The sequence below is a fragment of the Eleutherodactylus coqui genome, chromosome 1 (assembly GCF_035609145.1).
Source record: "Eleutherodactylus coqui strain aEleCoq1 chromosome 1, aEleCoq1.hap1, whole genome shotgun sequence".
Taxonomy (NCBI): Eukaryota; Metazoa; Chordata; class Amphibia; order Anura; family Eleutherodactylidae; genus Eleutherodactylus; species Eleutherodactylus coqui.
In genome coordinates this window covers 523,949,925-524,094,103 of record NC_089837.1, presented here as the reverse complement: position 1 = coordinate 524,094,103, position 144,179 = coordinate 523,949,925, and the positions used below count along the sequence as shown (strand labels likewise).

General features: G+C 44.4%; 2 protein-coding genes across 5 annotated transcripts; both read right to left on the bottom strand.

The window, feature by feature from the left end:
- Positions 1–15,505: 15,505 nt before the first annotated feature.
- On the bottom strand, positions 15,506–17,183 carry LOC136614989 (probable G-protein coupled receptor 25). Its single transcript, XM_066594146.1, has one exon. It carries the CDS (start codon positions 17,169–17,171, stop codon positions 16,104–16,106), a length of 1,068 nt encoding a protein of 355 aa, XP_066450243.1. The 5' UTR covers positions 17,172–17,183; the 3' UTR covers positions 15,506–16,103.
- Positions 17,184–40,894: 23,711 nt separating this feature from the next.
- Positions 40,895–122,525, bottom strand: MAP6 (microtubule associated protein 6). 4 transcript variants are annotated; one of them, XM_066588294.1, is made up of 5 exons: positions 118,152–119,263; positions 84,046–84,259; positions 66,672–66,877; positions 48,398–48,451; positions 40,895–41,071 (listed from the first exon to the last, which is right to left on the bottom strand). In XM_066588294.1, exons 1-4 carry the CDS (start codon positions 118,856–118,858, stop codon positions 48,403–48,405), a joined length of 1,176 nt encoding a protein of 391 aa, XP_066444391.1. In that variant the 5' UTR covers positions 118,859–119,263; the 3' UTR covers positions 40,895–41,071; positions 48,398–48,402. The 4 variants fall into 4 exon arrangements, with proteins under 4 accessions (XP_066444391.1, XP_066444389.1, XP_066444390.1 ...); XM_066588292.1 differs by lacking the exon at positions 118,152–119,263 and adding an exon at positions 121,227–122,525 and having other exon boundaries at positions 40,896–41,071; XM_066588293.1 differs by lacking the exons at positions 40,895–41,071; positions 48,398–48,451; positions 118,152–119,263 and adding an exon at positions 121,227–122,525 and having other exon boundaries at positions 66,186–66,877.
- Between the last annotated feature and the right edge of the window lie 21,654 nt (positions 122,526–144,179).

Below are 144,179 nucleotides of genomic sequence, written 5' to 3'. Positions count from 1 at the left end.
TTATGATATTTCTCATTACACCCCCTGGCTGCTACAGCTAACACATTTGTTAACCCTTCTTGTTCCAGATTAGTGTAATCACGGAATGCTGTTTGGACATTTGGTTCATGGCTCAGGGTTAAAAAGCTTTTTCACATCCTGTGCATCCAAGTTTACCCTTTCCAATCCAATTTGTATCCAGGTTTTCCTAGGGGGCTTACTCTAGTTCTGCCATTATACAACGGCGCTATATGCTGGCTAAAGCCAGTACTGCATGAGGTGACACATTGGATCGCCTCAAACCGCAGAGAGGCTGGCAATATATAGTAAGAGAACCCTGATGGATGTTTTCCAACATCAGAGCTGTACAGCCTCAAATCATAATGTCTTCAGACGTCAGACAATGGATTGGAAAGGGTTAACCCCTGACGCTCCCTGATCATACAGGCGTACCATCCAAGTTATTAAACCTTCTCCTGACTTCTGCTGAAATCTACCAATAAGATCAGTTATTTCTTGTTGAGAAAAATCTTCTATTGTGTTAGTAAATTTAGTAGCTATTTGACCATTAGGGCTCAGTCACACGGGTACATTGGCATCCGTACACCGGCGCCAATGTGCCCGTGTGACTGAGGCCTTACTGTGAAAGACCTGCTTTCTTCTTACAGCTGGTTTAGCTTCAACAGATAAGGAATCTACTCCTCTTTGTTCATCACAACCCTCATCATCCTCTTTGCTACTGTTAGAATCCCAGATATTTCCATCCCATTTATCAGGCTCCCATTTAACCCCTTCTTCACCTATGGCCAAAGCAACGTTCCTTTTATTTACTCTTCGTCTTTTCTTAAGCTTTTCCTGAGCCGCTCGTCCTGCTGCCTTCTCAGCCACCTTCTGATTCCCGCCACATTTATCCATAATCATCTTATTTTGACACTGAGCAACTGTCAGAGCACTTCTTGTTTTACACAACTGCTTTTCCAATTCTCGCACTCGCACCAACATTCACTCTTTCTCTTCTCGTTGTGTACGATAAGCTGCTAACAACACCCATCCCCGTCTGCACACATTCAGAAAACCCTTTTCTTTTCTCAATTTCACTTTTTGCAAACACGTCACCACATTCACTGGTTCAGCATCTTTCAAACACTTTTCCCATGATTCACTTAAACCCGCACATTGTGACCACTCAGCAACCAAAGTGTTATAGGTACTATTGCTGCTGGTATCATGAGTTAGTACGCCGCCTCGGCTGGATACTCCCAGATCGCTCTTCAGATTCAAGCTGCTGATAGAATTGCATATGGGGTTAGAGTTTATGGAATAAAGGTTATATGTATATTTTTGTTTTTTGAGTGGAGATTATTTATATGTTAATAAATTGTCTTCTGAAAATATATCTATGGTGTGCGGGTTTCCTCTATGGCTTATATGGGTGTATTCATTGTGAAAGGGCGATTATTATTTACAATATTAAGCAGCCTAAAGCTCTCTGGTGATGTGGTGGTTCATACTCACCATACTCAGATGATGATTGATATATGTGGCTATGTGGATACAAGCTTTTTGATATCAATTTTATATATCTGAGTAAGGGCCAGTTATTTCAGTCGCCCATTGGTCTTGAATACCCTTTATTTTCCTGATATCATATATAACAGGCCTGGTGATTAGTATATATCTGGCCATTTATGGTTTCCTTCAAAGATAAAAAAGGGTATAATTTGCGCGGTTTGATGAATGCGCGCAACCAGAGTTCCCTGGAGTTTACTGGGGTTTCCATGGTTATTGACTTCACCTGACACATGCACAGATCTTCTCTGGGATGATGATGTTATATGTGGGACACACGATGTGCTTAGCGTGCATATCGAGTGATCGTCACATTCCCGTGCACACACGTTATGCCGTGATGACGTGTGGTGCACAAGTGACTGGCCCTTTGGGATATCGTGTGAGCACTCAAGATTCGCGCATTTACGTATGACGTGGCTTACATTCAGCATTATTATGGGCTGGAAGGTTCCATGGATCAGCTGCTTCCTTCTCCAGCTCATAGAGAAAGCCTGTGAGTCCTGCTGTTACGGTATACTATCCTTGATACGCCAGCCTGGGTGCCCTAGATCTCACCCACAACCCCAGTCCCTGTCTGCTTGCCTCCACTCCTGGCTAACCCCAGGCGGGCAGCTGGGCGACCATCCCTACTCTCATTAGGGACCGAAAAAGGGACGCTGGCGTACCTGGATGGAAAGGGTAGAATACTGACAGAAAAGGCAAATGTAAATAACCAACACGAACAATAATGAGCAGAACTGAGGCAGATGGAAAAACCTGGTGGATAATAGCAAAGTATAGCAGACAAGATGACAGAAGCAGGAGACCAACAGAGGCTGACTAGCTAGCACACTGAGGGAAACCAATAACTGGCAGTGATTGCAAGTCTCTGTCCGACCCTTAAACAAAAGCCTCTGCCCAGGAGCGGAGAGAGGGAGACAGCCAACTACCAACAGAACATAATAAAAGGGAGCTCGTCCACGGCAGCTGCACTCACAGGTGCGCACAGCACCGTGCGCCACCAGTACCACGCAGCCCACGCCGGCCAGGCACCCGCGCCACTGGCAGCCGGACAACAAGCTGGGGGAACGCGCCCCGACCGTGGGACACCGCACACCGCCACCCCGGGAGGACTAGCAATTGTCGCATGGTAACACCTACTTCCTATAGGGTAGAACAGAAAACAAGGGGATCTGCTATCTTGGACCTAATTCTTACCAACAGGGAGGAAGTGGTTGAGGAGGTATGGGTGGCTGGGACCTGAGGAGGCAGTGATTAGGCTATCTTTGAATTTTGGATAAAAAGCGGAGGAAGACCTGAGAAAAAAAGTGTTTTTTCCACTTTTGCATAAAACAACTCTTTTTTCTTTTATAATGCTTTTTTTTGCCCCACTGCAGTTAAAGTCCCATAACCTTTTTAGTTTTCCATTGATGGAACCTTGTGAAGGTTTGCTTTTTTTGTATTACAAGTCATAGTGTTTTTTGGCACCATTTTGGGACACATATAGCTTTTTTGATCACTTTTATTACGTTTTTTTGGGGAAGTAAAATGAACAAAATAAGCATTTTGGCTCAGCTTTGTTTTTTTTAAATGGTTTTTGCCCTGCATGATAAATAGTGTGTTCATTTCATTGTACAGGTCTTTATGGATGCAGTGATACCAAACGTGCATTTTTTAATATTTTTAAATAGGGGGAAATGGGCAAAAAAGTTATTTTTTCAACTTTTATATACATGCTTTAAAAAATACTTTATTTTTTTTACACATTACTTTTTTTACAGTTATGTCCTTGTAGAGGACTTGAACTCGTCATCATATGATCGTAATGATACATTTCATTATGTCTGTACTGCATTATATTATTGCTATTGCTAGCAATCATATGCCACGGTAACCTATTGCCCTCTGGGCTGACGTCACAGAAGGAGTGCCCTCCCTCTCTGAACAATTTACATGCCGCGATTTACATTGATTGTAGCATTTAAGGAGTTAACAGTGGGATTGTTGTTTTCACCGATCCCCGCTGGTGCATCAAGAGGCCGGCTCCCACTGCAGATGGCACAAGCTCAGCTTCTTAAGTACCAGGCAGCCAGGAAGAAAACTGAAGGGGTTCATCAGTAATACTGGCCCAAGTGGCATAAACCTCTGGGAGCCTCGGCTTCCTACAGTATAAGACGTGTCTGAAGTCGCTGCTCATCTTTTAGCTGACACAAAGTAGCTCCAGTGCATGTCAGCAGCGTCTCCTGTCTCATTGTCTTCATCTCTCACGTTAGGAGTGCCGCGCCTCAGCGCCAATGTGTATACAGACTCCTCCCCTTTCTACATCTGAGAGCGCCGCGCCTGGAGTTCAGGGTGAGGAATCAGTATACACGGCGGTGGTGAGAGGCTGCAGTCCCAGTGTGAGGAATGAAGACATGGAGACAGAGGATAGCTTTTCACCAGGGGTGTCCCAAATCTTTATGCTGATTGAGACAAAGTGTAAAATGGTGCCCCCCACGTAAAAAATAAACTCATTTTACAGACATTAAAAGTGCCAATACTCAAAATGCTCAACACATATTTGAACCATCATTAGTGACCCCCTTAGTGGCCCCAATGGTAATAGTTAATGGTCCCAGTAGTAATAAGTCCTTCTTTGTGGCCCCAGTAGTAAAAGAGACCCCCATAGTGATCCCTGTAGTAATAGTGCCCTTGTGAGTGGCCCCAGCAGTAATAGCGACCCCCATAGTAGCCTCCGTAGTAATAATGTCGCCCGTAGTGGCCCCAGTGTTAACAGTGACCTCTATAGTGGCCCCTGTACTAATGGTATCCTGCTTAATGGCCCCTGTAGTAATAGTGACTCCATAGTGGTCCCAGTAGTAATAGTTGCCCCAGTAATAATAGTTTCCCCCATAATAGCCCCAGTAGTTATAGCAATCCCCTTTTGTAGCCTCGGTAGTAATGATTACTCCACTTGTAGCCGCATTCTCAATAGTGAACCTCATAGTGGCCCAAGTCTTAATATTGACCCCCACAGTGACTCCAGTAGTAATAAATTCCCCCATAGAGGATCCAGTAGTAATGGTGACCCCCATTAGTAGCCCCAGCAGTTATAGTGACCCCTGTTAGTAGCCTCAGTCTTAATAGTGACCTCCATAAAGGCCCCAGTAGTAAAAGTGACCCCCATAGTGGCCCCAGTAGTAATAGTGTGGTAGTTAGGATTCGGATAAGAAAGAGTTAACACAAGTAAGATGGTTGGTGTTGTAAAAAGCAGGACAGAAGTATGCCTATTCACACATGGGAATTTGCGCTACCAACCTACATGCGCAAAAAGAATGGGACTATTAGAACCAACAGTTTTATATTGAAACATTCAGACTAAGGAATTTTAGCTGCACATAAAAAAAAATTGCATCTAAAACGAAAGCACCTCGGCGACTGAAGTACTCTGCTGTGAGAAAATACAGGTCCGCAAAATGCAGAAGCCTCCATAGACTCCTATGGGAGACTATGTGAGCCGGACGAAAAGTCAAAGATGAAGAGATTCCAGGGGAAGCCCTTCTTTTCCCCTGTAGGGGAACCCTTTCATCCCTGCTGAGATAAAGGGAGCCCCTGGCGATGAAGGGAAGTCCCGGGGGAACCCCTTCATCTCCCAGGGGTTCCCTTCATCTCAGCGGAGCTGGATGGATTCCCCGCTGCAGGATTTGTGTGGATTGTATATGAGAGTTTGTAGCTTTTTGTTGTTGGTTCAGTGTTAGGAAACGATTCCACTGAACACATGTATTTACCAGCACAATAAAGTGTCTGTGCTTTCTGAAGAAACAGTCTGGGTATCATTGAACTCTACAACAACAGTGACCCCCATCAGTAGCCCCAGTAGTAATAGTGACCCACATCAGTAGCCCCAGTAGTAATAGTGACCCCCATCAGTAGCCCCAGTAGTAATAGTGACCCACATCAGTAGCCCCAGTAGTAATAGTGACCCCCATCAGTAGCCCCAGTAGCAATAGTGACCCACATCAGTAGCCCCAGTAGTAATAGTGACCCCCATCAGTAGCCCCAGTAGCAATAGTGACCCCCATCAGTAGCCCCAGTAGTAATAGTGACCCACATCAGTAGCCCCAGTAGTAATAGTGACCCACATCAGTAGCCCCAGTCTTAATAGTGACCCCCATTAGTAGCCCCAGTAGTAATACTGACCCCCATTAGTAGCCCCAGTAGTAATACTGACCCCCATTAGTAGCCCCAGTAGTAATAGTGACCCCCATTAGTAGCCTCAGTAGTAATAGTGACCCCCATTAGTAGCCTCAGTAGTAATAGTGACCCACATCAGTAGCCCCAGTCTTAATAGTGAGCCACATGGTGTATCTTCAGCTGGGCAGCAACCCGACAAGCATTTGAATCACTTGGTCTGGTCCTGGTCTGGCAGCAGCAACCACCACTGCTGTAATCAGAGTGTGACTCCTGACCTCTCCCCTCCCTGCTTGTTGGAGGATGGGACATGCTTACTGCCTGCCGCCCGGGACTGCGGGACAGTGTCCCAAATCCAGGACTGATCTGAGACGGTTGGGAAGCACGCTGTTACTGTGGGGACCTCCACTTAATTGTTGGGACCCTCTAGCTGTTTTATGGGGGCACTTTTACTATCAATTATATTTTGGGACACTGTTATTGCCCCCATAAGGGCTTTCTGCCTGATGTGTAGCTGTGGGGTTATTGTGGATGTCATTATGGAGGCACTCTGGTTCTGCATTGTCTGCGGAGCTGTTAATATGGGAAGATTCTGACTATCACTGTTTATTGGGGGCAACCTGGCTGCTATTATGGAGGCCCTCTGGCTGTTATTATTGGGGCCCACTGGCTCACCTTATTGGGGGTCTTTGCTATTATTGCCTATGGGACCGCTCTGGCTGTCCCTGTTGGTGGGCTCTGGCTGGTTTTTATGGAGGCAATCTGGATGGGGATCTCTGGCTATCAGCTTCTATGAGAGCACCCTCACTGTTATTATGGGGGCACTGTGTCCTTATTGAGGGTCTCGGGCTGTCACTGTCTATGGAAGCGTTGTGTCTGCATCTGCTGAACCCATTTCTTGAGGCAGATGTATGAGAATAAGTCATTATTTGGTTTCTGGGTAAAGACGTGTGTCTGGTCGTAGTAAGTCAGCCGTTTCCGTTGTACCAGTCAGCGGTGCATTTCTGCTGTGGTTTTACTGGGAAGCGTGTGGTGCAGCGGGTGCTTTACAGAGCTCATTAATGGAGGAGCTCATCAGGTTCAACTTGGGGGCACCTAAATGTTTGCAGCTCCACATGTAGTAACCCAACCCTATAGTGAGATCCCCGAGATCCAGAATTCTTTGGGCTCGTTCACACAAGCGCATTCACGTAGCGCCTTACACGTAAAATTATATGCAGTGAATAGAGCCCATTGATCTCACGGCAAGACCTATCTTGGTGCGCATTTGCGGACCGCAAGAGCCCATTGAAATCAATAGGTTGCACAGATCCACATGACACATGCTGAAACGTACGTATTCGCTGCGTATATGCGCACAAAATCAATGTGATTTTGCGCGTATTTTTTGTGTGCACACACAAATAGCGGAGCGGGAGATACATTACAGCGTAAGCGCCTTTCAGCTATACAAACCTGCGGCATACTTGTGTTTACATCCATGTGAATAAGCCCCTTATATACTGACTGACTGCTTTATTCCAGCCTCCGGCCCCTTTATTAGACCCCTGGCCATCTCACAATTGGCGCTCCCCTGTACGGTAATTCTCCCCGTAACCCCGGAGTGCGGCATAAAATCCCGTGACAAGTTTTCCGTCAATCAGTTTCAGTTTGAATCCACATTAGACGGGAAATTCCAGCAAGCGAAGCGACTTCTAATGAGGCCGGTTATCGATGCTGGACTAGCCGGGGGCTCACTGCCAACCACAGGGGTTTTTTCTCATGTAACGGTGTGGAGAGTATACAGAGAATGGTGTGAGCGAGGGAAACATCCAGCGAAAGGGGATTCTGTGTATGGAAACAACTCGTCAGTGAAAGGGGTCGGAGGAGGGTGTCAGGAATCATTCTGACCAACAGGCTGCACATTCAGCTGAATACAACGCTGGAGCTCCAACTAACACAGCGGTCCCCAACCTTTTTTGGACCACAGATGCAGAACTATTCACATCTTTGGATGATTACAGGGAGGCTCTAGTATCCTGTTGTACCGCCTCTATCTTGGTTAGAATATGTGATACGGGCGGGCATGGAGGCTCTAGTTCCCTGTTGTACCGCTTCTAGCTTGGATACAAGATGTGATACAAGTGGGCATGAAGACTCTAGTACCCTGTTGTACTGCCTCTAGCTTGGATACAAGATGTGATGCGGGCGGGCATGGAGGCTCTAGTACCCTGTTGTACCACCTCTAGCTTGGATACAAGATGTGATACAGGGGCATGGAGGCTCTAGTATCTTGTTGTACCACCTCTAGCTTGGATACAAGATGTGATACAGGGGCATGGAGGCTCTAGTACCCTGTTGTACCACCTCTAGCTTGGATACAAGATGTGATACGGGGGGCATGGAGGCTCTAGTACCCTATTGTACTGCCTCTAGCTTGGATACAAGATGTGATACGGGGGGCATAGAGGCTCTAGTACCCTGTTGTACCACCTCTAGCTTGGATAAAAGATGTGATATGGTTGGGCATGGAGGCTCTAGTACCCTGTTGTACCGCCCCTAGCTTGGATACAAGATGTGATACAGGCAGTCATGGAGGCTCTAGTGTAGTGGCCCAGAGTGTCTATTCCTGGTCCCTCCATAAATGTCATACATGTCATGTCTTTTCTGTGGATGTGCTGTGCAAAGTGTCTTGTCTCTTATAATGTGTATTGCACAGCTGCAGCAAGTGAGAGGTTAATGTCTGCATGAGACTGGGAGATGCCTGCAATATAACAATTTATGTCATGTGGTATGTGAGATTATAAATATGAGTGACAGCGGTGTGGTAGAAGGTGGATGAAAGCAGATCAGATCAGATGATATCTTATCTTCTCGGTTCCTGAGAGTGCTAGACACATGGGGGTACCTTGAACCCTCATGTGGTGAATAGGAAGAATGGAAGAAGAGGAGTGGTTCCTGAGGGTCCCTATGCCAGAAACTGTGGAGGAGAGAAAGTAAGAGAGAGTTTGAGAGTGAGTGTGAGCTGAAAAGGCTGAGATCACCGTGCAGAGGTACTGTTTTATTAGAGTGTCTGTGGAGTGACCCTACCCTTTCCTCCTCTGGAGAGTTCCCCTACCAGGAGCGCTTCCTGTCAGATAACTTGGCCTGCAGGATCAGTGTCAACTTTCCTCCCTGACCACGAATCTACTGTTTTGCCTGCATGGCCGGCTTTTGTATTCGTGTCTTGTATCAAGTATTCCCCAAGTAAAGTTTACCAGGCCCTGACCGTTCCCAGGGACTGAGGTACTTAAAGGGGTTGTCCCGCGCCGAAACGTTTTTTGTTTTTTTTTCAATAGCCCCCCCGTTCGGCGCGAGACAAACCCGATGCAGGGGTTAAAAAAGAAAACGGGATAGTGCTTACCTGAATCCCCGCGCTCCGGTGACTTCTTACTTACCTGGTGAAGATGGCCGCCGGGATCTTCTCCCTCGGTGGACCGCAGGTCTTCTGTGCGGTCCATTGCCGATTCCAGCCTCCTGATTGGCTGGAATCGGCACGTGACGGGGCGGAGCTACAAGGAGCCGCTCTCCGGCACGTGCGGCCCCATTCAGAAAAGAAAAAGACAGGACTGCGCAAGCGCGTCTAATCCGGCGATTAGACGCTGAAAATTAGACGGCACCATGGAGACGAGGACGCTAGCAACGGAACAGGTAAGTGAATAACTTCTGTATGGCTCATAATTAATGCACAATGTACATTACAAAGTGCATTAATATGGCCATACAGAAGTGTATACCCCCACTTGCTTTCGCGGGACAACCCCTTTAAAGTTACACTGTTGTGGACTCTTTCTTTCTTCCACCGAAGTCCTATACTGGTGGGAAGGGAACGGTGGCGTCACGCATGACAAGCAAGTACTTTCCTGTTCTGTGTTTATTGGCCATACCTAGCAAATGGGTGTCCGGAAGAGGCCTAGTGGTGCTAGGGCCGAGGTCACCTGTTATCCCTCTGGGAAGGAGTCTGGTAAGTGACCCATGACAGCTTTACCCTCCTAGCTCCTTTGAACCCGTAATTTAAGTAGAACTCTTGGTGTTTTCTTTTAAATGCAGCTTTCTTTTCTTGGTGGTCTTGGAGTCTACTTTCCTCTCATCATTGGATCTTTCTCCATTTTCAAATGAGCTGTCCAGGAATGTTTGTTTGTTACTCATCTAACAAGGGTTAGTGAAGGAGCTGGCGTTGGGCATGGTCCAGCTCACCAAATTCAGGATTGGTATGGGGATGGTGTAGTCTTTGGGAGGACAGGGGCCTACAGGCAGCTTTGACATTGGAGTCCTTCAGCGGTTACTTCAGCTCAGCTTTCTTTGCCCAGATCTGGCTCTTCGGCACGAGAGTCACCCTCGCCAGCCTGCTATCTGCAGCTATTGACCGGATCTCTTTCCAGTGTCCATCATCTTTATCAGCCACACAAGAGCAACTGAAACCACCGTCTACTATTGCAGTAAAACGGAAACCAAATGTATTCGTGCGCTTCCCTGTCTCTCTCACAACCAGAGGCAGGCTCGGCCGACTCAGCTCCAGACTTCCTCACAGTCTGCTCTCACTTTCATTATCTCTCAGCTACTGCCTATATTTAACATACTCTGTTCACCACGGTGATGGGGGAAATGGCACGTTGCGCCAGGCACAGGTTGCCCTTACAAGCACTCAGGGGGCACATACTTAAATAGCACACTCTTCCTTTAGCTTGTGGGCTTAATTTATCAGTTCATGGAAAAAACGTCAACCGAGTTGCGAAAAAGAGGCACAGACAGAAGTGGTCATTTTTAACATAAAACACCTTGCAGACTGCAATAATCAATGATGTGGAAATAAAATAAATGACCAAGTGATCAACGCCCAGTACTGGTCAGCCACCCGGTAATTGGGAACCCCGGCCGTGTAGAGACATAAAAAATGTTAAAAATAAATAAATAGTAAAAAAAATACTGTAAAATACTTGTAATAGAAAAAAAACTTTTTTGATCACTTCCCCTCTTTATTTAATAAAAAAATCAAACACGTTGAGTCTCATTGCATCCACAACACCCCGTACAATGACTTGAACACACTTTTTATTCTGCTTGTCAATCTCTGTAAAAACGAAAAGCTAAAAAACGGAACCAAAATGTTTTTTATTTTGTTCATTTTGCCTCCCAAAAAAATGCAATAAAAGTGATAAAAAAACATATGAACCGCAAAACGCTACTAATAAAAACTACAGCCCGTCTCGCAAAAAACAAGCCATCACAGAGCTCCACCAATATAGAAATAAAGAAGTTAAGGAACTCTTAGTCAAGCGATGCAAAAAAAATTCAGAAATAAGGATTTTATGGTGCAAAAGTGGAAAAAACTTTAAAAATATGTATAATTTTTGGTATGGCTGTAATCGTACGACCTGCAAAAAAAAATATCATGTAATTTATGTTGTATGATTAATGCTGTAGGAAAACCTAAAATAACTATGGCTGAATTTGTGTTTTTTTCTCAGTGTACTGCAAAACAATGTATAGAAGCTATATAATATATTGTATGCACCCAAATGGTACCAATAAAATCCACAGCTCGCAACACAAAAAAACAAGCCCTCATACGGCCGTGACGACGGGAAAATTAAAAAGTTATGGCTTTTGAAAAGTGGAGGTAAAAATCCCCCCAAAATCGGTGCATCCTTAAATTTCAGTGACTGTGGAAGGTGAGCTTTCTGAAACCACCACTTTGTGCATGAACAGAGCATGTCCTTTCTCTGGGTATAGCAAATAACCATTAAGACTCATTAGGGGCCCCATTTAGCTATGCCCACCCCCACAGGACATTATAGAGAGTGTTGACTATATGAGGCAGAGTGGAGAGTTTTTGAGAAGCTGTAGGTCCTGCTCTCTTGGCTGCCATGCATTGGCTACATCCTCAAAGTCAACTGTTGGAGGGGGGTATTGGAAGCTGGACCCAGAGCAGCTCTCGGATTAAAGGGATTGTATGTGACAACCCCTTTTAGGATTTCAGGAAATCAGCTGACGTTATTGTATGTGATGCCTGGGTAGAAGTAGCCTTGCCTCTCTTCATCCATCTGAGATCTGTTGGTCAATCTGGCCAGCTCTGGAGAATGACATCTGGGCAGTGGAAAGATGGACAAGGCTGTTGTGTTCTTGTCATGGGATCAAGCCATGCTAATGGTGCCCATAAACCTTCAAGAGCCCTTGGCTGAACATCAGTTCTCCTGACTTCTCCATACAGCGTTCATGTGTTTTACATGGAAGGAGTGGAGACAGCCGCTGCCAGGGAGCCTTGGTGGTGGCTTAGCTCCTGGAGGGACAAAAAGATTAGGCATTGAAATTCAACATGTCCGATCCATCTTTCTCCTGACAGCATCTGTCAGGGAAAGTCAAGAGGCCCCCATACACAGACAAAAGTCCCACCGAAATAAGTGCGTTTGGGCGACCATAGTCTAATGTGTATGGGGACCTTCAAAGCCTTGAAGTTGGAAACATCAAATGACCTCTACATCTAGCCAAGAGCTTGGGGAGTAGTATATTAAATAGTAGCACTGGTGATACCTTAGGGGAGTGGTAGAGATAGGATAAGTTGACTTCTTGTTTAATCTTGCCTATGTGGCACTCACTACATACAGAATTGTTGAAAATGGTGACATCAATATGCTGCCACTTGACAGTATTCTAGTTTACCACCCATCTTGCTGAAACTATAGGCAATACCATTGCAAAAATACCCTCACAAATACTAAGTATGGAAGATATAGAGCCGAGTGGGTGATGCCCTGGGTTCCCATGAATGCTGGGTTTTCCATAGTAGTACCAGTTGATTTCTGCTGGTACAGTGAGAACGTCATGTATGGTACTTTCAGGAGTTCACTAGTTTTGCTCTGAGTTACTATGTATGAGTTCCAGGTCAGTTGTAGTGTGAGAATGAAGATATTTTACTCATTAGGTGGCATAGACAGAAGTTGAATAGAACTAAGAACCTATGTGGCTTCCAGTCCCCATTGTCAGATGAGTCACTCAAGGTAACATAGAGGTCGGGTTCTCACCAGCCTGAAATGAGAGGCGGGGATCATACTAATGTGTGTGAACTCAGATTTGTAGATGATGATAGAAGATACAGCTCATGATGACCTGCCAGGACTCTGCCACTCAACCAGAATCAGAAGCTAGAATTTTACCAGTCAGGACCACCAGTGGGGACTCCACAAGTCAGGTTCAACCAGTCAGACCACCAGTCAGGACTTTACCACTCAAGTCCACCTGTTGGGATCACCAGCCAGAACTTCACCAATCAGGACCAACAGCCAGGACCACCAGCTGGGACGTCACTAGTCAGACCATCAGTCAGGACTCTACCAACCAGATCTGCCAGTTGGGACCACCAGCCAAGACTTTACCAGACAGAGGGAGAACTCTCACACCTACCCAGGACCTCCAACCAGGAGTCTGTCCCCTGCCCAGGACACCAGCCAGGGCTTTTCCCATTAGAACAATCAATGAGGACTTCTCCAGTCCGGATCTACAGCTTAGACTTTGTCACTTACCCAGGGCCACCGGTCAGGAGTCCACCTGTCAGGTCTTCACTAGTCAGTACCAACAGTCAGGACTCTACCGCCTGCTTAGGACACCATATGGGACTTCACCAATCAAAACCACCAGTTGGGACCAATAGCCAGGACTCTACCACCTATCAAGGATATCAGCAGGACTTTTCTAGCCTGGACCGCCAGTCAAGACTCTGTCACACACCCATTACCACCAGTCAGAACCAACTGCAAGGACTATGCCACCTATACAGGACATCAGTGAGGGCTTCACTAACCAGAACTCCACCTGTCATGACCATCAGCCATGACTCCAACAATTAGGTCCACCAGTTGGGATCACCAGTCAATACCTGTCAGGTCCACCAGTTGGGACCACTATCCAGGACTCCACCTGTCAAAACCACCAACCAGCACTCCAATAGTCAGGACTCTGCTATCTATACAGGACACCAACCAGAACTTCCCTAGTCAGGACCACCAATGGGGACCACCAGCTAGTCAGGACTATTTTACCCTTCCCACACTTCCTTATTTTTATTCCATCCAGCCCTTTCTCCAGTGCATGCTTTGCATTTATCAGAGGAATCCAGGTACAGTAAGGTTTTACTAACTTACCCTATCAAACATGATAGTATTCTCCTATGACAGTTCTGATCAGATTCCTTTTCTTATACGCAGTAGACCAAGTTTCTCATTTTAAACAATACTTCCATAACCATAATGTGTTATTGCCCCTGCAGCAGCAGTTCCCAGGATCAGTTTGCAGACATCCGTAATGCGCATATCTGACCGCCATTTCTACAAAGTGCCAACATTCATAAAATATTGGACTTAAGAAGTAAAATGGGACACTTAACCCGTTAGGGACCAGGCACTGTAAATTCATGGCGTCTGGTCCCGGGCTTTAATCCCTGTCGTAATTTTACTTACAGCTGGGCTTTAAGCCTACTGTCTCTGAAATCAATCAGAAGCAGGATGGGTTGTCAGCTGTTAGTCACAGCTGATAACTCAGAGAAGGAGGGAGAAGTGTGTTTTAACCCTTTCTCCCTTCTCCTTTCTTTAGTACACATCGCTCAATGAGTGTTTCGTTCACTACAGGAGCCTGGGGTTCATGTGGCCGCCGGGATTTGCTGTTACAGCAGAGCTGCAGGGTCCTAGTAGACCCTGACCAGCTCTGTCAGTCACTAATGTCACTACAGGGAAGGTTTTCCCTGTAACTGGGGCTCCTATGGATGCCACAGTGGGAAAATGTCAATTAAAAAAAACAAAAAACATGTGAATATCCCCCAGAGGTCGTATATGATATCATGGGGGACATAGATAGTAAAAAAAATAATTACATACATAAGAAAGAAAATTACCCAAAACTGACACCAACCAAAACCGTCGCTATATGCGCCCCGTAATCCAAAACCATACATATTATATATCAAAACATCCAAAGCAAAATGAGGAACCCGTTCCTGCACTTTATTTTAGCGTAAATATACTAATTTAAAAAATATAAATTTTTTAAAAAATCTTTTTTTTTTTACTTTTTATCGTCAATAAAAGTAAAAAACGGGAAAAAAAGTAATTGAAAAAGATATTTAAAAACATCCCTATATTTCATGGGGAAAAAATGCTGCAAAAATAATTTTGGTCGCTAAAGGAAAAAAAGTAGGGCAGTAAAACCGCCACGTGGCTAAGATCCCCAAAAAGTGTCTGGTCCTTAAGGTACAAAGGAGCCTGGTCCTTAAGGGGTTAATTTTGCAACATTTGAGGTTGTAGTGAGCATGCTCCAACGTATGAAACTGGCATTAAATACTCATTTGTACACGCGCCAACTGCATAGCACATCTGGTAAAATTGCGCCATTTTGCCAATTGAAAACTGTAGAGAAAAGGACATATTACCCACCGTATATAATACGACTGCCTTAGCTTTTCCTCCATTTATGGACGACCCCTTGGATTGATGTGTTCGGCCAGGTCCCTGACATTCAAATGACCGATCTGATGGTACAGCCTCATCCACAGAACGTCTCTTCCGCGTCTGTTCTACGCATCCAGCATCTCTGATGACTTTTTCTCAACATTATGTAATATTTCGATCCATTTACTTAAATAAAAACAACATTTGTAGTTCCATTCAAAAATACACATTTTATTTTTATTTTTTTTTTACTTTTTGGATACAATTTAACATGAAATAATCCTTGATAATACAATTTAGGATCAGCGGGATGTTCGTCTTGAACATATATCTTAATGTGATACAAAACCTAAAAGTTAAGGTGTGACCGCAGGTAACCCCAATATTCCCCCTCCCCCATGTCACAGAGATTGGGGTCTTCACGCTATAGAGCTGTTTTAGCTGTCCCTGAGCGGCTTGTGATGGAAGACTGTCCGTGGTCATCGGTGATCAAAAAAACAACTGAAAAGCACAGCGACCGCTAAACCAGCTGTATGAGAAGAAGACAGCATCAAAGAGCTCCTCATATCTCAGCTTCCTAGACATCTATGAATGCAGAATTTCAGGTGTATGTACTAAAACACATGGTAGAATGTCTTCATTACATCTATGCTTCTATAACCCATTTGCAAATACCTGTATGTACAGAACAATGAAGCCATATACAGTATTTTCAAGCCATAATCTCAACACCAAATCCGGTAAGTACTTGGTATTTGACCCCGGGTATTTACAGCCAGATTGCTTATCGGTCCACAGAAAACATATGGGGTCTTCCAAGTCTGTTTAGTGACATGCTAATGATGATCCAAGTCATGGTTCGTAGATTATTATCGGACAGATGCTAGTTAAGGGCATTCAGAAAGTTCTTGACCTCATCGTTTTGTTCTGCCGAGGTTCATACGTTCATCAGTCGCTATCTGTGTAGGTGCTGGTGCTTTTCATACTCATACTAGCAGTTGGCATACTCCAGCCTGGGATAGGCAACAATGAACGACACGTCAGGAACAGTCTTGGCAAAGACAGTTGTGCCCGACGCCTAAATCCAGCATCCAGAAGGGCGTACATGAGTGGATTGGAGCAACTGTTGGCAAAAGCTAGAGCAGATGTGACTCTTATGGCTTGCAATATGGCCTTACGTGTTGAGCAAGTCGTATCAGGCTTTTCAAATATTATTGCAACAGTGTTCAGTGTATTAAAGGGAAGCCAAGACAAACAAAAAGCCCCAACCACACAGGACACAATGCGGAGCCAACTGTGCCCACCCTGGGGCTTCCTGGCACTTGACTTTGTCCTCACTTGCTTTCCGAAGTAGTTCCACAGATACTTGGCCATATTGCCATAGCAGAAGAGGACAACTGCAAAGGGCAAGACAAATGTGAAGAAGATGACGACCATTTTAAATGGTAAAATGAACGATGATGAAGATTTATCAGGATCCACACAGGCAGAAGTGTTCACTTGAAGATGTCTAAACACCAACGACGGGGATCCAATGAGGATGGACACAACCCAAATCATAGAGCAGGCCACAAGACTGCAGGACCGCGTGCGTAGTGGGTGCATCTTCTTTCCTCTTACCACAGCAACGTATCGGTCCACGCTCATGACGGCCATCATTAAGGAACTGGCACAACGGGTGACAGCAATGATAAAGCTGCTAGCCTTGCAAAGGGAAACTCCAAAGGACCAGTATTCATCTTGTGCTAAAGCAGTGGCCCATAGAGGCAACGTCAAGACAAAGAAGAGGTCGGAGACTGCAAGGTTCAGGATGAAGGTGTCGGCCCGGCGGGAGCTACGCTTGGTGACCACTGCGATCACTAACACATTCCCCAAGAATCCAACAAGGAAAAAGATGGAGTAGAGAGTGGGCAGGATCCAACGGGTATGGAGCAACTCTTCTGTCTCACAGATATAGACATAGTCACCATTTTCATAGCCGTAATCGTAGTAATCTTCCTTGGACTCGGTGGTCATAATGTCAGTTGAGTTGTGATACATCATCGGTGTAACTCACGTGAGATACAATGGGCTTTATATCTCAAGGTAGGCGTATGAATGGGTTGTGCCTCCCTGTGGTTACACACCCAGTACCGATACTAAATCTGGTATGTGTCACCTTAACATAGAATAAATCTTTAACCCCTTAGTGACGGCCGCAGAGTGTTGTTACGTCCTGCCATTGGAGGACGTGTATGGACGGAGACAGCGCCGCTACCTCCCTCCATACAGCGCAGGCGTCAGCTGTTTATTACAGCTGATACCCGCAGGCAATAGCCGCAATCGGCCATGTGGCCGATCGCGGCTATTAACCCTTTAAATGCCACTGTCAATTCTTACGGCGGCATTTAAATCCACCGAATGATATTCGGGGGTCCTGTACGCCCCCCCCCCCCCCCGTGGTGAGATCGGGGGAGCCGTGCAGGTATCATGGCAGCCGAGGTCCTTCTGAAAGACCCCAGAGCTGTCATGGCAGAATGCCTATCAAGCCATCGCCGTGGGGTGGCTTGATAGAATGCCTGTCAAAAAGCAGTATGACGTAATGCTATAGCAAGAGCGATCAAAGCATCGCTGGTTGTGGTCCTCTAGGAGGACTAAAAGAAAGTGTAAAAATAAGATCAATAAAGTTTTAGTAATTATTTTAAAAAAAGTAATAAAAGTAAAAAAAACAAAAACATTTTGCCATATTTGCAATAAAAAAATCTAAATAATAAACCAAAAATACGTCTTAAAAAAATACAAGTAGTACAGCAAAAAAAAAACCTACATAAGTTTGCTATCAGAGTAATCGTACCGACCCATAGAATAAAGTTATCTGGTCATTTTTGTTGAAGTTTGTGCGCCGTAGAAGCAAGACGCACTGAAAGATGGCGGAATGTGTTTTTTTTTTCCATTTCTCTCCACTTGAAATTTTTTAAAAAGTTTTTCAGTTCTTTATTCTGTACAATAAATAGCAAGATTGAAAAAATACAACTCGTCCCGCAAAAAAACGACAAGCCCTCATACAGCGACGGCGATGGATACATAAAGGAGCTACAATTTTTTAAACGGGGGAGGAAAAAACTAAAATGCAAAAAAGCTCCGTCACTAAGGGGTTAAAGGTTTTTGCATACCCAAGTAATTCTGACATCGTTTTTTTTGTCACATTTTGTACTTTATGTAGGTTGTAAAAGTAGTCCGATATGATTTGAGTAAAAGTGCTAAAATTGAGGAAATTATAATTTTTTTTTGTTTTTTTTTCAACTGCAGTATGTCACATCTGTACGTACTGCAGTAATTATTAATCTGATATAGATTTCCACTTGTTTACATTATTTTGGAAGGCCCACATTTCTGAGCAATTTAGGAAATTTACTAATTTAACATTCATTCTCATAATTTTGACGCATATTGTTTTTAATTCTCATTTAAATGTAACCAATCATCTTCCCTGCATATACCCGGTGTGGTTGGTTAATAGATGTAATAACCAATGGATGTAATAACTTAACGGGAGGGTCATGTTCACACCTAATTGGTGCTGATTTTCCGTTTGGGAAAATCCATGTGAAATTGCAGATTATGTCCCTTTTGATGCAGATATTGACATTTATCTGCAACAGACGTCGCCCCTCCATATGAAATCAGCTGTGGATCGGCACCAAAATCTGCTGCCTGTGAGCGGACCCTTATAAATGTAACTGATTTCTAGATAAATTATTAAAAATGACCCCCTACACTATACAATCACCTGTATACTAACTAAATCAGTCTGGGGGATTTGTAATAGAAGGGGTTAATTGGTGGTGATTTATATATTACGCTCTCCTCCGATCTCACACTGACAGGAGAGTGGAAGATAGAAAGGAGAGATGCCGATGCAGCGCTGACATGCTGGGAAAGTTTGTAGTGCACAAACTTTCCCGACCAGCGCTGATGACATCACAGGGACCTGAACCAATCAGGTTCTGATAACGGCACCAGAACAGGCTGCTAGTAAAAGCCGGATTGGGTGTTTTAGCCGCTGGGAGGGACCGTGATTAGTGAAGGAATGGCTGACGGAAATTTACGTAGCTGCTGCACAGAGCCCAGACAGCAGCTCTGTTGGGGTTTGGAAGGGGTTAATCATAGCATTTGCATTATTTAGGATTAGTGTTATTACTTTTATACTCTTATTGATATTATCATCATTATTGCTTGTCTTTATAGCACTATTCTAGCAGTTATTTATAATGTTGCCCAGATTACTATTACTGCTTGTTATTATTAGTAGTGACTATTATACCGGAGATCACATTTTTACCCTTTTTTGCCTTTTTTTTTAGTCTGATCATTATAATGCAGCAGCGTATTCGTTATTTCCCCCTGTGGTAAACATTTTTTCCTCTTGAGGTCAGTTTTGACTAATTTCTTTAAATTCTGACTGTATTCCGCCGGTCGGTGTGATTCCGGTGATACCAAATATATATAGTTTTTTTTCTTTTATGATTTATGCTCAAAGTTTCATCGTCCTATCCAGAGAACCGTAGCTGTTCACCGTTTCATCCAGCTGTCATTTGTGGGATAAGCCGATGTTCTCATTGCTAACATTTTGAGATGCAGACACATTTTTGATCACTTTTTAGGGTGACTACCCACTACCATTTTTTTTTCGCTGCGAATTCGCAGGTTTTTTTTCGTCCGGCTGTCAATGGGACTTGCTAATGTTGAAATCGCAACGCACAAAAATTGCAAGTTTTTGCTACCTTTGTATAATAAAACATTTTTCATAGACCTTTTTTTCTTGCGTTGCCGTATCTAATTGTGCCGAGCAGGCAGGTTTTTTCCTAATAATTTGATGTTTTCATTATTACTGTTTTGTGGTATATGTGGTTTTTTGGTTTTATTGTATGTTGTTTTGGAGGTGTAGTGATCAAAAAAACAGCAATTCTGGAATTTTTACATTTTTTTTTATCTTACAGTGTTTACTGCGCGGTGTAAATACTGTAATAACCAATTCATATACTTTGTTTTGTTACCTTTGCACAAAAAAAAAAAAAATTTTTTTTCACTATTTTGTATTACCGTATTCTGGGAGCCATAACCTTTTCCTTTTTCCATCTATGGAGCTGTGTGACGGCTTGTGCTTTATTGGGACTGTTTTGGGGGTACAGATGACTTTTTGATCACTTTTTATGGCATGTTTTTCGGAGTTGAGGTGTACAAAAAAACCCACAGCTCTGATATTGGTTTATTTCACATGCCATTCACCATAAATGAAATGTAAATCTCAGTTTACAAGTCGGTACAATTAGGCCCGAGTCAGATGAGCGTGTATTTGTGCGTGCGTATGTGCACACAAAACTGTTCACCCACGTACGTGCACAAACACGCATGAATGCAGGTCCGTGTCCATTGCTTTCAATAGGGCTGCAGCTGCTGCTGACGACCCCATTGCAAGCAATGGGCTGCCAGCAACCCCTGCAGTGATTTTCGGGGCAGGGCTTTAAATATAAACCCTTCCCTGAAAATCATCCCTAGGTGTAGAAAAAAAAAAAAAAAACCATTACTCACCTAGCAGCGCTGTTCGGGGCTCCAGAACATCTTCTCTCTGGAATCCCTGGCACTGCTCTGAAGCACTTAGCCTGAACGGGGATTTAAAAATCCCAGCCCAGAGAAAGCACTTGGTCTGATTGGCTGAGTGCTCAGCCAATAACAAGCAGCACTCAGCCATTCATTAAATGACAGCTGAGCGCTGCCTCTGATTGACCAATCACAAGCGGCGCTCAGCTGTCATTTAATGAATCTCCCCAAAAATAACAAAGGCAAAAATTTTTCCAATAAAACTCAATTTACTATTGGGTAAATCCAAATAGGAAAAAAAACTAATTTGGTCTTGACATGTTTGTAACAAGCGGTTCTATAAAATTATTATGGTATTTATCCTGTTTGGTGAACGTCGTTTAAAAAAACCCAAAAACGACGTCAGAATTGCTGTTTTCAATCATCCTGCCAAACAAAAAAAATTTTAAAAAGCTATCGAAAAGTTGTACATCCCCTGAGATGGTACTAATGGAAACGTCAACCCAACCTGCAAAACACAAGACCTGATCCGGCTCCATAGATGAAAAAATAAACGTTAGGGCTCACTGTGTGCAATGATGCCAAAAAATTGTTTTTGCATGAAAAAAAACTTTTATTGTGCACAAGTAGATAAATCTAAAAGATAATCAAGTTATATATGTGTGATATTGTCCCTAAGGCCTCAGTCAGACAAGCGTCTATTAGAACCATTGGTTTCCTATGGTGTGTTCACATATCCGTTTCTTACAGGCCTCAAAATTTGCGCACCTGCAAAAGATAGTACATCCGTGCACCGGGAAGGTCTGTGCTACGCATAAAGACTGCCCGCGCGGAGCCCCTCATCACTGAACACTGTGATAGCACCTTCACAGTGTTCAGTGATGATGGGACTCCCCGCGGGGATGAAAGAATCCTCTGCCACTTCTGTCACAGCAGTAGCAGAGGATCACGATGTTCTCCCATTGCTTTCAATGGGGCCAGCCCTGTTGAAAGCAATGGGATGCCGGCAAGCACTGCAGTGATTTTCGGGGAAGAGCTTTAAATATATAGCCCCTCCCACCTCCCACCACTGTCGGTTGCCATAGCCACCGTATTCCATCCAGAAGATAGTTCCTGAACTATTTTTTCTCCTGGTGTAAAAACGCCCCACTGGAATGTGCTCCGCATGAGCTATCTTGGACGTCCGGGAGCTTTTACGCTGCGGGAATTGGTTCCCTATGGTGTGTTCACATGTCCATGTTTTACAGGCTTGCAAACGCACGTACCTGCAAAACATAGGACATGTGTGCACCATAGGCCCGTGGTGTGTGTCAATATTCCCCAGTGAGGAGACCCCTTGTCACTGAGCACTGTCACAGCACTGTCACAATGATCAGTGCCAAGAGGATTCCGGGGATTAAAGAATCCCCCGTCACAGCTGTCACAAAGGATCGCGATGTTCTCCCATTGCTTTCAATAGGACCGGCGCTTCTGCAGCCCCATTAAAAGCAATGGGCTACTGCAAGCCCTGCAGGGATTTTCAGGGAAGGGCTTTAAATATAAGCTCTTCCCAGAAAATCATCCCTAGAATGTGTTAAAAATAAAAAAAATTATACTCACCTCTCCTGGGCTGCAGGGGCTCAGGTGCGTCTAGCCTTTCTACTCCCTGCATTGCTCTGAAGCTCTTTCAGCAGACAGGGATTTAAAATCCCAGCCTGCTGAAAGGGCTATATCTGATTGGCTGAGCGCCCAGCCAATCACAGGCAGCTCTCAGCCATTCATTGAATGACAGCAGAGTGCTGCCTGTGATTGGTCACAACACTCAGCCAATCACAGGCAGCACCTGGCCATTCATAGAATTCAGTGTTCAGTGACATGGGGACTCCCCATAGGCCAATTTTTACACGGCAGCGGCGAAGAGGTGAATATATATATATATATATATATAATTTTCTTTATTTTTTCACACAAACAGGGAGGATTTTCAGGGAAGGGCTTATATTTAAAGCCCCTCCCCAAAAAATCATTGCAGGGGTTGCTAGCAGCCCATTGCTTGCAATGGGGCCGTCAGCAGCAGGCGCAGCCCCATTGAAGGCAATGAGCACGGACCTGCATTCATGCGTGTTTGTGCACGTACGTGGGTGAGCACTTTTGTACGGCACACTCACACGCTCGTGTGAAACCAACCTTACACCCAATAAAACTAAAAGGTAGGTGAAAAAATGAAATAAAAAAAGATGCAAAAAATACGCCTATATGTCACGGAAAAAAAAACGCAGCAAAAATATTTTTGGTGGCTGAAGAAAAAGAAATACGTCTATAAAACCACCCCATGGTTAAAATCCCTAAAAAGGGCCTGGTCCTTTCGGGGCTAAATCCTGCCTATTTGGGATGTACTAGTGGGAAATGTAAGATTAAAATCCCAGAACATATAGAATACATCACTAATCCGGGCTCAGCGTCGCATCTTACTGAATATTTCATGCATCACCATCAGAGTCATCAGACGTCACTGGAGGTTTGTGGTATTGGGAAAATACGGAAGACTAAACGCAGCGATCGCAACAAATAGTTAATGGGCAGAGATGTTGGCTGGATATTTACATGGGGAACTGATGGGTTACATGTACAATGAGGACCTATGATGCCTTGTTACATGTATTCTTCTCCCTCGCCTCCATGAACGCTCCACTAATTAGGATGATCGGTAATTTGCTGAATATTTTCTGTATTAATGTTTTGTCCTTTTTCTTGTCTCCATCATACATTGGGGTGAATCGTCCCGGACGGGCCCCCCAGTCAGTTATACATTCATGTTACGTTGAATGTGGAGTTGGGATTAGTTTGCCAGATGTTAGTTATTTTACCTGAACCTATGATTTTATTTTCCATCAGGAAGTTGTTGGATCCAATCCTCAAAGCGACCTAAAGAGAATATTTACAGTCATTTTCATATTGCTGTTTCTTTTAAGTCCCTAACGCCGCAGGATGTAAGTTTACGTCCCAGCAGGGTGGTAGGTAACACCATCTCACAGTAGGAGTTAGCTGTAACTGATAGCCGCCCTCCTGCTGCAGCAGGGGGGATCGATGAGAACATCCAACCCCTCTATCTCCACCGCTCTTGACCCTTTACAAGCCCTGCCCGTGATCAATGTACATTGCAGCATGTAAAGGGTTCACAGAGCGGGTGCAGAGGGCCAATAGGTTGTCATGCACTGGTTGCTGTCATACACTGGTGACCGAGGCTGCTGTGGCCAGTGATCGCTATTGTGAGTGAAAGGTATTGCGGTGTAGAAGTACTGCAGTGCATTATCAGAGCATGTATCTACGGGGATATAAAAAAATGTAAAATAACAGCAGAGGTTGTGGATAAGTATCACACTCCTGCCGCAGGTAGTTGTTGTGTTGTGATATCATCATGTATCCGCGGCAGCAATAATATTCATTTCTCACCTTTATTTAGTCATTGGCTGGTCTCCCCCGACACGTCGCTTGTCACCTACATGTCACTAAACACATATACTTTTACATTGTTTGGTTGACCTTCTGGAGATGCGGATAAAACTTTTTCACTTTTTTTATCTTTAACCCCTTAGTGAACACAATTGGCTTTTTACTGCCCTCACTAAGGGGCTTTAACCCCTTAGTGACAAGCTTTTTTGCTTTTTTCCATTTTCGTTTTTTCGTCCTCCCTTTTAAAAAATTGTAGCTCCTTTATTTATCCATCGACGTCGCTGTATGAGGGCTTGTTTTTTGCTAACCGAGTTGTATCTTTCAATGGTATTATTTATTGTACCATATAATGTACAGAAAAATTTTTTAAAAAATTCTAAGTGGAGAGAAATGGAAAAAAACCCCGACATTCCGCCATCTCTCGGTGCGTCCTGTTTCTACGGCGCACAAATTGCAACAAAAATGACCTGATAACTTTATTCTATGGGTCAGTACGATTACTACGATACAAAAATTTTAGCTAGTTTTTTTTTTTTTTTGCTGTAGTACTTTTTTTTTTAAAGATATTTAATCTTTAAAAATTATTTTCTGTCTCCATCTTCTGCGCACAATAACTTTTTACATTTTTTGTCGACATCGTTGAGTGAGGGGTCATTTTGTGCGGTACGTTCTGTCGTTTCCGTTGGTACCAGTTTCACATACAATTGACTTTTTGATCGCTTTTTATTACATTTTTTCTTGGAGATAGGGTGACCAAAAAAGTGCATTCTGGCGTTCTTTATTTTTTTTTCGGACCACGTTCGCCATGTGGGGTAAATACTGCATTACTTCGATAGATTGGAATTTTACGGACGCAGCGATACCAAACACGTATTTTTGCTTTATTATTTTGATTTTTTTATTGCTAATTTTTTTTTTTTACTTTTATTACTTTTTTAAAAATAATTTGTAAAACTTTATTGTTTTTATTTTCACACTTTCTTTTAGTCCCCATGGGGAGCACAACATGTGATGCTCTGATCGCTCCTGCAGTATGATGTGATGCCATAGCATTACATCATACTGTATTCTGATAGGCAGCCTACCAAGCCACTCCACAGGGACGGCATGATGGGCTATCTGCCAAGACAGCCATTGGGCCTTGCAGTAGGCCCCGTGTGGCATGACACGGCAAGGGGGCTGTACGGGACCCCCAAACATCGGTCGGGGTATTTAAATACTGCTGTCAGGGTTGATAGTAGTAGCATGCTGCGATTTATTATCCGTGGATGGCATCCGCAGGTGTTAAATGAAGTTCGGACGCCCCATGCTTCTCTATGTGAGGCTTGCACTGCGGATCACCCATGCAGATTTTGCAAGTCGAATCCATCTGTGGACATTGTGCCTTAGTGGGTCACTTGGCTCACTACTGACAGCCCGGCTCCTGCTCTAACAGCCAGGAGAGGAGAAACCTCAGATCCCAGCAGTTTAACCCCCTACATGCCACGATCTATCGCAACTGCAACATGTTAGCAAATGATGGGGGTAGGTGGGTTACTTCTGTCACCCATGGCAGCCGGAGGCTGATGGCATTGTCATAGCACAATACACTGCATAAGTAATGCGGTGTATTATATTACAGATTGAAGCATTGCACTTGAGGGGCTAAAAAATAGTTTCAAAAAAGCTTAATAAGGTTTTACTTTAAAGAGAAGGAATGCAGTTTTAAAAGAATACACATTTTTCCCCACACACAAAAAAAAACCATTTTAAATTGATAATATCCCCTAAAACGTTTTTAACCCCTTCCTGCTCCAGGGTGTAACTTTAGGTCCTGGAAGAGGGGTACTTCTTGCAAAACAGGGTGTGAACTTAGGTATTGGGGATAGCTCAAGATCAGAAGAGATCTCACGCTATGCGGAAGCGGGAGCCAGCTGTCACTGATAGCCGGGTTCCTGCGGCAACAGAGCAGCGACCCCCACTGTTAACCCCTTCCCTGCTGCGATCTATGTAGATCACTAAGGGGTTAATTAGGATTCAGTACACACCATGTTATTCTCTGATCGTGTGATGTGCTTCATCATGTGATTGTGTGTTTGTAAGTGAGCTGTATGTATATAAATGGGACTACGAGTAAGTATTTCTTTTTTTATGCTTGATATCATGCTGGACAGTTGTTTTTGTACATGCACAGTATCCCTGTTGTGGGCACAGGCACCGGGTTTACTCTTTGTATGCTCCGCCCCCGAGGATCAAAGATCACAAGCAGCTTATGGGGATGTCAACTATGGTCGGCCAGCTGAGCATAATCTCCACTCAGAGCTCTCACGGTTCGGATTTGCCCACCGGACTGCTGTGAGATAAGTATAATGCGATGCAGGAGTCATCTAATATACTGTAACGAAGGTATCCAAGACTACTGTGCAACAATCACTATATATTTGGGGAGGGGCGGGCTTGTGGTAGGGGGAAACCTGGTGACTGGTTCCCTTTAAATAAATGAGTCCATATATAAAATAGTAGAGAAGCGGACAAATCCACTGAGAGTGTAATGCCGCTTCATAGAAATCACAGAGTGAAATCACATCTGACCACAAGACCCGAGATGTATTGTTGTTGGTGCGTTTTGATTCTCTTGAAGAATATCTGATATAAATTGCAATTTCGAGATATAAATTTATGTATGAAGCTGCTATATTCAGTATCTGATGCTGTGAGTTCTAAGAAATTGCGAAATGATCTTCGGATGAAAACTTTTTCTTAGGTTCTCTATCTTTATATGCGGGTGTATAAGGCGTATATAAAGTCCACACATCAGGCAGATTTACTGATTGTAGGCATCCATATAGTACCATACTGTGAAGCTGTGGGCTGTGTACTGCCATATGGTTCCACAATAAAGCACCATACTGTGGCAGAACTTTGAAACTAATGCCTCCTATTTTATTATGTTGGCACACAACGTCAGAGGCGGATGTTGGCCGGATGGCCGTATAGTTTGAACCTTTCTGCCAATATCCATTAATGTTACCATGCGACCGATGGCAGCAGGTGGGCGGTCTGACAAAATGGTGTTTGACATGTATATAAAGCAAAGGTGTGATTGCTCTCAGTAAGAGAAACCAAGTCATCTTGTAGACATGATAGCTTTTAACCCTCTCCAATCCAATTTTGGATTCAGGGTTTCCTAGGGGACTTTCTCTTTCTGCCATTATACAATGGCGCCATCTGCTGGCTAAAGCCAGTACTGCGATATGGGACATGCTGGAGAGGCCCCCAACAACAGAGCGGCCAGTAATCTACAGTAAGAATACCCTGCCAGACGTCTTCCGACATTGGAGCTGTACAGCCTTCAATCAGAATGTCTTTAGACGTCAGACAGTGGATTGGAAAGGGTTAATGGCTAATAGAGATGAGTGAGCATACTCGCTAAGGGCAATTACTCGAGAGAGCATTGCCCTTAGCGAGTACCTGCCCACTCGGAAGAAAAGATTCGGCTGCCGGCACGGGGGAGCGGTGAGTTGCTGAAGGGAGCAGGAGGGAGCGGGGGAGAGAGAGGGAGAGAGAGATCTCCCCTCCATTCCTCCCCACTCTCCCCCCGCCGCTCCCCGCCCCCGCTGGCAGCCAAATCTTTTCTTCAGAGCGGGCATGTACTCGCTAAGGGCAATGCTCTCCCGAGCAATTGCCCTTAGCGAATATGCTCGCCATCTCTAATGGCTAACAAAAATGCATGATGTTATAGCGAGCTTTAGATCCTACTCAGGGTTCTTCGGGCATAATGAAATAGATCAGAAGAACCATTTATATACAGAACATATACATATGAAAAAGCACAGACTTGGTGTGATTAATTTGCATGTGCAAATGTTATTGTCTCTAAATTGGACCAGATTTCTCATATTCTCCACTGATGCAAAAAGCCCTCTCCAAGGCAAAACTGTGAGTGACTTTCTGGCCTCCTGCTCCAGCAAACCATTGGCCTACTTCCGCTACATTGATGACTTCATACCATGTACGGTCGGAGGACAGGATACAAATCCCCAACACACAGCAGGACTATAAGATCCCGGGGACAGTTACATGTTCCACGTCCAATGTTGTGTACCTGATCCTGTGCAGTGAATGTCCTGTTGGGGGGCTTTATGTTGGGCAAACAGGACAAAAACTGAAAGCGAGGATGGGATCTCATTGCCACATAATTAAACAGAGAAAGACAGAATCACCTGCGGCCGAGCACTTTTCTAGTCTCGGAAACAACATAGAACACATGAAAGTTGTTATACTTAAAGGCAAGTTCAAATCTCAACGTCACAGAAGAATTTGGGAGTACAAATTTATAACCATTCTTGATACCCTCAAAAACAGAATGAACCTCGGAGGGTCCTTTTTGCATCAGTGGAGAATGATAAATCTGGCCTGGTGACCCCCTAACACCAATTTAGAGACCATAAAACTTTCACATCCTTTATCAGTGGAATAATTGAGTATTTACTTCTCTAGTCATTCTGCTCTGGTATTTTTCTGGTAAATCACACCATGTCTATACCCTTTCATGTGTGTGTGTGCATATATATAAATGCCTCTTCGGATCTATTTCACTAAGCCTGAGGAAAAACCCTGCATAGGTTGGAGAGATCGCTATGACATCATGTATTTTTGTTAGCCATTAAAAGGTCTCATATCTACAAGATTGTGTGGTTTCTCTTGCTGAGAACAATCACATATTGCTCTACTGGTGACACCGGACCAAACTTTTTTCATTTAAGCAAAAGTGTGTAACTGAATTCCTCCATGGGGAAAATATCCCACCCAGTGACTTTCATGAATGCTTGCTGAATAGAGATTAGCGAGCACCCAAATGCTCGGGTCCGCGTTATTCGAGTCGAGCTTTTCGTAAAATTCGAGAGCTCTACTCAAGTAACGAACCCCATTGACTACAATGGGAGACTCAAGCATTTTTGTATGTGGGACGCCGGGTGCCGAGCTTTTTTCTTTTTTTTTCTAGGTTCGTTCTATCTCTCTCGCCAGCCAGCCCAAAAATTTGCCAATGACGCGCACTGCGTCGCGGAGGGGAGGGGCCAAAACAGGCACGTCACAGCGGTGAGGAGCCAAAAACTGGGGTGGGGTCGAACACGACTCGATGCTTGTTCGAGTAGCGAGCACCATCGAGTACGCTAAAGCTCGAACGAGCATCAAGCTCAGCAGAGTATGTTCGCTCAACTTTATTGCTGAACGTTTACAGAGGCCAAACAATGGATGTTAGTATAGAAGGGCAGTGGGTGGCGCATTTCAACAGTGCCAATGGTGATGTCAAAGACAAGCCATGTTCCGGACGTCCATGCACAGCTGTCCCACCACGAAATGAAGAGCATCTTCGGCAACCGTGTAAGGCCTTAGTCACACGGGCGTTTTTTCACGCGCTTTGCGGATCGCATGACGGATGCGCATCCGCAAATCGCGTGACCGGTGCGCGCAAGTCGCCCGCAAATCGCCCGAAAATCTGCTCCTAACCGCGTTTCATTAGAAACGGGCCGGAGCTGTCCAGCGCATTGCATTCAATGGAGATGGCAATAGAGCCGGCTCCATTTAAAGCAATGCGCTGCGGACGAGCCCGGGATGAATTGTCGGGAAGGGCTTAAATATATAAGCCCTTCCCTGCAATTCATCCTAAAATGTGTAAAAATAAAAAATATATATATACTCGCCTTCTCCCGGCAGCCGGAGCTCCGCGCGGCCGTCCTGCAGTGGGTGTGAAGGGGGTGTGAGTCAGACCTGCCCCCTGATTGGCTCAGCGCTGAGCCAATCAGAGGCATGTCTCACTCACACCCATTCATGAATTCATGAATGGATGTGAGTCAGACCTGCCCCTGATTGGCTAAGCGCTGAGAGGCAGCAGTCACTGAATGGGTGTGTGAGTGAAACCTGCCTCTGATTGGTCAGGGCTGTGACCAATCAGAGGCAGATCATTCAGCAGGCGGGGATTTTAAAGCCCCGCCGGCTGAATAGTGCCGAGAAGCAGTTCAGGAGAACTGACAGCGGCCGCGGCTGGACTCCGGCTGCAGCGGAAAGGTGAGTATACAATTTTTTTTATTTTAACACATTTTAGGATGAATTGCAGGGAAGGGCTTATATATTTAAGCCCTTCCCGACAATTCACCCCGCGCACGCCGGCAGCCTATTGCTTTCAATGGAGCCACTGTATTGCCGCTCCATTGAATTCAATGGGCAAACATCGTTCTTCTCTGCCACAGCTGTTACAGCTGTGGCAGAGAAGAATGATTTGTCTTCTATATGTTCTCAATGGGGTCGGCGCTGCTGCCGCCGGCCCCGTTGAGCGCATATACAGAAGAGAACAGGAATCGCAGATCGCAGATAGGTGCGATCTGCGATTTCTGTTCTATAATTTATCGGACGAGCGCATAAAAAGCGCTCATGTGTCCGATACCATTGTGAAGCAATGGTTTTATAAAATCGCCGGACGCATGCGCATGCGCAAATCGCGGCTAAAAACGCCCGTCTGACTAAGGCCTAAGGAGCTGAATACGGATGAGTTGGAAACGATGATCCACTGATTTGCACAGATGAACTGATTAAGATGCATTTTGTGGTGTGACAGCTGTGCATGGCATCCGGAATGGGGTTTGTCTTTCACGTCTCTGTTGTCACAGTTAAAAGGCACCACCCACCGCCTCACTGTGCTAAGTAGTGCTGAGTGAACCAAAACAATCTAAACCTATTTCAGGTTGAACTTTGCTAAACGTTCCATTTGGTCCAAACCCGACCCTCGGGCAGTTCATCTGAGCTGAACCTACTAAAATGCCACAACCACCACCACCGACTTCTACACTAGTTTTAGTGTTATTGGTTGAACTAACCAAACCAAACTTTTTGCCAAAATTCGGCAAGCTGGCCGAACTGAAATTTGCTAATCATTCCTAATTCAGCAAGCATCGAGGAATGTCAACGGGTGCGATTTTTCCCACATGCTTTATTTTCCATTCGCTTTATACACATTTTCATGTCAGACATCTGTCACACGGCCACAACATGTACCGGCTATTGGCAGGAAAATTCAAACTCTATTGCCATACTGCCAATATTCACTCCTGACATCAGACACCAACGTAATGAGATATGAGGCATTAGTTTTGGAGTGACCCTCTTATAAGGAGTGTGGAGGGAGAAGTTGCGCCCAAACAGGGGCGTAACTATAGGGGGTGCAGAGGATGCGGTTGCACCCGGGCCCAGGAGCCTTAGGGGGCCCATAAAACCTCTCTTCTCCATATAGGGAGCCCAGTACTATGAATAAAGCATTATAGTTGGGGGCCCTGTTACAGGTTTTGTATTGGGGCCCAGAAGCTTCAAGTTATGCCTCTGTGCAGCATGGTTTAGGTATGGGTACGGGTACAGATACAGATAGAGGGGGGGCCCCGGCTCACCTTTTGCATCAGGGCCCCTGAGCCTTTAGTTACGCCCCTGCACCCTGGCCTTGGTGCCTATGGGTTTCAAAGGTCCCTCCGCCATATAAAAAGATGCCAGTACTATGCCTGTCACATGGCAAGTGGGGACCCTGGCACAGAATGTTTGCATTGGGACTCAATAGCTTACATTTAGGGCTCCGTACTGCATCGGGAAGCAATGCCTCCCTCTACCCCCCATAACACGGCATTAGATGCTATGATTATTTTTTCCGAAAGGGAAAAACTTCCCAATCATATCCCATCAGAGGCACACAGACAAAGAGCAGCTGCCCATAGATGTCTATGGGTGCCATATTACAATCCCACATACCTCAGAGGTTGTATAGAGCCCCAATACGGTAATAGCAAGTTTAAAAAATATACAAAAATACAGTATGACCTAACTCGAATTATTTATATTTTTTAACCCTTTCAAGATGAGATTTTTATCTTGTTTATTTTCGTTTTTTCATCTGCGCTTTCCAAGACCCGTATCTTTTTGATTTTTCTACTGACCTAGTGGTATGAGGGGGGAGGGGGGGAGTCGTATTTTATAATGCTGAGATTTAATGCACCCTATAATGTGTTGGTAAACTTTTACAATTTTTTTAGCCATTTTTTTTTTCGTTTTAATCTCCCCAGTTTAAAAAAAAATCCTAAGGCCGCCTGCAGACGAGCGGAAATCCCGCCGCGGGATTTCCCGCGGGATTTCCGCCGCTGAAAGTCTGCATAGGAGTGCATTACAATACGCACTCCTATGCAGACGGCCGCGGTTTGGCCGCGCGAAATCTCGCGCGGCAAACAAACCGCGGCATGTTCTAATTTTCTGCGGGGCACGCACTCACCTGGCTGCCGGCTCCGGTCTGCGCATGCGCCGGCTGCGCGGCAGCCGGCACATCAAAGAGCCGGGGCCGCCAGGCGCGGGTGAGTACGCGCTCGTCCCTGCAGGCTCTGGGGTCGGATCGCGCGGTGAGATTTCTCGCTGCCGGATCCGACCCGCTCGTCTGCAGGCGGCCTAACTCTTTTATTTGTCCATCGATGTAGCTGTCTGAGGTCTTGTGTTTCCCAGGATGAGTTGTATTTTTCAGTATTATATAATCAATCTATTAACGACCACTTGTCCATCTGTTCGTGAGTGAGTTACATGCTCCACCCCTGATCACATGACGGTGATGTCATCACAGGTCCTATTCCATTGTTGTAGGGGATACATAACTCACTCACTCGGGATGATCTACGGATGAAGGACCTGTGATGACGTCAACGTCATGTGATTAGGAACGGAGCATGCAACTCACTGCGGATTAGGGGCGAAGCAAGAGTGGGTGAGTTACATGCTCCACCCCTGATCACAAGATGGTGATGTCATCAAAGGCCCTTTATCCCAAGTGAGAGATTTGCATGCTCTGCTCACGATCACATGACGGTGATGTCATCAATGCTCCTGTAAACACACGGCTGCTGTCCAGCTAGGTGTTTGTTAGTATTGCATAGCAACTGAGGCCGCAGGGGGTTTGTAGAAGATGGAATACTAATGAACACCTACAGCAGCCATGTGCTTACAGGACCTGTCATGATGTTACTGTCATGTGACCAGTCACTTGTGTGGCAGCCCGGAGTCACATGACCAGGGGGTGATCCTTATGTGCAGGACTCTGCTGTGCTGCTTTTCATCCTTGTTGTATGAAGAATGTATGTAGCAGAGCTGTATGTGATATGCATGTAGCAGAGCTGCATGTGATATGCATGTATCAGATCTGTATGTGATATGCATGTATCAGATCTGTATGTGATATGCATGTAGCAGATCTGTGTGGTGCATTGCACCACCAGAAACCCTGGGGCTCTAATTTCCTAGTAATTACTAGTGTACTGTATAATATACTGAAATGTTTTTAAGAAATGCTAAGTGGAGTGAAATGGAAAATAAAAGGCCATCTTTTGGAGGGGTCTTGTTTCTACAGCATACACTGCCGCAAAAATGACACAATAACTTTGTTCTGCAGGTCGGTGCAATTAGTATGATACTAAATGTATATATACCGGGTTTCCCCGAAAATAAGACAGTGTCTTATATTAATTTTTGTTCAAAAAGGTTCAACTTTTTTAAATGTATATCTGCCTGGACACTATTTAAATTGACTTTTTAAATTAACTGTTAGCAGGGCTTAATTTTGGAGTAGGGCTTATATTTCAAGCATCCTCAAAAAGCCGGAAAAATCATTTTGCATCCTCAAAAATTCTGGAAAATCATGCTACGTCTTATTTTCAGGGAAACAGGAAGATATATATATATATATATATATATATATTTTTTTTTTTTTTTTGCATTACTTTTAAAAAATAAAATACGTTTGGAAAATAAAATTAATTTCTCCATAACTCTTTTATTTTTCCATCTCTTTAGTTGGGGTTCGTGTTTTGCGGAACGTCCTGTAGTTTCTATTGGTACAATTCTGGAGTACATATGACTTCTTGATTGCTTTTTATAAAAAATTTCATGGCGTGATTTTAAAAAGAGCAACTTGGATGTTTATTATTTTTCTTACAGAGTTCACCATGTGGGCTAGATAATGCCTAAATCTAATGCAATAATTTTAAAAGTTCTGAATTTCATAGATTCGGCGATACAAATTATGTTTTTTTTTATTATTTAGAGTTTTTATGGGAAAAGGTTTTTTGAACTGGTAATATCTTTATTTTTTTATACTGTATATTAAAAAGTTTATAAAATTCTTTTTAACTTCTTTTTTTAGTCACTCTAGGGGGCTTGACCTTGCCATTACTTAATCGCTTGTACTTCTGTATTGCAGTATATTGTACATTTATCCTTAAGGGACCTTTCGCCTGGGAAGCACTAGGCCACACGATGCACTGTAAGCCGTGGTGATTCCGAACAGAATCCCAGATTTTAATGCAAAATTAAAAATGGCTTGAAACCTGCCCGCAATTCTGCATCAAATCCGCAGTTAGACTTGCAGATTATGGTGGGGAATTCCACAGCTATGGATTTGGCGGCATCCTGCTACGTAATTCCCTCCTGTGTGAAAGATTCCTAACTGTAATAGGCGGCTATACATGGTAGCCCTGGGAGTCTTTACTGGGCACCAGGCTGCCATGTCAACCCATAGGTCATGGGAATACCAAGGTCAGCATTGAGTGGTGTAACAGGCAAAATCGGGGCTGGCTCCAAACTCAACTGTAGGGTGTTAGCTGTTGAACACAGCCGGCCCCCATCAGGTATCAAGCTTACTCGGCTCCTGTGTCAGCTTCATACACCCTCCATGACTGCATGACATATGATTACATCATGCGGACAGCAAGGGATTAGTCTTTTTTTATCAATAATTTTTATTAAATTTTGAGATTTATAGCAAGCAGGTGTATGCTACGTACAAAATAAGGTGATTACAATGTAATCAACAGTATACGAGATTAGTAAAATGAAGGTTCAATAAATGTTGTTCTGGATGATGAGATTATGTTTGTCTTCATCCAAGAGATCGATGATTCAATAATGACCTGGCCAGGGCCAACCTGCTTAAGGATGAAGAAGAGGGGAAATTGGGATGGGGGGTGGCAGGGGGTCCGGTCTCGTGAGGTCGGTGTCCGGAGAAGGAGTACAGCGCTATGTGATTGTGTTTTTGAATGGTAACTTATACAGTGTTTAGGGGACCACTATTTTGGAAAGGCGGGGTATAATTTATCCATGGGGGACTAATTTTCTGAAAACCTTCGTATCTGTCTCTGACTCTTGATGTTAATTTTTCATTAATTAAATAATACCAATCCATTTTCATCCATGGAAGCCTTCCTCTACGATTGGGCGATGATTTGTTTTGTGGCTAGGAGGAAGAAGGCTATTAGCTGGCCGGGGCGCACTTCAGGCAATAGGGGTTAAATTCGAAGGGAGTTTTGTATTTTTAAGAAAAGAGGACCTAAAGTGTTTTGATTGTAAGTATCGGAATATTTCAGAGGACGGCGGGTTATACCTTCTCTGGACGGTGGGAAACGAGGTAACGCCCTCCTGACAAAGCAAGTGATATATCTTAGTGAGACCGTTGAGGCTTGAGGCGAATCATTGCCTGCAGAGAATAACGGGTTTCGTAGAAATGGCCGGAGGGGTAAATGGGGAGAGATTAGGTTTTCGGAGTATTTAATGGAGTCCCAGACCTTACAGGAGTGTTTTGTAATAGAGTTGGTGATAGTGAGTCCATGTATTGGTGTATTGGTCCACAGAACTAGTAAGTGGGTAGACTTTGGTTGGCTCTAAGGGCAGCTAGAGCGGGCGGAAGGGATTAGTCTTTTACATTTTTTTTAAATTTTTTTTCTTTTCTCTGTATTTTTGTATTTTGTTCTCAGTTTATGATCTGCAAAAAGGGGAGACGACTATCTAAACCCGAAATAAAAGCCCTAATTTCTTGGGCTCTGCTCCCATCTGCATCAAAGGTTCCCTCCGGAGCCTCCGGCGCAGATCCAGCATGCCAAGGCAAACAAAAAGTTCTTGCACGTAGGACATTTTAGTCCTGTAAAATGCTGAACAGTCTGACAGGAACCGAATAGACCTCATTATAGTCTATGGGATCTATTCGGCACCGTTCAGTTCTGTCATAGAATGGAACCACTCGGCCAAGAGGTTCCATTTTCTTGCTCTCATAACGGAGCTGGATAACCGAATCCCCATTGCCGAGGTGAGTCGGCCGCCCACTTATTGCTTGTTCAATGCAATGCAAACTTTTTAGGAAACAAAGACCAAACCTTGACTTGAACAGGCCGGAGTATACCCCCAGTGTGGATGGTGAAACCACAGAAAATAGGTGTTAAGTGATTAATGAGCACACAGATTCACACCTACATGTAGCTGCGGATGTGAACGTGATTGCATTATGGTGAAGAGAGGAGCAATATTACATTCAGGATTTTTTTCTTAAGCCCGCTCTCAGCCGAGTGAAGCAGTTGGAGGTGTTGTGTGCGGTGCGGCGGTGACAGACCGCACATCTAAAAAATTGGACATCGGTGGTTAATTCTGCTGCTCTATAGGAGGGTGATGAGTACTTGAACGTAACGCCGGCAAACTATCAGTATGGGGTGCGTAGCATTTAACCCTCGGCAGCAGTCGCTGGCCGACACAGTCTCACCTAAATACCCGTAGCCCAACCCAATCTGCCCTCTAGGCCCTGCGTCCTACAATAGCGGCGCTTGACGTCAGTTACGCCATAACTTACCTCAAGGTCCTTTCTGCTACGCCACTTCTTCTTAGACTATAACGGTCAGGTGACCTGCTGTGCCATGACATCCCACATATATATCCCCAGACTCATTAGTACCTAAACTCTATATGCAACGTAATACACTAACGAACCAGTAACCCCTCGAACTACTGCAGGCCTGCGAACCCTTCAAACAGTATTTACTGGTGTGTACACCAATTCATGGAGGCGCCACATACTACTTGATGGCGGGAGATACACCTCAACCACAAAAATGCTGTAAAATAGCGCTGTTTGCAGTGATGTCGTGAACGATGAAACTGGACGCTACATGGTGGAACTGGGTTGTCTTCAGAGATGAATCTAGGTTTAGTTTGGGCGCTAATGACGGTCGTGTTCGTGTCTGGAGACATTGTAACTAGAGCCTCCATGCCCGCTAATATTACATCTTGTATCCAAGCTAGAGGCAGTACAACAGGGTACTAGAGCCTCCATGCCACCCGTATCACATTTTGTATCCAAGCTAGAGGCGGTACAACAGGGTACTAGAGCCTCCATGCCTGCCCGTATTACATCTTGTATCCAAGCTAGAGGTGGTAAAACAGGGTACTAGAGCCTCCATGCTCCCTGTATCACATCTTGTATCCAAGCTAGAGGTGGTAAAACAGGTACTAGAGCCTCCATGCCCGTATTACATCTTGTATCCAAGGTAGAGGTGGTAAAACAGGGTACTAGAGCCTCCATGCCCCTGTATCACACCTTGTATTCAAGCTAGAGTCAGTACAACAGGTACTAGAGCCTCCATGCCCGCCAATATTACACCTTGTATCCAAGCTAGAGGTGGTACAACAGGTACTAGAGCCTCCATGCCCACCCATATTACACCTTGTATTAAAGCTAGAGGCGGTACAACAGGATACTAGAGCCTCCATGTCCGCCCATATTACACCTTGTATTCAAGCTAGAGGCGGTACAACAGGATACTAGAGCCTCCATGCCTGCCCATATTACACCTTGTATCCAAGCTAGAGGTGGTACAACAGGTACTAGAGCCTCCATGCCCGCCAATATTACACCTTGTATCCAAGCTAGAGGTGGTACAACAGGTACTAGAGCCTCCATGCCCGCCAATATTACACCTTGTATCCAAGCTAGAGGTGGTACAACAGGTACTAGAGCCTCCATGCCCACCCATATTACACCTTGTATTCAAGCTAGAGGCGGTACAACAGGGTACTAGAGCCTCCATGCCCCCCGTATCACATCTTGTATCCAAGCTAGAGGTGGTACAACAGGGTACTAGAGCCTCCATGACCCTCGTATCACATCTTGTATCCAAGCTAGAGGCGGTACAACAGGGTACTAGAGCCTCTATGCCCCCCGTATCACATCTTGTATCCAAGCTAGAGGTGGTACAACAGGGTACTAGAGCCTCCATGCCTGCCCATATTACACCTTGTATCCAAGCTAGAGGCGGTACAACAGGGTACTAGAGCCTCCATGTCTGCCCGTATCACATCTTGTATCTAAGCTAGAGGTGATACAACAGGTACTAGAGCCTCCATGTCTGCCTGTATCACATCTTGTATCTAAGCTAGAGGTGATACAACAGGGTACTAGAGCCTCCCTACAAGGGGTCGGTTCTGTAGAATAAATGACCCTTTTACTCTGATATTGTAATCACTTATATCAATGTTACACGCAGGGAAAGTTTCTTCCATCCGATAACTTCTAGGGGAGGGATGTCACTGACAGGATATATATATATTCCTTCTTGGAGGGATGGGTATTTTGCAGCGTGTATTTATTTTTCTGTTGCTGTCCTTATGATTGTTTGTGGCTGTTTATAGGAAAATCTGCTGAGCCGCTTCTCAGATTATGTGGCTGAAAGTCCGTGTTTGAAGCAATCGCTGGCTTCAGCAGAGCGGGCTGTTTGTGAGGACCTGGTGGTTTTATCTCTCTGTGTCGGAGGGTGTGAGTTCAGGATGTGGGTTCCTTGTTTACACTTGAAACATAAAAAAATATCTAACTGATAATATGGAGGGATGGGTGCTGATTCTGCGCTGCACGGCCGGCCGGGTCTTAGGGGTCCTCGAAGAACAGGACACAACACTGAAATAAACAGCAGTTCTTTCTTCCCTTTCCTTCACTTGTTGTGTATCTTTCTTGTGTATTTACTTAAGTTGGTTTCACACAGGCGAGAAAATCGGACGATTTTCACCTGATGCGAGAGTCCGTAAAAAAGCAAATTAAGAAACAGTGATTATCTACCTATAGCTCCATTGCTCTCCCAAGGAACAGCAGCTGAAAACAATGTTATCAGCACTCCTGTGGAGAATCACAGCCTGTGGTCCCTGCCATCAGCTGGCCGCCCGAAAGATGGATTTTATGCTGAACTAAAAATCATTGTTCAGCCGAAAAGCAAACGATGTTAGCCTTTACACACGATTATCACTCAAAAGACATCATTTAAACGAATTTTGAGGGATAATTGTGCATAAAGGCTAACATCGTTTGCTTCTCGGCTGAACAAAATCTGTCTAAATGGGGTTCACTCTTCCTTTTTGCTTATCTCTTCCCTTCCCTTTCCTTTCTTTCGTTTTATTTCTCTTCCTTTCATGTTTTGTTTTCCTTTCTTTCCCTTCCCTTTTCTCTCCATTTTCCCCAATTTCTTTCTCTTCCCTTATTCCTTTATTTTCCCTTTCATTCTTTTCTCTCCCTTTCCCTTCGCTTCACCTCTCATTTCCCTTTTCTTTCTCTTTCTGAACATTCCTTTTATCATTTGCTTTCATTTTCTCTCCATTTTTCTATTTTCTTTCCTTTTTCTGTTTTTTCCATTCACATTTCTTTTTATCTTCCCTTTCTACCACTTCTCTCTTTTACAATTTTCTTGTTACATTTTACTTTCCATGAAGTGTTCTAACCTGTTTATATATAAAATGTAATGGATGAATTACCATCTGGGGTATGTTGATGCCGTTACCCCCGGGGCCGCTGTATAGAGACCTAATAATATTGTCAATATTACTTTCCTAAAGCAGCAAAAATGTTGATTTCTCTCCCCTGAACTTTGCAACATAACAGAAACTAATCTTAAAAAGTCTTTGTGCTTTGCACCTCGGGCAGTTCTTGTCACATGTAGCTCTAGTGGGGCCGCTGTACTCTGCAGCATTACAGGCCCCTGTGATCCCACCCTTAGGGATCCTGATGCAGATCCAACCAGCGGCAACATCTGCACAAGCGTATATATTCTCCACTATGGTTATGCCATAAATTATCAGGATGGGAATACCACTTTAACTCATGTTTTCCATGCAGTACGGCAGTTGACAACCTGTTTTGCCTTTCTATACTTCTGGTGGTTTCCATGAAGCCCTCCTCCCCATGATGCCCCCCCCCATGAAGCCCTCCTCCCCATGATGCCCCCCCCATGAAGCCCTCCTTCCCATGATGCCCCCCCCATGAAGCCCTCCTCCCCATGATGCCCCCCCATGAAGCCTTCCTCCCCATTATGCCCCCCCTGAAGCCCTCCTCCCAATGATGCCCCCCCATGAAGCCCTCCTCCCCATGATGCCCCCCCCATGAAGCCTTCCTCCCCATTATGCCCCCCCTGAAGCCCTCCTCCCAATGATGCCCCCCATGAAGCCCTCCCCCCCAAGATGCCCCCCCTCCCCATAAAGCTCTCCTCCCCATGATGCCCCCCCATGAAGCCCTCCTCCCCCCATGAAGCCCTCCTCCCCATGATGCCCCCCCCCATGAAGCCCTCCTCCCCATGATGCCCCCCCCCATGAAGCCCTCCTCCCCATGATGCCCCCCCCATGAAGCCCTCCTCCCCATGATGCCCCCCCATGAAGCCCTCCTCCCCATGATGCCCCCCCATGAAGCCCTCCTCCCCCCATGAAGCCCTCCTCCCCATGATGCCCCCCCATGAAGCCCTCCTCCCCATGATGCCCCCCCCCATGAAGCCCTCCTCCCCATGATGCCCCCCATGTACTTTCCTAATAATCACAGAGGCTCAGAAATTATTGCATAAATATCTTGTTTTTTATTGCTGCATGCTCTTTGGCCAGTGATAGAAAGCAAGTATTGCAATTAGTGGTTACACTGTATATCCCTAGGAATGATATAGTCATCAAATCGGTGGTCCCCGAATGCAGATCAAGAAGACGCTGAACCTGGCATCATCCGGCAGCATCACTCCTGTTCTGCCGATAGTCGCTCCGGATCCGGGTCATTGCTGGGTTTCTGTGGAATCCTGGTGGCACAAAAAATATCTATATGTAGCAGATAATGATTAGTGATTTGTGCTAGCATTCATTTCTTAAAGGGGAAGATTCACTATAATTTAAAGTGCCACTCCGGTGACATTTCATTCGTTATGTAGGTTTCCCCCCTGTATATATATATATACGTTGGCTAATGTAACCTTAGTTATTCCTTTTCTGACACTCCCGGCCTCTTTCTCCTCCGATGGTCATGTGATCTCAGTTCTGCCCCGCTCAGATCTACGTGGCATTCTGTGTTCAGCTTCAAGTCAGTCTTTCAGTTTGTGCGATACTATTACATAAATGTATCAGTGAAACTGCCTACAGCGGGACACAGGCACTCCTATAACAATTACTGATGATGACCATACAGCTCCTGTCACACGGATATAATAAAGGAGATCACAGCTCATCCTTCTGGCTGTATACTTGTGGTCTGCATCTTATTTAGGTGAATATAGAAGGTTATGATAATTAAACTGTCCCCAGAGCAAGCAGAAATGGTACAGCCTCTAGCTAATGCTTTGTTGATGCATCATGGGATAGATGGGAGAAGAAAGGGGACTCTACTGCAAGTGGGTCGCTGCAATAGATAGAGACTGTGACAAGCAAACAAGTGAGAGGTGTAGGGATGGAAAAATGTGTTTTCACCAGAATGGTCCTTGAAAGGTAATCAGTCACCAGAATATGTTCATATGTGTCATATTAGGAGTGAACTGGTTGGTAAAATTGAATGCAATCAATGGCCTCCTGAAATACTGAGCAGAGGACCAGGAGACTAGAGATCACATGACACATAGGCTCCTCCCCTCTATGATGCCATTCAGCAGGGCCAATAGATTTTTATAGAGCATCGCCATTATTAATTCAATATGTTCAAGTTAATAGCTTTAGTGGATTGCAAATCAGAATGGATGAGTGGACATACTAAAGATGATTGGCACAGGGGCCCTTTACGTAAGAAGGGGCCACTGCAGCCTTAAATAAGCATCTGCACCAGAATTGTGGCATTAAAGACTTTCTGAGCATTTACGCTGGCGCCTGCCACTTTTCTAAAAAGTCAGTGAAGCTCCATGTAAGAGTTAATTTGCACTTCCGTTTGTGAGGTTTCATTTAGGGATTCTGTTTCATATTGATTAATACAGCCCCTAAATGAGACCTATTAGATAATATGATACACTATTTGCCTTTTTGGTACCGCTGCCACTCCCCCTCCCCCCACCCTCCCTCTGCTGCCTTACCTACAGAGCCCCTGTGCAGATATAGAAAAAGCAGATCTAGTAATATCATCCTCATGATTGATGATACAGCATACAAGCATACAGGTCAGTGGTCTCCACCCTGCGGTACTCCAGCTGTCACTGAATGATAGGAGCTGTAACTTTACAACAGCCGGGAATCAACAGTCAGAGAACTAACAGAGATGAAGAAGAAAACTGAGACAGAGAATAGAAGAATTACTGGAAAGTTTCAGTTTTCATCAAAATTATGAAATGAAAATCGTGGTATGAAACTATCACAGAAGGTGAAACATCACACATCACACCTCACTGCAAGACACGTAATCATCCAGAGGTGTGATAATGATAGCGGCAGTGACAGATGACGGTGATGACAAGGTTACAATGGAGTCGGACATCCTAAACAATAAAACCTCATTCACACAAGCGTTTTTAGCCGCAATACTGAAATGTTGTCCGAAAATTGTGACCATGTGAAGCATTGTATAACAAGGCACTAACTCACACGGCTGATTTTTGGGTGTGTGAAGAAATTGCACCGTCAAAACCATTTTCGGTCGCAGATTCTTCACGCTGCGTGTATAGCTAGGTCTTGACCTATCTTTTGGTGAAAAACACAGGAGGCTCCCATAGAGTTTACCTGCGGCCGATGCTCATGAGAGAAAAAAGCTGACTATATTTAAGCATTAGAAGTCCTTCCGAAGATGTCTGCCGATCGACTCGACTCTTTGCTGCAGCGTGTTTTTCACACGATACACCCGTGTAAATGAACGAGAAAACGAATTAATCTTGGGCCTCGTTCACAGCTATTTTTCATTGATGAGATTTTTTGGCTGCGATCCCGCTGGCGTAAAGTTGCATTGCCCATGTGAAGGAAGTCAAAACTTGAGATGGAGTTACAATTCAACCCACTCAAGTGCTGCTCCAAAATAACTATATATCCAAGGTCTACTTTTATGTTTCAAACGATGAAAGACAATACAATTGCCACTATGCAGAATCAATGAAAAGCAATGAAGCTGCAAGAATACTGCACTCCATGTGCAGAAACATAAATACTATAATACTACTCCCTATGTACAAGAATATAATTACTATAATACTGCTCCCTATGTACAAGAATATAACTACTATAATACTGCTCCCTATGTACAACAATATAATTACTAGAATATTGCGCCCTATGTACAAGAATATAACTACTATAATACTGCCCCCTATGTACAAGAATACAACTACTATAATACTGCCCCTATGTACAAGAATATAACTACTATAATACTACTCCCTATGTACAAGAATATAATTACTATAATACTGCTCCCTATGTACAACAATATAATTACTAGAATATTGCGCCCTATGTACAAGAATATAACTACTATAATACTGCCCCCTATGTACAAGAATACAACTACTATAATAGTGCCCCCATATGTACAAGAATATAACTACTATAATACTGCCCCCTATGTACAAGAATACACCTACTATAATACTGCTCCTATGTACAAGAATATAACTACTATAATACTGCCCCCTATGTACAAGAATATAACTACTATAATACTGCCCCCCTATGTACAAGAATATAACTACTATAATACTGTCCCCTATGTACAAGAATATAACTACTATAATACTGCTCCTATGTACAAGAATATAACTACTATAATACTGCCCCCTATGTACAAGACTATAACTACTATAATACTGCCTCTTATGTACAAGAATATAACTACTATAATACTACCTCCTATGTGCAAGAATATAACTACTATAATTCTGCCCGCTATGTACAAGAATATAACTACTATAATACTGCCTCTTATGTACGAGAATATAACTACTGTAATACTGCTCCTATGTACAAGAATATAACTACTATAATACTGCCCCTATGTACAAGAATATAACTACTATAATACTGCTCCTATGTACAAGAATATAACTACTATAATACTGCCCCCTATGTACAAGAATATAACTACTATAATACCGCCCCCTATGTACAAGAATATAACTACTATAATACTGCTCCCTATGTACAAGAATATAACTACTATAATACTGCCCCCTATGTACAAGAATATAACTACTATAATACTGCCCCCTATGTACAAGAATTTAACTACTATAATACCGCCCCCTATGTACAAGAATATAACTACTATAATACTGCTCCCTATGTACAAGAATATAACTACTATAATACTGCCCCCTATGTACAAGAATATAACTACTATAATACTGCTCCTATGTACAAGAATATAACTACTATAATACTGCCCCCTTTGTATAAGAATATAACCACTATAATACTGCCTCCTATGTACAAGAATATAACTACTATAATACTGCCCCCTTTGTATAAGAATATAACCACTATAATACTGCCTCCTATGTACAAGAATATAACTACTATAATACTGCCCCCTTTGTATAAGAATATAACTACTATAATAGTGCCCCTATATACAAGAATACAACTACTATAATAGTGCCCCCATATGTACAAGAATATAACTACTATAATACTGCCCCCTATGTACAAGAATATAACTACTATAATACTGCTCCTATGTACAAGAATATAACTACTATAATACCGCCCCCTATGTACAAGAATATAACTACTATAATACTGCTCCCTATGTACAAGAATATAACTACTATAATACTGCTCCCTATGTACAAGAATATAACTACTATAATACTGCCCCCTATGTACAAGAATATAACTACTATAATACTGCCCCCTATGTACAAGAATATAACTACTATAATACTGCTCCTATGTACAAGAATATAACTACTATAATACTGCCCCCTATGTACAAGAATATAACTACTGTAATACTGCACGCTATGTACAAGAATATAACTACTATAATACTGCCTCCTATGTACAAGAATATAACTACTATAATACTGCTCCCTATGTACAAGAATATAACTACTATAAGGACTGCTGCAGATTGGTGTGTTGGGTCCCGCTTCGAGAATTCTCAGACCACCGCGGCTCTGCCATCCCCTTCGCTCTGCTATGTCCCGGCTGCACTACACATGAGCTGAGCGGTATCGGCGCATCAGCAGTGACGTCTTTGGCCACAGTACTCATCTGGTCCTGTGGCTTCGGCTCTGTGAAGTGTCGGCTGCCGGGTAGCCGGCGCATGCGCAGACCGGAGCCGGCGGCCGGGGGGGTGACATAAATGGGACATGCCGTGATTTGTTTGCAGCGTGAGTTTTCACGTGGTGCAAATACGTCTGTCTGCATAGGACTGCATTATCTAATTCCATCCTATGGCAGCGGGCACGGGTGCAAATTCTATGTTAAATCCCGCTGCGGAATTTCCACCCGTGTGCAGGCCTAATGCTGCCCCCTACGTACAGGAATATACCTTCTAGGAATCTGTATCCCCGCTCCCTCCGCTGCACGCATCACACTGGCTGCAGATAGTGGAGCAGGGAGTTGTGCTTTCGCTGCTTTATATGCATAGAGGGTTTTTCAGCTGTGACCCAGTTTCTCTCAGACTCCCGCTGTTCTCCTGGTGTGACCCCGAGTCGGCGAATCAGGAGGCTGCAGTCATTGGGATCTGGCTATATGAGTGATCACGCAGGCTGGAGGGGGAGGGGGGGTGACCCTGACTTTGGGCTTCAGAGCCTTTACTTCCTCTCCATGCTGACATTCATTTCCCAAAGTTTAGGCTTCTAAAAGAAATTAGCCTTTTAATAATTACAGAAGTTTGCAATAAAATAGAAGCTCCACGGGGAAGCCTCTTTTTTTTAAGTGGGTGTGGTTTACCAGAGTAGGCGTGGTTACCCAGTGCAACCCTACAGTTTAACCCCTTGGTGATCAGTGTATTTTGTGCCTTAGGGACCAAGCGATTTTCATTGTTGCATTGCGGGAGCCATAACTCATTTCCAGCCGTGAGGCTTGTATATTGTATATTGTAACGGCCGCACTCTGGGGTACAAATCATTTGTTGGGGAGCTTTTATTACATTTTGGGGGGGAAGATGGAAAAAACATTCAGAAATCCCACCATAGTTTTTGGATTTACAGCGCTCACCATTCGGTATAAATAACACGACTTTCTCATCTGATCGGCGCAGTTGCTGCGATGCCAGGGTCATGCAGATTTTCTTACCTACTGCCACAATAACAACACGTTTTTTTAAGAAAAAAAGATTGTCTGTTCATCGCCGCATTCTAAGGCCTCGGTCAGATGACCGTTTTTGGCCGCGATTTGCGGATGCGCATGCGATCTGCGCATATATAGAACCATTGCTTCATAATGGTATCGGTCACATGGCCGCTTTTTATGCGGATGTCCGATAAATTATAGGACACAAGGAATCGTAGATCGCGCCTATCTGCGTTCTGCGATTCCTTGTGTTCTATATATGCTCTCAATGGGGCCGGCGGCAGCAGCGCCGACCCCATAGAGAACATATACTATAAAGATCGTTCTCCTCTGCCACAGCTGTAACAGCTGTGGTAGAGAAGAACGATGTTCGCCCATTGAATTCAATGGAGCCGATTGCCGGCTCCATTGAAAGCAATGGGCTGCCGGCGAGCGTGGGATGAATTTTCGGGAAGGGCTTAAAAATATAAGCCCTTCCCTGAAAATCATCCTAAAATGTGTAAAAATTAAAAAAAATGTATACTCACCTTTTCCCTGCAGCCGGAGTTCAGGGTTTATTTTGACGACCGTATTTCGGCTGGGTTTTCACGCCCGGCCGATATACGCTGCCGTTCTCTGCAGGGGAAGGAGGCGGGCCAGGCAGGGAGCAGTGCACTGAGCTCCCGCCCCCTCTCCACCCCTTGCCACTGTTTGCAATGGGAGGGACGGGGTGGGGTGGAGCTAAGTCCCGCCCCTTCCATTGCAAAAGTGGCGAGGGATGAAGAGAGCGTGGAGAGGGGGCGGGAGCTCAGTGCACCGCTTTGGGCCCGCCTCCTCCCCCTGCAAAGAGAGAAAGTGAATATCAGCGTGAAAACCCGTCCGATGTACACATGTCGGAGTAAGCCCTAAGACCTAGAACAATTGTTACTCTTCTGGTAGCAGAGTTCTGTTCGGTCTTGGTTTTTTGCAGGATGAGTCATAGTTTTTATTGGTACCTTTTTAAGGTACATGTCATTTTATTTTTATTACATTTTTTTACAGGCAAACAAACGAAAAATTGCAATTCTGGCATTAGTTTCTAAAATTATTTTTACAGTGCTCACCATGCGAAATGATTTACAACACTTTTTATTGTCTGGGTCCTTACTAATGCGGTAATATAAATAATATATAAAAGTAGCTGCCTTTTATGTGTATTTTATTCATTCAAAATGCTTTTCTTTGTGGGGAAAAAAATTTTTAAATGGATTTTTTTCTTTCAATTGAATTTTATTGAACTTTTTTGACACTATTTTTCATCCCTGAGCGGACTGGAATATGCATTTTTTTTGGTTAGCATACTGCATTACCTATGTAGTGCAGTCTACTAAAAAACTTACATTAGCCTAATAGACTGTGACAGAGGCGGGGTCTAATAGGCTGAATCACATGGCAGACATGGAGCTCTTCGTCAGGTTTCGGCTGCCATGGGTACCTTGTAATTGCACTGAGGGTTGCCGATGGATGACATAAAGAGCCGCCTTCCACTTTCATTTGCTTACATGCTGCAGTTCCTGGCTGTTAGAGCAGCACCCTGGTTAATGGGCAGCACCCATTTTTTGGTATTTATATATGTGTGTCTGTCAGAAATGGCACAGATTACAGTGGGGGTGGATCAGCTTTAAACTACATTTGGGCAGGCTGAGCATCGGGCATAAACGATGGACGATCAGTTGATCGCTCATTGTAAATAGCTGCTGTTCAGTACTGAACGGCCGCTATAGTATATCATTGGAGAGGGGCAGGGGAGTGTGAGGAGAGAACGAACTATACTGACTCCCTGGCAGCAGCATGAGTGCTAGTATGTGCAGGGACAAGTGTCGGCAACCTCCCGTCTAAATGGGCTTTTAGTGTGTAAAACCAACATAATTCAATTAGTCATCCTGTAATATACTGTAGATTACTCTTACCTGACTTATTCTTTCGCCATTGGCTGAGCTTCTACGAGGAGAGCAGTTACCGCCCTGCTAGTGCAGAAAAATGTTATGTAGTGAATGATAAAACGAGCATGAAAATGTAACAGAACATCACATGTAATGTAATACATGAAGAGTAATCAGGAGAGTCAACATGATCAGTGCAAATCACCTGCTGCAACATCAAGGAGCATGTATAATAGTAGATATAATGATAATTAGAGATGAGCGAACGTACTCGTTACGAGTACTTACGCACCCGAGTACCGCCATTTTCGAGTACTTCAGTACTCGGGTGAAAAGATTCGGGGGGGCGCCGTCGCGGCACGGGGGGTAGCAGTGGGGAGTGGGGGGGAGAGGGAGAGAGAGAGGGCTCCCCCCTGTTCCCCGCTGCTACCCCCCGCACCGCCACGCCTCACCCCGCCCCCCGACGCCCCCCGAATCTTTGCGCGCGAGTACTGAAGTACTCGAAAATGGCGGTACTCGGGTGCGTAAGTACTCGAAACGAGTACGTTTGCTCATCTCTAATGATAATCTTTATTTGTATAGCACCAACTTATTCTGCAGCGGTTCTATTCTTCTACATAGGGGGCAGTATTATAGTAGTTATATCCTTGTACATAGGGGGCAGTATTATAGTAGTTATATTCTTGTACATAGGGGGCAGTATTATAGTAGTTATATTCTTGTACATAGGGGGCAGTATTATAGTAGTTATAGTCTTGTACATAGGAGGCAGTATTATAGTAGTTATATTCTTGTACATAGGGGGCAGTATTAGAGTAGATATATTCTTGTACATAGGGGCAGTATTATAGTAGTTATATTCTTGTACATAGGGGCAGTATTATAGTAGTTATATTCTTGTACATAGGGGGCAGTATTATAGTAGTTATATTCTTGTACATACGGAGCAGTATAATAGTAATTATATTCTTGTACATAGGGGGCAGTATTATAGTAGTTATATTCTTGTACATAGGGGGAAGCATTATAGTAGTTATATTCTTGTGCATAGGAGGCAGTATTATAGTAGGTATGTTCTTGTACATAGGGGGCAGTATTATAGTAGTTATATGCTTGTACATAGGGGCAGTATTATAGTAGTTATATTATTGTACATAGGGGCAGTAGTATAGTAGTTATATTCTTGTACATAGGGGGCAGTATTATAGTAGTTATATTCTTGTACATAGGGAGCAGTATTATAGTAGTTATATTCTTGTACATAGAAGCAGTATTATAGTAGTTATATTCTTGTACATAGTAGGCAGTATTATAGTAGTTATATTCTTGTACATAGGGGGCAGTATTATAGTAGTTATATTCTTGTACATAGGAGGCAGTATTATAGTAGTTATATTCTTGTACATAGGAGGCAGTATTATAGTAGTTATATTCTTGTACATAGGGGGCAGTATTATAGTTGTTATATTATTGTACATAGGGGCAGTATTATAGTAGTTATATTCTTGTACATAGGGGGCAATATTATACTGGTTATATTCTTCTACATAGGAACAGTATTATAGTAGTTATATTCTTGTACATAGGAGCAGTATTATAGTAGTTATATTCTTGTACATAGGAGCAGTATTATAGTAGTTATATTCTTGTACATAGGGGGCAGTATTATAGTAGTTATATTCTTGTACATAGGAAACAGTATTATATTAGTTAGATTCTTGTACATAGGAGACAGTATTATAGTAGTTATATTCTTGTACATAGGGAGCAGTATTATAGTAGTTATATTCTTGTACATAGGAGGCAGTATTATAGTAGTTATATTCTTGTACATAGGGAGCAGTATTATAGTAGTTATATTCTTGTACATAGGAGGCAGTATTATAGTAGTTATATTCTTGTACATAGGGGGCAGTATTATAGTAGTTATATTCTTGTACATAGGGGCAGTAATATAGTAGTTATATTCTTGTATATAGGAGCAGTATTAAAGTAGTTATATTCTTGTACATAGGGGCAGTATTATAGTAGTTATATTCTTGTACAAAGGAGGCAGTATTATAGTAGTTATATTCTTGTACATAGGGGCAGTATTATAGTAGTTATGGTCTTGTACATAGGGGGCAGTATTATAGTAGTTATATCCTTATACATAGGAGTAGTATTACAGTAGTTACATTCTTGTACAAAGGGGGCAGTATTATAGTAGTTATTTTCTTGTACATAGGGGGCAGTATTACAGTAGTTATATTCTTGTGAATAGCAGGCAGTATTATAGTAGTTATATTCTTGTACATAGGGGGCAGTATTATAGTAGTTATATGCTTGTACATAGGGGCAGTATTATAGTAGTTATATTATTGTACATAGGGGCAGTAGTATAGCAGTTATATTCTTGTACATAGGAGCAGTATTATAGTAGTTATATTCTTGTACATAGGGGCAATATTATAGGAGTTATATTCTTGTACATAGGGGGCAGTATTATAGTAGTTATATTCTTGTACATAGGGGGCAGCATTATAGTAGTTATATTCTTGTACATAGGGGGCAGTATTATAGTAGTTATATTCTTGTGCATAGGAGGAAGTATTATAGTAGTTATATTCTTGTACATAGGGGGCAGTATTATAGTAGTTATATGCTTGTACATAGGGGCAGTATTATAGTAGTTATATTATTGTACATAGGGGACAGTATTATAGTAGTTATATTCTTGTACATAGGGGACAGTATTATAGTAGTTATATTCTTGCACGTAGGGGGCAGTATTATAGTATTTATGTTCTTGTACATAGGGAGCAGTATTATAGTAGTTATATTATTGTGCATAGGAGGCAGTATTATAGTAGTTTTAGACTTGTACGTAGGGGGCAGTATTATAGTAGTTATATTCTTGTACATAGGAAACAGTATAATATTAGTTATATTCTTGTACATAGGAGCAGTATTATAGTAGTTATATTCTTGTACATAGCGGGCAGTATTATAGTAGTTATATTCTTGTACATAGGGGGCAGTATTATAGTAGTTATATTCTTGTACATAGGGAGCAGTATTATAGTAGTTATAGTCTTGTACATAGGGGCAGTATTATAGTAGTTATATTCTTGTATATAGGAGCAGTATTATAGTAGTTATATTCTTGTACATAGAAGCAGTATTATAGTAGATATATTCTTGCACATAGGGGCAGTATTATAGTAGTTATAGTCTTGTACATAGGGGGCAGTATTATAATAGTTATATCCTTATACATAGGAATAGTATTACAGTAGTTACATTCTTGTACAAAGGGGGCAGTATTATAGTAGTTATTTTCTTGTACATAGGGGGCAGTATTATAGTAGTTATATCCTTATACATAGGAGTAGTATTATAGTAGTTACATTCTTGTACATAGGGGGCTGTATTATAATAGTTGTATTCTTGTACATAGGGAGCAGTATTATAGTAGTTATATTCTTGTACAAAGGGGGCAGTATTATAGTAGTTATATTCTTCTACAAAGGGGGCAGTATTATAGTAGTTATATTCTTGCACATAGCAGGCAGTATTATAGTAGTTATTTCCTTGTACATAGGGGGCAGTATTATAATAGTTATATCCGTATACGTAGGAGTAGTATTAAAGTGGTCAATATTCTGTATATAGTAGCAGAATTGTAGCAGTTATATTCTTGTACATAGGAGGCAGTATTATAGTAGTTATATTCTTGTACATAGGGGGCAGTATTATAGTAGTTATATTCTTCTACATAGGAGGCAGTATTATTGTAGTTATATTCTTGTACATATGGGGAAGTGTTATAGTAGTTATATTCTTGTACATAGGGGCAGTATTATAGCATTTATATTCTTCTACATAGGGAGCAGTATTATAGTAATTTGATTCTTGAACATAGATGGCAATATTATGATAGTTATATTCTTGTACATAGGAGCAGTATCATGGTAGTAATATGCTTTTATATAGGGAGCAGTATTATAGTAGTAATATTCTTGTACATAGGAGCAGTATCATGGTAGTAATATGCTTTTATATAGGGGGCAGTATTATAGTAGTAATAGTCTTGTACACAGAATGCAGTATCATAGTAGTTATATTCTTGTACATAGGGGGAGTATTATAGTAATTATATTCTTGTACATAGGAGGCAGTATTATAGTAATTATATTTTACATATGGGGCAGTGTTATAGTAGTTATATTATTGTACATAGGAGGCAGTATTATAGTAGTTATATTCTTGTACATAGAGGGCAGTATTATAGTAGTTATATTCTTGTACATAGGAGGCAGTATTATAGTAGTTATATTCTTGTACATAGGGGAGCAGTATTATAGTAGTAATATTCTTGTACATAGGAGGCAGTATTCTAGTAGTTATATTCTTGTACATAGGGAGCAGTATTATAGTAGTAATATTCTTGTACATAGGAGGCAGTATTATAGTAGTTATATTCTTGTACATAGGAGCAGTATTATAGTAGTTATATTCTTGTATATAGAGGGCAGTATTATAGTTGTTATATTCTTGTAAATAGGGGACAGTATTAAAGTAGTTATATTCTTGTACATAGGGGGCAGTATTATAGTAGTTATATTCTTGTACATAGTAGGCAGTATTGTAGTAGTTATATTCTTGTAAATAGGAGCAGTATCATGGTAGTAATATGCTGTTATACCGGGATCAGTAATATAGTATTAATATTCTGGTACATAGTATGCAGTATTATAGTAGTTATATTCTTGTACATAGGAGGCAGTATTATGTTGTTATATTCTTGTACATAGTAGTAGTATTAGGCCTTAGTCACACGGGCGCATCGGCACCCGTACACCGGCGCCGATGCGCTCGTCTGACTGTCACTGAGAAGACAGACGTACCTGCAGACGGCCGTCTCTCTGAAGCGCTGCTGAAAGAACACATGACCAGTAATGGAGCCGGTCACATGTTCTTTCCTCCAGCGCTGCAGAGAGACGGCCGTCTTTAGGTACAGCCGTCTTCTGACACAGTCACACGGGCGCATCGGCGCCGGTGTACGGGTGCCGATGCGCCCGTGTGACTAAGGCCTTATAGTAGCTATATTCTTGCACATAGACTACAGTATCATACTGTTATATAGTTGTACCTAGGGGGCAGTATTATAGTAGTTATATTCGTGTACATAGGAGCGGTATTATAGTAGTTATACTACTATACTGTGTACACGAATATAGTTATATTACTATATTGTTGTACATAGGGGCAGTATTATAGTACTTATATTCTCGTACATAGGAGCAGTATTATAGTAGTTATATTCTTGTACACAGGGGGCAGTATTATAGTATTTATATTCTTTTACATAAGGGACAGTATTGTAGTAGTAATATTCTTGTACATAGGGGCAGTATTATAGTAGCTATATTCTTCTACATAGGGGGCAGTATTATAGTAGTTATATCCTTGTACATAGGGGGCAGTATTATAAAAGTTATATTCTTGTACATAGGGGGCAGTATTATAGTAGTTATTCTTGTACATAGGGTGCAGTATTATAGTAGTTATATTCTTGTACTTAGGAGGCAGTATTATAGTAATTATATTCTACATATGGGGCAGTATTATAGTAGTTATATTATTGTACATAGGTGCAGTATTATAGTAGTTATATTCTTGTACATAGGGAGCAGTATTATAGTAGTTATATTCTTGTACATATGAGCAGTATTATAGTAGTTATATTCTTGTACATAGGAGGCAGTATTATAGTAGTTATATTCTTGTACATAGGGGGCAGTATTATAGTAGTTATATTCTTGTACATTGGGGCAGTATTATAGTAGTTATATTCTTGTACATAGGGGGCAGTATTATAGTAGTTATATTCTTGTACATATGAGCAGTATTATAGTAGTTATATTCTTGTATATAGGAGGCTGTATTATAGTAGTTATATTCTTGTACATAGGGAGCAGTATTATAGTAGCTATATTCTTGTACATTGGGGCAGTATTATAGTAGTTATATTCTTGTACATAGCGGGCAGTATTATAGTAGTTATATTCTTGTACATATGAGCAGTATTATAGTAGTTATATTCTTGTATATAGGAGGCTGTATTATAGTAGTTATATTCTTGTACATAGGGGGCAGTATTATAGTTGTTATATTCTTGTACATAGGGGACAGTATTAAAGTAGTTATATTCTTGTACATTGGGGCAGTATTATAGTAGTTATATTCTTGTACATAGGAGGCAGTATTATAGTAGTTATATTCTTGTACATAGGAGCAGTATCATGGTAGTAATATGCTTTTATATAGGGGGCAGTATTATAGTAGCTATATTCTTGTACATAGGGGAGCAGTATTATAGTAGTTATATTCTTGTACATTGGGGCAGTATTATAGTAGTTATATTCTTGTACATAGGGGGCAGTATTATAGTAGTTATATTCTTGTACATAGGAGGCAGTATTATAGTAGTTATATTCTTGTACATAGGGGGGCAGTATTATAGTAGTTATACTCTTGTACATAGTGGGCAGTATTATAGTAGTTATATTCTTGTACATAGGGTGCAGTATTATAGTAGCTATATTCTGGTACATAGAATGCAGTATTATAGTAGTTATATTCTTGTACATAGTGGGAGTATTATAGTAGTTATATTCTTGTACATAGGAGGCAGTATTATATTGTTATATTCTTGTACATAGGAGGCAGTATTATACTAGCTATATTCTTGTACATAGACTACAGTATTATAGTGTTATATTCTTGTACATAGGGGGCAGTATTATAGTAGTTATATTCAAGTACATAGGAGCGGTATTATAGTAGTTATGCTACTATACTATGTACGAGAATATAGTTATATTACTATATTCTTGTACATAGCGGGCAGTATTATAGTAGTTATATTATTGTACAGAGGGGGCAGTATTATAGTAGTTATATTCTTGTATATAGGAGGCAGTATTATATTAGTTATATTCTTGTACATAGGGGGCAGTATTATAGTTGTTATATTCTTGTATAAAGGATGCAGTATTATAGTAGTTATATTCTTGTACATAGGGGGCAGTATTATAGTAGTTATATTCTTGTACATAGGGGGTCGTATTATAGTAGTTATATTCTTGTACATAGGGGGCAGTATTATAGTTGTTATATCCTTATACATAGGGGACAGTATTAAAGTAGTTATATTCTTGTACATAGGAGCAGTATTATAGTAGTTATATTCTTGTACATAGGAGGCAGTATTATAGTAGTTATATTCTTGTACATATGGAGCAGCATTATAGTAGTTATATTCTTGTACATAGGGGGCAGTATTATAGTAGTTATATTCTTTTAAAAAAGGGACAGTATTTTAGTAGTAATATTATTGTACATAGGAGCAGTATTATAAAAGTTATATTCTTGTACATAGGGGGTCGTATCATAGTAGATATATTCTTGCACATAGGGGGCAGTATTATAGTGGGGGGGTTTTTCTACATAGGAGGCAGTATTATAGTACTTATATACTTGTACATAGGAAGCAGTATTATATTAGTTATATTCTTGTACACAGGGGGCAGTATTATAGTAATTATATTCTATATATGGGGAAGTATTATAGTAGGTATATTCTTGTACATAGGAGCAGTATTATAGTAGTTATATTCTTGTATATAGGAGGCAGTATTATAGTAGTTATATTCTTGCACATAGGGGGCAGTATTATAGTAGATATATTCTTGCACATAGGAGCAGTATTATAGTAGTTATATTCTTGTACATAGGGGCAGTATTATAGTAGTTATATTCTTGTATATAGGAGGTAGTATTATAGTAGTTATATTCTTGAACATAGGCAGTATTATAGTAGTTATATTCTTGTACATAGGGGACAGTATTATAATAGTTATATTCTTGTACATAGGAGGCAGTATTATAGTAGTTATATTCTTGTACAAAGGGGCAGTATTATAATAGTTATATTCTTGTACATAGGAGGCAGTATTAAAGTAGTTATATTCTTGTACATAGGGGCAGGATTATATTAGTTATATTCCTGTACATAGGGGGAGTATTATAGTAGTTATATTCTTGTTTATTGGGGGTAGTATTATAGTACTTCTATCCTTTACATAGGGGGCAGTATTATATTAATTATATTCTTGTACGTAGGAGGCAGTATTATAGTAGTTATATTCTTGTACATAGGGAGCAGTATTATAGTAGTTATATTCTTGTACATAGGGGGCAGTAGTATAGTAGTTATATTCTTGTACATAGGAGGCAGTATTATAGTAGTTATATTCTTGTACATAGGAGGCAGTATTATAGTAGTTATATTCCTGTACATAGGGAGCAGTATTATAGTAGTTATATTCTTGTCCATAGGCGGCAGTATTTTAGTAGTTATATCCTTTACATAGGCGGCCGTATTATAATAGTTATATTCTTGTATATAGGGGGCAGTATTATAGTAGTTATATTCTTGCACATAGGGTGCAGTATTATAGTAGTTCTTTTCTTGTACATAGGGGGCAGTATTATCGGTTATATTCTTGTACATAGGAGCAGTATTATAGTAGTTATATTCTTGTACATAGGGGTAGTATTATAGTAGTTATATTCTTGTACATAGGGGGCAGTGTTATCGTAGTTATATTCTTGTACATAGGAGCAGTATTATAGTAGTTGTATTCTTGTTTATAGGGGTAGTATTATAGTAGTTATATACGTGTACATAGGGGGCAGTATTAAAGTAGTTATATTCTTGTACATATGAGCAGTATTATAGTAGTTATATTCTTGTACATAGGGGTAGTATTATAGTAGTTATATACGTGTACATAGGAGGCAGTATTATAGTAGTTATATTCCTGTACATAGGGAGCAGTATTATAGTAGTTATATTCTTGTCCATAGGCGGCAGTATTTTAGTAGTTATATCCTTTACATAGGCGGCCGTATTATAATAGTTATATTCTTGTATATAGGGGGCAGTATTATAGTAGTTATATTCTTGCACATAGGGTGCAGTATTATAGTAGTTCTTTTCTTGTACATAGGGGGCAGTATTATCGATTATATTCTTGTACATAGGAGCAGTATTATAGTAGTTATATTCTTGTACATAGGGGTAGTATTATAGTAGTTATATTCTTGTACATAGGGGGCAGTGTTATCGTAGTTATATTCTTGTACATAGGAGCAGTATTATAGTAGTTGTATTCTTGTTTATAGGGGTAGTATTATAGTAGTTATATACGTGTACATAGGGGGCAGTATTAAAGTAGTTATATTCTTGTACATATGAGCAGTATTATAGTAGTTATATTCTGGTACATAGGAGCAGTGTTATAGTAGTTATATTCTTGTACATAGGGGGGCAGTATTATAGTAGTTATATTCTTGTACATAGGAGGCAGTGTTATAGTAGTTATATTCTTGTACATAGGGGGGCAGTATTATAGTAGTTATATTCTTGTACATAGGGGGTAGTATTATAGTAGTTATATACGTGTACATAGGGGGCAGTATTAGAGTAGTTATATTCTTGTACATAGTGGGCAGTATTATAGTAGTTATATTCTTGTGCATAGGGGCAGTATTATAGTAGTTATATTCGTGTACATAGCGGGCAGTGTTATAGTAGTTATATTCTTGTACATAGGGGGCAGTATTATAGTAGTTATGTTTCTGTACATAGGGGCAGTATTATAGTAGTTACATTCTTGTCCATAGGGGGCAGTATTATAGTAGTTATATTTTTGTATATTGGAGGCAGTATTATAGTAGTTCTATCCTTTACATAGGCGGCTGTATTATAGTATTTATATTCTTGTGTATAGGGGGCAGTATTATAATAGTTACATTCTTGTACATATGGTGCAGTATTATAGTAGTTCTATTCTTGTACATAGGGGGCAGTATTACATTAGTTATATTCTTGTCCATAGGGGTAGTATTTAAGTGGTTATATTCTTGTACATAGGGAGCAGTATTATAGTAGTTATATTCTTGTACATAGGGGGCAGTATTATAGTAGTTATATTCTTGTACATAGGAGGCAGTATTATAGTAGTTATATTCTTGTACATAGGAGGCAGTATTATAGTGGTTATATTCTTGTCTATAGGAGGCAGTATTATAGTAGTTATATTCTTGTACATAGGGGGCAGTATTATAGTAGTTATATTCTTGTACATAGGGGGCAGTATTATAGTAGTTTTATTCTTGTACATAGTGGACACTATTATAGTGGGCATATTTTTCAAAATAGGGGGCGGTTATATAGTAGCTATATTGTTGTATTTAGGTGGCAGAATTAAAATATATACTTTTCTTATACATAGGGGGCAGCATAGTATAGCTACGGGATTCATGATTATAGCAGTTACGTTCTGTTGCATATTCAGCGATCATATAATTGTCTGCAGCAACAAAAACAACTTAGTTCCTTCTCTTATATGTTGAGTAAATTTACTTTGTATTCTGCTTCATGGATATTGTGATAGGAGCGGAATATGTCATAATTAGTGCGGATTAGTCACACCGTGTTTCTTACATAGTAATCCTCTCCCATCTGCTACTTTCTAGTTCTCACCAATGGGAAATTAGCTGAAATATGCCAGTGAAAATAGTTTGTGGCTTCCCTTGTGAGTTTATTCAGTTTTATCTGCCCACACATTTCTTTCTACACAGAAATCCTCTCCTCGACTGCAGGCAGAGGGCAGGCTCAGTTCTTCCACAGGATGCCACACGCTGTCATTTATTTACACATATACAGTATTTGTTTTATACCTTTGTTTTACTTTTATATACACAAGTGATAATTTTATTAAATGTGCGGCAGATCCACCATTTCAAAGACTAATATTGTAAGAGAAAGTCACCCCCTCCAATGCCAACCGTTTGGGTGGAAGGAGGGATTATAGCTCCATTATCAGCTGGACAATAATCACCGCAAATCATTATCTACGGTAGTATCCAGTACTGGCGACTTGCAGTACCACTTGTTACCACAGACATAAGGAAAAACCCCTTGGCATCAATGCAACAGCGCCCCCAGCTCACATCTAAATTCACAAAGCATTATTTTGGGAGACCCCTTGTCTTTGTTTTTGCACCAGCTTTAAATAGTTTTGGCCTAATATAGCACTAAACTAAGCCGTCCATTTTTGAGAAGCAAGTGTAATAACAAGTCTGATGCTGCCACCTCCTATATAAGGAAGAGTTAATTCTAATATAGTGTCATGTAGATAAATGTGCTTCCCATCGCCCCTGATCATTGTACCCGCAGAAACAATCATGACATATAGAACAAAAAATATCCGCTGTTAAGAAAATCCCCCACTGGTCTCTGGTCCGTGTGTGCAACGGTTGCTATGCCGACCACCTATTATAAATGGCGCAGTGGCCTCAGTGCTGGCAGGAGCTCCAAGTGTATCCGATGTTCTGTTACCGCAGTGAAAGGCTGTTTGTGTGTTTGTTTTTGAGATATACAGAGGTGTAAAAAAACTCCCATCACACGCTCCGTGTAGGGCTGGATACTGAAAACAGTAAGAAAGCAGCAGAAAACCCCCGAAAACTGCTAAAAATGGTATTTAAATTCAATTCTAAAATGTATTTTCTATTATTTACAACAGTTCTCAGAGGGTGTATGCAGCTACTTACAAACACTATAGGTAGATAGATAGATAGATAGATAGATAGATAGATAGATAGATAGATAGATAGATAGATAGATAGATAGATAGATAGATAGATAGGAGACAGATAGATAGATAGGAGATAGATAGATAGATAGGAGATATGAGTTCTATAGATATGAGATAGATAGATAGATAGATAGATAGATAGATAGATAGATAGATAGATAGATAGATAGATAGATATGAGATAGATAGGAGATATGAGTTATATAGATATGAGATAGATAGATAGATATGTGATAGATAGATAGATAGATAGATAGATAGATAGATAGATATGAGATAGATAGATAGATAGATAGATAGGAGATAGATAGATAGATAGATAGATAATGAGATAGATAGATAGATAGATAATGAGATAGATAGATATGAGATAGATAGGAGATATGAGTTCTATAGATATGAGATAGATAGATAGATAGATAGATAGATAGATAGATAGATAGATAGATAGATAGATAGATATGAGATAGATAGGAGATATGAGTTATATAGATATGAGATAGATAGATAGATAGATAGATAGATATGTGATAGATAGATATGTGATAGATAGATAGATAGATATGAGATATGAGTTATATAGATATGAGATAGATAGATAGATAGATAGATATGAGATAGATAGGAGATATGAGTTATATAGATATGAGATACATAGATAGATAGATAGATAGATAGATAGATAGATATGTGATAGATAATGAGATAGGTAGATAGATAGATAGATAGATAGATAGATATGTGATAGATAGATAGATATGAGATAGATAGATAGATAGATAGATAGATAGATAGATAGATAGATAGATAGATAAATAGATATGAGATAGATAGGTAGATATGAGATATGAGATAGATGGATCGATAGATAGATAGATATGAGATAGATAGGAGATATGAGTTATATAGATATGAGATAGATAGATAGATATGAGATAGATAGGAGATATGAGTTATATAGATATGAGATAGATAGATATGTGATAGATAGATAGATAGATAGATAGATAGATAATGAGATAGGTAGATAGATAGATAGATAGATAGATAGATATGTGATAGATAGATAGATATGAGATAGATAGATAGATAGATAGATAGATAGATAGATAGATATGAGATAGATAGATAGATAGATAGATAGGTAGATATGAGAAATGAGATAGATGGATCGATAGATAGATAATATGAGATAGATAGGAGATATGAATTATATAGATATGAGATAGATAGATAGATAGATAGATAGATAGATAGATAGATAGATAGATAGATAGATATGAGATAGATAGAGAGATATGAGATAGATATGAGAAAGATATGAGATAGATATGAGATAGATAGATAGATAGATTTGAGATAGATATGAGATAGATGGATAGATAGGTAGATAGATACATAAATAGATATGAGATAGATAGATAGATATGAGATAGATAGATAGATAGATATGAGATAGATAGATAGGAGATAGATAGATATGAGATAGATAGATAGATAGATAGATATGAGATAGATAGATAGATATGAGACATAGATAGATAGATAGACAGATATGAGATAGATAGATATGAGATAGATAGATAGATATGAGACATAGATAGACAGATATGAGATAGATAGATAGATAGATAGATATGAGATAGATAGATAAATATATTGATAGATATAAGATAGATAGATAGATATGGGATAGATAGATATGAGATAGATGTGAGAGATAGATAGATAGATTGATAGATAGATATAAGATAGATAGATAGATAGATATAAGATAGATAGATAGATAGATAGATAGATAGATAGATAGATATGAGTATAGATACATAGATAGATGCATAGATAGATTGAAGATAGATAGATAGATAGATATAAGATAGATAGATATAAGATAGATAGATATAAGATAGATACATAAAAGATAGATACATAAAAGATAGATAGATATGAGATAGATAGATATGAGATAGATAGATATGAGATAGATAGATATGAGACAGATAGATTGAAGATAGATAGATATAAGATAGATAGATAGATATAAGATAGATAGATAGATAGATAGATAGATAGATATAAGATAGATAGATATAAGATAGATAGATATGAGATAGATAGATATGAGAAAGATAGATAGATAGATACTAGATAGATAGATATCACATAGGCAAATATCAGATAGATCTGAGATATATAGATAGATATGTGATAGATATATAGATGGATATGAGATAGATAGATAAATATGAGATATATAGATAGTAGAGATGAGCGAGTATACTCGCTAAGGCACATTACTCGAGCGAGTAGTGCCTTAGCCGAGTATCTCCCCGCTCGTCTCCAAAGATGCGGGGGCCGGCGGGGAGCGGCGGGGGAGAGCGGGGAGGAACGGAGGGGATGTCTCTCTCTACCTCTCTCCCCTCCGCTCCCCGCCGCAACTCACCTGTCACCCGCGCCAGCCCCCGAATCTTTAGAGATGAGCGGGGAGATACTCGACTAAGGCACTACTCGCTCGAATAATACATAGATAGTATACTCGCTTATCTCTAATAGATAGATATAAGATAGATAGATAGGAGATAGATAGATAAATAGATATGAGATAGATAGATAGATATGAGATAGATAGGAGATATGAGATAAATAGATAGATAGATAGATATGAGATAGATAGATAGATAGATAGATAGATAGATAGATAGATAGATAGATAGATAGATAGATATGAGATAGATATGAGGTAGATAGATAGGAGATATGAGATAGATATGAGATAGATAGGAGATATGAGATAAATAGATAGATAGATAGATATGAGATAGATAGATAGATATGAGATAGATATGAGATATGAGATAGATGGATAGATAGATAGATATGAGATATATATGAGATATGAGATAGATAGATAGAGATAGATAGATAGATAGATAGGAGATATGAGATAGATAGATATGAGATAGATAGATAGATAGATAGATAGATAGATAGATAGATAGATAGATAGATAGATAGATATGAGATGGATAGATAGATAGATATGAGATGGATGGATAGATAGATATGAGATGGATGGATAGATAGATAGATAGATAGATAGATATGAGAGAGATAGATAGATATGAGATAGATAGATAGATAGGAGATAGATAGATAGATAGATAGATAGATATGAGAGAGAGATAGATAGATAGATATGAGATAGATAGATAGATAGATATGAGATAGATAGGTAGATAGATATGAGATAGATAGATATGAGATAGATAATTAGATAGATATAAGATAGATAGATATTAGATAGATAAATATTACATAGATAGATATGAGATCTGAATATTTATAGTTTTCCTATGGCATTATTTCTTTGCCTCAGCATACCTTTGGCTGATGTTGAAGCACAGATTCTAGAATGTTCCATTATCTGTTCTCATCTGCCGGGTGTGTGCTGAGACTTATAGTCTAATATCCACCAGGCATCCGAGGGTTACCCGCATTGCTAGAGAGACATTAGAGACCGATTTTCTCCCTTATTCTTCAAAAGGCAACTAATTCACATCAGGTCTCAAACCTCCCAAATATATGCGCTATTAGTATTAGCAACCCATATCTGTGTTGAACTATTAGTCTCAGCTTCCCCAGGCAGCAGGACACACCAGATTATGTATCTCTATACAAAGTCGTGCAACCTTCAGATACCTGGTTGGTGTTGAACCACAAGAGTCAGCAATCCAAGTGGAATATATGAGCCCTTTTGGTTCTACAACCGCTACAATGTTCCAAGCAGGACGTGAATAGAAAGTGATGGGTTTATACTCTGAGCTGGAAACAATCAGTAAGACTGAAGTTCTCCTTTTTTATTGATTTGCAGTCATTTCTCAGCAAGCATTACATTGTACAGGTAGGAAACCACTGAAACGTGACAGATGGTGAGGAGCGAGAACAAGCTTCATACCCTCAAAGACACAACAACAATTATTCTCATAGGTTCTTCAAAGGTCTGGGGTGAACATGGCAGACATAGGGGGCATGACCAACCCCTACGGCCTGGGCACATGACCAAACTGGACGGGAATATTGGGAGATCACAGGTGAGGGGCCTGAAAATCGACCATTAATGCTCTTCATTTAGCAGAAAACTTAAAGGGGTAGTTTCTAAGCTACTGATAGACGATCTGCAGGATAGGTGATCAATAGTAGATCAGTAGTTATCTGCCACCAGGGACCTCTGCTGATCCGCTATTCACTAGGCCAGTGTGCTCATGCACAGATCTGATCTGTGCAGGAAGCAGACAGCTCTGTTCCAACTGTAGTGGCCAGACTTGGTATTGCAGTAGTGTTATCATTAAAATAAATGGGAACTTTGCCTGTAATACCAAGCCTGACCACTGGCTTGAGAAGGGAGCTGCATTGAGAACAGTTGATCAGAAGGAGTTTCTGGTGATGAACGCTGGCCAATCTACTACTCACAGCCTATCCTAAGGATATACCATTGACAGTTAATAACTGGACAACCCCTTTAAGGTTATAGATTCTTCCTGTGCTTTTTAGCCATAATTTCATATCAACTAGACATATTGTATTCATATGCTCTGCCTACTGGCAAAAGTCTTTTACACCCTATTGGATTTGGGAATGACATGGAACTCCACAGAGTATACATAATGGAGAATATTTACCTATGCGGGTATTTCATACGACGACAAATATATTAAGACGCTTTCGCGATGTAATACATTAATTATATCTGGCGTCACCTCCATTGTGCCAGACTGAAACCTACAGCAGCTGTGAGCTGGCATAGCTTCCGGCTATCATTGACGCCAGATTTTGGTATAAATTCTAGTAAATATGATGAGCATGCTTGGCCAAATGCCCTAAAGCTTGACTCCTCCCACTTCAGAAATAAAAAGCTGGGTCTGGCATAAAAGCCCCCAAAATCACAGTTTTGTCGTGTGCCAAAGTTGTGATTTTTGTATGCCAGAAATATGTCATAAAGTGCATATGCTTCAATGTATCCAAGAGCAGTAGCCAAATATGTTTCATTGTTTCCGTTCATAAAAGTGACGTCTCCCCTTTAAAGGGAGCTCATACTTTGAAATGCTCCATCCAATCACAGACTTCATGTTAGAGAGCCGCAGCAGCTGAGCAGATTGATATATCACTTAGTGGGAAAATATTTAGTAGAACTTACTATTTATTGATTGAATTCTCTGCTCTTTCTGGACTTAGGAGAGCAGTGGGCGGTCTTATCACTGAGTAGCACCGCCCACCGGACTCCTAAACTCAGAATCGGTAAAGGACAAGTTATACTGAACATTTTCCCACAAAATTATATATCAATCTGCTCGGCTTCTCCAGCTCTATAACATGAGCCTGAAGATCAGCTGGAATAGAAATAGTTTGGGTTTCTATATGGTAAATTGATATAAAGTTTGGGCTGAAAAGCACAGAAAGCATAAAGACGACATATCAGGTGTAGATTGTGAGCCCCTTTCCCTCTCCCTGCCCTTTCTTCATCATGCCTTGCTTGTTTTATACCCTGAAGCTCCTTTGTTCCTTCTGCTTCCTGTTGTCTGAGTGGGAGGGACCTAAAGCAAGTCAGTGCAGCAGAGAGGAAGTCCACTGTATAGTAGACAGGACTTCCTCTGAGCACAGGAAGTGGTCGCCCAGACAGGAAGCTTGATATAAAAGATAAACCTAACTGCCAATCTCTCAAGTAATACCTTATAAGTCCTATATTTTTTCCGGTGAGCTGAGCTGTATAATTCTATGGAGTAAATTAAATGACGCCCCAACGTGCGAAAAGTCCGGACTCGGAAAACTGTATCGATTTTTTTATGACAGTATCAAAATATACATGATATCTGGATATCTATGGTTATGTCAGCGCTATAATAAATCAATCCAGGCTTCTGGATTGTTCTAGAATCAGAGTTGGCTATAGATCAATTTGACTACGGGTCTAAGAGCTTGCACTCTAATTCGGCAGTCAATGTTTTATGTTATGGGCTATTTCATATGTGGGCGCCCCATGGTTGATTATAAAGTCTACTATGGGATGTAGTTGATGGGAATCTCTTTCCCTGTACGTACGTTTCCCCGCTCCCGACCCCACCCCCACGATATAAATGAGCTTACTTGTTCACCCTCGGTCCTACCACATTGACGCTAACTATAAACTTTCAACCACTTGGTCACGTTACACCACATAGAAGAGTATAGGGGCATCACAGGAGGCCAGGCGGTCACGTGGAGCAGTACATTCTCTTGATAGCACCGTGAACACGTATAGATTTGGATCATTCTCACATAGAAATTTCAGACCGTAACACAATTCAAAAAAAACAAAAACAAAAACAAAAATATTTAAAAAACATCGGGTTTCGGTGTCATTAGAGTGTGGCGGGAGGTGAGAGGACGCAAAGTCTAAAGATACAATCAGAAAGCATATGCAATTCCATAGTCACTAACATTATCCGGTGGCCTCTGTAGTAAAAATAATACAATAACCATAATCATCATATAATAATAATCATATAATAATAGAATAATTGTGTTTTTAATGTTTGTTTTTTTTAGTAATTTACTCTTTAGCTTCGGCCAGTTTATTGTTCATCTCTTTGCTCTTCTCCTTGTCTTCGGGTTTGGCGGTGGTGGAGGAGGTCGTCTCGGGGGCCTTCTTTTTGGAGGCTCGGCCAGGAGTGATCTGCTTGTCTTTGGCCTTTTTCACCGGTTTATGGCTTGGGGTGGTGGTCTTTTTTGGTTTAGAAGGTTGGACGTTGGGCTTCTCCACCTGGACGGAGACAGACGTACAAAAAAGACACAGAAGGGGACAACACAAACACAAAGACGAAAGAGGCGGGAAACAGAATTTTAGAAGGATGTGAAAGGCAAAGAGATACTTCATGATTATAGTTTGTTTTTTACATCGTGTTCCTCACGTTTTGGTTGGTGGCGCATCAGAACTTTCCATGCAGGTCAAGAGGAGAAGTAGACAAGTGGTCAAGTAGACAAGTGCGCAATATTTTCAAGATCTCTGTTTGCTGTCATTCCTGACTTGACTCCTGACCGTATTTTCACGGGCGGTTTAATTCTAAACTCGCATGGAAATAGAACCTATTATTTACTATGAGTATATATATATATATATATATAGGCGATTCTTCTCTCGCTGTCGGGGCTTTCTATCTTTTGGGCGATCCTGCCCATTACGTTCAATGGGAGTGAAAATAAGAATAGTATGCGATTTTTATACAAGTGCAACGCGATTTCGATTTTCCTATTTCACACACCTGAACATCGCACGTGCAGAAATGTGATGCGTTTTTGTCGCAGAACACATCGCATTCGTGCAGACATTGCAGGCTTAGGAACTTTAGAGCCGCAGATTTTGGCGCGCGATGCTGCAGCTGCGGATTTGGCGGCGTCCTGCGGCCTGTTCTTTCCCGTGTGTCAGATCCCTTAAGGGCTTCTTCATGGCGTACGCTCGACTACGCTCGCCGCAATGGAGCAAAGTTGTGCGCGAACTGTTTTTTTTCCCTCTGAGCATTCAAACTACAGCGCACGGGTTTGTGAAGATCGGTCCCGCACTATATTTCTTGCACGTAGTATTAACGGGTGAGAATACCGCTAATGAAAACGGAACCATTGAAATCAGCAGTGTCGTTCTGTCCCGTTATGCGGCAGTGATTATCATGGCCGCATAAGGGGACTAAAACACACCCAATGAAGAAGCCCTAAAGCATGGGACGGAGCTGCAGCCAGAGGTCTTGATGAGACTCCATAGACAATGCAGCAGTCACTGATCACAGCTGGGCCCTGATGGGGCAGCGCTGCAGTGTACAGCATGGGGAAGCTCAGAGCAGCAGACTGAGCGTATATCGCCCACCATTTTCCAATGCATCAGATCAGACGGGTGATTTTCCGCCGCATAAAAGCGCCCGGCCGGCTGAGATAGCGCATTTCAGCCGGGCAGGAAAGATAGTCCTGGAACTATCTTTCTGCCTGGAATACAGCGGCGGCTGCATAGACTCCTATGGGAGCCTATAACAGCGGCCGGAGTAGCAACGTGACTGATAAATTCCCTTCCCCTTCTTTCCTCCTCTCCACCCCTTGCCGGCTGTTTGCAATGGGAGAAAGGGCAGGACAGAGGGGTGTGGTCGGGGGCGGGGCAGAGGCGTATGGGCAGGGCGGGGCAGAGGGGTATGGTCGGGGGCGGGGCAGAGGGGTATGGTCGGGGGCGGGGCAGAGGGGTATGGTCTGGGGCGGGACAGAGGGGTATGGTCGGGGCTGGGCAGAGGGGTATGGTTGGAGGCGGGGCAGAGGGGTATGGTCGGGGCGGGGCAGGGTCAGGGGCGGGGCAGTGGGGTATGGGCGGGGTGGGGCAGAGGGGTATGGTCGGGGCGTGGCTTATCACGACATATGGTTTTACCTCCTTCGTTATAAAAAGTACAGGGCCGCTTCGAAAAAGACAGGGAGCAAATTCCACAGCATTTCCGATTTTCTGTTAGCGCTCATCAGCTTCCGGTTCCCAGCGGCCTGTAGTGTCCCCACCTGACCAGCAGCCCCACACCTGACCAGGCCGCTGGGAACCAGAAGCCGAGGAACACCGACAGCAGAAAGCCTACGGGTAACGTAGGGGGGGGGGGGGAGCGCCGCATAGCATGATGTCAGCTGCAGATACCCGGCTGATTTCCATTCAAAACCCAGATTTTGACAGTTTTTTGGATGCAGAAGTGCTGCGGAATTTGCATTTCCACCACATGTAAACATGCCCTAAGTTAGCCTGAGGAATGCTGCCACGTGCAGAGTAGCCCTAGTAGTAATATTGTCCCCCACAGTGGCCCCAGTAGTAATAGTTAGAGATGAGCGAGCGTACTCGGAAAAGCACTACTCGCTCGAGTAATTTGCTTTATCCGAGTTTCGCTGTGCTCGTCCCTGAAGATTCGGGTGCCGGCACGGAGCGGGGAGCTGCAGGGGAGAGCGGGGAGGAACGGAGGGGAGATCTTTCTCTCCCTCTCTCCCGCCCGCTCTCCCCTGCTCCCCGCTGCGACTCACCTGTCAGCCGCAGGGGCACCCGAATCTTTAGGGACGAGCACAGCGATACTCGGTTAAAGCAAATTACTCGAGCGAGTAGTGCTTTTCCGAGTACGCCCGCTCATCTCTAGTAATAGTGTCTCCTATATTGGTGGCCCCGATAGTAATATTGTCCCCCACAGTGGCCCCAGTAGTAATAGTGTCTCCTATATTGGTGGCCCCGATAGTAATAGTGACCCCCCACAGTGGCCCCAGTAGTAATAGTGTTACCTATATCGACCCCAGCAGTAACAGTGACCCCCACAGTAGCCCTAGTAATAATAGTGCCCCCCTGAAACCCGTATACTGACCCTTCTCCTGGTCTTCCAAGCGCCACTGCTCCTCTTCTCGGCGCTGCTGCGAGCGGAAGTGTGTGCGTCCGAACTCCTCCTCCCTTCTACTCTCCTCCTGTGGAACCAACGAGGAGAGGTCAGGGGAGGAGGATATTGGGTGCACACACTGCCGTCAGTGTGTACATGCTGCAGCAGCGCCAGTGAATGATTACCAGCCGAAGAGCCGCAGCACCTAGGCTGATAATCACCTTCCTGATGACCCGAGCCCTGAAAGCCGGTCAAATGTCCATCTTGCTTGGGACCCTGGGTAAAGTGGGACGCAGGGTCCCAAAGCGGGACTGTCCAGGCTAAATCGGGGTGTCTGGTCATCTAACCTAATGGAGCAGTGCTGCAGTGTACAGCATAGAGAGGTACAGAGCATTGATCTCAACTTCTAATGAGACTGGAGGTGGATTACAAGCTGCCTCTGACTGCAATAGACCGTGCAGCTACCAGGAGTCACTGATAGTAGCTGTGACCAACAGGTATGTACATGCGGTGGAATCTGCGTGGATTCGCCCACGTATTAGGCGTGTATTTTTTGAGGTGTGTAAAATATGCAATACGCAACAAATACGCATTGCTGCTTATGTTATATCCCCCTAGCCTACATTGGCATACATTCCAAAAGGCGCCAAAGTTAGGACATGCTGCGGGGTTTTTTTCATACGCGTAATATGTCCGTGAAAAAGACGCGGTGTAAGTGGTCCAATAGAAATCAATGGGCTTTCAGCACCGCCTATGACACGCGTGGCATACATATGTGAGAGCCCTATGACATGCGTGGCATACACATGGGAGAGCCCTATGACACACGTGACATACACATGTGAGAGCCCTAAAACAGTGGCAGGAAGGGCTCCTTCACACGGTCGTATGCGCAAATGCACGCGCTTCAGCGCTCTGAACGATGCTGATTTACGGCCGTATCGATGCATTGCATTGTACTTTTTGCGCATGCAGGTTCTGAAAGCAGCCGCCATGACATATTTGGGGTCCGGATCAGCTGCAGCTTCTAGATTTCTGCAGATCTGTCTTCTATGAACTCTGTGGTTACAATGTGAAACCTGCGGCAGCGCCCGACCCGTGATCAGTGCCAGCCGCCAACAACAGGATACAGGTGTGCAGGCTGACAGCGCAGTACTGTAATAAGGCTCAGACCCGGAATGTAGTGAATATTATATAAGGGCCGCGCCGATCTTATCCCGACCGTAGAATTGACGGGCGAGAATCCCGCTAGAGAAAAAGGAACCACCGTCATCCCGCAGAGATCCGCGGCTTCAGGTCGTCCCGCTATGTGGATTATCACCGCTGTATAAGGGGAGACAAACACGGCCGAGAGCGAGATTCTCGGGCGCAACTTGCATCGTTAAGACACAGCCGCCCGTCAGTTGCAGAGGACCGCACATCGCAGGTGGTATGCGCGCATTAAAATAGGACATGCTGCCATCTTTAAATCTCACATTTTTCGGTGCGAGTGAAAAACGTACATTAAGGGTCCGCCACTGCGCATATTGGCACGCAACGCACGAAGAACAGACCCCATTTACTCTTTATAATACAATGAATGGGTTCTTTCTCATTTCCTTTTTTGCGCACGCATTTCGCGCACACAGGAAAAAACGCACCATGCTCTACTCTACACCAAGTCCCTATAGAAATCCATAGGGGAGAACAGATGTGCAACAGGTTGTGCGCTGAGAAAGAGCGCATCTAGAGCTCGTTAGGCTGCAGGAAACGCGAAACGTACGCAAAAGCGCGAGAAACATTATGCAAAAAAAGGTAGCACAAATGAACGCGCCGATACACGTACGCTCGTGTGACACTGGGCTAGTTAGTCGCTGACTCCCATATTAACCCTTCCAGAGGCGCCGGAATAGTAGCCCCCGGGGATATATATGGAGGCAGCCCATGACAGGGTTAACGGGGAGGCCAGGGTTAATGGAAGGGTGAAGAGGGGGGGGGGTGTAGTAGAGGGGGAAGTTAGAGAGAAAGTGCGGGAACAGCAGGGGGAGGAGCATCCCTAGGCGGCAACGGAGGAAGAAGAAGCAGAAGGAGAAGACGGAGGCCACGAGGAAGAAGAGGGAAGAGGTAGAGAAGACCCAAGACCCCAGGCAGAAGTCCCAAGACCCCAGACAGAAGTCCCAAGACCCCAGACAGAAGTCCCAAGACCCCAGGCAGAAGTCCCAAGACCCCAGACAGAAGTCCCAAGACCCCAGGCAGAAGTCCCAAGACCCCAGACAGGAGTCCCAAGACCGAAGTCTGCAGACCGAAGTCCCAAGACCTGTCCGTGAAGAGCCCGAAGGTGATCGTCAGGAAGCGCCCAGAAGAGGACTTACCGGACATGGAGGCCGCCATGGAGAAGATCCGGGCAGCGGTGGAGGAGCGGGGCATCGACTGGCTCATGAGGATCCTGGATGTCGGGGCCCCGGGCCCATCGGAGGTGGAAGCGGCACCCGCACGGTCAGCAGCATCGGGGGGAGAGGCGTCCGGAGCCCCTGCAGCAACTGCGGTGAGAGAAAGGGGGCGAAGGACAGCCGCTGCGGGGAGCCGCACACCGGAGGCAGCAGCGGGAGCGCTGTCGGGGACTGCTAGCGGCCGGAGGGAGGAGGCAGGAGGGAGCAGGCAGACACCGGCAGCATCGGCGAGAGGGCCGAGTACTAGGAGGGCCCGCGCTCCGGCGCGTCTGAGCCCGGATCAGGCTCCACAGCGTCGGCGCCGCATAGAGAGTCCCTCACGGGCCCCTCCGGGCCGGCTCCCTGCACCATCCATGCCATCGGGGGAGCGCAGGCCCGGGAGGAATCTCGCCGGGCGGCACGGCGCAGCGTCCGGCACTAGGTCCCGTGCTGCCAGGGGGGCGGGGCCTAATACCGGGCTGTCGGCGGTGAACCGAGCTACAGCGTGGGGCCGCTCTGCAGGAGAGCCGGTGGTAGCAGAGCAGCCCACAGTAACTTCCAGGGACAAGCTGAAGTGCGGCCCGTGAGAGCCAGGCCGAGCAGCAGGCAGGCGGCTGCGAATCCGGAGGTGCGTATGCAGCCAGAGGAGGACCCCGGTCGTCAGTTCGGACCACATTCGGACGAGGAATCGGATCCGCTGGAGGGAGGATCGGCGGCTGGTGGGACTACAGCCCCTACGCAGCCAGGTGAGCAAACACACGGGGACACTACATTACATGCAGTTAGCCGCGTTGCGCACGCGGGAGATAGTTTTGGGGGGTGGACAGGGGATGGGGGGGCGATGGCAGGCACACATGGCGCAGCGAGTGATTTTGGGTTATTTCTGGGTGGATTATGGGAGTTGTGGCGCAAGCAAGACGCAAGAGCAGGGCCGTCGCCAGTAGCTGCTTGGACGCTACCGTCCAACGCGTCGATCGCCGACGAGAGCGCTAGGGGTGGTAGCACGGCGGGGGCGTCTGTAGGGCAGCAGGTAGCGCCCGTTACGGTAGGGGTCCAGACGGAGAAAGATGGGGAAGGGATTCGCTTGGATGACAGAGCGAAGGGGGAAGTTTATGTGTGTTTCGAGGGCCCCCTAGGTGCACACTTAAAGAAGGAGGTTAGAGAAAAGATTTGGCGCGACGAATACGTCGAGATCTTTTCCCTTCTCCCTTTGGAAAAATTCAATTTAGATAAAGGGAAAAGGACAGAATATAAGAAGGAAGAGGAGGAGAAACGTCGGTGGAAACTGATTCCACAGACGTTCTCCAACTGGATGCAAGCCTTCGCTATTCTGGCCAGCGTTATAGGTGAAAAGGCGCCGGAGAACTGCTCCGGCCTTTTTTGCTATCTCGATGCGATAGGTGAGGCGTACAGGGTGTACGGGGGCCAAACGTGGCTTAGGTACGACGAGCAATTTCGTCAGCGGAAAGCGATCCGACCGTCTATTCGGTGGGATCAGAAAGATATTGGCCTATGGTTGCGGGTAATGGCCCCAGTTAGGTTTGGCCAGCCCTTTCAGGGGGGGGCCGGGACTAGCAGCTCGGCCAGTGGTTCCCAAGGGGGGGGGCAGGGAGGTCAGTCAGGGAGTCATAGGCTCGGATTGTGTTGGCAGTTTAACGACGGCCAATGCAAATTCGGGAACTCTTGCAGGTTCAAGCACGTCTGCTCCGTGTGTAACGGCACGTCACATGGAGCAGCAAAGTGCTTTAAAAAAGGAAAAGGAAAGGGTTTCGGGGCACCTGGAAAAAGGGATGACACCAGTGAAACTGGCAAAGATGGTGCCGTTTCTAAATAGGTACCCCGACCGAGATAAGGCTAGTTTACTGTTTGAGGGTTTTAGGGACGGTTTTAGGATTCCCGCCCCAGTTCATAGGGTTCCGGTCACAACCAAGAATTTGCCGTCAGCGATTCGGCAATCGGCTGTGGTGACCGAAAAATTGTTTAAGGAGGTTCAGTTAGGCCGCATGGCGGGACCGTTCCGTTCCCCGCCCGTGGCGGACCTGGTGGTCTCACCGCTGGGGGTTGTTCCTAAGAAGGAACCTAACAAGTTTCGACTCATACACCATCTGTCATACCCAAAGGGGGCGTCAGTAAATGACGGTATAGACCCGGAAATTTGTTCTGTGGTGTATACTTCATTTGACGCCTCAATAAAATGGGTCCGCAGGTATGGGCAGGGAGCGAAGCTGGCAAAGGTGGATATCGAGTCTGCGTTTAGGTTGCTCCCAGTTGCTCCCGAGAGCATTCGTTTGTTAGGGTGTTTTTGGGAGGGAAGTTATTTTGCGGATAGGTGCCTACCCATGGGCTGTTCCATTTCTTGCGCTTATTTTGAAGCGTTCAGTTCCTTTTTAGAATGGGTAGTTAGGGATTGCACGGGGATTAGGTCTGTGATCCATTATTTGGATGACTTCCTATGCATAGGGCCAGCAGGTTCGCCTATTTGTGCAACTTTGCTGGGGTCACTTCAATGGGTTTCCGGTCAATTCGGGGTGCCTTTGGCGCCTGGGAAGACAGAGGGGCCCACTACATGTTTAAAGTTCCTGGGCATTACCATTGACACGGTTGCAATGGAATGCAGATTGCCCGAGGAGAAGTTGACAGAGTTAAAGGCGGAGGTAAAGAGAGCAAGGGTTGTCACCAAGGTCACTTTGAGGGAGCTCCAATCGTTATTGGGCAAGCTTAATTTCGCTTGCCGAATAATGCCGATGGGGCGAATTTTCAGCAGAAGGCTAGCGTCAGCAACGGCGGGGGTTCGGTTACCCCACCATTTTATTCGGCTAGGTAAGGAACTCAAGAAAGATTTAGCAGTATGGGCGGCGTTTCTAGAGAACTACAACGGTCGGTCAGTAATGATGGAGGAAATGGTAAACAATTTTGATTGGGAATTGTTTACTGACGCCGCAGGGAGTTCGGGTTTTGGGATTTACTTCCAGGGCCAGTGGTGCGCGGCCGGATGGCCGAGCGATTGGTTCTCGTCAGGGTTGGTAAGGAACTTGGTGCTACTCGAGCTCTTCCCCATTATAGTGGCGGTGGAGATATGGGGCGAGCAATTTAGGAACAAGAGGGTACGCTTTCACTGCGACAACCTGGGGGTCGTGCAGGCGATAAATAAATTGTCTGCATCGTCCCCTCCAGTGGTGGCCTTACTGCGCCACCTGGTGCTGAAAGCGTTATCACTTAACGCTTGGATAGGTGCGGTACATGTGCCGGGGGTGAGCAATTCACTAGCGGATGCTCTTTCTCGTTGCCAGTGGGAGCGATTCCGACGTTTGGCCCCGGCAGCAGAGAAGGAAGGGGTGTCTTGCCCGAGACACATCTGGAGCGTGGTCAGCGAGCAGTGAGGCACTTGATAGGTACCTCACTGGCTCGGAGTACGTGGACGTCTTATAGGGCAGCCTGGTCGGAATGGGAGGAGTGGCTGCAGCAGTGGGGAATCGTGCGTTCAGACGAGGACAGGGTAGGGGCGTTGTTAGGATGGTTGGGGAAAAGTTCTGAGACAGGGTTGTCAGTCGCCAGAGTTAACAAATTTATGGGAGGAGTGGCGTTTGGCGCTAAGTTGCGGGGTTTGACTGATGTTACAAAGAATTTTGTAGTCAGACAGGCACTAAAGGGGTTTAGAAGGGGGCGGGGGGGGTCAGATATGCGTCGGCCAATCTCGTTCGACTTGTTGAAGAGATTGGGGGGCGCATTGGGGGAGATATGCGGGGAAGGGTTTGAATACTCGCTTTTTAAGTTGGCTTTTTCATTAGCTTTCTTTGGGGCTCTTCGGCTGGGGGAACTGGTTTCCCCCAGCAAAAAGAAAGGGGGGGGTTTACAAAGCGAGGATACCAAGGTTATAAAAGGGCGGTTGGAATTAGTCATCCGTCGTTCTAAGATGGATCAGGAGGGTAGAGGTCGGAGAGTGTCGCTAGGACAAGTGCGGGGAGAGTCCATGTGCCCAGTTAAATGTTGGGAGGACTATAGTTTGTTAGCAGGAGTCAGGGTGGGGCCTCTTCTGCAGCACCGAGATGGTCGTTTTTTGTCAAGGTTCCAGTTCGAGGCGGTGTTAAGAAGAGCGATAGATACGCTGGGGTTAGACAGCTCTAATTTCGGGACACATTCTTTTAGAATAGGCGCGGCAACGGAGGCAGCAGAGAGGGGACTGGATAGTCAGGCGGTGATGGGCATCGGTCGGTGGAAGTCGGGACGGTTTAAACGTTATATCAGGCCGCACTTGCTTTAAGCGGGGGGGGGGGTACGTTTTGCGGCGGGGTTAATTACGACTAGTTGTTTTTTCTTTTGTTACAGATCATCGAGCCGCGTTGGTGTGGATAATGGGCCACTCTTTTGTGTATTGGGGGGGGGAGAGGGCTAAGATCAGGCCTAACGGTAGACAGTTAAGGCTGAGTAGAGAGACGGCGGTAATTCGATGGATCGGAGTGCGGGGCATGGCCTGGTTCCGGGTGTTACAGGACGTTCAGCGCTTAGTCTCCCTAGACAGGCCGCCTAACATCCTCGTACTGCACGTCGGGGGCAACGATTTGGGGCAGAGACCCTTTAGGGACCTAGGTAGGGACATCCGGTACGATATGCTTCGTATGATGCAGATGTACCGGGGCTTGATCGTGGTCTGGTCAGAGATGGTCCCTCGCAAGGTGTGGCGCAACGCGCGCTCAGTGCGGGGGATAGACAAGGCCAGGATCAAGGTTAACCGGGAGGTTTCACGCTTCGTTGCGCGTAATGGAGGAGTGGCCGTTCGGCACATAGATCTTGAGAAGGGAGTAGGAAACTATTGGAGGAGCGATGGCGTGCATCTCAACGAGATTGGGACGGATCTGTGGTTAGAGGGGGTTCAGGAGGGAATAGAACGCGCGTTAGTTCTGTGGGGTGCTGCGCAGGCATGAGGTGGTCATGCCATGCTGGCGGTGGCGTTCGGAAGGGGGGGGGGGGGGAGTTCTTGGAGCCAGCTGATGTGCGGGGCGGGGGGGGGGGGGGAACGGGGGCTGATGGCTACCTCCCCCCCCCCTCCCCCTTTTTGGTATAGTGTGTGTGGTCAGCCTGTCGCCTCCCGGCTCTGTCAGGCCGTAGTCCCTGCAGAGAAACGTGGCTAGCCGAGGAACGGCTCGCGCCTCTCTGAGTCGGGAGGAGGAGGGCGACTAGGGGCAACCGGTTGTGTGTTGCCTCCCGAGTCGGCTGTCTTGCGACGGGAGGGTTTTAGCGGGAAGGATTTCAGTCTCCCGAGTCGGATAGAGGGAGAGAGCGGCGGGAGGCAGGACGGAAATCCTTTTCCCTGTTGGGGAGGCGACAGAGGGGGTTGGAGGCTCCGGGGACTTCCCCCTTTTCAGTGGGTTGTTTTATTTGATGTTTTTATCAATTGTTAATAAGAATTTTAATAAATGGCCGCTGTGGCCAAAAATTTATCCAAGCTAGAAGTTGCAGCGTTTTAATTGAAGAAAGGGGGAGGTTTGGGTTAGGTCACAGAGGTCACATCCGATATACCCGCGTCAAGAGGCGCCGGAATAGTAGCCCCCGGGGATATATATGGAGGCAGCCCATGACAGGGTTAACGGGGAGGCCAGGGTTAATGGAAGGGTGAAGAGGGGGGGGGGGTGTAGTAGAGGGGGAAGTTAGAGAGAAAGTGCGGGAACAGCAGGGGGAGGAGCATCCCTAGGCGGCAACGGAGGAAGAAGAAGCAGAAGGAGAAGACGGAGGCCACGAGGAAGTCCCACCCACCCGCCCTTACTTTAGCATATAGGGGGCAGTTTAGTTAGTAGAAAGGGTCGTAGAGGTATCGTAACATTGTCATAGCGGCGTTCGGAAGGGGGGGGGGGGGGGAGTTCTTGGAGCCAGCTGATGTGCGGGGCGGGGGGGGGGGGAACGGGGGCTGATGGCTACCTCCCCCCCCCCCTCCCCCTTTTTGGTATAGTGTGTGTGGTCAGCCTGTCGCCTCCCGGCTCTGTCAGGCCGTAGTCCCTGCAGAGAAACGTGGCTAGCCGAGGAACGGCTCGCGCCTCTCTGAGTCGGGAGGAGGAGGGCGACTAGGGGCAACCGGTTGTGTGTTGCCTCCCGAGTCGGCTGTCTTGCGACGGGAGGGTTTTAGCGGGAAGGATTTCAGTCTCCCGAGTCGGATAGAGGGAGAGAGCGGCGGGAGGCAGGACGGAAATCCTTTTCCCTGTTGGGGAGGCGACAGAGGGGGTTGGAGGCTCCGGGGACTTCCCCCTTTTCAGTGGGTTGTTTTATTTGATGTTTTTATCAATTGTTAATAAGAATTTTAATAAATGGCCGCTGTGGCCAAAAATTTATCCAAGCTAGAAGTTGCAGCGTTTTAATTGAAGAAAGGGGGAGGTTTGGGTTAGGTCACAGAGGTCACATCCGATATACCCGCGTCATGCTCAGTTTGCTGCGTAATGCTGGAGGCTATAAGAGAGCTTTTACACGGGATGGAATGTTCCACAACCGCGATGCGAATTACGCGCCACAATTCGGCATTTCCACATCACAGGTTTGGTGAGGATTTCAGGGACGGCGCGCGCTGCGTATTTACGCGACCGAAAATTGCATTTGCCTGGGAAGGGGTGGTTGTGCGCGCAGACACACTGCGTTCTTGCGCACGCAAAAAGCAACACAGAAAGGCCCGTTGACTCGCTGCGCAGCGAGGGCTTAAACGGACGGGCGGGTTTTTGGATGTGAAAATCATGGCCGCAAAACGCGACAAAACGAAACCTTTGATTTCAGTGGTTTGGTCCTCATGAGCGTGATTTTTGCGCGGAGGCGTGATCCTTGCCCTTTCTTTCTCGCGGGTGGTTTTTATGTGTGCGATAAAAGATGAGGCTGAAGAACCGACCTTCTTTTTTTTTACGCGCGCAATAGCGCAAAGTGTGCACGGTGAATAGCAAGAGACTTTTGACTGGTCCATTCGCAAATACGCTCCGTAGCAGCCAGCGTATCTTGCGCTAGTGTGAAGACATCCTGAATACGTTAGTTTCCCGTGTACCAAGGTGTATTGGCGCCGGCTCATTCACTTCGAACATCGCATGAAAATATGCGCAAATGTGAGCGCAGCCGTAGGAATCAATGGGTTGTATTGACTGCATATCACTTGAGCAAAGATTCTGCGCGCTCTACGCGGTGCGAGTGCGCCCATGTGAACGAGCCCTAACACGGCTGCAGGCGGCTTCTCACTATCCTGATATGGCAGATAACAGAGGATAAAGGACTGCACCTACCTATAAGAATGCGGAGCAGATATTTCCTGCCACCATTAAACATATAATAACAGTGGCGCGGCCGCTCCCGCTGACAGGCCGCACTTACCCAGTTCCCATGTAATTACACCCTCCTGCGGGGATGGGGGGGGGTCGGCTCCTCAGTGTCTGATGTGTAGTTTATATACAGATGTAGCAGAGCTGAGTTGGTTATTTAAAGGACCATTCTGGACACAACGTATACATTGTGTTATGGGTGCAGAACCCCAAGTCCTCGTATCGCGCTCCACCTCCTCTATCTGTTCAGTGTCCCTTTATGTATGCATTCGCACGGGCGAGAAAATCATGCAAGTTTTGCGCATTTAAAGGCGCACAAAAATCCATCCCCTTATCCGCAGAAGGTGCGTCTACATTGTTAATGTTTCTCTCACAGCGTGTGCTACTTCCGTGCGAGTCTCACATGAAATACAGACATGTAGATGTGTGGTGTCCCTTCCACACATCGCTCAGCTTACAGATGGGGGGTCCGTGTGCGGGGCGATGCGAGCCACGTCCGAGAATGTCACCCATGTGAATGCACCCTCAGGCCACCTTCACACGTGGCGACATCACAGCAGACATTCCAGAATGGAATACTAAGGTGACCAGATGGGTATTATTGTATCTTGTCACCACTGGAAGAGCACTCTTGAAATGTAGTAATGGCCCCAGCTTCTGATTGGCTGGGGGGGTGTTTAATCCCCCAAGTGCCAGATCTGTTGGTTGACGACAGCAGCTAGAGTGGGAGCGCCAGTGGCAGCAGGAGAGCCACAGGCAGCGGTGGCAGGAGAGCCACAGGGAGGGAGTGTTGTCACACGCCAGGGGTTGACTGCGGCAAGACTGTGAGCAGCGGTGGCAGGTGACCAAGAGGCAGCAGGAGAGCCACAGGCAGTTGCGGCAGGAGAGCCACATGCAGCGGTGGTGGTAGAGGCACACTGCAGCGTGGAACAGTGAGTGAGCAGGGTACCCAGCTCTCAGCGGCATACAGCCGGCGGCCGGGACAGAGCAGAGAGCCGGCACTGCCTCACTGCAGGGGGATTCCTTCCTTATTGCTGGGGCTGGTATAGAGGGTCATTATTACTACTGGGGCCAATATAGGGGACACTACTATGTTTCCCCGATAATAAGCCCTAGCCTGTTTTTTTATTGGGAGGGGCTTGAAATATAAGCCCTCCCCTGAAAATAAGCCATAGCTACACTACATTTAAAAAACAACAATACCCACCTATTAGACTGCTTTTGGGTCCCTCGCGCTGGGCTGTGGCGCTGCTGCAGGCTTCTGTCTGCTGCAGTATGCCGACAGAGCAGTTCTTCCTGCTAGCGGGGCTCATTCAATGAATGGCTGTGAGTGGTTAATCGCGCGCCGGTTCTCATTGGCTGATGTAGCACTCGCTTAACCAATTACCAGGAAGAACTGCTTTGTCGACGTGCAGGAGGACGCGGAAGCCTGCAGCAGCGCCGCAGCCCAGCGCGAGGAACCGAACGCCGGCTGCTAGGTGAGTATTATAAGACAGCTGATGTCATACTATGCGGCGCTCCTCCTCACCTCCTCCGAAGGCTTCCTGCTGTCAGCGCTCCCCGACTCTGGGTCCCAGCAGCCCGGTCAGGTGTGGTGCCACTAGTCAGATGATGCTAGTCAGGTGAGGCCACTACATGCCGGGGAGCGCTGATAGCGGGAAGCCTGCGGAGGAGGTTGGGGAGCGCCGCATAATATGACATCAGCTGCGGAGGAGGTTGGGGGAGCGCCGCATAGTATGACATCAGCTGCGGAGACACGGCTGACTTCCAGTCGAAATTCGCAACCAACAGATTTTGACTTGTTTTTGGATGCAGAAACGCCGCGGTATTCGCTTCCTGTCATTTTTGAACCAACACTGTACTTTTTATAACAACAGAGGTAAAATCATACCTTGGGATAAGCCACGCCCCTGACCACACCTCTGTGTCCCATCCCTGACCACACCCCTCTGCCCCACTCCTGGCCACACTCCTCTGTCCTACCCCTGACCACACCCCTGTGTCCCGTCTTTGGCCACACCCCTCTGTCCCACCCTGGTCACACCCCTCTGTCCCACCCCTGGCCACACCCCTCTGCCCCGCCTCTGAACACAGCCCTCTGCCTCACTCCTGGTCACACTCCTCTGCCCTACCCCTGACCACACCCCTCTGTCCTACCCCCTGACCACACCCATCTGCCCCACCTCTGAACACACCCCTCTGCCACGCTCCTGACCACACCCCCTCTTCCCCACCCCTGACCACGCCCTCTGCCCCACCCCTGACCACACCCCTCTGCCCCACTCTTGACCACACCCACTGCTCCCCCCCCTGACCACACCCCTCTGCCCCACTCTTGACAACACCGCTCTGCCCCACCCCTGACCACACCCTCTGCCCCACCCTGACCACATCCACCTGCCCCACTCTTGACCACACCCTCTGCCCCACCCCTGACCACACCCCTCTGCCCCACCCCTGACCACACCCCTCTGCCCCACCCCTGACTACACCCCTCTGCCCCACCCCTGACTACACCCCTCTGTCCCGCTTTGACTCTGGGAATATCTGGTCACCTTAGAAATACAGTAATAGCGCTGGAAATCCTCCTCTATATAAGCCCCCCGATCTGTCCGTGCCGCCCCCACATCACAGTACTGGGCCGATCTGTGCGACATTATGTACTGCGGGGGCTGCCCATGGATCGCTGCGTTACTGAAGGGATGGGAGAGGTTTGTGCCCTGAGGCCGGCTGCACACGGGCGCCCGCAGCGGAATCTGACCCCGTGCCCGGCCGGCATCCACGTGTACCTGCATTTTCCTCCTCCTACCTGTACTGCGGACGCTCCGCGCGGCTCGCCGCCAGACGGGCAGCGCAGATGACATCACAGATACACAAAGCTGGCAGGAGAATAGAAGACGGTTTCATCGGGTCTGTTTGATGATTTTTCTCTCGCAGCGCTGTGTCCGTGCCCTGTGCGACGCGAGTCGCACCCGAGAATGTCGCACTCTCGCTTGCCAGTGTGAATCTGCCCTTAGTCGGCACTATTACATATGACAGAGTCAGCACTGCTACATCAGTAAACTCAGCACTGCTACATCAGTAAACTCAGCACTGCTAGACGTGACAAACTCCACCCTGCTACATCTGACAAACCAGTCACCTCTACGGCGATACACTCAGCACTGCTACATGTGACAAACCCAGCTCTACTATATCTGATAAAGACCGACATTTAACAAACTCCATACTGCTACACCTGACAAGCTCAGCACTATTACACCTCAATGAGCCTCCACTGAGCGCCCCCCGCTGGACACGGAGTACGGGGGGTTCAGCTGGTCCAGCTAAGTGGGCATTAAAAGCTGGAAACTTCAAACCTGCCAGTCTGAGCAGCCGTCACCAAGGGAGGGAATGGGCACCAAAGCTGCAGTGAGGACCTATAGATGGAGCAGAGCTGAGTTTGTCATTTGGCACAGCAGGTGTATACAGAGAGCATACATCATTTATTATACTCCTTGTAAGCCGGAGTGTTTGTAAAGTTACTTCACTTCAGTTTCAGAGTCATTGGAGTAGAAACAAGCGGGTTGCACAAGTCTTCACGCCCTTCCTGGCGGCTCGGGGCGCAAACAGGGGAGAACTCTCAGCAAAACAAAGAAGCCGATCCCCGCTTTATAAATGTATTCTGCCATGTTGGATCCTTGCAGCCGTTCTGATACGATCTGGGCTCGTGACTACCAGTCAGATGGGATGAGTATTGGGGCGGCTTCACACCAGCGGATTCCAAAATACACTCACTCCTGCGCAACTTTTTTGAACAGTGAGCGATCGTGGTTCGCTGCATGCATACGCAGAGTATGGCGCAGGCGCTGCTAGTTTATATAGACGGGGGGATCACCCCGCCCTCATTTAAATGGCTACTAGGCCAAACGAGGTGCCGGCATTTAATGCATATGTGCGCATTTGTGCATCTCCTATCACCCTCTATAGGCCTCTTTGGTGCGCAAATGTGCACAACATAGAGCAGGATCTATATCTTTGCGCCTGCGAGAACGGCATGCGCATGAAATAAACGCGGCTTCCTTGCGTTTTCTTTTCATGCGGGTGAAAAACTCAATGATACACGCGAAAAAAAAACCACAATATGCAGCGAATACGCAGTTTCGGTCTGTGTACATGCTGCGCATTTCATGGACCGAAACTGACTACGCCCGTGTGAATGAGCCCTCGGACCTCATGGCCATATTATGGTTCCATTGTCTATAGAGGGTAATAGTGCTGCCATAGAGGTGTGCAGGGCCTTTACTGTACCGCCATATTGCTTGAACTCTACATGTATCCTATTGCCACCTGTAGGGAGGTATAAAGAAGAGTTGCTTCTAGGGGAGAACATCTATTATATATGGCACTTGGCTGCTCTGTAGACTTGGCATAGCACTATTATTAGAATGCAATACTTTGTATATATTTGGTGTCATCAGGGCACTGTATGGCGGTATCATTTAAACACTCTTTGGCGGTATTTATGTTGTTGGGCGCTGCTACTTAAGCGCTGTGCAACACATTATTTTCGCAGCATATGGAGGTGACAGCACTGTGTAGCATTATTATTGAGGCAATGATATGGCGGTATTATTTAGGCTCCATACTGTATGGCGCTTATATGACAGTACAATATATGGAGGTTGAAGCTTCAAAAGCAACCATCCAACTGAAGACCGACCCTGGCTGTGAACATCAGTATTACCTGCATGGTATATACTTCCCGATCCTGACCGTACAGTGCACAGTTTGGCGCTAGTTCTACTGGTAGCTCCCCAGCTTTGAAGTCATTGATGTGACCATAGGCGGACGACGTTTGGGCAGAAGATAAAGCCTGTATATAAGGAGATGTCTCACCTTGGAGGACTCTTTGTGGGGTTCACTGTAGAGGCTGCGTATCCTCCGGCGCTCGGTCAGTTTGTTGTCGGCGGCTGATGGTTGGTTGCATTCGCCCTTGAACGTGGCCTTGTAGCTGGTTTCATGCACCACTTTCTCCTCCGGGGGTCGATACTGAGGCCTGGCCTTTATGGGTTTCACAGGCTTCACATCAGTCCAAGCTCGGAACTCGTTCCTGGAAGCAGAGGACAAAACCGCCATTAATATTCATCCTTGTCGGCCACAGGGACATCAGGGGGATTACGGGAAACAATGGGCCTCATTTATCGAAAATGACTAAAAGAAAAGCGGTCTTTGTTGCCCACAGCAACCAATCACAGAGCAGATTTAATTTCTGCAACTGCTCTGAAACTGAGCTGTGATTGGTTCCAAAGGGCAACAAAGAGCGTTCTTCCTTCAGAGTTTTATAAGTCTGCGCCAAAATATAAGCTCCGCCCATTTATATAGGTCACGCCTCCAACCTACAGCATTTCAATCACAAATAGTGCACATGACCCTTTAAGTACAGACTCCTCAGATAAAGAGAAACTCCAGACTAGACCCCCTAGATAAACAGAAATCCCAAACCAGACCCCCTAAACTGGAACAGGGCCCAGAGCAGAATGGAGGGAAACTAGCTCAGAGGATCTGGTTTTGGGTCTGCATTTGTTTAGGGGATCTAGCCTGGGGTCTGTATTAGTTAGGGGGTCTGCTCTGGGTGCTATGTACATTCTTATTCTAAAACACCCCGCCCCCAGAAGAAGTTGTCGTGTTGCTGCAGACCCCGTCCTGCGGCTCCATCTCAGGCAGATCTGTAAACGATGAGAGTTGTGGTGATTAGATGGATGGTCTTATTACTGGAGTCCCTAGAAGTGGTCCCCCCCCCCCCCCCCCCCTGGCCTATAAGAGGCTCTCGGAGGCCCCTTGTGTGTAGTGACCTCTTCTTCCGCTGGTGTAGAGCTTGTTGGCCACTAGATGCCTCTATGACGCAGAGAAGAGATTTCACCCCGTTACCAGAGGGGGGCGTATTATTGGGGTGTGAGGAGCTGGATGGTCGTATCCATGAATTGTGCCCCACTGGCCGTTTTGTCCAGACTGTTAGGAGGTGTTGGGACCAGTGGATGGGGGCACACAAGGTGACCGGGCTCAGGGCGCCCTCTACAGACCACCAGTAGAGAGGAGCGTCTGACCAGACTGTTAGGGGGTGTTGGGACCAGTGGATGGGGGCACACAAGGTGACCGGGCTCAGGACGCCCCCTACAGACCACCAGTAGAGAGGAGAGTCTGACCAGACTGTTGGGAGTGCTGGGACCAGTGGATGGGGCACACAAGGCAACTGGGCTCAGGACGACTCCGACAGACCACCAGTAGAGAGGAGCATCTGACCAGACTGTTAGGAGGTGTTGGGACCAGTGGATGGGGGCACACAAGGTGACTGGGCTCAGGACGCCCCCTACAGACCACCAGTAGAGAGGAGCATCTGACCAGACTGTTAGGAGGTGTTGGGACCAGTGGATGGGGGCACACAAGGTGACTGGGCTCAGGACGCCCCCTACAGACCACCAGTAGAGAGGAGCGTCTGACCAGACTGTAAGGGGGTGTTGGGACCAGTGGATGGGGGCACACAAGGCAACTGGGCTCAGGACGACTCCGACAGACCACCAGTAGAGAGGAGCATCTGACCAGACTGTTAGGAGGTGTTGGGACCAGTGGATGGGGGCACACAAGGTGACTGGGCTCAGGACGCCCCCTACAGACCACCAGTAGACAGAAGCATCTGACCAGACTGTTAGGGGGTGTTGGGAGCGGTGGTTGTGTGAGGGCACTTACAATGAGTACATATATATACTCCTTCTAGGGGAGGGATGATAATGGACATATAACGTCTGTCAGGCTATATCCGCTCCTGGGAAAGCCCGGTGACAACCAGAAGATGCACTGATACAATCAGCTGGACTCATGAGTGGCAGATTGCGCAGACAATTATTGGGGGGGGGGGGGGGGGGGTAACGTTGCATAACCGGGTGGAATTACTTTGCAAGAATCTGGCAAGGCTGAATGTCATGGAAGAACGGAAGTAAGGAGGGTTTTGTGTTTTAGTTAATAGAGGGACGTCCCCAGTCAGAACTCTCATTGCTTAGCCGGGGCAGAGAGTGCCAACAAAGCTGTCTGTCTGGCCGGATTTCTCACCACATCATGTATTACATAGATATCCATCGAGTTCCATATGTAATACTTAAAGAGTAAATGCACTTTTTTAATGTACAGACTTGGTGATTCTAAGGATTTGCAATAGGTTTTATCAGCTGATTCTGTACATTTTTCGTACAAAGCCCGTCTTTGGCCGCAAAGCTAAGACGGGGCTGAGAAAATGCATCTTCACCTCCCTACATAGCAGAAGGCGCTCCAGCTGTGCTTGCACTGTTCTCTTTAGTGCAGACGCAGTTGTTTCTATAGAACAGTTTAATCATAAATGTTTGTTTTAGATTTGATCACTTTTTAAACTCTACTTGATCCCCCAGTGTTACTCCCATCAAATATCGGCAGCTCAGTCCCCGGCGCTGTGTAAGGAGAAGCTGTTCTGTGCTGCAGACGGCTTCTCCTCTTCACAACACCCAGCCCTGCCGAATCCTGCCAGGATTTCAGTGCATTGGTTATATGTCACAGTGAGCCCCTGACAGTGCATTGGGTACTGCAGGGAGCGGGCACTGTGAGGAGGAGAAACCACCTGCAACACAGATCAGCTTCTCCTTCATAGTGTCTGGGGCAGAGCTGCTGAGACAGTGCACAATTAATACTCTATTATATAGAAACAGCTGTGCATGCACTAAAGAGAACAGTGCAGGCACAGCTTCTCACATCCCAATAATGCGCCCCCCTCTGGTAACGGGGTGACATCTCTTCTCTGCGTCTTAGAAGCGTCTAGTGGTCAACAAGCTCTACAAGCGGAAGAAGAGGTCACTGCACACAAGGAGCCTCCGAGAGCCTCTTATAGGCCAGGGGGAACCACTTTTAGGGCCTCCGGTGACAAGACCGTCCATATAACCACCACAACTCTCATCATTACAGATCTGTCTGAGATGGAACGGCAGGACGAGTCTTACAGGAAAACAACAACTTCTTCTGGGGGCAGGTTGTTTTTACAAAGTGCGCATTTACAGGGGGTTTCCTTTAGGATCTTTTTTAACCCGTTTCCACATTGCACCCCTTGTTTGCCGTCTACATTTAGTAAAGGCCTATGAATGCCTGTTTAATATGAAGCCTTTGTGGGAACACGCATCCAGCCCATCGTGACTTCACTAGAATGGAGACTTATGTTCTCACAGAGAAGAAGCCTTGGGATTAATAATTTACACAGTGCTAATCTTGACATTAATCCATCCTTACGATTAGCGCCGTGGGCCAGCTTTCAGCAGATTACACGCAGTTCCATGAATAATTCCACACTTCTGTTCCCGGATTTATGATAATCACAGGAGATCCCCCCATTATGCTTCACTTTCCTCATTGTTAGTAGTCTTTAAGGAACTCTCAACCATTTAACCCCGTATGGTTTTTAGTTCAATCTTCTGCACTTCAGAGTTTCATTTTCCTGATACAATTCAGAGATGTAAGAGATACATAATAACATTCCATCTGCCTGCAGCCACCACTAGGGGGAGCTCAGGAGCTTGCTCCAGTTAATGAATGTGGCTTTAACTACGCAGGGAAATGATCAATTTCTACCAGTTTTGTGGCGTTAAAAAGCGGCAAATAGTGGCGTATGACATTTTTGCACAAAACCTGGTGACTTTTCGTCTAACTCTTCTCTCTCCACTTTTGAAAAGCTGTGAACAAAGTAGACCGGCGTGGAACTTCTGCAGCCCCTCAGATATTGGTGTGCCAGAAACTGGTGCAAGACATTGGCAACTCTATGTCTGCTGGTAGTAGGTATAGAATTCAATATCTGGTGCAAGGATGACCAGAGGTGCGCCAAAGTTATTAAACGGGTTCTCTAACAATTGCAAACAAAATGCACAAAAATGTTTTTTTCATGTTTTTTTTCAATTATTATTTTTTATGTCCCTGTGATTCTACAATCGCTCTGTGCTGCAATGCATTATCACTAATCATAGTGATCATAGGCCATGGCAGACCCAGATGCCTTTGGCGACTACATGGCAGAGAGTTCACAGAATGAGTGCTCTTCCTCTATGACCCTCTTACATGCAGCGACCAAAGTGCCAATTACCCCAATATTGGAAATGTTCTGAGTTTTCCCATGGTTTGTCCATAAAAGCCACCCTGTATAGCCATTTCAGCTGCACAGTGGCCCAGTCTGGCCCTGGAGGCTATGCTCTCCGCCCCCTCCCCCCCTCTTCACAGCTTCTCATAGATTAGAGACATTACGTCACCCCTGAGAAGCAAGGACTGTGCCAGCCGCTCTGTGATTGGCTGATGATGGGTATGTGTGTCTGAGCAGTCTACAGCCGTAGATGAGTAAGAAGAGTAACCATCAGTAGAGGTAGCTAACCCCTTCACTGCCTTACAGCGCCGGGAATGTTACCATTAACCCCTTCACTGCCTTACACCACCAAGGATGCTTATCATTAACTCTTTAATACTCTAGGCCATCAGGAATGTTACTATTAACCTTTTTGCAGCTCTAAGCCATCAGAGATGTTATCATGACCCCTTCTCTACTCTAGGCCAACATAGATTTTACTATTGACCCTTTACTGCTCTAGACCACTAGAAATGTTACCATTAACCCCCTCACTGCTCTAGGCCACCAGGGATGTTATCATAAACCACTTCACTGCTCTACACCATCAAGAATGTTATTGCTAACCTTTCACTGTTTGAGACCACCAGAGATACAGTATTGCGATTAACCCATTCACTGCTCTAGAATGATGTTGTCATTATCTCCTTCATTATTCAAGGCCCCAAGGAATGTTATTAACCCCTTCACTGCTCTAGACCCCAAGGATATTATCATGCAACCTATTCACTGCTCTAGACCACCAGGAATGTTTCCATTAACCCCTTTACTGCTTTAGACCATAAGGGTGTTTTCATTAACTCTTCACTTATCTAAGCCACCAGGAATGTTACTATTAACCTTTCTCTGCTCTAAAACAACAGGTATGTTACCATGAATGCACGCACTGCCCTAGACTATCAGGGATGCTACCCGTCACTATAGAAGAAATTAAAAGATCTGAAAAACATTTTTCATTGTTTGTATCAGCCCCCGTAGAAAACAGCCTAAAAGGTAAGGCAGCCAATCCTATTTCTGGGTACCAGAACGGCATTGAGCTCATCTAAATTGCATTGAACGGGTAATATTTTTGCAACTCGATAGAGCATCAGTATATCTTACTACAAAATCATGATAAGCGCATCAAGGTGCAGAATTTGACAATTTACCAAAGTGACAGAATACAACGGGTGACTCCATTCACAAAGGTTTCCCCTAGTCTAATGTAACTAAATCACAAACTCAGCAAATTTTCCAGGTACAAATAGCGCGGAAATTGATCTGCTTTTTCGCAATTTCTTGTGGAAATTGTAGAACCGGAAAATAGAACCACCAGCCAGGCTGGTTGTCCCATATCCTACAAGAAGGTGTCACTCCGATCTGGACTTAGGAATAGCACTTGGAAAGACACCAACCACCTCGACCTGTTAGATCCTCCAGATTTCAAGGAGGATCCTCCGATGAATGAGTTAAGTGACTTAATGCCCAAAGAAATAGAACCTAATGAAATCTTAATAACTAGTCGAGAGATCTGAAGCAGTAGAGCCCTGCAACGGGTCCAGCTTTTAGCAAAGCTCTACCTGAAACGGGGTTCTACCGGGTCGGTTCGCTTAGAGTCGTAAAAACTGTATATAACACCCTCAGAGTGTCGTACGGGGCTCTTATGGCTCTCAGTGTTTTACACCAGTGTTAGGAGTTTTGCTGAACTTCTAGTTCATTCAAACTAATTTGGACCGTACCAAACGTTTTGCAAAAGGTCAGTGAAAGTTAACTTATCAGTATGCATCCCTTCCAGCTCCAGGACATACAATTATGTCCTGGAGCGCCGGGCTATGTATGCAGAGAGGTCGCGGGCAATAGCTGCAATCGTCCGTGCGGCCGATCATGGCTACTAACCCTTTAAATGCCCCTAACAATGTTTGGGGGTCCCGTACGGCCCCCTTCCCGTGCATATTATCAATTTCTGCAACAGCTTTGCCCTATTCTGGGGGAGCCGTGCAGGTGTCATGGTAGCCGGGGGCCTTCTGAAAGGCCCCAGGGCTGCCTTGGGAGACTGCCTATCAAACCATCCCCGTGGGGTGGCTTGATAGGCTGCCTGTCAAAAAGCAGTATGACATAATGTTATAGCAATACATCATACTGCAGGAGCGATCAAAGCATCGCTAGTTGTGGTCCCCCAGGGGGACTTAAAAGAAAAGTGAAAATAAGATCAATAAAGTTTTATTAATTGTAAAAAAATAAAAAAGTAATAAAAGTTTAAATCACCCACTTTTGCCATATCTATAATAAAAAAATCTAAACCATAAAAGAAAAATCCATGTATGGTATCACCGCGTCCGTAAAAGTATGATCTATCAAAGTAGTGCATTATTTACCCCACATGGTGAATGACGTCCGGGGAAAAAAAAAAAGAAAGCCAGAAATGCACTTTTTCAGTCCGCCCGTCTCCCAGAAAAAACGCAATAAAAAGCGATCAAAAAGTTGTAGGTATTCCAACAATACACAAAGTAGCCTTATATGCGGACGATCTACTGTTCTTTCTGTCATCCTCTCGGGTCTCCCTTCCTGTCCTTCTGCACGAACTTCGTACCTACGCCATGTTCTCAAATTTTAAAATTAATTATCAAAAATCGGCGGCTCTAAATATTTCCCTCCCCTTCTCCCTGATGGCCGAGATAAAAGACTCCTTCGCTTTTAAGTGAGCCAGAGACAGCATCAAATACCTAGGGGTATATCTCACGGCAGACAACTCCCGCCTTTACGCAGCCAATTTCCCAAATCTCTTAAATAACATCAAAAGAGACCTTACCTCATGGACAAAGGGCTTTTTCTCCTGGTTTGGCAGGTGTTCAATATTTAAGATGAACATCCTACCCAAGGTACTATACACTCTCCAAGCTTTACCCATTGACATCTCTAGACTTTTTTTCCGACACCTGTCTTCCCTGCTCACGAAGTTTGTCTGGGCAGATAAGCCTACCCGTATAGCCCGGAGTCATCTGTCCAGGCCTAAGGAGATGGGGGGCCTTGGCCTTCCAGATCTAGTGGCTTACCACCAGGCATTCAGAAAATAAGCAGTGGATCTCAATGGAACAGACATTTTCCTCAATACCCTTGTCGGCTCTCCCTTGGGTTCAAGGAGACATCCCAGCGGAGATTAGGTCGCTTCCTACAATAGGACCCACTCTTAGAGTGCTATCTCGGGTACTCCACAGACCTAGGGTGTCACCGAGTCCCTCACCACTGTTTCCTATCCTAGGTAACCCAGCCTTCCCTCCTAGTCTAGAGGTTGGTGGGTTTCAATTCTGGCTTCGTAACAGCAGGTTTAGAGCGTTCCATTTTATCTCAGAGGGACATTGGTTGTCAGTAGATAAGTTGACCAACATCACAGACCCAGTGCCGCTCAACGTCTGGCAAATTCATCAAATTAGGCATTTTCTCCTTTCTCTACCCTCAACCACGGGATTTTCACGAGCAAAGACCCTATTTGAGCAACTTTGTAGTGGGGCGGGTCCCTCACGCCATACCCTCTCACGCATGTATAATATTCTATCATTGGATGCGGAGAACTCCACACCTCCATATGTCTTCGCCTGGGAGAGGGAGTTGGGGATGTCATTTACACCTGAACAGTTAACAAAAATCTACACTTACACGCATAAGTCCTCCATTTCAAGCAAGATTCAGGAAACAGGATTCAAAATTCTCTCTCCTGGTACAGGGTGCCCTCCCGGTTACATAAAATGTTCCCTGCAGTATCCCTACTTTGTTGGAGGTGCGGTGCTGGCCAGGGGACTTTACTACACATTTTCTGGGGCTGCCCGGTGCTGACGGGTTTTTGGTCCGAGGTGTGGCGTATTGCCTCCAAATTCGCGGACTTGGCTCTGCCAAAATTGCCTGCATTCTTCCTCCTGCATCTCAGTGACATCCCGGAGTATACCTACAGGCACTCAGTGGTGAGACACCTGGTAAACGCAGCAAGGGCTTGTGTCCCCAAACTTTGGAGACAAACACTACCGCCCTCTATTCCATTGTGGTTTCATCTTATATGTGAGATCAGAGAGATGGAAGAGCTCACAGCATCACTCAAAGACGCTCATGAAAAATTTGCCAAAACGTGGCATCGTTGGCTGGAGTTCCAAAACTCTGATGAATATAAGAATCTTTCAGGACAGAACGTTGGGTAGCTTTTCCAACAGGGGTTTTCAGCCAGTTATTAAATCCCCCACTTCCACGCCTTATATGGCCTCCCTTACAGAACATAGGGACCTGTATTTGTCCCCCCCCCCTTTTTTTTTGTCTTAGCCGTCTTTGTCTTCTTGCTTTTCCCTCCCCCTCAAACCTTCTATGTTCCCTTTCCTTACCCTTGCTGCAAGTTAAGGTACATATGGTGAGGACCTACCTGGTCCCATATTGTGACTGATATTTTGGAAGGTTAAAGATGTATGTACACATATATTTTGTTTTTGTATTTGGTAAATGTTGAATTGCAGTTTTATATGGAAAACTTATAAATAAAGAATTTAAAAAAAAAAAAAAAAAGTCGTATGTATTCCAAATTGGTACGGAACGGAAACTACAGGATGTACCGCAAAAAATGAGCCTGTGCTCAACTATGTCGATGGAAAAGTAAAAACGTTATTGTGCGCAGAAAATGGCGGCAGAAAATAATTGAAAAAAATGTCTTTGAAAAAAGAAAAAAGCAGCACAGTAAAAAAAAAACTCTACAAGTTTGGTATCCTATTAATCGTACCGACCCATAGAATAAAGTTATCAGGTCATTTCTGTTGCCGTAGAAACAAGACGCACCGAAAGATGGTGGAATATTGTTTTTTTTCTTCATTTTACTCCACTTGGAATTTTTTAAAAAGTTTTTCAGTACATTATAGGGTGCAGTAAATAGCACCATTGTAAACTACAACTCGTCCTGCAAAAAATAACAAGCCCTCATACAGCGACGGCGATGGATAAATAAAGGAGATTTGACTTTTGTAAAGGGGGGAGGAAAAAATGAAAATGGGGAAAAAAAGGGGGCAGCGCCATGAAGGGGTTAATAACCTCGAATGAGTATCATAGACATTTAAAGTAATGGTTGTTCAGGGCCAACAATGGCGTTTGTGGTTTGATGGCCAAGAAATTATTTTTTTGTCGCTTCTTGACCGTCACCATTAAAGGTTATCTAGGTCCTTCTAAGATGGTTCATTCATACTATGAGAGCCGTATCTCAGCCCTCGTGTGGCGCAGCGGTATGCAGTCCTAAGAGCTCGCTCATGAGCAGAAGGTTGGGTTCAATCCTCACTCGGTTCAGGTAGTCGGCTCAAGGTTGACACAGCCTTCTGTCTTTCCAAGGTCAGCAAAATGAGTACCCAGCTTGGTGGGGGGTAATAAGCAAAACTTACCTGAAGTGCCCTGGTGTGGCCTAATGTCTAAGTTCATTTTCACCGAGGACCACAGCTGCCTTATTGCCGCCTTTACATGCGATGTACCGGTGTTTCTATAAAAACCGCCTCCCATCACAACGTTTCGATCCTCCAGCGTGGCTTTCAGCTGCATCGGAGGATCGGCAAGTGTTTCCCATTGTCTTCAATGGGCAACCTTGCATCGCCCCCCCCCCCCCCCCCCCCCCGTGGACATCGCACGCGGTGGGACGTGTTTTCCTGTCCAATTGAAAGCAATGTGCGTCGTGTTCTTAAAGAACGCCCAAAGATGGGACCTGCTGCGATGCGATGTGGGAAACAAATCACTCATGTATACGGTTTATAAGAATGGGGTTTATATTTGTGCGTCTCACGCGATTTTCTCAGATACGTGACCGCGGCCTGAAGGGGCTTTACTTTTCACTAATCAAATTGCAGCATTTTATAGAAACCTATTTAAACCATATTCATAATTCTGGTTGTTACTGGAAACAGTCAGCAAGCTTGTTCAACGTGACGGAATTTTCCTGCTTTCGAGTCCCGTCATTTTCTTTTATATCCCTGTTCTCCTTCTAATCGTATCAGTCTGCCCAATGCTGATGGTCTCCAGTAACATCTATAGGGTGAAGCGGTGGCTAGGAGGAGATATGGATGGACTGGGTCCCCTCCTCTGTGATGACTCCACGGCGCCTCCTGATGCTCCATTGTCTGCAGTGATGCATCCATCACACAGATCTCTCATCCCACAAATCTATATGGAAAGTAGACACTCTGCAGAACAGCGGGTGGGGAATGACTACAGCGATAATTCCCAGTTATCAGCCATACCTGTGTATCAGCACAATGCGGGGAGGAGACCCCGGGGCTCGGAGACATCGCTCAGCCGTCTGCCTACATTAGTAACACTAACGGAAAACTCCAAACACAACTGAAAAATCACCTCTCCGATAGTGCTTTGTCAGTCATACCGTGTGGTTTTAGAGCACTGTATGGTGGTATTATTAGGGCACAGTATGACAGTGGTAGTGCACTGTATGGTGGTATTATTAGGGCACAGTATGACAGTAGTAGTGTACTGTATGGTGGTATTATTAGGGCACAGTATGACAGTAGTAGTGTACTGTATGGTAGTATTATTAGGGCACAGTATGACAGCAGTAGTGCACTATATGGTGGTATTATTAGGGCACAGTATGACAGTAGTAGTGCACTGTATGGTAGTATTATTAGGGCACAGTGTGACAGCAGTAGTGCACTGTATGGTGGTATTATTAGGGCACAGTATGACAGTAGTAGTATACTGTATGGTAGTATTATTAGGGCACAGTATGACAGTAGTAGTGCACTGTATGGTGGTATTATTAGGGCACAGTATGACAGCAGTAGTGCACTGTATGGTAGTATTATTAGGGCACAGTATGACCGTAGTAGTGCACTGTATGGTGGTATTATTAGGGCACAGTATGACAGTAGTAGTGTACTGTATGGTAGTATTATTAGGGCACAGTATGACAGTAGTAGTGTACTGTATTGTGGTATTATTAGGGCACAATATGACAGTAGTAGTGTACTGTATGGTGGTATTATTAGGGCACAGTATGACAGTAGTAGTGCACTGTATGGTGGTATTATTAGGGCACAGTATGACAGCAGTAGTGTACTGTATGGTAGCATTATTAGGGCACAATATGACAGCAGTAGTGTACTGTATGGTGGTATTATTAGGGCACAGTATGACTGTAGTAGTGCTCTGTATGGTAGTATTATTAGGGCACAGTATGACAGTAGTAGTGTACTGTATGGTGGTATTATTAGGGCACAGTATGACAGCAGTAGTGCACTGTATGGTGGTATTATTAGGGCACAATATGACAGTAGTAGTGTACTGTATGGTGGTATTATTAGGGCACAGTATGACTGTAGTGCACTGTATGGTAGCATTATTAGGGCACAGTATGACAGCAGTAGTGTACTGTATGGTGGTATTATTAGGGCACAGAATGACAGCAGTAGTGCACTGTATGGTGGTTTTATTAGGGCACAGTATGACAGCAGTAGTGTACTGTATGGTGGTATTATTAGGGCACAGTATGACTGTAGTAGTGTACTGTATGGTGGTATTATAAGGGCACAGTATGACTGTGGTAGTGTACTGTATGGTGGTATTATTAGGGCACAGTATGACTGTAGTCGTGCTCTGTATAGTAGTATTATTAGGGCACAGTATGACAGTAGTAGTGTACTGTATGGTGGTATTATTAGGGCACAGTATGGCAGTAGTCGTGCTCTGTATGGTAGTATTATTAGGGCACAGTATGGCAGTAGTAGTGTACTGTATGGTAGCATTATTAGGGCACAGTATGACAGTAGTACTGTACTGTATGGTGGTATTATTAGGGCACAGTATGACAGCAGTAGTGCACTGTATGGTAGTATTATTAGGGCACAGTATGACAGTAGTAGTGTACTGTATGGTAGTATTATTAGGGCACAGTATGACAGCAGTAGTGCACTGTATGGTAGTATTATTAGGGCACAGTATGACAGTAGTAGTGTACTGTATGGTGGTATTATTAGGGCACAGTATGACAGTAGTAGTGTACTGTATGGTAGTATTATTAGGGCACAGTATGACAGTAGTAGTGCACTGTATGGTGGTATTATTAGGGCACAGTATGACAGCAGTAGTGCACTGTATGGTAGTATTATTAGGGCACAGTATGACAGTAGTAGTGTACTGTATTGTGGTATTATATTAGGGCACAGTATGGCAGTAGTAGTGTACTGTATGGTGGTATTATTAGGGCACAGTATGACTCTAGTAGTGCACTGCATGGTGGTATTATTAGGGCACAATATGACAGTAGTAGTGTACTGTATGGTAGCATTATTAAGGCACAGTATGACAGTGGTAGTGCACTGTATGGTGGTTATATTAGGGCACAGTATGACTGTAGTAGTGTACTGTATGGTAGTATTATTAGGGCACAGTATGACAGTAGTAGTGCACTGTATGGTGGTATTATTAGGGCACAGTATGACAGCAGTAGTGTACTGTATGGTGGTATTATTAGGGCACAGTATGACTGTAGTCGTGCTCTGTATGGTAGTATTATTAGGGCACAGTATGACAGTAGTACTGAACTGTATGGTGGTATTATCAGGGCACAGTATGACAGCAGTAGTGCACTGTATGGTAGTATTATTAGGGCACAGTATGACAGTAGTAGTGCACTGTATGGTGGTATTATTAGGGCAGAGTATGACAGCAGTAGTGCACTGTATGGTAGTATTATTAGGGCACAGTATGACAGTAGTAGTGTACTGTATGGTGGTATTATTAGGGCACAGTATGACAGCAGTAGTGTACTGTATGGTAGTATTATTAGGGCACAGTATGACCGTAGTAGTGCACTGTATGGTGGTATTATTAGGGCACAGTATGACAGCAGTAGTGCACTGTATGGTAGTATTATTAGGGCACAGTATGACAGTAGTAGTGTACTGTATTGTGGTATTATATTAGGGCACAGTATGGCAGTAGTAGTGTACTGTATGGTGGTATTATTAAGGCACAGTATGACTGTAGTAGTGCACTGCATGGTGGTATTATTAGGGCACAATATGACAGTAGTAGTGTACTGTATGGTAGCATTATTAGGGCACAGTATGACAGTGGTAGTGTACTGTATGGTGGTATTATTAGGGCACAGTATGACAGTAGTAGTGCACTGTATGGTGGTATTATTAGGGCACAGTATGACTGTAGTAGTGCTCTGTATGGTAGTATTATTAGGGCACAGTATGACAGTACTACTGTACTGTATGGTGGTATTATTAGGGCACATTATGACAGCAGTAGTGCACTGTATGGTAGTATTATTAGGGCACAGTATGACAGTAGTAGTGTACTGTATGGTGGTATTATTAGGGCAGAGTATGACAGCAGTAGTGCACTGTATGGTAGTATTATTAGGGCACAGTATGACAGTAGTAGTGTACTGTATGGTGGTATTATTAGGGCACAGTATGACAGTAGTAGTGTACTGTATGGTAGTAGTATTAGGGCACAGTATGACAGTAATAGTGTACTGTATGGTAGTATTATTAGGGCACAGTATGACAGTAGTAGTGTACTGTATGGTAGTATTATTAGGGCACAGTATGACAGTAGTAGTGCACTGTATGGTGGTATTATTAGGGCACAGTATGACAGCAGTAGTGCACTGTATGGTAGTATTATTAGGGCACAGTATGACAGTAGTAGTGTACTGTATGGTATTATTAGGGCACAGTATGACAGTAGTAGTGTACTGTATGGTGGTATTAGGGCACAGTATGACAGTAGTAGTGTACTGTATGGTAGTATTATTAGGGCACAGTATGACAGTAGTAGTGTACTGTATGGTAGTATTATTAGGGCACAGTATGACAGTAGTAGTGCAGTGTATGGTGGTATTATTAGGGCACAGTATGACAGCAGTAGTGCACTGTATGGTAGTATTATTAGGGCACAGTATTACAGTAGTAGTGCACTGTATGGTGGTATTATTAGGGCACAGTATGACAGCAGTAGTGTACTGTATGGTAGTATTATTAGGGCACAGTATGACAGTAGTAGTGCACTGTATGGTGGTATTATTAGGGCACAGTATGACAGCAGTAGTGCACTGTATGGTAGTATTATTAGGGCACAGTATGACTGTAGTAGTGTACTGTATGGTGGTATTATTAGGGCAGAGTATGACAGCAGTAGTGTACTGTATGGTGGTATTAGGGCACAGTATGACAGCAGTAGTGTACTGTATGGTGGTATTAGGGCACAGTATGACAGTAGTAGTGTACTGTATGGTAGTATTAGGGCACAGTATGACAGTAGTAGTGTACTGTATGGTGGTATTATTAGGGCACAGTATGACAGCAGTAGTGCACTGTATGGTAGTATTATTAGGGCACAGTATGACAGTAGTAGTGTACTGTATTGTGGTATTATATTAGGGCACAGTATGGCAGTAGTAGTGTACTGTATTGTGGTATTATATTAGGGCACAGTATGGCAGTAGTAGTGTACTGTATGGTGGTATTATTAGGGCACAGTATGACTGTAGTAGTGCACTGCATGGTGGTATTATTTGGGCACTATGCACTTGTGACAGTGAAGTAGCAAGAGTGGCCTGTAGGGGGCCTCTGAGCACAGTCATTGTGTTTGATTTAGCTAACCTGCAAGGGTACGGCTACACAGTTTAAATTTTTCCTCCCTCACAAACTCAGTGTCCTTGAAGCTGTGGAGCTTAGGTCCATGGAGGCCTGTGGGGCCTGAGGTCTATGTAGACCTGGTGCTGGTCTGTGAGGGACCTGGAAGCACAGAGCGGACATGGGGTAGTCGGCCCCTCGCTTATCGCCTGTCGGGGCGAAGTCACCTTCCTGGAAGGTCCCCTGGAAGAAGCGGTGTGCGTTGCTGTGAGCACTGTGGTGGACAACAGCTGCATATGATATGCTGGACTGTTTGTAAACTGAATACCTATGCTGAAATAAACGCCGGAGGAACCGGCATTGGGACTTCACCCTGCTTCTGGACATCATTGCGGTGCTGCCACCCTTGGGCAGGGGAAAGTAAGCAGGAGATCCCGGGCAAGTAACCCCTCCTTGCCACACACTGTAACACTGATACACAGACATTGTGGCGGTATAATTGTATGGATTGTATGGTGGTAGCATTAGGGGAGATTTACAAGGAGCTGAATTGCCGTGGGATTTCTGAGGGGACCCACTGCCTTTCCACAAGTTGTGGAGATAACCCGCACAAAACCAGTGCGAAAACTGACTTGCGGTGCGGAATTCAAAGCCGCAACATGTCAATTTTATAGCAGTCTCCACTGCGCAATTCATCCCCTCCCAATGAGGGGGTGAATTCCGCATAGGAATTCCAGATGGTGCGGACATTCCGTGTGTGCCCAGCCTAAGTGCACGGTATGGTGGTAGTATTTAGGCATTATAATGGCATAACTGTATGCGTTGTGTGGTGGTATTATTGGGCACTGTATGGCAGTGCTACAGTGTGGTTTCAACATTGTAACAAATAGTATTAGTGCACTATAAGGCTTTGCTCACATGCCGCGTATGGCAGCAAAATTGTATTGTGCGTGACGGCATATCTCTCGCACGCTGCCATGCGCAGTGACGTTTCCCGCGCTTTGCAACGACCCATATTTTCGCTGCCCATACGCAATAGGAACAATGGTCTGTCTCGCATGTAATACGCCACAAACTAGAATGTGCTGCGCTCGTTTTGACGCTCGCATATTACACAATTCCTACACAGATATGAGAGCGAAACTGCGTAAGGCAATGTATTTGATTGCTTGTGAATTACCGCATATCGCACGCATGTACAATGCACAGTTGTGTGAGCCCGGTCTATGGCAGTCTTATTTAGGCACCGTGTACTATAGTGCTGATATAACTGTATGCATTGTATGGTGGTGTTGGAGCACTGTAGGGTGGTAGTATTAGTGCACGGTATAGCGGTAACATTTAGGCACCATGTACTGTACTGCTGATATCTATACATTGTAGTGATATAATTGTATACATTGTATGGTGATATTACTGGGGCACTGTATGGCCATATTATGTACTATAGCGCTGATATTTGAACATTGTAGTGGCAGTACTAGATGCATCTTGTGGGAGTATTATTAGGGCACAGTATGACAGTAGTTATTAGTAGTTACTATGTACTGTAGCACATTGTTGTGGCATTATTAGGGCACTGCATGGTGGTAGCATTACTGCACTATATGACGGTAGTTTTTAGGCACTATGTACTGTAGCACTCATGTTTGGACATTGCAGTGGTATAACTGTATGAACTGCTTGGTGGTATTATTAGTGCACTGTATGTCAGTATACAGTATGGTTGCAACATAGTAACAACTAGAGATGTGAGTCCCCCCAACACCATCTTCTTGATGCTAGCAAATGCCTGTCAAACTCCTCGCCACGTGCCCCATCCCGGCTGTTTGTGGCGTCTTTCCTGGTCTCAATGGGAAAAAAAGGACGTAACAAAACTTTATAGAAAATGGACAAATATTTTTTCTAAAGAGGTTCTGCAGCGCTCGTATTACTATAGGGCTATTCCAGGGTTCTATAAGCATTGCTCACTTTGATAATTATAGGTTTGATGACTTTTATCCACTATCTAGGCAGGACCGACTGTACAGCTTTGTTCATCCTAAACGGCCTGGTCTAGGAATAGAATCCTAGAACTACAGTGAAGACTGACACAGACACAGGGAGAAAGAGAAAGATCATGATGTAACTCTGTGAGCAACAACCTGAAGCAAAATAATGGCTGCCATTAGTGTTTATCGCCCAGCTAGGATAGAATATGCAGTGAATATTTACAGATCATTTAAGGAAGAAATGCTCCAAATATTATCTGTATCCATCACGACAGGCAGAGCTGGTAACTCTATTCATTCTGAGCCCCCTGCATCAGGAATAGAATGCCAGAGCTGCAGTGAAGACTGACACATACACGAGCATAAAGGTATTGAGAGGTGAGAGATGTAACCTTGCTGATTTATTGGTTGCCGTCATGTGGAATATTATGTGACCCCCCCATGAATCCTACACATGCCCTGTAATAGGCTATCATGTCTGCACACGCTGCACTTGACATCTCCAATGTGAGGCAGTGACAGCCTGCAGCGCCGCTCTGAACATTCTGCAGCAGCTGCAGAAATCTCTGCGTTTTCCTCCATGCACCTTACCCCCCCCCCCCTTCCTCTGGCTCCTTTGTTCTTAAGACTCCACCTCCCTGTACAGAGACGGCGTCTGCAGCACCGCCAGCCTGCGCCGCCATCACGGACAAGCAGAAGAGATGATACAAAACAGTTTTCAAAAATTTACATCCAAAAATTGCAAAAATAAAGGATCACAGAGTGAATCATTCTAGGATTGTTGTACCTCCTTCCCTGGACCCTCAGATTGCTTCCTGTGCCCAGTCCCCACTGTGGCCTGAGTACCGGCCTCATTTTAGGATGGAGTCACTAATATAATACACCCCTATGGTCAGAATCCACAGACTATTGTGCATAATAAGGGGCAAATGCCCTCCGTCCTTGTCATTTTTGGGTTTCTACCAACTCCCTCCTTAGGATGGTTTACTGCAGTTCACTGTATTGGTGTTATTAGGTCACCGTATGGCGGTATTATTTTGGCACTATATGCCACATGTACAATGTATTTGTACATTTAGGATGGTTTACAGTGGTTTCTATCTAAAACTTACTAGAACTCCAGGACCTATTATGTAGCACTGTAATTTGGGCAGTGTGTAGCGGTGTTATTAGTGCACTGTATGGCAGTATTATTTGGCGCTATGGTCCACATTTATCATTGTATTTGCACCCTTTGAATGGTTTATAGTAGCTTGTATCTAAAACTTACTAGAAATCCAGGACCTATTATGTAGCACTGTAATTTGGGCAGAGTGTAGCGGTGTTATTAGTGCACTGTATGGCAGTATTATTTGGCGCTATGGTCCACATTTATCATTGTATTTACACCCTTTGAATGGTTTATAGTAGCTTGTATCTAAAACTTACTAGAAATCCAGGACCTATTATGTAGCACTGTAATTTGGGCAGTGTGTAGCGGTGTTATTAGAGCACAGTATGGTGATATTATTTTGGTACCGTGTTATGTGAAACATTTATCAATGTATTTGTGCATTTAGGATGGTTTACAGTGAAATCTAACTAAAACTTTCCAGCAATCCAGAGAACTAATGTGTAGCACTGTAATTTAGGCAGTGTTTAGCAGTGTTATTAGAGCACTGTATGGCATTACTTGGCACTATGGCCCACACTTATCATTGTATTTGCGCCTGAGAGATTCTATACAGTAGCTTCTAGCTATAACTTCCTGTAAAGCCAAGACCTATTTTGTAGCACCGTAATTTAGGCAATGTGTGATGGTGTTATTAGTGCACTCTATGATGGTAAGATTTTGGCACTATAGACCATATTTATCAAAGTATTTGTCCCCTTAGGATGGTTTGCATTAGTTTCTAGCTACAACTTCTTGAAAATGCAGGATCTTTTTAGTAGCCTTGTAATTTAAGCAGTGTGTGGCAGTTTTATCAGTGCACCGTATGGCGGTATTATTTTTGCATTATGGCCAACATTTATCAATGTGTTTGTGCTTTCAGGATGGTTTACAGTGGTTTTTATCTACAGCTTCTTGGAAATCCTAGACCTGAGCTCTAGTATCTAGATACTGTGTAGCACTGTAATTTAGGGAGTCTATAACGGTGTTATTAGTGCACTCTATGGCATTATTATTTTAGCACTATATGCCAAATTTTCAATGTAATTTGCGCCTTTAGGATGGTTTACAGTAGTTTTTAACTATGGTACAACTTCCTAGAAATACAGGACATATTGTGTACCACTGTAATTTATGCAGTGTGTGGCGGTGCAATTGCACAGTATGGCAGTATTACTTTGGCACTATGGCCCACATTTATCAATGTATTTGCACCCTTAGGATGACTTACAGTAGTTTCTAGCTACAGCTTCTTGGAAATCCAGGATCTGAGCACTGGCATCTATATAATGTTTAGCACTGTAATTTAGGCAGTGTGTGGCGCTGTTATTACTGCATTATATGGCAGTATTATTTTGGCACTATGGTCACATTTCTCAATGTATTTGCACCTTTAGAATGTTTTACAGTAGTTTTTAGCTGTAACATATTGCTCTTATGTAGCACAGTAATGTAGGCATTGTGTGATGGTATTATTAGTGCACAGCATAGCGGTATTATTTTAGCACTATCTTCCATATTTATCAATGTATTTGCATCTTTCGGATTATTTACAGTAGTTTCTAGTGACACCTTCTTGGAAATCCATGACCTGAGCGCTGGTATCTAGATATTGTGTAGCACTTTTTACTTCTGCAGTATATGGCGGTGCTATTGGTGCGCTGTATGGCGGTATTATTTAGGTACTGTGGTCCACATTTAGCAATGTATTTGCACCTTTTTGCTGTTCTATTTTACTCCAAAACGATGTCTAAACCGGAGTGGAACGCATTCATATGGTTCTGTTCATACGGCAGATTTTACGGCAGACTGGACATGGAATTTGTGCATCAAATCCGCAGCAAAATTTGCATCCAAAAGCCTCCCATTGGTTCTGTGCGCAGCGGTCTACCTGGCCGGGATGTTTCTGTCCATGGATTTCAAATCCTTGTGTGCGAAAAACAAAGAAGTGACGTATTAATTCTTGGCGCAAAAAACGCTTAATCTTTTCTGCATGCAGATTAGCCCCAATGAGCGAGGTCAATCTGTTTTGCGGATGCGCACCCGCTAAAAATGCAAATCTATGGCAGAAAGCCACGGTGAAAACACGGGCCTTAAACATTTGCGCCAGAAATAAGAGCCATTAGCAATATGCAATTTATAAATGTAGAGTGAAAAGTGGGTGTGGCTTACCGCACGGACGGTATATAGAGACATGAAATGCGACCTATTAAAAAGTTGCTACATTTTTGCACGTCACTTGGGTGGATTGGTGGCGTAAAATTATAGAAACCTCTCACGTCGCATTTAAAAACGTGACAAATTTATCGCCATCATGCGACACATTGGTAAATTTTTCACAAATAATGGCAACATTGCCTCCCGCAAAACGGACTTAATAAACACTGGACCTGTTACATTTCCCATGTACTGCAGCAGTGCCAACTAGACAGTATGGCGGTATTATTTAGACACTATGTACTGCAGCAGTGATAATTAGACAGTATGGCGGTATTATTTAGACACTATGTACTGCAGCAGTGATATCTGAACACTATAGAGGCATAATTGTATGCATTGTTTGGTATTATTAGGGCACTGTATGGGAGTACTATTAGCGCAATGCATGCTGGTAGTATTTAGGCACTATGTTTTGTAGTACTGATGTTTAGAAATTGTAGTGGCAGAATTGTACGTACTTCATGGTGGCATTATTAGGGCACAGTATGGCAGTAGTATTAGCGCTCTGAAAGGCCATAATATTAGGCATTATGCACGGCAGCACTCCAACATTGGAGTGGCATAGTTTTATACAGTATACATTATTATGGCACTATATGGTGGTAGTATTGGTGCACTGTTTGGTGGTATTATTTAGGCACTGTGTCCTGCAGCAGTGATATTTGGGCATTATAGTGGCATAACTGTATGCACTATATGGTGGTACCCTGTTTCCCTGAAAATAAGACATACCCTGAAAATAAAACATAGCATGATTTTCCAGAATTTTTGAGGATGCAAAATGATTTTTCAGGCTTTTTGAGGATGCTTGAAATATAAGCCCTACTCCAAAATTAAGCCCTGCTAACAGTTAATTTAAAAATTCAATTTAAATAGTGTCCAGGCAGCTATACATGTAAAAAAGTTAAACCTTTTTGAACAAAAATTAATATAAGACACTGTCTTATTTTCGGGGAAACACGGTATTTTTAGTGCACTGCATTTAGGTAGTATTACTGCAGTATATGGCGGTATAGTTAAGGTACTATAGCACTCTTTCCTGTATAATTTTGAGAAGGATCTTGCTTGCATGCAGAATGAGGGCGATTGTTCGGTAGTTGGGGCAGTTCTGGGAGTCGCCTTTCTTTGGTAGAGGGATGAAGACAGATCTTTTCCTGTCCTGTGGCCATTGTGTGGATGCCCATACTGCCTGGCACAGCGCTGTGATGGTTTTCACTGGTACTGGCAGCACTAGCTCAGCTGGTATGTTATCTATGCCCGCTGCTTTAGTTTTGGTTAGTTGTTTTATTGCCATAACCACTTCTGGCTCCATAATGGAGGCTCCAGGTCCACCGGCTCCACCTCATGCAATGGCCCAGGTATGTGGCTGCAGGCATATAGTTCCTCTATGTATTCCTTCCACCTATCCCTGATACTCTGTTGGTCATTCAGTTTCTTCCCATTGTGCCGTTGCGAGCTGAGAAATGTTTTTGGGCCCTCTTGACCTGAGAGAATAGGCCTCGCACATGGCCTTTCATGGCTTCTGCTTCGAGTTGTTTGCAACGTCTTATCTTTGGGCATGCTCTCACATTGCATATTGTTTTCAATGGGGTCGGCGACCACATCACACCGCGCTCTGAGTGCACACGAGTGTGATGCCATGTCTTCAAATTAAGTACAATGGGAGACACTCCGCGATCCTCCGCCGCGGCTGACAGACGCATTGGACGATTGTTACTTCCCTGAAGTGATGCAAAGTAGTTTTGATATGAAGTCGCCACGAATCCGCCGGGAAATCGCATGTTGGCGAGCGCGATATCAGGTGAAGTTAGCCTTACGTGGATGACACAACTCTGCTTGCAGAAACAGAAGCAGGTCTGAAGCAGCTCATATGTAGGAGTAACTCTGAAAGTGAAAAAATGGGCCTCTACCCGAATGTAAAGAAGACTAAAATTATGACAACTGTAAAATCTAGCCAAATTCAAACCAAAATTGAAAATGAGGTCACAGATTACAATGAGGCTTCATCTTCCTGGGTGTGGAAATTGACCAGGATGGGGAATCTATGCCAGAGATAAAATGTAGGCTAGCATTGGGGCGAAGCGCGATACTAAACATGGACAAAATCTGGAAAAGTAGGGATATCGGTACAGCAACTAAACCAGGATAATGTAAACCACCGTCTTCACCAGAGCCATGGATGGATGGGAAAGCTGGACTGCAAAAAGCTGATAGGAGGATTGATGCGTTTGAGCTGTGGTGTTGGCGAAAGCTGCTGCGTATACCCTGGACGGCAAGAGTAACATACAGAGAAGTCCTGGATCGTACAAAACCCGATATATCACTGGAGAGCCAGATGACCAAGCTCAGACTCACGGAGGACAAGATGGCCGGACTCAGATTCACGGAAGGCAAGATGACTGGACTCAGACTCACGGAGGACAAGATGACCGGGCTCAGACTCATGGAGGACAAGATGACTGGGCTCAAGCTCACAGAGGCCAAGATGACCAGGCTCAGACTCACGGAGGACAAGATGGCCGGAGTCAGACTCACGGAAGCCAAGATGACTGGACTCAGACTCACGGAGGACAAGATGACCGGGCTCAGACTCATGGAGGACAAGATGACTGGGCTCAAGCTCACAGAGGCCAAGATGACCAGACTCAGGCTCATGGAGGACAAGGTGACTATACTCAAGCTAACGGAGGACAAAATGACCAGGCTCAGGCTCACAGAGGAAAAGATGACCGGGCTCAGGCTCACAGAGGAAAAGATGACCGGGCTCAGGCTCACAGAGGAAAAGATGACCGGGCTCAGGCTCACAGAGGACAAGATGACTGGGCTCGGGCTCACGGAGAACAAGATGACGGGGTTCGGGCTCACGGAGGCCAAGATGACGGGGTTCGGGCTCACGGAGGCCAAGATGACCCGGCTCGGGCTCACGGAGGCCAAGATGACCCGGATCGGGCTCACGGAGGCCAAGATGACCCGGCTCGGGCTCACGGAGGCCAAGATGACCCGGCTCGGGCTCACGGAGGCCAAGATGACCCGGCTCAGGCTCACGGATTGGGGCCCTGCATAGTGGTAGTATTAATGTACTGTATTGCAGTATTATTTAGGCACTATATTCTATAGCACTGATACCTGGACATTGTAGTGGTATATCTTTGTGATTGCATAGTAGTATTATATGGTGCTGTGATTTGTGCACTTTGTGCTAATTTTGCAATGTATTGTGATGGTTTTAGTATACTAACGGGATCAGCCTCATCTTTCACATGTATTCTGATTTTTACATATACACAGGCCACACACAATATTTTACCTGAAGCCCTTGGGAAACCAAGATGTGTGTGTGTGTGTGTGTATATACTGTTAATTACCTTTAATCTGGCATCCAATAATGTGGAGTTGCTACTAATTTGGAATGAGACTACTGGGTGATGAAGCTTTTTACAGCCGGCTCCAATTTTTCCTGCTGCCGACTTACTCTATCCCATTGCCATTACATTGTTGGCACTGCCATTGTAGACATTACCACCATGACGCTGGCGGAGATCATACTGGTGTAGCATCAGCAGTACCAAGGTGCCAGCACAACATTGGCAGCAGGAGGTAGGAGACGTGACCAGAAACCAAGATGTGCCGATAGTAAGTGTCCTCCACTCTTCTGGGAATTCTTCAAGTCTGGCACAAGCAGATTGTATTATTGGACAGACGCTGTTTGCTCTTATATAACACACTGTTGTCAATATCTCTGCTTCCTGTCAGTGAATGGAAGGGTTCACAATTTACACTCTAAAAATACATTCTTTGTAAAAAAAAAAAACAAAAAAAACCTCCGCCCCCAGAAGAAGTTGTCGATTTGCTGCGGACCCTGTTCCATCTCAGGTAGATATGATGAGAGTTGTGGTGATTAGATGAATAGTCTTGTCACCGGAGGCCCTAAAAGTGGTTCCTCCCCTTGGCCTATTAGAGACTCTCTCGGAGGCTCCTTGTGTGTAGTGACCCCTTCTTCCACTTGTAGAGCTTGTTGGCCACTAGATGCCTCTACGATGCAGAGAAGAGATTTCAGGTGACCGGGCTCAGGACGCCCCCTACAGACCACCAGTAGAGAGGAGCGTCTGATCATCTGACAAGCACCAGCAGCTCCAACTGTTTCGTTGTCCCCCATCCAGAGACAGGGGGCGCCATCATTACACTCCTGTGTCTGTCGAACCATTTTCAGGCACTTGGCTGAATGACATTTAGTCTTGCAGCACCAACTACATGTATGGCCTCTGACCCCCACCTTCGCCCCCATTACATGTACGGCCTCTGCCCCTCGCCATCGCCCCCATTACATGTACGGCCTCTGCCCCTCACCGTCGCCCCCATTACTTGTACGGCCTCTGACCCCCGCCGTCGCCCCCATTACGTGTACGGCCTCTGACCCCCGCCGTCGCCCCCATTACGTGTACGGCCTCTGACCCCCGCCGTCGCCCCCATTACGTGTACGGCCTCTGACCCCCGCCGTCGCCCCCATTACGTGTACGGCCTCTGACCCCCGCCGTCGCCCCCATTACGTGTACGGCCTCTGACCCCCGCCGTCGCCCCCATTACGTGTACGGCCTCTGACCCCCGCCGTCGCCCCCATTACGTGTACGGCCTCTGACCCCCGCCGTCGCCCCCATTATGTGTACGGCCTCCTGCCCCCCGCCGTCACCCTCATTACATGTATCACATCTTGTATCCAAACTAGAGGCACTACAACAGGGTACTAGAGCCTCCATGGTCACCTGTATCACATCTTGTATCTAAGCTAGAGGCGATACAGTAGGGTACCAGAACCTCCATTCCATGCCCGTATCACATCTTGTATCCAAACTAGAGGCGGTACAACAGGGTACTAGAGCCACCATGCCCACCCGTATCACATCTTGTACCCAAGCTAGATTCAGTACAACAGGGTACTAGAGCCTCCATGCCTGCTGTATCACATCTTGTATCCAAGCTAGAGGTGCTACAACAGGGTACTAGAGCCTCCATGCCCAGTCATTATAAAATCTTGTATCCGAGCTAGAAGCTGTATAACGGGGTGCTAGAACCTCCATGCCCTTCTGTACCATATCTTGTATCCAAGCTAGAGGTGGTACAACAGGGTACTAGAGCCTCCATGCCCCCATATCACATCTTGTATCCAAGCTAGAGGCGGTACAACAGGGTACTAGAGCCTCCATTCCTGCCCATATCACATCTTGTATCCAAGCTAGAGGCGGTACAACAGGGTACTAGAGCCTCCATGCCGACCCGTATCACATCTTGTATCCAAGCTAGAGGCGGTACAACAGGGTACTAGAGCCTCCATGCCCCCATATCACATCTTGTATCCAAGCTAGAGGCGGTACAACAGGGTACTAGAGCCTCCATGCCCCCATATCACATCTTGTATCCAAGCTAGAGGCGGTACAACAGGGTACTAGAGCCTCCATGCCCCCATATCACATCTTGTATCCAAGCTAGAGGCGGTACAACAGGGTACTAGAGCCTCCATGCCCCCATATCACATCTTGTATCCAAGCTAGAGGCGGTACAACAGGGTACTAGAGCCTCCATGCCCACCCGTATCACATCTTGTACCCAAGCTAGATTCAGTACAACAGGGTACTAGAGCCTCCATGCCTGCTGTATCACATCTTGTATCCAAGCTAGAGGTGCTACAACAGGGTACTAGAGCCTCCATGCCCAGTCATTATAAAATCTTGTATCCGAGCTAGAGGCAGTACAACAGGGTACTAGAGCCTCCATGCCCGCCCGTATCACATCTTGTATCCAAGCTAGAGGTGGTACAACAGGGTACTAGAGCCTCCATGCCCCCCGTATCACATCTTGTATCCAAGCTAGAGGCAGTACAACAGGGTACTAGAGTCTCCCTACAAGGGGTCGGTTCTCCACAATACATTGTCCTTTTGCTCCGATATTGTAATCACTTATAACAATGTTACAATCACAGAGAAAGTTTCCCTCCATTCTGACAACTTCTAGGGGAGGGAGGTTATTGCTGATGAGTGTATATGTATATATGTGTGTATATACATATATATAAATAATATATTCCTCCTACGGGAAGGATGGTTTGACAGTGAGTGTACATTCTGATCATTTCTAGCTGTGGAGCTCGTTACAATGTATCAGCTTTCTCTGAGCTCACACATACCATATTTCTGCGGGAGGATACACTTGCCATCCTTGAATGGTAATTTACGTCCGGGAGGTTTTGCTGCCATAACTTAGGTTTTACCTGAACATCAGCAAACATTTAATATCCATTCCAATTTGTGGTAAAAATTGAAGGTCACCCAGTTTTTGCCCGCTGCGTTGCTCCACTTTGTCTGCCTTAAAGATGCAATGTGTGGCCTCACCCTTATAAGGATGCCAGCTAGTGTGTCACTATGCCCATCAATGCCATGTGTGCTAGCCATAGTGACTTCCATTAGCTGTCAAAGAGGGGAGCATTGTGTCTGGCATGAGGGGGGCGGGAGGGGGCAGTGTGTCTGGCATGGGTGGGGCAGTGTGTCTGGCATGAGGTGGGCAGTGTGTCTGGCATGAGGGGGGCATTGTGTCTGGCATGAGGGGGGCATTGTGTCTGGCATGAGGGGGTTATTGTGTCTGGCATGAGGGAGGCATTGTGTCTGGCATGAGGGAGGCATTGTGTCTGGCATGAGGGGGGCAGTGTGTCTGGTGTACAAGGCATTGTGAATGACTTGGGGTTCAGTAATTGACATATGGGGCATTTATGACATTGTGGATTTCATTGAGGTATTGTGGCTTGCACAAGGGACACTGGCTGTTGTGGGGACATCGTGGCTCAGATGGGGCACTTTGGCTGGCATAGAAGGCATTGTGAATGACTTGGGGTCAGTGGGATTGTCTTGGGTACATTGATGGCATTGTGTCTTTCAGTGAAGCATTATGGCTGGCATAAGGGATATTGTAGTTATTGCGATGCACTGGGGCTAATATGAGGGCATTGTGGTTTATATGGAAGGTACTGCAAATGATCTGTGGGCACTGCGTTGTCGTGGGCATGCTGACAACATTGTAGCTTTCATTGCGGTATTGTGGCTGGCATAAGGCAGATTTTGGCTGCAGTGGGGATATTGAGGCTGGCATGGAGGCAGTCTGTCTGGTATAGAAAATAATGATTGGGGGTCATGGCTGGCATAAGGGACATTTAGGGCATAAGGGACATTTAGGCTGTTGTGAGAGAACTGTGGCTAAAATGGTAGCATTGTAGCGGTCATGGAGGCATTGTGGCTGGCATGAAGGTATTGTGGCTGGCATACATAACATACAGTATCCTGGCCTCCAATAATTAACAATACAAGGCTACCAACACCCCTGGTTTTCGTCTTCTGAATATAAAAAAGGGGAATTTCACTGACAGCCAAAATATGGAAATTGGTGAGAAATTGCAAAAACTAAATATAGAAAATAGAACTCTTATACCCCCCCCCCCCCCCCCCCCCCCGCTCCTTTGGGTTTTGCAGTTCCTTCCCCCTGGAGTCGGTGTATGAATGGCGCGCTACAAATCAGCCCCAAGTGACGCGGTGGCAGCCATGATTGTGTTTTGCTTCACAGATTCGTGAAGCTCCGACTGTTCTGAACAGATGGCACAAAATTACATTTCAGATTTTTGCAAATGGATTTGTGATTCGTCTGCATGAAGATAAACGACTAAATGAACCCGACGGCTGATTGCGCTATTCAGTTGCTTCATTTGGCCGATGGGGGAAGGGGAGAAAACCTCATGGAAGGTACTGTTCTCATTACTGAGATCCAGCCAGTGGGGAGTCTTTAGGGCAATGCTCCCTGGGAAAAACTATGCAAAATTGCTCTTCTCCAGATGGAAGAAACAATTTACTCTAGTGCCACCTATAGGTGACTACCAGTAAGTCAATGACTACTCTGTACTGACTCTAATCTCTGGTTTTCTGATGACAGTTTAAGGGGGTTCTCTGGGGCTTTTGCTATTGATGACCTATCCTCAGTATAGACCATAATTGAAGGGCGGGGTCTGCCACTCCGGACCCCCACCGATCAGTTGATCCTCAGGCCTGCTGGCAGTGCAAAATACTGTGAGAGGAGAGCGGCCACCGCGGAAACAGGGAAAGAAGTGACATGCCGCGTCTTTGAACTCCACGCGGCATGTCAATTTCCGTGCGGCTTGGCTGCTGTCTGTAGATGACTCCGGGGGCCGCCATCTTTCTTGAGCTACATTTAACAGCATTTAGAGAGATGATTTACAGCAGCTTCATTGGTCATTCAACAATGGACAGGAAAGGGCTGGTTGACTTGTGGAGACTGTTCTAGGCATGCTCTATGACCTGTGTAAAGGTCATTGTGCAGGGAGGAGGAGGAGGTGAGCTGTGATATCAGTGGATCCTGTGTTACCCCCCCAGTGTAATCCTGCCTGTGATGTCAGTGAGATGACTGCTGCAAAGCTTCCTCTACAGAACAGGAGGTGACAGACTAGTGTTAGACTTTGTGTTCAGCGTGAAAAAAAAAAAAAAAAAAAAAAATGATTGTGACCAAAACTTAAAAATAAATTACCAAACATTCTTAAAAATCATGTTTAACACAAAAATGTGATTTATATAATAGGTCATTTTCTGATGACACATCCCCTTTAAAGGTTTGCACATTCACTTATAGGATATTCACCTATAGGTGACACTATGGAGGCAATTTTCTTGCTACTTCTGGAGACCTAATTTGCATATTTAAAGAAAACCTGCAGTTAGACTTCATATCAGGGTCAAACAGGAAAAAATGAGGATTAAAATGAGTTTCCAACTCTTATAATTATGTTTCTGCTGCCAAATACCAAAACCCTCCAGGCAAACTATAATATACTTACGTTTCAAATTTGGCGCCATTGCTTCGCCCCTTGTCATCCTCATAAGGTAATAATGTTTGTCCATGGACATGAGACTGCAGCAGCTGTTTGCTAACCAAAGTCCTCTCGCCCATACTGAAATCACTGTTGTATCAACACTATCGCCCCGCGGTGGCAAGATGTGACATCCACCCTTTTAGGGCACGTACTGTACCTTATAGTTGGAGCATTTAGCTACAGATGGACAGTAATTGTGGGGTCAGAACACCCAATTACTTGACGTTTCATCTTTCTTTGCCCCCTTTATTAGAATCTTAGTGTCGTACACTCAGAATCCGGCACCAGAGGTAGGGGGTCTCCTTAAACTTGGAGACGTCAATGGGGGACAGTCATTGGCATCACTCTGAATGCATTGCATACAGGTAAAGGGGAGTAAACAGCAATCAGAGACTTGTCTAACAATTAGGCATTGGTACGTTAAGCATTTATTATGGGAGTCTCCTGATATTAAAGGGGTTGTCAGGTAAACTAACTATCCCCTATCCACTCATTTGTGGGGGTCCGACCGCTTGAACGGAACTTGGTTGTGTCTGATGGTCCCATTGAAACAAATAGAGCTGCAGCATGCATGTGTGACCGCTGCTGCATTCATTCTGGAGTGCTCTTGACCCCTCTTTTTGGGATTGGAGGGGGTCCCGGCAGCCAGACCCCCACCAAGTAGTAATCTCTTATCCTGTGGATAGTGGCTATCTTAATTTTGTGGGACCACACCTGTAAATTGATCACAGTGGACCCTCAGTGATCATTTGTAACCTGGTAAGAAGTATTCTGTTTCCTTGCAGCACCTCCAGAGGGGAACTGAAGCATTACACAGTTTTCATTGAACTCAATGTAGTGTCTGTGGAAATTAGTGTAGTCCAGAAAAGAGGTTCGGAAACGCTATCTTTTCTCCTTAAGGAGAGCATCTAGATGGTGAGTGGGGAGACTCAAAAGGCCATTCATGCTCCTCTGGGTAATATGCAAATGAGGGAGATGGAATAATACCTCCACAGTGTCACCTACTCCCTAAGGAGAAAAGATAGCATTTCTGATCCCCATCCCAGGCCTCTCACTAGCAAAGCCAGACTCCTACTGTACACTGATGAAGGGCAAATACCCTGAAACAGCTGTCTGTACGTGGAGTCTGGCTTTGCTTTTAATTTCCAGTCATTGTTACAAGGCTTGTATAAAAAGTCTAACTTTGGCTTGAAGGAATGCTGCTGTCCAATAGGTGGCGCTGCAGAGGTATTATTCCATCTTCCTTATCTCAAGAAAAGAGAGGCATTCGTCATGGCTCAGCTTTAGCTAGCAGATGTGGGTCCACAACAGAGGCACTCCCCACTATCAAATCAGAATTGTTTAATAGGGGATTTGCAAATGGATTTCCTAAACCAGACAAAGCATTGCAAAAGTACCAACTACAACCCCCAATGAGGGACTGATTACTGTCATCTATCTTTTATCAATCTATCTCTCTCATATCTATCTCATATCTATCTATCTCATATCTATCTATCTCATATCTATCTATCTCCTATCTATCTATCTCCTATCTATCTATCTCTTATATCTATCTATCTCATATCTATCTCATATCTATCTATCTATCTATCTATCTATCTATCTCTTATCTCATATCTATCTCTTTATCTCTCTATCTATCTATCTATCTATCTATCTATCTCCTATCTCATATCTATCTATCTCATATCTATCTATCTATCTCATATCTATCTATCTATCTCATATCTATCTATCTTCTATCTATCTATCTATCTATCTATCTATCTATCTATCTCATATCTATCTCTTTATCTCATATCTCTCTCTCTCTCTCATATCTCTCTCATATCTATCTCTCTATCTCATATCTATCTCTCTATCTCATATCTATCTCTCTATCTCATATCTATCTCTCTATCTCATATCTATCTCTCTCATATCTATCTCTCTATCTCATATCTATCTCTCTCATATCTATCTCTCTATCTCATATCTATCTCTGTATCTCATATATCTATCTATCTATCTATCTCTCATATATCTCTCTCTCATATCTATCTATCTCATATCTATCTATCTATCTCTCTATCTATCTATCTATCTATCTATCTCTCTCTCATATCTATCTCTCTCTCTCATATCTATCTCTCTCTCTCATATCTATCTATCTCTCTCTCTCTCATATCTATCTCTCTCTCTCTCTCATATCTATCTATCTCTCTCTCTCATATCTCTCTCTCTCATATCTATCTATCTCTCTCTCTCATATCTCTCTCTCTCATATCTATCTATCTCTCTCTCTCATATCTCTCTCTCTCATATCTATCTCTCTCATATCTATCTCTCATATCTATCTCTCTCATACCTACCTCTTTATCTCTCTCTCTCATATCTATCTCTCTCTATCTCTCTCTCTCTCTCATATCTATCTATCTCATATCTATCTCTCTATCTCATATCTGTCTGTATCCACAAAATTTGTCTCTATCCGTCCATTTTTATTCTTCCCACAATTCTTCTTCCTGAACACTAACAAGAATTGGGCGTAGAATGAAAATTGCCGAGACGCGCGCGGATTGGTTGTTGCCACGGTAACTATCTTGGTGTAGTTTTCTCAGCGACATGACAACAGAGCTGAACCTCCATTAATCATTGTGTTTTGTTCTATTCACATATTCAGGTCCATTAATTGGATGTGTAATGATAATATGTGTGGCCGCGTCTGCCGCAGTTAAAGAGACAGCGCCACTAATATCATACAAAGCAGCGATGACATCACAACTCTATGACAATGTAACATTTCTGGGAATTTGAATAACATTGTATCTAAATGTTTATTTTATTGTCCCCAAATTCTATCCTGTGATGCTTTGCAGCAGGCGGAGCGTTCAGACTACCTCTATGGGATCTCTCTGTCCTCCGTCACTCCTGCGTGGGGGAGGGGTAGTTAGAACTGTTCTAGAAATAGTATACCGTAAGTCACAATGATGAAGGCTTCATGGCTCCTTAAGGGTGAGTCCACGGCTGAGCCACAAATTTCTACCTCATCTTTTCCCACGGATCTGCACACAGATTTTGCCTATTCGAAGGGGCGGATTCCACCATTTGAACTTACCATAAGAGAGTTAAAGAGGTTATACCAAGATTACAGATTATCTGCTGTCCACAGGATGATGATCGGTGGGAATGTCATCGTTGAGACCCCCGATGATGTCTGAGAACCACCTCTGACTGTCACTGCTGGGGTCACTGCACCCCCCACATTGAACAGAGCGCTGGCCGAGCATACATGGCTGGCACTTCATTTATTTCCATGGGGCTGACAGAAATACCCTTTTTTGCCGCTCAGGTATCATAGGCCCATTAATGGTGAATGGAGTGTTAGTCCACTTACAGGACCAGAGTTCCATTCATCCTCCTCCTCAATGTGGGGGGTGCAGCGACCCTGCAGTGAGGAGGACCGGGAACACAGGACCTCTGTTCTCGAGATCTGCGGGGGGCTCAGTAGCGGACGGCAAGTTTTCCCTTAGTCACCCTGTAATCGTGATACAACCCCTTTAAATCCGCACCTCAACCTGCCTTCAAGTCATGTGGATTTTGCCAAAATTTTGACATGAATCTGCGTCAAAATCTGAAGTGGCTTTTCTGATGCTAAAATTACGTTTTTTGTGGACTTACCCTAAGGTGGGTGTCTATGGAGGCAAAATACTTACCCGGACCTGTGGTGTTGTAACCTCTTCCTCCCACCTGGTTCCAAGACTGTCTGTTCGCCTACCTTAATGGCTAAGCCAGTCCCCTCCTCTGTATCGGCTGTAACAGAGAAAGCTGCTGGCTTAATTATTAAGATGAGCCGAAAAGCCAACGCCTGCGATAACAAGACGGACACAGAAAGGGCCGCACTACAGGACCCGGCGTCGGAACCCAGTGGGAAATGGAGGTTTTACCACCACAGGTCTGGATGGGGATTTTACAACCCCTTTAATATCAAAATTGAGGAGTATCTATGCTGTGCCCCCCGTCATGCAGAATCCCCGTTGCTGCAGAACATTTAACACCTATGACGCCAGGGTTACTGTATAATGCGGTCATGTGACAAAGTCTGAAATCTTGCCTCATGACTAAACCCCTGGTAGACTCCAGTCTCCTTGAGTCACATGACCACAGTAGATGACATCTCTAGGGATGACGTAACCCATCATTCTCTGCAAGGGGGAACGGAGGAGGATTTACAATAGAGCTGCGAGTGAGGGTTTTTCCTTTATACATATATCACAATTAATACTTTTGATCAAAAATAAATCTTACATTTTTATAAAACCTCTTTAAGTAACATCTCAGATATATAATGTTGAGTCTGTAGGACTCCCTAATGAATAATCACAATGGGAAACTCCAGTTGCTAACAGCATTATCCGTTAGTTAAAAGTATCATGAAAAAAAAAATCTATATTTTTGATAAGTAAAAGAAAAAAATATCATGTAATTTTTTAAAAATTTTCACATAAAAAAAAATACAAAACTACCACAGAAAACAGAAGCTGATAATAGACATTGACATCTGTATCGAGAATAAACCAGTACCACCAACAATGACCAAGCTGTGCTATTATGTCTGGGATTTAATGCCGAATCTGTGCCGGAGGCTCCAAGTGGAGCCTCCGGCACAGATGTGAACTTGGTCTTAGATGTAGCTTACTATTAAAACACTCCACATTTACCCATGTTTATCCAGAAGAAGGAAAGAAAAATCTCTGTTAGGCACAGACCGGTTTGCCCCAAAAAGGGGGAAAAAATGATTCCTGAGTGAACACATCCCTATTATATCATCAAACAGCTGACCATTTCCCATGAGGGGCAGTGCAGATATTCCATAATTCTCTATTTTCTGCATGATCTCTCAAAGAAGATCAATCCCATCACAGCAAAATATCATAATGTTGAATCCATCTTATAAGAAGAACCTTATTCTGACCTGTATGAGGATCTTGCTCCACAGCCCTCGATTCCTTGACTTTGAAGCATATTTGCTGCCTCCTTGGATACTGGATTGGCACTGGTTAACTTTTCTCGCTGCTGGATCACTTTACTTTCCTCCACTACCGATACCAAAATCTCAGGGGTTACATTATATGCGATGGCTACCCTTCCGGCGATATCAGCATCGATTATCCTCTTCTCTACAGGTGGTAAGATAGAACCCATTAAATCTTTCTTCTTTCTGTCCTCAACAGGAGGGATGTAAACCGGACCTTGGATAGGTTTCGGAATCCAAGGATGGTCATCTTGGCGTGGGATTGGCCATGACCTATAATCTTTCTTGTATTGGGTCTCTCTTTCTAGAGGAGCCTCAGAGGGCAGGTATTCACTCCTTGGTTTGCAGCTTTGCTCAGGGGTTGACTTCCAGGGTTTGAAATCTTGCCTCATGACTGAACCCCTGGTAGATTCCAGTCTCCTTGAGTAGTCCCTGGATGACCTAGACTGGCCTCCATAGTATGAATCTGCCAGCGGTGGCTGAGTTTCTATGGCAGCAGAGCCAGGGCGTGGTTGCTGGCTTAGATTAGCTCCTTCTGTCACTTCGGAATATTTTGAAAACATTAAGGGGACTGCAATGTCCCCCTTGTCTTGTTTATTGCCAAAACGAGCAATGCAACATGCTCGGGTAACACAAGGCCATGCCATTTTTGACAACCTTAAGGGTTCCTATGGTCTAGTTGATGAGTTGCTTCGTCTTTTTCCCAATTATTGCTTCTTAGCTGGAGAAATGATAGATATGTCTATTCTGCTGGTGACCAAACGAGGAAGCCAAAATTCACTGGAAAAAAAAAATTCTTGTCCTGTAGATCCCTCCCAAGTGCAAACTGAAATTTTTTTCCTTCCTACTAAATGGCTTCCATGGATCTACGAGGCTCTATGGCTGAATTGCAAGTGGATGATGTAAGGGGACGTCTCATGCCTCTTCTCTTTGATTATAAATTTGGGTTTTGCATCCAGTGACCTCCAGCCATAGACAGAAAAAGAAATCCGGCACACATCTCTAAAAGGAAGGACCCCACCCACCTTGCTCTCTGCATCCCCAGATGCCAAGGAAAAAAAAAGAGTGAAAAGAGAGGGGGAGGAGAACTTAATGCTGGCAAAAGATCTCCACTATGCAGTACCTAAAATGCATTATCAAAGAAGGCTGAGGGAGGAAGAGAGGGAGGGAGTTCAGTGCATTTAACCCTCAATGGCCAGGTACACCACAACTGGCACATGCACCAATCACTGGAAGGCTGAAGACTGCAAGAGCCGCATCTCTGGTGTGGAGGGCGCAGCACTTGTTTTTCAAGTCGATTCAATGATTACAACTGTATCTACCATTGCATTGCCAATGCCAACCCTGTCACAAATTGCACCCCTTTAAAAAAAACTGCAAAACCCAAGTCCATATCTAACGCCAACACACATCTATGTACGTGTTTTAGCAGAAAATCTAATCATCTCCTCTGCAATACTCCTCACAACCAGTTGGGTCGATTTCAGCACCAGAGTCTGCGGACAGTGCCCATCGCATCTCTATGATATTACAAACATACAGTCAGCCCTATATCTCTCAGCTTCTAAACTCGTTACATTTTTGCCCTTTTCATTGAAATCTAAATTGTCACATTCTAAAATCCAATCCAATATAATACTCATTTATCATCGATTCACACAAGAGCGGCTGATCTAAAGCCGAGCAACATTTTACTTCATTTTCATTGTGCATTTAGTTGCATTCAATCTTTGTTATTTGACTTTTTTTTTGCAAATCACAATTAAAAAATACTCTATTTTTTTTATTTGAGATCTCCATTTAAAGCAATATTCAAAGCCTGATTCTAGAATGAATGGTCATATTTAGCTGCTGCGATTTTTAAATGTGCAAAATTGCAAACAAATTGGATAAATCCAAATGAATTGTCTATTATGCAAGTATTTGGGGTTCTGTGTTGACAATGAGCAGCTGATTTTATCGTTTTCCATGTTGCATAATCCTGAAGGCTGATTGGTTGCTAGGCGGTTGTCATGATGTTTACAATGCATTCGGAAATATTCCCTAGTGGGTAGATGGATCAGAAAAAGGCTTTTTTCCCTGTTTTATAGCTCTATTACGGGGGGGGGGGGGGGGGTGATTATAGAGAAGGTTTAATTCAATATTTTGTGCAACTAAAACAAGGTAATATTAATAGATTAAGAAAGATCAAAGAAATAAATAACAGAAATAACAAAATAATAATGATAAAGAGTAAGATAAAAAATGTTATAAAGACAATAAAATAATTAAGAGTTATCAAAGTAAAGATGGTAAAGCAATAAAAAAGGTTAAATAAAAAAAACTAATAAACATGAATGAAATGATGATGAGATATTACAGCAGGAAATAGTCAATTAAAAACATAAATGCTAAAATATTAATATATTTTTTTAGCAGAACACTTCTGGAAAGTTCCAATGATATAAAGAGATAGTAATTATCTCATAGCTCTGACATCACGATGTTCTCTGAGAAAACCATAACGATGAAGCATTTATCTAAGACCTAATTGCAGCGCTGAGATCTCCCAGGTGAGATAATAACTCAGGTCTGTACGAAAAAGATCAGTAAATTGAGAGATTCAAAATAAAATCTCCAGATTTTTTTAAAAATTGGGCCCAGATGTGTTTTGCAGATCTGGAATAAATAAGAGGCTAATTAATAATTAATTGCTATTGTGCCTTACTAAATAAAATGGCCCTTAAGTTTTTCATGGAAAAAAATATAGAAAAATGTTAAAAGAAAAAACTGAATAATTTAATTTTATTCAAAAATTTTTATTCAAAAATTGCTTCCACAAGTGAGATTAGGCAGAGTCCACACCAAGCAGATGTTTACATTTACTAGCTTGACTTTACTAGCTTTTCTCTGATTGGTTCATAGGGGTTCAGAGTAATAATTTGGGTCGTGATATTTAGAGGACTTTAAATGACAGGTGTTTATGGCCCTGAGAAACAAAAAGTTGAGTTTGGTGACACACAGAATTTTGCTGACCTGTATGAGCTGCTCACTCCTCCTTCCTCTTTGATCTGTCTGTTGAGCATATCAGCTGCATCTCTTGGCCTCATGCCTTCCATGGACCATCTTGAAGATGGAGATTTCTCCCTGTTTCGTTTTTCTGGAATATCTTTATGAGTAGCCTGTATATCAGCCACACTACTAAAGGTAACAGATGCCTTGACTTTGGGAATCACTAATTCTGTTGGCTCCACCTTAGGTGGTTCCTCTGCCCTTTTCTCCGGTAAGGCTACTGGTGTTTTCTTCATTTTGGCAGCACTTGAGGCTGTTGGGGCAGTGAGGCCTGCTGAGGGCTTTGGAATCCAAGGATGGTCCCCACGACGAGGTATGGGCCAAGCTTTGAAATCTTTCTGGTACTGTGTCTCTTTTTGAAAAGGAGCTTCAGATGGTTGGTACTCACACTTGGGTTTGCAGCTAGCCTCTGGTTTTACATTCCAGGGCTTATAATCCTGACGCATGACCGAACCTGATGGCTCCTTGCTATGCCCAGGCCCAGTTTGGTGGGACAAGTCTCTGGTAGACCCAGCACCATGATCTGCCTCTACATGGGCAGGCTGTGCCTCAATGGCAGAGGAAATAGGACGGGCTTGCGGCTGTTGAAGGTAAGCATGATGTTGCTGACCTGCTTCGGTGACCTCGGAATACTTGGTGAAGACCAAAGGAACTGCAATGTCACCCTTATCCAGCTGATTCCAGAAACGGGCTATACAGCACGCCCTGGTAATACAGGGCCATGCCATAGTCTCCCCCCTAACAGTAGTGGGAAGCCTCTTACAAACTAGAACAAGGTATTGCTACAATAAGGACACTGGGCTCTCCCCTCCACCCACCTTGCAAGACGTAGAAAATAGTAACAGTTTTGTCAAGTGCAATCCTGATGATCTCCTTCTTGAAGACAAGAGTAGACAGTGTTATTCTCACCAGATGTGACAACTCCCAGAGAAATGTTTTTGGGGTGCTTTTCTAAGTCATGATGCAATTAAATCTCTTCCGGTGATTGCCCTTTCTCCGCCTTTCCCTTGTCGTGTTGTCACTATGAGTCCCCCTCTGCAAGACAAGCACTGGAATATGAGGATCAGGGACCTCCTTCCTTCTGCTCAATCATGGAACACTTCTTGCAGGAGTCTCTATGGCATGATGATGCAGGAGCTCGAGTCAATCCTGGTGGACATCCTTCCACACCCACAACCAGTGTGTGTGGTGTTTCCTTTGCAATCCTGGCAGTGAAACCCTGCCACAACCAGAAAGCAAGATCTCTGCAGGAAGTGGTCCCACCCACCCTGGTATCTGCATCCCAAATGCTGCTGCTGATGATGAGGTGGGGGTTAGAGGAGGAGAGATGCTGGGAGAGAGATGGCTCCTCCGTCAGCACGCAAGGCAACGCAACGTCTCAAATGAATGGAGAGGAGGCAGCTTGTTACTGCAGCTTGTTAACTCTTCATTGTCCGGATTGGGGTCAGGCAGGGAGCAGATGGGTTTAATTACCCCATTGTCACTTTCCACTTAGCAGAAGCTTTCCGATGGGTTACACTTCGGATGAAGGAGCCATCATGTGAATTATTTATGGTTCAAGCTTCATTGTCTCCAATGGCAGCGATACATCAAAGTCATAGACAATCAAATAGTGACATCAAATATTTATTCTCACCGTCGGCCCTCGTCCGTGAAGAAGTGGATTTCCATTTATCATGCAAATAAGATTTTTTAACACAAAGAACTGAGATTCCTTTTTTTTAAATAAATTGGAGCAATTTTCATTTACTTTTCTAACTGATTTTCCAAAATGATGAATGTTTTTGCAGAGTTTGGCTCGGGCCATTTTTTAGGAAAGGATATTATTGGAATTTTTTAACCAACTTTACAAATTTTGGGGCAGAAGAAGAAAATACAAATTGTGGAGGATGTATCAAAAACTGCCTAGGGGGAATAGTTGCAACCAATCAGATTTCAGCTTTCATTAGGTTTACTTTCCACTTGGACTAGTTTAGATAAATGTCCCCCATAGTGTTTTTCGGGAAAAACAAGGAAAGCGAGAGCATCCGCTGAAAAAAAAATTGGAAAAGTAGTCTCAGCACGACTTACTGCCATAGAAGAAGTCAACAACTCTGACCTCCTATACTAAGATTATAGGTTTGTTCTGCAGGGAAAGATATCTAACAGAGCCGGACTAATACTGTCTACCTGGTTTTAACCCTTTCCAATCCACTGTCTGACGTCTGAAGACATTATGATTTAAGGCTGTACAGCTCCGATGTTGGAAGACATCCGTCGGGGTTCTCTTACTGTATATTGCCAGCCTCTCTACTGTCGGAGCCTATCCAATGTGTCACCTCATGCAGTACTGGCTTTAGCCAGCAGATAGCGCTGTTGTATAACGGCAGAAAAAGAGTAACCCCCTAGGAAAACTAAGATACAAATTGGAGTGGAAAGGGTTAATACTTGCAAATATGCGTATTTACACGCTGACTGACCTCTTGATTAGAGCCCTTCATCTAGTAGCGCGTTGGACCTCCTCTGGCCTTCAGAATCACAGCAGTTCATCGTGGTGTAGATCCCACTAAGTGATCGCACCATTCTCGGTATATCCTCCACACCATCACATGATAAATCCCCGCTGTTGGCAGCGAGGCCCGGCTAGTCCAGCACCGATGCCCGGGCCTCATTTGAAGTCGCTCCGATCGCTGGATTTTCCCATCTGATGTGGATTCACAATTAGGCCTTGTTCACATGAGGTCTGTTTTTGCGCAGTATAGGCGTGTAAAAAGATCGCGGCCATACTGCACTAAAGATGGCGGGAACGGGTGAATTCCAGCCTTTTTTAATTAGCCTGTTCACACGATCGGGTGCGTGCTTTCCAACTCCCATAGGAGTCTATGGAAAGCATGTTCCAAAGCTAGGTCAGGTCCTATCTTTTCTCGCCCCACAGACCTTAGATGCGAGCTTTGCAGTCGCATGTCCTATATTTGATTGGTGCGAGTATTTAGTGCGCTTTGATAGGAAACCATTGGTTCTTATAGAGGCGCTCTTTTCACACGCCTCTAATGCGCAAAAACAGCGCTCATGTGAACGAGGCCTTAAACTGACCACCGAAAACTGGTTACGTGATTTAATGCCGCACTCCAGGGTCACGGGGATAATTTCCATAGAGCGAAGCGCCAATCCTGAGAGGGTTGCGGTCATTCAGTGTATGTGAATAGTAATGCTGATAATTCTAATATACTTTGTCTTTCAATCTAATGCAGACCGGGCATTAAAGATCATTGGCCCATCGCCATCCCCTATAGCTATGATACACCTAATAGATTGTATATGGGGAGCACATACCACTTATCATTGCCCTAATATATGAGAGCTCAGTCCATGGTCTACATGAAAGGGGTACAAATACTTCAGGTGCGCAAAAGTTAAATAAATGCTTACTTCCCCTTTAAGTAAAATGAATAATGCTGTAAAATCATGGCCTTACTGCAATTTATACGCAATCTCTATGGAGATAAGAATCACACGACAATCTCAAGATTTCCAATATCCGAGTTCTTGCAATCATCACAGGTTGCCTGCAAAAGAACTGCAGTACTTTCAATGGGAAATGGAAGCCGACGCCGAATCCCTGCGCAACCGAAGACCCAACTAGAGTTCTCACCTCCGGGTTGTTGGTTCTCAGTAGAGAGCAACAAAATTTTGATGAGTCCCCTCCTTTAGGTTTATTTACATGGGCAAGCGTAATATTAGTCTAAGGGCTCCTTCACACTGGTGAGCGCGATATCGCCGTGAGAAAATCGCGTCCATATCACATATGTGCTCATGTGATGTCTGAGCGACAGCGATGCTATTTGCGATTTTCTTGCACTATAGATGAAAACAGGAGTTGCTAATATTGAAAACACATCGCACAACCATTGCAAGTTCATGCGTTCTGATGCGATAAAGCAGAGGCTCCATAGAGAAACATGGCGAGAAAAAAATTGCAAAATGCAGAGATAGGGCATGCAGCGATTTCCAAATCGCAGGACAGGAAATATCGCAAATAGGAATGAAGATATTGAAAATCATGGATTTCATAACTTTGTGTTTTCTCACTCTCTTGCATCGCGCCAAATTTGCACAATTTTCTCGCAAGTGTGAAGATTTAAATGGGTACCATGACAATGCACTCGCATGCGAGATTGACGTTCGGATGAAACCGGCTGTAGGGGGATTTGAATGGGAAATCTTCGCACAGAATTTCCATTCGCTGTGATGTGGATGAGCCTCACGTGAAAAGAACCCATTGTGTCTTCACAGGAGGGATTTATCTCTCGGACCGAAGGTCCAAGATAGAGGAGTTGCTGCATGTCCTATTTCATGCGAGTGTCGCACGAGGATAATGCATGCACTTGTGCGGTCTCACGCACATCACATAGTACGCAGACTGGGTGTTCATATGCTGTGCGATGCAAGTTGCGCCCGAGAATCTTGAGCGCAGCTTGCTATTGGACATGTAAATACTATCGGAAGTTGTGCCCAAGCGTTATCTTTTTGTGAAAATCGCAAGTACATAATTGGGATGCGATACGTTTTTTATGCCAAAATGCATCACAATCGCAGTTACCTACAGAGCGATGCGGGTCGGATTCTCTCGGACCTCCTTGGCATTCACCCATGCAAATAGAACCTTCTAGTCTGAATGTCTAATCAGTCTGATAGCAATGGTGGAGGACTGAGGAATCAGTTCTACCATCTGTCGGTGCCGCTGTCCAGCATCAGTGGTGCTGAAATATCTATACTGCACTACATATAGGGAAGGCGAAGATCATAGAGCCAGTCAGCTGGAATATCGATACTGCACTACATATGGGGAAGGCGAACATCACAGAGCCAATCAGCTGGAATATCGATACTGCACTACATATAGGGATGGCGAAGATCATAGAGCCAATCAGCTGAAATATCGATACTGCACTCCATATAGGGAAGGCGAAGATCATAGAGCCAATCAGCTGGAATATCTATACTGTACTACATATGGGGAAGGCGAAGATCATAGAGCCAATCAGCTGGAATATCTATACTGTACTACATATAGGGATGGCGAACATCATAGAGCCAGTCAGCTGGAATATCGATACTGCACTACATATAGGGATGGCGAAGATCATAGAGCCAATCAGCTGAAATATCGATACTGCACTCCATATAGGGAAGGCGAAGATCATAGAGCCAATCAGCTGGAATATCTATACTGCACTACATATAGGGAAGGCGAAGATCATAGAGCCAATCAGCTGAAATATCTATACTGCACTACATATAGGGAGGGTGAAGATCATAGAGCCAATCAGCTGGAATATCTATACTGCACTACATATAGGGAAGGCGAAGATCATAGAGCCAATCAGCTGAAATATCTATACTGCACTACATATAGGGAAGGCGAAGATCATAGAGCCAGTCAGCTGGAATATCGATCCTGCACTACATATAGGGAAGGCGAAGATCATAGAGCCAGTCAGCTGAAATATCGATACTGCACTACATATAGGGAAGGCAAAGATCATAGAGCCAATCAGCTGGAATATCTATACTGCACTACATATAGGGAAGGCGAAGATCATAGAGCCAATCAGCTGGAATATCGATACTGCACTACATATAGGGATGGCGAAGATCATAGAGCCAATCAGCTGAAATATCGATACTGCACTCCATATAGGGAAGGCGAAGATCATAGAGCCAATCAGCTGGAATATCTATACTGTACTACATATAGGGATGGCGAACATCATAGAGCCAGTCAGCTGGAATATCGATACTGCACTACATATAGGGATGGCGAAGATCATAGAGCCAATCAGCTGAAATATCGATACTGCACTCCATATAGGGAAGGCGAAGATCATAGAGCCAATCAGCTGGAATATCTATACTGCACTACATATAGGGAAGGCGAAGATCATAGAGCCAATCAGCTGAAATATCTATACTGCACTACATATAGGGAGGGTGAAGATCATAGAGCCAATCAGCTGGAATATCTATACTGCACTACATATAGGGAAGGCGAAGATCATAGAGCCAGTCAGCTGGAATATCGATACTGCACTACATATGGGGAAGGCGAAGATCATAGAGCCAATCAGCTGAAATATCTATACTGCACTACATATAGGGAAGGCGAAGATCATAGAGCCAGTCAGCTGGAATATCGATCCTGCACTACATATAGGGAAGGCGAAGATCATAGAGCCAGTCAGCTGAAATATCGATACTGCACTACATATAGGGAAGGCAAAGATCATAGAGCCAATCAGCTGGAATATCTATACTGCACTACATATAGGGAAGGCGAAGATCATAGAGCCAATCAGCTGGAATATCTATACTGCACTACATATGGGGAAGGCGAAGATCATAGAGCCAATCAGCTGGAATATCTATACTGTACTACATATAGGGATGGCGAAGATCACAGAGCCAGTCAGCTGGAATATCTATACTGCACTACATATGGGGATGGCGAACATCACAGAGCCAATCAGCTGGAATATCTATACTGCACTACATATGGGGATGGCGAAGATCACAGAGCCAATCAGCTGGAATATCTATACTGCACTACATATGGGGATGGCGAAGATCATAGAGCCAATCAGCTGGAATATCTATACTGCACTACATATAGGGAAGGCGAACATCACAGAGCCAATCAGCTGGAATATCTATACTGCACTACATATAGGGATGGCGAACATCACAGAGCCAATCAGCTGGAATATCTATACTGCACTACATATAGGGATGGCGAACATCACAGAGCCAATCAGCTGGAATATCTATACTGCACTACATATAGGGAAGGCGAAGATCACAGAGCCAATCAGCTGGAATATCTATACTGCACTACATATAGGGAAGGCGAAGATCATAGAGCCAATCAGCTGGAATATCTATACTGCACTACATATAGGGAAGGCGAAGATCATAGAGCCAATCAGCTGGAATATCTATACTGCACTACATATAGGGAAGGCGAAGATCATAGAGCCAATCAGCTGAAATATCGATACTGCACTCCATATAGGGAAGGCGAAGATCATAGAGCCAATCAGCTGGAATATCTATACTGTACTACATATGGGGAAGGCGAAGATCATAGAGCCAATCAGCTGGAATATCTATACTGTACTACATATAGGGATGGCGAACATCATAGAGCCAGTCAGCTGGAATATCGATACTGCACTACATATAGGGATGGCGAAGATCATAGAGCCAATCAGCTGAAATATCGATACTGCACTCCATATAGGGAAGGCGAAGATCATAGAGCCAATCAGCTGGAATATCTATACTGCACTACATATAGGGAAGGCGAAGATCATAGAGCCAATCAGCTGAAATATCTATACTGCACTACATATAGGGAGGGTGAAGATCATAGAGCCAATCAGCTGGAATATCTATACTGCACTACATATAGGGAAGGCGAAGATCATAGAGCCAATCAGCTGAAATATCTATACTGCACTACATATAGGGAAGGCGAAGATCATAGAGCCAGTCAGCTGGAATATCGATCCTGCACTACATATAGGGAAGGCGAAGATCATAGAGCCAGTCAGCTGAAATATCGATACTGCACTACATATAGGGAAGGCAAAGATCATAGAGCCAATCAGCTGGAATATCTATACTGCACTACATATAGGGAAGGCGAAGATCATAGAGCCAATCAGCTGGAATATCGATACTGCACTACATATAGGGATGGCGAAGATCATAGAGCCAATCAGCTGAAATATCGATACTGCACTCCATATAGGGAAGGCGAAGATCATAGAGCCAATCAGCTGGAATATCTATACTGTACTACATATAGGGATGGCGAACATCATAGAGCCAGTCAGCTGGAATATCGATACTGCACTACATATAGGGATGGCGAAGATCATAGAGCCAATCAGCTGAAATATCGATACTGCACTCCATATAGGGAAGGCGAAGATCATAGAGCCAATCAGCTGGAATATCTATACTGCACTACATATAGGGAAGGCGAAGATCATAGAGCCAATCAGCTGAAATATCTATACTGCACTACATATAGGGAGGGTGAAGATCATAGAGCCAATCAGCTGGAATATCTATACTGCACTACATATAGGGAAGGCGAAGATCATAGAGCCAGTCAGCTGGAATATCGATACTGCACTACATATGGGGAAGGCGAAGATCATAGAGCCAATCAGCTGAAATATCTATACTGCACTACATATAGGGAAGGCGAAGATCATAGAGCCAGTCAGCTGGAATATCGATCCTGCACTACATATAGGGAAGGCGAAGATCATAGAGCCAGTCAGCTGAAATATCGATACTGCACTACATATAGGGAAGGCAAAGATCATAGAGCCAATCAGCTGGAATATCTATACTGCACTACATATAGGGAAGGCGAAGATCATAGAGCCAATCAGCTGGAATATCTATACTGCACTACATATGGGGAAGGCGAAGATCATAGAGCCAATCAGCTGGAATATCTATACTGTACTACATATAGGGATGGCGAAGATCACAGAGCCAGTCAGCTGGAATATCTATACTGCACTACATATGGGGATGGCGAACATCACAGAGCCAATCAGCTGGAATATCTATACTGCACTACATATGGGGATGGCGAAGATCACAGAGCCAATCAGCTGGAATATCTATACTGCACTACATATGGGGATGGCGAAGATCATAGAGCCAATCAGCTGGAATATCTATACTGCACTACATATAGGGAAGGCGAACATCACAGAGCCAATCAGCTGGAATATCTATACTGCACTACATATAGGGATGGCGAACATCACAGAGCCAATCAGCTGGAATATCTATACTGCACTACATATAGGGATGGCGAACATCACAGAGCCAATCAGCTGGAATATCTATACTGCACTACATATAGGGAAGGCGAAGATCACAGAGCCAATCAGCTGGAATATCTATACTGCACTACATATAGGGAAGGCGAAGATCATAGAGCCAATCAGCTGGAATATCTATACTGCACTACATATAGGGAAGGCGAAGATCATAGAGCCAGTCAGCTGGAATATCGATACTGCACTACATATGGGGAAGGCGAAGATCATAGAGCCAATCAGCTGAAATATCTATACTGCACTACATATGGGGAAGGCGAAGATCATAGAGCCAGTCAGCTGGAATATCTATACTGCACTACATATGGGGATGACGAAGATCATAGAGCCAGTCAGCTGGAATATCGATACTGCACTACATATAGGGAAGGCGAAGATCATAGAGCCAGTCAGCTGGAATATCGATACTGCACTACATACAGGGAAGGTGAAGATCATAGAGCCAATCAGCTGAAATATCTATACTGCACTACATATGGGGAAGGCGAAGATCATAGAGCCAGTCAGCTGGAATATCTATACTGCACTACATATGGGGATGACGAAGATCATAGAGCCAGTCAGCTGGAATATCGATACTGCACTACATATAGGGAAGGCGAAGATCATAGAGCCAGTCAGCTGGAATATCTATACTGCACCACATATGGGGATGACGAAGATCATAGAGCCAGTCAGCTGGAATATCTATACTGCACTACATATAGGGATGGTGAACATCACAGAGCCAGTCAGCTGAAATATCGATACTGCACTACATATAGGGATGGCGAAGATCATAGAGCCAGTCAGCTGGAATATCTATACTGCACTACATATAGGGATGGTGAACATCACAGAGCCAGTCAGCTGGAATATCTATACTGCACTACATATGGGGATGACGAAGATCATATCAGCGGGAGCATCCAGATTCTGAACCAGCAGCACAAGCCTCTCTCCTGCCCTGATAGTTTGTTACAATGTAGCAGTGCAGGTGACATATATCAGTCTGTTCAGTTCACAGTGGATACAACTGTAACAAACCTCAGTATGCTTATTCAGAGCCTGAAAACATCTATTGGCCTGTTTCCATTCATTGAAAGCAAGCAGCGATCTTAAAAGCAATTGAGGAATTGATACTCATTAGAAAGTTGCAGAACTTTCCCCTTGCTATTAGTTGTGCGCAATGAAATACTCTGCAACTTTCCAATAGAATTTTATGAGGGGAAGTCACAAACCCTTTATATGCCAGCAATGGTTGTTAAATGGTTGCAAACTTTGCACAAAAATGTGCAACTTTTATGCCTTTTTGCATCCTGCTTACCACTTTTCTAAAGTTGGTGGAACTTCAAAAGGGGGTGTGGCCTCAGATGCCCATCGAATTTACTATAATTTTTGCCAGAAACTGTTGAAAGTTATAGTTGATGTCTACGTTGACTGGCGTATATTTCCATCTGGCACACAGACCTTGCCAACCATGCCCCAGGATCATTAAATGGTATTCTTACCGTGGCTTTTCAGGGCCGAGCTCTGCTCTGACCTTGCATTGAAAAGAGCCGAGCACTTAGCGCAGCGCTGTTACCGCAGCTCTCATTGAAGTGACTCCACGTGTTAAGGAAGCAGCATAGCGCACTGTGCTACACGGTTTCCATAGCTGCCATTCACTTCAACCCACTCTGTAGCCTCCAAGCAGGTGGCTGGTAGTTTCCCATCTTGCTTATAAAAAGCAAAGATGGGAATACCCCTTGTAAGAAAGTCCTCCAGGGGGTGGGGGGGGGGGGGAGGGGGCGGCAAAGACACACTGGACCAGAAAGTGAATGAAACTTGCTTCAGTTTTATTTTAAGGTCAAGTCCAAGCAAAGCAAAATAGAGAAAACATCAGGTGCAGCACGCAGGGTGCTCGGGTCCTTGCAGTGAGGCGTTGCTCCCTTCTCAGCTTGTTAGGCAACCCAAAAGTCCATGCACTATAACAGGTGAAATGCTGCACCCCGCAAGGTGCTCAGAGGCTTCCTCCTCAGGCTGTCAGACACTGACTCCCAAGACCTGCAGCCTTTTATGCCCCAGTAACGGGGTCAGTGCCTACAGCTCAGTTGAGAACCAGGGTGAAGTTGTGGACTGGATCTCCGCCCTGTCCAGACTAAGGCTGCATTCACACGAACGTATATCGGCTCAGTTTTCACGCTGAGCCGATATACGTCGTCCTCGTGTGCAGGGGGGGGGGAGGATGGAAGAGCCAGGAGCAGGAGCTGAGCTCCCGCCCCCTCTCTGCCCCCTCTGCACTATTTGCAATGAGAGGAGGCGGGGCTAAGTGGCACGAATTAGCCCCGCCCCCACCCCACCTCTCCCCATTGCAAATAGTGCAGAGGGGCGGAGAGGAGGCGGGAGCTCAGTTCCTGCTCCTGGCTCTTCCATCCCCCCCCCCCCCCGCAGGGAGAGACAACGTATATCGGCTCAGCGTGAAAACCGAGCCGATATACGTTCGTGTGAATGCAGCCTAAGAGCCTGGGAGGGAGATATTCTCCATCCACAACTTCACCGTCTAACTGCCTACACCCTTTAAAAGGCGTGTGCCTCTAAGTAAGCTTTGCACCCTTCACTCCAGATCTGTCTTTACTTGGTCGGGTGTATAGAATGCTAATATAAGTCAATTCCCCTATGTGATTTAATTGTTCCCAATTTCATGATCTCTGATGTCAGTGAATGGCACTCTTGTTTATCCTGACATCTCACAGATGAGGGTTTGTTACAATTGTATCTAGTATAGGCAATGCTCTTTGAGGTAAACACATCAACAGCACAAGTTTCTCCCTCCTGTCCTGATAGTTTGTTACAATGTACCAGTGCAGGGAAACTGTATCTGTCTGCATTAACTAACTCACATTGGATTGTCTAGGTTGAATATCACATCCTCGGCTGTGAGCAGAATTAGGTTTAGGATGCTTATATTCCTTGAAAGCAAGCAGAGCTCTTGAATTAAAATGCAAAATGTGTTAGAAAGTTGTAGAAGCTTTTTTCATGTAGTATAATGGATATTGTGTATTGCTCAAGCAGACCCTTTATATTTGGTGCCCCGGCCCATCCGGCATACCCCCTCCCAATCTTCTGGTCATGACAGACATTTCTGCTTTTCTTTCTGAGTCACTTCTAGCCTCTGGTCCGCCCTGATTCTGGATCTCCCAACCTTCCTCGGAGCGCTGGAGTCATGCAGAACAAGCTGAATCACTGCGGCTCATGTAATTAATTGATTTACTGGGATCTGGATGAAGAATTTATGATGTAGATGGAGAAAATAAAAACTCTCATCCACCCTCGTCAGAACTACAACTCTCCTCACCCTCATCAGAACTACAACTCTCATACCCCCTAGACAGAACTACAACTCTCATGCAACCTAGACAGAGCTACAACTCTCAGGCACCCTCGTCAGAACTACAACTCTCATCACCCTTATCAGCACTACAACTCTCATCCACCCTTGTCAAAACTACAACTCTTATACACCCTCATTAGAACTACAACTCTCATCCAACCTAGCAAGAACTACAACTCTCATCCCCTGTAGTCAGAACTACAATTCCACTCCCCCCTAGTTAGAACAACAAATCTCATCCCCCTAGCCAGGACTACAACTCTCACCCTCTCTAATCAGAGCCACTACTCTCAACCACCTTAATCAGAACTACAACTCTCACTCCCCCTAGCCAAAACTACAACTCTCATCCCCCCTAGTCAAAACTACAACTCTTACCCCCCCCCCCTAGGCAGAACTACAACTCTCATCCCCCCTAGTCAGAACTACAACTCTCATCCACCCTAGCCAGAACTACAACTCTCACTCCCCCTAGCCAAAACTACAACTCTTCCCCCCCCCAGTCAGAACTACAACTCTCTATGACCCTAATCAGAGCTACAACTCTCATCCTCCCCAGTCAGAACTACAATTCTCATTCATCCTAGTCAGAAATACAGCCCTCATACACCCTAGCCATAACTATAACTGTCATCCACCCAGTCAGAACTACAACTCTCACTCTCCCCTAGCCAGAACTACAACTCTCATCCACTGTAGCTAGAACTACAACTCTCAGTCCCCCCCTAGCCAGAACTACAACTCGCATGCACCCTAGTCAGAACTATAACTCTCACCCCCAGTCAGAACTACAACTCTCACTCCCCCCTAGTCAGAGATACAACTCTCATACACCCTTGTCAGAACTACAACTGTCATCCCCCCTCGTCAGAACTACAACTCTCATCCACCCTAGTCAGAACTAAAAATCTCATCCAACCTAGCAAGAACTACAACTCTCATCCCCTCTAGTCAGAACTACAACTCTCAACCACAATAATCAGAACTACAACTCTCATCCTCCTAGCCAGAACTACAACTCTCATCCTCCTAGCCAGAACTACAACTCTCATCCTCCTAGCCAGAACTACAACTCTCATCCACCCTAGTCAGAGACACAACTCTCATCCACCCTCGTCAGAGCTACAACTCTCGTACCCCTAGCCAGAACTACAACTCTAATCCACCGTAATTAGAACTACAACTCTCACCCCCCCTAGTCAGAACTACAACTCTCATCCAATCTATCCAGAACTACAACTCCCATTCACGCTCGTCAGAAGCAGAACTCTCATCCACCCTAGGGCTCCTTTACATGGGCGTATTTGCACTCGCAAATTTTGCATGAGCAATACGCAGTGATTAGAGCATATTTATTACAAAGGGTTAATTCATAGTTCCTTTTCTTGCGCACACATTTCCCACGCACGTAAGAAAATAGGACCTGCTCTATTTTTGTTCACATTTGTGCACCAAGGGGCATCATAGATGTCTGCGGGAGGTGCGCAAATGTTCGCACAATACACTGCGCAATGTCATGTAAAAAGGAACACCTCTGGACCTCATCAGGCTGAAAGGTTTAAATCGGGGCGTGTTCACCAGCTGCACGAGAATAAACGAGCGCTGCAAGAGCAAAAAATACAGTAAAATGCGCCAATATGCACACAAAAAAAGCATACGCCCGTGTAGAGACCCCCCAGGGCCCCTTTACACAAATGCATTGGCACGCACAAAATGTGTGTGCACAATACCCAGAGAGAAGCAACCATTGATTCCAGTGAGTTCATGCCCACTCCTCTTGTTTGCGTGTCCGAAAAAGAAATGCAGCATGCGCTATTCTTGTGCGTCCCGATAAATGTTTGTGGGCGGAGCACTCAATACGCGCACAAATGTCCAACACACTGCGTAATGCACAGGAAAAAGAACACATCTGGACCTCATTAGGCTAAACAGCCTTTTAAATCCCGGAGGGGCGTGTCCTGTGGGAACGGGCCCTGCAAAAAGTAAAATGCGCTGATGCACGTGCAAAAGCTCATCGTTCACAGCGCACATGTGTTGCACTTAGGTGAGTGTTTTTGCACATACGATCGTGTAAAGGAGCCCTCAGGGCTTCTTGACAGACTGTGTTTGTGCAGGTATTCATTCGTTCTCATAAAAGCATTTTGCGCGCATGTAAAAAATCAGGACCTGCTCTATTTTCAGGCATTTTGCGCAGCAGTCTATGCGAGATGCGAAAATATGCATTAGGCTTTAAATAGCCTTGAAATCCATGGAAAGGGTGTGTCACGCGTGTGAACTGGCCTTGCGTGCGCAAAAAGTACAGCACTATGGGCAGACCTACACGCAGCACAGGTTATGTACCTCTTCACACCTCATTCATGCACAAATATGCTGCGCTGTGGCGAGCGTTTAGGCGCATACGCTTGTGTGATGCCCCCCTTAGGTTCCTGTTATACTTCATTCACACATCTGAACTATGGCAGAGTTCATTATTTCATTCATGCAGCCTGTTTATAGATAAATCGTTCGCATCCATGACTCCAAACCTCTGTGCCAAGTGCCAATGACAACCTCAGGCCCCGGGGGGCATCGGTGGGCTGCAGTAAGGTAACAGGATCTCTCCATAGTGATGTACAGAATATGAGACATGGTGGAAGGAGTGATGACGTCATCGTCCCTGTCCCCTCCGTATGACACGGGTGTCAGGGCTGCGGCTCGAGGGTCATCACTCTATTACATGCTTCTATAAGATGATTAGCAGACATGACTGACTATGGCGCGATGTCTCTGCTGCTTGACAACCTCGGAGGTTTCCGTTGCTATGTGAGAGCTGCGCTCTTCCTATGTGCGCTGCAGGCGATTCTCTAATTAACCCTTCACTGCATCTCTCGTTAAAGACATGAAACATTTGGAGAAAAAAATCTTTGTCAGTATCTTAAAGGGACGGAAGCCGCGCGGCAAAGTCGGGCTTAAAGGGACTCTAGAAGCCAGACAGATAAATGGAGAAAGGTTCTCTAATTGGTTTTCATTTTCTGATTGTAGAATTGTTTATTCTGCTGTCCGTATATGACCATAGAGGCGGCCATCTTTCCTGAACTGCATTTAACAGCATTTAGAGAGATGCTTTACGGCTGCCATTCACACATTGGACAGGTGGGGGCCCAGTGACTTGTATGGAGACGGATCGAGGCATGTGGATGGTTCTCAACATATAGGTGTCACCTCTCAGTGTCAGAGGGCTCACACAACCAGGTCGGATCCCACATGTGGAGGCGCATGTCTGTAAGGCCGGCCCGTGACGCCATGTACCTCCCTTAACTGTACTGTGGATGTCCGCAGAGGCTCATAAATAGCCGTGCTCATCCACAGTACAGGTTTTTTCACTTTGTTTTTTTTTTTACCGCGCTGTCGCTTAGTGAAGACACCGGTACCCACATCCCATACGCACTGTAAATTCTGTAGGGGCTATGGGTTGGAAGCCTCCATTTACTTCAATGGAGGCCATAAAAGCAGAATCCACAGAAAAATAGAGGCAGCTGCGATTTTTCTTGCGCTTCTGGAATACGCAATTTATATACACGCGTGTGAAGGAAAAATCAAAGGTGCATGCTTTTTAATGCCCGCGGTTAACGGGGCATGGAGGCTCTAGTACCCTGTTGTACTGCCTCTAGCTTGGATACAAGATGTGATACAGGCGGGCATGGAGGCTCTAGTACCCTGTTGTACCGCCTCTAGCTTGGATACAAGAAGTGATACGGGCGGGCATGGAGGCTCTAGTACCCTGTTGTACCACCTCTAGCTTGGATACAAGATGTGATACAGGGGGGCATGGAGGCTCTAGTACCCTGTTGTACCACCTCTAGCTTGGATACAAGAAGTGATACGGGCGGGCATGGAGGCTCTAGTACCCTGTTGTACCACCTCTAGCTTGGATACAAGATGTGATACAGGGGGGCATGGAGGCTCTAGTACCCTGTTGTACCGCCTCTAGCTTGGATACAAGAAGTGATACGGGCGGGCATGGAGTCTCTGGTACCCTGTTGTACCACCTCTAGCTTGGATACAAGAAGTGATACGGGCGGGCATGGAGGCTCTAGTACCCTGTTGTACCACCTCTAGCTTGGATACAAGATGTGATACAGGGGGGCATGGAGGCTCTAGTACCCTGTTGTACCGCCTCTAGCTTGGATACAAGAAGTGATACGGGTGGGCATGGAGGCTCTAGTACCCTGTTGGTCAACATACAGGTTCTGTATTGTATCCTGCGACATATTGTTCCACTTGCTGTAACTGAGCCTCCAGATGTTGCAAATTTGTAGGCTGTGGAAGTTGGCGTCCCAGATGGTCCCATACATGTTCTATTGGTGATAAATCTGGTGGCCGGGCGGCCATGGCAGTGTGACAATGTTATGGGGGCTCCTGTGACCCCCTTGTGTGTGCGGCTGAGCATTATCCTGCTGGAAGCCGCTATGAGAGGAACACATGAGCTGAGCTGTCAGTGTCCCTCCTACCACTACTAGGGGGGACCGACTGTTGTATGTGATGCCCCCCAGACCATCACACCAGCAGGGGGCAGTGTGCTGCTCCATAGCAAAGGCAGGATTGAGGCGATCACCCCGAGGTCTCCAGAAACGAACACGACCGTCCTCAGCACCCAAACTAAACCTGGATTCATCACTGAAGACACCCGGTTCCCCTCTGCAGCGTCCAGTTTCATCGTTCAAAACATCACTGCAAACGAAGGTGACGGTGGGGGTCAGAGGCCGTACATGTAATGGGGACGACGGTGGAGGTCAGAGGCCGTACATGTAATGGGGACGACGGTGGGGGTCAGAGGCCGTACATGTAATGGGGGTGACGGTGGGGGTCAGAGGCCGTACATGTAATGGGGGTGACGGTGGGAGTCAGAGGCCGTACATGTAATGGGGACGACGGTGGGGGTCAGAGGCCGTACATGTAATGGGGGTGACGGCGGGCTCAGAGGCCACACATGTAATGGGGGCGACGGTGAGGGTCAGAGGCCGTACATTTAATGGGGGGGACGGTGGGGGTCAGAGGCCGTACATGTAATGGGGGCGACAGTGGGGGTCAGAGGCCGTACATGTAATGGGGGCGACGGTGGAGGTCAGAAGCCGTGCATGTAATGGGGGCGACGGTGGAGGTCAGAGGCCGTACATGTAATGGGGGCAATGGTGGGGGTCAGAGGCCATACATGTAATGGGGGCAATGGTGGGTGTCAGAAGCCGTGCATGTAATGGGGCCGACGATGGGGGTCAGAGGCCATACCTGTAATGGGGGCGACAGCAGGGCTCAGAGGCCATACATGTAATGGGGGCGACGGTGGGGGTCAGAGGCCGTACATGTAATGGGGGCGACGGTGGGGGTCAGAGGCCGTACATGTAATGGGGGCGACGGTGGGGGTCAGAGGCCGTACATGTAATGGGGGCGACGGTGGGGGTCAGAGGCCGTACATGTAATGGGGGCGACGGTGAGGGTCAGAGGCCGTACATGTAATGGGGCCGACGATGGGGGTCAGAGGCCATACCTGTAATGGGGGCGACAGCAGGGCTCAGAGGCCATACATGTAATGGGGGCGACGGTGGGGGTCAGAGGCCGTACATGTAATGGGGGCGACGGTGGGGGTCAGAGGCCGTACATGTAATGGGGGCGACGGTGGGGGTCAGAGGACGTACATGTAATGGGGCGACGGTGAGGGTCAGAGGCCGTACATGTAATGGGGGCGACGGTTGGGGTCAGAGGACGTACATATAATGGGGGCGACGGTGGGGGTCAGAGGCTGTACATGTAATGGTGGCGACGGTGGGGGTCAGAGGCCGTACATATAATGGTGGCGACGGTGGGGGTCAGAGGCCGTTCATGCAATGGGGGCTGGGAGACCGGATGTCCTTCAGCCAAGTGCCTGGAAATGGTTCCGACAGCCACGGGGGCTTGTAACAATGGTTGTGTGTTAGGGGTCCTGAGCCCGGTCACCTTGTGTGCCCTCATCTACTGGTCCCAACACCTCCTAACAGTCTGGTCAGATGCTACTCTCTACTGGTGGTCTGTAGGGGGCGTCCTGAGCCCGGTCACCTTGTGTGCCCTCACACATCCACTGGTCCCAACACCCCCTAACAGTCTGGTCAGACGCTCCTCTCTACTGGTGGTCTGTCGGGGCTTCCTGAGCCTGGTCACCTTGTGAGCCCTCACACATCTCCTGGTCCCAAAACCCCCGAACAGTCTGGAAAGAACGGCCCGGTGGGGGACAATTCATCAATAGGACCATCCAGCTTCTCACACCCCAATAATGCGCCCCTCTCAGACTCTGGTAACGGGGTGAAATCTCTTCTCTGCATCGTAGAGGGGTCTAGTGGCCAACAAGCCCTACACAAGAGGAAGAAGAGGTCACTACACACAAGGAGCCTCCGAGAGCCTCTTATAGGCCAAGGGGGAAACCACTTTTAGGGCCTCCGGTGACAAGACCTTTCATCTAATCACAACTCATCATTTACAGATCTACCTGAGATGGAACTCAGGAAACCACAATTCCTTCTGTGGGCTGCATTTTTTTTTTTACAAAAAAGGTATAATAGGTCATTTTCTGATGACAAGTTCCCTTTAAATCTACTGATGTGCACCAGCAAGCAGTGCAGGACTGGGATATCTAGGGGCCACTGAAAGTAATGATTAAGGGCCCACTTTGCCATCATACAAGTACACATCCCCTTTAAATGCACGCTGATACCAATGCATACATACTCATCTATTTTTAAAGTGACAGCTCAGCTTGAACACCCTCTATATTCTTCAGTCCAAATTTCAATGACAATTACGTAATTTTTCTCTATTGGACAGTTTTTCGGGCACATAGCTCTCAATCTTCTACTTTCATTCAGAGATCTATAGAGGCAAATGAAAAAAATCCTTACTGCATGCAGTCACCACCAGAGGGAGCTCCCTGAAGACAGATTTCTAATGGTGCTCAATGGAAGCTGTATAAGATTGTATGCATTGAGCTCCCTCTAGTGGTGGCTGCAAGCAGACAGAATTGTATGTTGTATTTCTATGATTATACAAGGAGTTTGGAGCGCCATAACAGAAAAATGTCGCTCCGAATGCTGTATAGATATATAAAGCACATTTTGACCTAAGTAGATTGAAACTAAATAAGGCAGAACATTTGTGTTAAGGGATGAATTGCAATAAATGACATCAGAGTATTTCTATTTAAGCAATTAACTAATGATAATAATACGCAAGAGGTGGAGCTTTCCTAATATGTGTGCAGTTCTAGCTTCTGCCCTCGGAGATTAGCAATGGTTGTACATCATTCAATGTGTGTCTTCTAATGCCTGCATTTACCAGCCTCCCTCCTCTCTTCCTCCTTACTTTATCCCCCTCCTCCTCTCCCTTCCTGCAGTGTTACCTCTGCATACTATCTGGAGCAATATTAATCAGGTCAGCACTCCGCCATCTGCCACAGCTGTGCCGCCACACGAGCATCTACAGAGAAGAGCAGAAGCGCTAATAGGAGGGTCTATTCCACATAGCGAGAGAATATCGAAGTAACCATATAATAAAGGGGACACAAAATGAGAGAATCGCTGCAGACATTATTATTATATCAGATTACAACTCCAGAGACATGTGAACATACGCCTACCCACATCCTATGGCAGCTTCCATGAGCGGAAATTCTCCAGGAAATCCTCCACGGAATTTCCACCCATGTGCAGGGGGCTTAAAGAGTACCTGTCATCACCTTTGAGCCACATAAACTACATTAAGGAAATCATGTGTGAGAGAATGTTTTATACTCCCTGGGTGCCCCGCAGGCCTCAAAGTTGGTGCGCAGAAGCAGCGTGACTCTCTCTGCGAATGCATCTCTGATTCATCCCTATGGAAGGTGAGCATGCATAAAGAGTCAACTGCTGGTGGGCTATCTGTGGGCCACAGCGCTGGAACGGAGCACCCAGGGAGTACAAGTCATCGATCCTTCAACTCCACCTACATACAACTGTGATCCATAATGTAGTTTATAGAGCTCTGAAGACAAGTTCTCTTTAAAACAACAGCGTAATATTACTTATATTCTTGTACATAGGGGGCAGTATTATAGTAGTTATATTCTTGTACATAAGGAGCAGTATTATAGTAGTTATATTCTTGTACATAGGAGCAGTATTATAGTAGTTCCATTCTTGTACATAGGGGGCAGTATTATAGTAGTTATATTCTTGTACATAGGGGGCAGTATTATAGTAGATATATTCTTGTACATAGGAGGCCGTATTATAGTAGTTATATTCTTGTACATAGGGGCAGTATTATAGTAGTTATATTATTGTACATAGGAGGCAGTATTATAGTAGTTATATTCTTGTACATAGGGGGCAGTATTATAGTAGTTATATTCTTGTACATAGGAGGCAGTATTATAGTAGTTATATTCTTGTACATAGGGGGCAGTATTATAGTAGTTATATTCTTGTACATAGGGGGCAGTATTATAGTAGTTATATTCTTGTACATAGGGGGCAGTATTATAGTAGTTATATTCTTGTACATAGGGAGCAGTATTATAGTAGTTATATTCTTGTACATAGAAGGCAGTATTATAGTAGTTATATTCTTGTACATAGGGGGCAGTATTATAGTAGTTATATTCTTGTACATAGGGGGCAGTATTATAGTAGTTATATTCTTGTACATAGGGGCAGTATTATAGTAGTTATATTCTTGTACATGTGGAGCAGTATTATAGTAGTTATATTCTTGTACATAGGGGGCAGTATTATAGTAGTTATATTCTTGTATATAGGGGGCAGTATTATAGTAGTTATATTCTTGTACATAGGGGGCAGTATTATAGTAGTTATATTCTTGTACATAGGGGGCAGTATTATAGTAGTTATATTGTTGTACATAGGGGGCCGTATTATAGTAGTGATATTTTTGTACATAGGGAGCAGTATTATAGTAGTTATATTCTTGTACATAGGGGACAGTATTATAGTAGTTATATTCTTGTACATAGGGAGCAGTATTATAGTAGTTATATTCTTGTACATAGAAGGCAGTATTATAGTAGTTATATTTTTGTACATAGGGGGCAGTATTATAGTAGTTATATTCTTGTACATAGGGGCAGTATTATAGTAGTTATATTCTTGTACATAGGGGGCAGTATTATAGTAGTTATATTCTTGTACATAGGAGGCAGTATTATAGTAGTTATATTCTTGTATATAGGGGGCAGTATTATAGTAGTTATATTCTTGTACATAGGGGGCAGTATTATAGTAGTTATATTCTTGTACATAGGGGGCAGTATTATAGTAGTTATATTGTTGTACATAGGGGGCCGTATTATAGTAGTGATATTTTTGTACATAGGGAGCAGTATTATAGTAGTTATATTCTTGTACATAGGGGGCAGTATTATAGTAGTGATATTCTTGTACATAGGGAGCAGTATTATAGTAGTTCTATTCTTGTACATAGGGGGGCAGTATTATAGTAGTTATATTCTTGTACATAGGGGGGCAGTATTATAGTAGTTATATTCTTGTACATAGGGGGCAGTATTATAGTAGTTATATTCTTGTACATAGGGGCCGTATTATAGTAGTGATATTCTTGTACATAGGGAGCAGTATTATAGTAGTTATATTCTTGTACATAGGGGGCAGTATTATAGTAGTGATATTCTTGTACATAGGGAGCAGTATTATAGTAGTTATATTCTTGTACATAGGGGGCAGTATTATAGTAGTGATATTCTTGTACATAGGGATCAGTATTATAGTAGTTATATTCTTGTACATAGGGAGCAGCATTATAGTAGTTATATTCCTGTATATAGGAGGCAGTATTATAGTAGTTATAGTCTTGTACATAGGGGCAGTATTATAGTAGTTATATTCTTGTACATAGGGGCAGTATTATAGTAGTTATATTCTTGTACATAGGGGCAGTATTATAGTAGTTATATTCTTGTACATAGGGAGTAGTATTATAGTAGTTATATTCTTGTACATAGGGAGTAGTATTATAGTAGTTATATTCTTGTACATAGGGGCAGTATTATAGTGGTTATATTCTTGTACATAGGGAGCAGTATTAGAGTAGTTATATTCTTGTACATAGGGATCAGTATTATAGTAGTTATATTCTTGTACATAGGGGGCAGTATTATAGTAGTTATATTCTTGTACATAGGGGGCAGTATTATAGTAGTTATATTCTTGTACATAGGGGGCAGTATTATAGTAGTTCTGTTCTTGTACATAGGGGGCAGTATTATAGTAGTTATATTCTTGTACATAGGAGGCAGTGTTATAGTAGTTATATTCTTGCACATAGGGGGCAGTATTATAGTAGTTATATTCTTGTACATAGGGACCAGTATTATAGTAGTTATATTCTTGCACATAGGGGGCAGTATTATAGTAGTTATATTCTTGCACATAGGGGGCAGTATTATAGTAGTTATATTCTTGTACATAGGAGCAGTATTATAGTAGTTATATTCTTGTACATATGAGGTAGTATTATAGTAGTTATATTCTTGTACATAGGGGCAGCATTATAGTAGTTATATTCTTTTACATAGGGGCAGTATTATAGTAGTTATATTCTTGTACATAGGATCAGTATTATAGTAGTTATATTCTTGTACAT

Coding starts and splice junctions, on each gene's coding strand:
- LOC136614989 (XM_066594146.1), bottom strand. CDS start 17,171: ATGACCACCGAGTCCAAGGAAGATTACTACGATTACGGCTATGAAAAT.
- MAP6 (XM_066588292.1), bottom strand. CDS start 121,990: ATGGCATGGCCCTGTATTACCAGGGCGTGCTGTATAGCCCGTTTCTGG. Junction 84,260..121,226: donor GGAGTGAGCAGCTCATACAG/GTCAGCAAAATT, acceptor CTCTGCTTCCAG/GAACGAGTTCCGAGCTTGGA. Junction 48,452..66,671: donor AAACTGGCCGAAGCTAAAGA/GTAAATTACTAA, acceptor CTGCACTAGCAG/GGCGGTAACTGCTCTCCTCG.